Source organism: Cervus elaphus, chromosome 10, assembly GCF_910594005.1.
Source record: "Cervus elaphus chromosome 10, mCerEla1.1, whole genome shotgun sequence".
In the NCBI taxonomy this organism is placed as follows: Eukaryota; Metazoa; Chordata; class Mammalia; order Artiodactyla; family Cervidae; genus Cervus; species Cervus elaphus.
Genome location: NC_057824.1, coordinates 49834398 through 49937346, shown reverse-complemented (window position 1 = coordinate 49937346; position 102949 = coordinate 49834398). Strand labels below are relative to the sequence as shown.

Here is a 102949-nt window from a genome sequence, read left to right as displayed (position 1 = left end):
TGATTGTGGTTCCCGGGCTCTAGAACACAGGTTCAATAGTTGTGGTGCACAGGCTTAGTCACTTTGAGGCATGTGGGATCTTCCTGGATCAGGGATTGAACCCATGTCTCCTGCATTGGTTGGCGGATTCTTTACCACTGCGCCACCAGGGAAGGCCCTTAATAGACTTCTTTAAAGAGCAGTTTTAGGTTTACCAAAAATTATCCCAAAATACAAAGAGTTCTGAGCATGAGCCTCAACTTCTCCTGCTAAAAAAACTCTTTAAGGGTTTCCTATGACATGAAAGATCAAACCTTTAAAGCCATGGCCTTCAGTGTCCGTGCTTATTTCACCTTCCTCACCCCTCCCTTCATCTCCCCATCCTTCCCCTTGTTCTCTGGGTCCAGGCAACCTGCTGCTCTTCCAGTTCTTCACACTTTCATGCAGCTTCCTGCCAGAAGGCACTTGTCTGATGTTTGCATTACCTGAAACTCCTCTCCTCTCTAATCCACTTTCTCCTGTTACTAACTCCTGTGGCTTCTTCAGACTTTAACACAAATATCACCACCTCAGGGAAGTTTTCCTGATCCCCCAAACCTGATCACTGTAACTTGTTATGCACTTGGTTATGTATTTAACATTGATCACAGTTTATCTTTTTTTTTTTTCCCTTGAAGTATAGTTGGTTTACAACATTATGTTAGTTTCTGGTCTACAGCAAAGTGATTCAGTTATACATATATACTTTTTCAGATTCTTTTCCATTATACTTTATTACAAGATTTTTTTTAAAATTATGTATGTATTTATTTCTGGTTGTGCTGGGTCTTTGTTGCTGCACGGACTTTCCTCTAGTTGCGGCAAATGGGGGCTACTCTCTAGTTGTGGTGTGCTGGCTTCTTATCGTGGTGACTTCTCTTGTTGCAGAGCACGGGCTCTCAGACGCTCGGGCTTCAGTAGTTGCGACATGTAAGCTCGGTAGTTACGGCCCCCCCGGGCTCTAGAGCACAACAGGTTCAATAGTTGGGGCACTCGGGCTTAGTTGCTCTATGGCATGTGGGGTCTTCCTGGATCAACGATGAAACCCACGTCTCCTGCATTGGCAGGCAGATTCTTTACCACCGAGCCAGCAGGGAAGCCCCACAAGATACTGAATTTAGTTCCCCGCGCTATACAGTAAGACCTGTTGTTTATCTATTTTATATATAGTAGTTTGTGTCTGCTAATTCCAAACTCCTAATTTATCTCTCCTCCGTCTTTCCCCTTTGGTAACCACAAGTTTGTTTCCTATGCCTGAGAATCTGTTTTTGTTCTGCAAACAAGTTCATTTGTATCATCTTTTTAGATTCCACATATAAGTAACATCACCTCCCGGCCAGCTGCAGTGGGTGGGGGTGGGACTGAGGGACCCACCACGAAGCGGTCGGGGGCGGGGGGGGGGGGGTGGTGAGCGTTGCTTTGTTTCCTATAGTCATAAGGTGTCTGCTCCCTCCCAGTACCATAACTGCATCTTAGGAGGTCAAGAAGAGAAAGAGAAAAGGGCAAAAGTCTCACCAGCCAAGTCTCTCTGCCTGTCAGAGCACTTTCCTGAAGCCCAACTCAGAAATGTCACTGGCTTGAAGTATGTCACATGGCATAACCCCTAGTTGTGAGGAAGTCTGAGAAATGTGGCTTTTTCACCAAGTACTTTTTTGAGGGGATTCACATACAGGCTTTATTTACTTTCTAGCCTCCATAACACACTAGGTTCATTTTACAGAAAATAAAAATATGTGAATTTATAAAATGATCTGAAAGAAGGAACATAATAATTGGACCAGAAATACAGTCCCTAAGGAAACAGCAATAACAATGCTTAATTTTGGAAATGTAATTTTCCCTAATGTAATTAATTCCTGTTTATGATTCATGAACTCTTCCTTAATTTCCTGCTGCAATACGATTCTGTACCATTCATGTATCAAGCAGAAAAGCTCCTAGCTACCCTGTGTGCACAGAGACTGTCTATAAATATTTCTGTAGTCAGTTTCATTTGCTTTGCCCGGATTCGTTGGCTGACTGGCAATGCCTTGATTCATTACAGGGCAGATTCTCAGGAAGCCTTGATCATCCTTAATCGGATTCACGGTGGGGCTATATGGATGGAGTGACTCCACAGCAGAAATTTTAGTGAATGTAGGGGACTTCCCTGATGGTCCAGTGGTTAAGGCTCTGCGCTTCCACTTCTGGGGATGTGGGTTTGATCCTTGGTCACAGAACTAAGATCTGGATAAGGAAAAGGCAACCCACTCCAGTATTCTTGCCTGGAAAATCCCAGGGACAGAGGAGCCTGTAGGCTACAGTCCATGGGGTCACAAAGAGTCGGACAGGACTGAGCGACTTCACTTTCACTTTCATGGAACTAAGATCCCACATGCTGTGTGTGATGTAGCCAAAAAAAATTTTTTTAGTGACTGTAAAAATATGGGATCCATTGCATTTCTCTGTTTTTTCTCCAATATTATAAAATGCCTAGACTTTAATACTTAGGCAGGGAACAGGAGCCAACACACCCTAGGGATTCTTCTGTAACCTGATTCTTCAACATTTCATCCATATCTATTAGAAAATAATGGCTGTATGGTTCACTGGAGCAACAAGGGTTATCAACACATCATCTATGGATCCCCTGTAAAGAAAACAGCGTTCATCTTTTATTAGCACTAACATCCCCACACGAAAAAGCAGGGCTGTGTTCTGGCTGTTCATTTACCCCACCTAAGCATATCAGTTCACTCTCTGGATGGCAATCAAAGATTTGCTTGTTCATTTTTGGGTACTTTTTCAGTTTTTCTACAAAGAGCATATATTACTTTTTACAATTTAGGAGACATATTTTATTTTACAAATCAATCTATTAAAGTCTTTATATGGAGAGTCAGGCTTTCTATTTGGGTGGCCGCTGATAACTGAAATGGAACCCATCTCCTATCTTTGCAAGTCTTCTTGAGGCTCTAAACAGAGAGCCCAAAACGGACCTTCACAGTGCTCATGCTCACTGATGGAGCAGGTGTTGTGTTCTGCCCCCGGAATCTCATCCCCTCCACGCAGCTTTTCACGTGGGAGCGGAAGCTCTTAAGATGCATTGGAGGACTGCCAGGCTTCTGCTGATGCATTGGAAGGTGGTGAGAGACGACGTACCTACAGCTGAGGGGAAGGGCTTCCAGGCTTGATCATCGCACCAGCTTCTTCATCCACAGCCCCAGGACCGGCAGGAGAGCTCAGGTGGGGCAGACGTGGGAGAGCAGGAAGTCCACCTCGTTTCGGACGACGCACCTCCCCGGGTGGATGCTGTCGGGCAGGGCCAGGCTGGAGGTCATTTCCCAGGCGTCCACAAAGGCCACACGGAGGTCGGCAAAGGCAGCTCGGAGGAGCCGGTTCACCTGGAGGGTGAACCAGTCGCTGCCGTACACAGACTTGTAGCCAGTGTTGGCCAGTTTGATGACCACCAGGGTGCGGGGCTCCCGGGCCAGCAGCGCAGCCACAGCGGCCCGGACCCCTGCCAATCGTTGCACGAAGATGGACGGAGGGAAGGTGGTGAAGTGGGCGCCCAGGCTCAGCACCACCACAGTGTAGGGGCCCCCAGCCAGGCCCCCCAGTTCCCGGACCACGGAGTGCAGGGCAGCCACAGGGGTACGAAGAGAGCGCAGGGGCCAGCCATGGGCGCGCCAGTGAAGCACTATGGCCCGGGCGGTGTCCACGGCCATCAGCGGCCCCGTGTGGTACATGGCGTGTAGATCCACCGGCTTCAGGGCTGCGCGGAGGACGAGAGAGGAGGCTCAGGGGTGAATACAGGACCCTGCACCATCCTCTTGGATGGAATGCTAACGATAGCCCCCACTTCCCAGGACATAAACCTTCTCCCCCAAGCCCTAGGGCTGTCCCCGGCTCAAGTTTTCAGGGTTGCCAAGGATCTCCCTATTATCCATCCAAACTCCTATTCAGTTTGCTTTTAATTCTCTGGCGTGTAATTCCCTGTGCTGGTTGCCTTTCTCCTGAAACCTTCCTTTCTCGCCTCCCGTCACACTATGTCACCCCATTTTTCCCCTCCCTTTCCGGTCATTCTTTGCTCGGAGCAAAGAATGTGTCAGAGCACACAGCTGAGTGAACACACTGGGTCTCCGGACCCCCTGGCCTGGTCCGAGCCTGGTCTCCACTGGGAAAGGGCATAAACTGGGCAACCAGAATCTCTAACCTGAGGCCAGTCTTCAGGATGAATCCAAGTGGGAGTGGTCGGTCAGAAAGCAGAGAGGGACAAGACACCGCAAAGAAAAGAGATGTTTCCCAAAGAAAAGTCAATGGAACAAATTGCTCCAGGGGGCCGGGGAGCCCAAGAACTAGGACTGGGTCCTCAGACTTGGTAGCCAGGAAGCCCCTGGCAGCACTCGAGCTCAGGGACAGCAGACCAGTGCTGCCCTGGCCCCTCGCGGCTGCTCACCCGGCACGGTGTCACGCAGGTACTCCCACCACTGCCGGAGCGTCGAGTCCCCCATCATGTGGACGACGCGGCCAGCCAGGCAGCCCAGGATGCTGTCGGCGGTGGAGAAGGAGCGGCCGGAGCAGGACAGTGAGTGCCACACGTTTTGGTGGTAGAATCCAGAGGGCCTCGGGGCTGGGATCCCAGGGTGGCAGGGTTGCGGAGGGGACAGGACTGTAAGCCATCGTTCATGAGCAAAACAATCGGTGAGAACACAGAAGGCTAAGGCCACGGCCCTGAATCAGGGTTGCCCTTCCCGCCAGCCCCGGGGCCACTCACCCAGACTTCTGTTGTTCTCCTGGGCCACCCAGATTGGAGGAATGCCCTGAGGGAGGGTCTTGTTCGTCACATTCCTGAAGAGAAACCAGTGGGCAGAGGGGAGTGTGTGATGAGAAGGAATCCTGGGCTGAGGTGAAGGAGGGGTGCTTGGAGGAAAGGAAGTTCTCAGGGGTAAAGGTCATCTGTCCAGTGTCAGGGATCCTGGGACACAGCGAGTTAGGGGTCTGGGGAGGGACTGGAAGCTGGAGGTCAGGCATCCAGGTTCTTTGAATTCCATGACCTCAGGGATTGCATCCTTGCAGAAAGCAGAATTGTTTTAAAATGTACCCTGGGGTCTTCTCTGGTGGCCCAGTGGCTAAGACTCCTCCTTGCTCCCAATGCAGGGGGCTCAGGTTCAATTCCTGATCATGCTGCAACTGATGATCCCACATGGCTGTGACTAAGACCCAGCGCAGCCAAATACATAAATAAATACTTTTTAAAAGGTTGTTGTAAAGAAAACATCTGACCTTGGGGTTGCAAATCCATGTCCACTACACACTCAGGTGTGTGTGGTTGTCTGTTGAATGCCCATCTTTGATGGGCCCAGTGTTGGCTCCTGAGGGACGGGGCCCTGCTGCCCTGCTCTCCTGTCCAGGACCCCCAGGACCCTGGACAGTGTCTGGTACAGAGGCGGTTTTGAGGGTGCCGCTCAACAGCAGCAAACGCCTGAGAGCAGGTTCTCGGAGCCGATAGAGCCTGCTGTGCTGTCCCTGATCTAAGCACATAGCATACAGTAACTTATCTGAACCACACCACAGCTCCACAGGGGAGGTACTAACATTGTCCCCCTCTACCAGTGAGAGACTGGAGGTGCGGACAGGTTAAGTAGCTTGCCAGAGATCCCACGAATTGAGGCCGGAATATAGAAACAGGTGGAGCAGGAATTTGAGCCCAGGCAGTCTCGCTCCAGAGACAGCTGGTCTTTACCTCAAGAGACGTCCTGAGCTGGCTCCTGTATTGAATTTTAGATTATTTCCTGCCGACCAATGCAAAAAGGATGTGTGGTTCTTTTCATCTGACCAAAGGGAGTACAAAATTTGGTCTGGAAAGAACCAGGTTTCATGGTGCGGAATCCTAAACGCTGTGGGAAGTCACTAATCAATGCAGAGAGCCTCTGGCGATGGGTGTCTGGTGGAGCTGGCGCCTCGGGGGTCTCCAGCTCAGCTGCCTGGTGCTTCAAGCCCACCCGCCTCTCCTGTCCTCATAGAGCCAGTGGGAACCTCCATGCTCCCTGGGCCTCAGAGCTGCACCCCTCCTCCCACCTGCCCACCTCCACCTCTCCCACAGCTCCTTGTTCCCCTCCGCTTCCAGAGTGGGTGTCCCTCCCCCTCTGCCCTGCCCCCAGCCATCCTCTGGGACCCTGTTTTTGCCCCCTTTCCCTACTGTCTGTCCCAGAGACCAGATGCCCAGCTTCTCCTGTCTTTAAAAATGCTTCTTTCCTCTCTGGGGTCTCTCTAGCCCAGTCCCAGCCTCAGATCCCAGGGGCAGAAGCCAGTCCAGTTTCACTGTCTCCTCCCCATCACTCCCAGTCTTGATGGTCCCAACCGTCCCCTGGGGCCGAGGACGATTCTCAGTTTTGATCTTGCTTGGCTTCTAGGCTGCACCCTCTGCTCCACTTTCACCCAGTCAGCTGGCATCCATCCTCCCCACTCCGTGACCACAGCTGCTGGTAATTTTCAATGGACATCTTTCCCTGCAGGCCATCAGCACGGCAGAGGGGCCAGGACACTGCTCTGTGGCCGGAGGTCTGCAGGTCTCCTTCAAGCTTCAGCTCACCGGTCACTTGCTCTGACGATCCTACACCAGATGGGGCGCCCTTTTCCGTATCCTTAGACCCTCAGTGCATGCTGCAGTGAAGCACTCACTCCAGTGCATGTTTTAAAAGGTCCCGAGTCCCCTCACTGAAAACTCCTAGAAGGCAGGGATGCCAACCACTACATAAACGTTTCCAGCACTTAGCATCAGACCTGGTATATAGTAGGTTCTTGGAAACCTGTTTCATAGACGTGAGTAGATGAATGATAAGGGTAGGGGCTCAGGCAGAATGACCACAGGGACTGGATTCAGGGGTTGGGGCAGACACCCGGACGACACTGGGTCCCCTACCGTGCCAGCAGGGCCTCCTCGTGTGGTGTGGTCACATTCCAGTAGCGTCCACTTGAATGTCCCACCAGTGAGTCACAGGGCAGGGTCGGAGGTCGAGCACAGAACCAGAGCTCACCTGAATCTTCATCCCTGTAGTGACAGGTGCCCTCTTCCTCCCCAATTAACAGGGGGTTAACATTGCAAGTCACAGTTTCTTCGTATCCCGTGGGTCCCCGGAAGTAGCCCGTGAAATCAACCGTGGCCCATTGGTCTCTCCAGATCCCCCGCAGAACCCTGACTGCCTCGCTGGAGTGGATCAGCCGCACTTGCACCTGGGCCTGCCCAGCCCAGAGCAGGGGGAGCGTCAGCAGGTACGTGCCGTTCTCCAGATCCGTGACATCTCCGGGGACGCCTGCCTTCAGGTCAGGACCCAGCAGCTGTGCCCGGAACAGATCCCCACCATGGGCCTTGGGCCTGCCCTGGTGGTCTCTGGCGATGAGGATGGCCTCCAGGTAGCCTCCCAGGGCATAGCTGGTCTGGGCAGGACTCCTCAGGTGATAGGTGGAAGTCTGGGGGCTGGTGGAAGCCAGAAGGTCCCCCCCATCTCCTGGGGTCAGAGGCCAGTGCAGAAGATGGGTCAGGCCTGAGAACCCCTGGGGGAGAGAGCCGGATGACTTGTGGGCAGGGCGGGGCCCTGGCGGCAGAGGGACGGTGCGGTCAGGCCAAGAAACCCCGATGCAGAAGATCTGTGGGCAGAGAAAGAAAGCCCATCAGTGGTTTGTGTCTCTTCTCCTTCTGGGAAGAAGTTCTCAGTTCACTAGACTTAGTGTCTGGTGGTCTCAGGCAGAAATCCCATCTGCCCTGCTTCATGCTGCTCTGACCTGAAGCTGGTGTCTGAGCCACTATCACACACATCTGCAGACACCACCTCGTGTTTATTTTGTAATTTTTAATAATTTTTATTGAAGTCTAGTTGATTTAAAATGTTACATTAGTTTCAGATGTACAGTGTGATGATTCTATATATTTATAGATTATACTCCATTTAAAGTTATTATAGGGACTTCCCTGGTGGTCCCTATAAAGACTGCACTCCCAATGCAGGGGGCCTGGGTTCAATCCCTGGTCAGGGAACTAGATCCTGCAACTAGGAGTTCACATACCTGTGACTAAAAGATCCTACATGCTGCAACAAAGATTCAAGGTCCTGCTTTAGGGGGAAATTAGGATTGGTTAAAAAAGAAAGTAAAGGAGAAGATGACATGTAAGGGCTGTGATGAAGGAGAGGAAAATGGACCAATCTTAAAAGTGTGTTAGATTATCAGAAACTTATCTGAAGCTTTTTGAAATGATTAGGGAACAGTAGAGAGGAAGATAACACCAGAGATAAACCCTCTTCTACAAAGACAGATGTGACACAGAGAAATAACACATTAGTTACTCCAACACTGGAAAATTCAACAGCAGAAGAAAAGCATACGTGTTAGTTAGAAATTGCTTCTGGCTGGTAGTGACAGATACTATAGGACTTCAGTGGTGTGAGCAAAGAAAGGCTTGCTTTTCTCACAAAGAGTGTCTGGTTCAGTTTCTTAAGGAAGTCAGGGCAAGGTCTCTAATTCTCTTGACATTTCTCTCATGGTCCCAAGAAGACTGCTGAAGCACCAGCCATCATATTCACTTTTGGAGCAGCAGGAAGAGGAAAAGCAGAGCACCCAAATAGCTTTTAAAATCCCACCCAACAACTTTTGTTTGTAAATCATTGACCCCCTTGTGCCTGTGATGAAGTCTGGACATAAAGTCCTCCCCCCTTTTCCCTGCTAGTAAGGAAGAATGGGTGCATATTTCTAAATGCTAAAATGAGGCAAAAGCTTTGAAGCTACAAGATATAATTTAGAGATCTGCTGAAAGTGAAATTAGTGGGGCTGGGAGAGAAACTACAGCAAAGCAATGCTCTGTCACGTGAAACATGGAAAAGAAGAGGCCACGGCCTTTGAACCGAGCACAGAGGATGCCTACACACAAAGTACAGTAATGCATTTGTCTCGTTGCGCCATTTGCAGAACCCACACCTTATGCAGCAGTTGAATGTCTGGACCATGGAAGTCGATGGGGAACAGGAAATCAAAATATTTTAAACAGACATGACAGCGGGGGACGATGGGCCCCTCAAGTGAGATCTGATGATGAGGGTTTTGTTAACGCACATTTCCACATTTTTCAAAAAGAAAGGAACGTCCCACACCCCATCCTCTTGTGAAGGAGGCAGCACACAGATGAGGGTTTCCTCCACGACTGTACACTCAGGAAACAATCACTCTCGGTGGGAGAAATTTTCCAATGACATCTATTCATTTATTTGATTGCGCTGGGTCTTTGTTGCTGCACTCAGGCTTTCTCTAGCCGTGGCGACCAGGGGCTGCTCTTCGTTGCAGCGCACAGGCTTCTCATCGAGGTGGTTTCTCTTGTTGCAGAGCGCAGGCTCTAGGTGCACAGGCTTCATCAGTTGCAGGGTGTGGGCTTCAGTAATTGCGACTTGGGGACTCAACAATGTGGGCTCAGCAGTTGTGGTGCGCTGGCTTTAGCTGCCCTCAGCATTTAGGATCTTCCCTGACCAGGGACCAAACCCGTGTCCCCTGCATTGGCAGGCACATTCTTACCCACTGCACCCCCGGGAAGTCCTCCCAATGAAATTTAGGTTCATAGGTTGTAGGTGTTGGACAACCAGTGCAGGCCAACTGGTGGTCAGACGAGGCTGAACCTGAGGCGCTTTTCTCTTCTTTGCTCCTCACCTGGCTTCAGCTCCCTCTGAAGCTCAGCTTCCTTCTTTGGCAAAACCAGAAACTGGGTTGTGATAAGTACTGGGCTCTGGGAACACTGTTTTCTGGGCTAACTGCTCAGAGGGATGGGAATTTGCTATCATTTTCTGACTTCGGGAAGTGTGGGCCGGAAGTGTGGGTGCAATGATGATTGTAGAGTCCTGCCAACTCTGCAACTCGTTTTTGTCCTTCTCTCTCTTGCTCCATCTCTGGACCCTCAGGGCTGGTGTACGTGAGACCGTGATTCTCTATAAGTGTGTCTCTCGTGCGAATCCAGGCTCTCCTGCGGGCAGGTTTCCTGGGGTCTAGACCTGGGGGAGCTGTTTATGTCAGACACTGTTGTTGCCTATCCAAGACCTCATTTCAGTTTGGAGTAGCCATAGGTGACACATTATTATCATGTAATATATTATTATTGGTCTCAGTCAGTCATGACATCCACATCCCACACTTTCTCAATCTTCTTAGGAGTTTCTGAGTTCCAATAAGGCATAAGGAGGGGTCTGATGAGAAATACCAGGGCCAGCTTTCACTCACCTAATAAAAAAGACTAGTGAAGCTGGGACTATTTTATTTCCACCTGGGATGTGGATTCAGTGTGTGGCAAGGCATCAACCTTCTCAAGGTAAGAAGGGAAAGGCCATTTCAAACCTGGTTTCTCCTCCACGGCCCACATACTTCCGGTGCTGGGTGTCAGAGGAAGCACACATATCGTGATGGGACCGCTGGCCGTCTCTTCAGGGCATGATGCCGAGTTGGCACTGTGTGGCATAGGAGTGTTCCTGGAAGCTGTTCCTAGACTGAGACGTTTAGCTGTAACTGAACTATACACAGGAATGACTGAGAACCATGTTAAGTCAAAGCTAAATATTCCTCAACTCAAATTCCCCTTATCAGGCTCTAAAAAAAAAAAAAATGCCTGTGACCACTCCCACATCATCTGACATGGAGGAAGTTGTAATAGAAAGATACAGAACCTTAACAGAATGAGGTTAAAATATTTTACTGTTGTAAATTTTACAAAAACACATTGACGCATAGTGCCTCTCCCAGGGCATCAGAAGGGGTCTTTGCAAGGGAAGGACTCTGAACCATGAGCCTCACTACCCTCTTGGCAAATATGTCTCAGGTTGTAATCACAGCAATGCCGATTCTGCCCCCAGCTGACTGCAATGTGATATACCATAATTTACAAGACAATGTCTCAATTTCAGAGATGTTCAAATGTGAAATGATTTTAGAATTGATCAATGAAATGTGATGTTCATCTTAGAATTGATCACATATGGTACTTGCAACATATATTATAACCAAAGGACTACTATTCAGAAAATAGGAAGGATGGTCACAACTCAACATGAAAAAAATAGTTCAATAGAAAAATATGCAGTGTATGAATAGACAATTTACAGAAACAGAACTATAAAAATAAACATCAGGAAAAAAATGCCCAACTATGTTATACGTCTAGGAATAGTTTAGCTGCAAATTAAAGAAAACCCCACACACAGTGACTTAAGAATGATGGTCTTATTTTTCTCACATAACAAGATGTCCGAAATACAACATCAAGAGTTAAACATATTTATTAATTCTAGGAGTCTTTTGGTAGGCTTCCTGGGGTTTTCTATGTATAAAATAGTATCTTCCATGAAGAGAAAGTTTCATTACTTCCTTCCCAAACTGTATACTTTTTTTCCCCTTGCTTTATTGCACTGGCTAAGACTTCTAGTACAACATTGAAGGGAAGTTTTGAGAGCAGACAGCCTTGCTGTGTTTCTGATCTTTGGGGAAAGCTTTCAGTCTTTCACTATTAAGAATGATTAAGTAGATTCCTTCTATTATCTTAAGTATATTCCCTTCTATTTATAGTTTGCTAAGATTTTGAATCATGAATAGATGTTGAGATTCATCAAATGCTTTTTCTGCCTCTGTTGAGATGATCATTTGTTTTTAATATGGTGGAATATACTTTGATATACAATATCCTGGTTGATGTTTGAATGTTGCATCAGCCCTGTACCTAGGGTACCACTGTACCTAGGGTAAACCACTTGGTAATGTACCTAGGTACCCACTGTACCTAATGTACCTAGGTACATTACCTAGGTACCCAGTGTACCTAGGGTAAACAACTTGGTAATGATGTATTCTCCCTGGCAGATGTTTTAACTACAAATTCAATTCCCACAATAGATACAGGACTATTCATCATGTATATTTCTTTTTGGGTCATTTTTAATTGTTTTTTGTCTTTCAAGAAATTTGTTAACTGCATCAAAAATTTGTAATTTGTTGGCTTAAATTTGTTCATAGTATCTTATTATTATCTTAATATCTGTAAGGTATATATTGATGACACCTCTTGCATTCCTGATATTGATAACTTGTGTTTTTATTCTGTGGTCCTGATTAGTTTGTCTAGGGGACAGCCTTCTCCTTCTAGATGAAAGTAACTGGTTCAGGTTCTGCGGATGGATAGGACAGGCGGAAAGGACTATACTTACACACATTGCAATGACGGATGCCACAGCCACAGTCCTGGGCCACTTGAACTGTCTGATGAATAGGTCTGTGGAAGCTTGGAGTTGTTTATTAGACATCTGGTATGTGACCAAGACCCTAGGTAGATAAAAGTGTAAAAGTAAAAGGAGTGACATCATAAGCATGATGCAATGTGAGTTTCCTACCATCTCCCCACCAAAGAACAACAGTTCTCTAACATCACCCATATGGCTGAGAGGGCTTTTATAGAAGTTTGGGTGTTCAGTGAGGAAGTTCCAGCACACATTTGGGGCGATTATGATCCAGCAATTCTCATGTATGTACAAAAACATACACGAGAATGTTCATAGTGAAACCGCCAATTGGCGTTTCTGGGGGCCTCTGAAGAGCTCTGATCCTCATACCCTCAACGCAGAAAAAAATTCAGTGAGAGGCAAAGTGGTAGGTAAGAAGTGACTTATTAGAATAGGACTCTTGTGAGGCTTACAGGTGAGCAAGTGCGAGGGTGCCATCTAGGGAACTTAGTGGGCTACAGTTTTATAATCAAAGGAAAAGTGTGGAAGAGCAGAAACCACTTTCTTCTTTATTCTTGGGTAGACATCATGCTTCCATCATCAACTCCTCTTCCAGGTGGGGAGGGGAGTGCTTTTGTCTCTACATGGTCCAGCCAGGACTTTCATGGTGCTGTGGAAAAATCATTTCAGGTCTCAGTACAATGAGCGCCTCTCATTTTGAAATGTCACCTTTCATAAATTATTGTGTTTTTTCTTTTAAGTATTTATTTATTTGGCTGTGCCAGGTCTTAGTTGAGGCATGCAAGGTCTTTAGTTGTGGCATGTGGGATCTATTCATAGTTCCCTGATCCGGGATCAAATCTAGGCCCCCTGCATTGGGAGCATGGAGTCTCAGCCACTGAGCCCCCAGGAAAATCCCCATAAATTACTGTTTTCCTGTGCGCAGAGAACATGCCCTAAGGATCATTAACTTACTGAGCTTACTGGGCATGTGGGGCTCATGCCGCCATTGTTTTTATTTGGGGCCATGTCTTGTGCTTCTGTTGCATGGTTTTGTTGCTATGAAAATTTGCTTTTTTTTAAATTTATTTTTGGCTGCACTGGGCCTTGGGTGCTGCACACGGACTTTCTCTAGTTGCAGCGAGTGGGGACTACTCTCTGGTTGCAGTGCTCAGGTTCCTCATTGCGTTGGCTCCTCTTGTTGCGAAGCACAGGCTCTAGAGTGTGTGGGCTTCATTGGTTGCAGTGCACAGGGTTAGCTGCCACTAACTAACCCTGGTAAAGAGGGACTCTTTACCACTGGACCACCAGGGAATTCCAGGCCTGCTTGGTTTTGTGGTTAAGCAAACCTACTTCCTTGAATAATCATTAATCATCATCATCATTATTATTATTAATCTAACTTACAGGGGTCTCCTATAATTTTTCCTACTTACAATCCCCTAGTGGGATTAACTATTTAATCACCTACTCGTCTGTATCAGTAGCAGCCTTATTCATAATATTCCCAAATTTAAAAAAAGAAAAATATCCACCAGTGGAAGAATAGATAAACAAGTCTGGAATATTCACGCAATTGAATACCACTTAGCAATAAAAAGAAAACAATTACTGATAAATCCAACAATATGAATGATTCACTGAAAAAAAAAAAAATCAGGTTTGGTGAAAAAAAGCCACACAGAAAAGTTTCATGCTATATGATTCCTTTAATAAGAAATTCTAGAAGAGATAAATCAACCTATGGTGATAGAAATCAGAAGAGCAGTTGGCACTGGTGGAGGGCATTGACTGGAAGGGGGCATGAGAGAAACTTACAGGGTTCTGGAAAGCCCTTTATCTTTAACTGGGTGATGGTTATATGGGTATATGCATTTGTCCAAATTAATTATACTCAAGATCTGTGCATTTGACTTTATATAAATTACACTACAATAAAAAGAATTAAAAAAAACAGGATAATAGAAAAGACAAATAAGTACATTCATAAAACTATTGACTAAATTTCAGGCACTATCAACATCTAGAGGTGGTGCATTGGGTAAGATTAAGAGATGTGAGAGTATGTTAAAGTACTCTTATGGGTTCAGGGAGAAACAGAGAGATATTGATAAGATAAATCAACAGGTGTAAGTAAACATAAGAAACCAATATAAGACTAAAAATAGAATGTAAAACGTTTAAATCTGAAAAACATTTGATTCACCTATTGAAAAGCAGGGAAAGAGGAAAAAGAGAAAGTACAATAAATGGGGGACTTGAAACAAGTTGGAAGAAATAAGAAGCTATCATTGCAATAAACATAAATAGGTTAGGGGGAAGAAAAGGGTGTGACATTAGGAGAGTCGCACTGACACATACACACTACCGAGTGTAACACAGACGGCACGTGGGAAGCTGAGTACAGCGCAGGGAGCCCAGCCAGGCGCTCTGACTGGAGAGGAGGGAGGAAGGTCTGAGAGGGAGAGGATATGTGCACACATGTAGCTGGTTTACTTCCTTGTCCTGCCGAAACTAACACAGCATTGTAAAGCAACTGTATTCCAGTAAAATTTTGTTAATGTACATAAGTTAAACTAACCAATGAGTCAGAATGCAATGAAGAACATATACTCTTGGGACTTGCCTAGCAGTCCAGTGGTTAAGACTCTGCGCTCCCACTGCAGGGGCGTGACCCTGGTCAGGAAACTAAGTTCCCACATGCCTCAAGGCCCAGCCAAAAATAAAATTTGAAAAAAAAAAAAAAAGAACGTATGCTCTCAGTGAACATCTCACTTCCTCAGAAAACACAGAGAAAGAGCCGGGTTTACCACACTCAACCTCTCAAACTAAAAAGTGTACTTTCATGGAGGAATTGTTTTCTTCCTTCTTTGAGGCTGGACCCCAGAGAAGGGCAGGATTAGGTGGGGATAAAGACAGGCATAACCCTATGTACTGTCTTGGTGGCTGGTGACATGTTTAAATAAGTGTTAGTTGCTCAGTCGTGCCCGACTCTTTGTGATCCCATGGACTGCAGCGCACCAGGCTCCTCTGTACATGAGATTTTCCAGGCAGGGTACTGGAGTGGGTTGACATTTCCTTCTCCAGGGGATCTTCCCAACCCAGGGATCAAACCTGGGTCTCCTGCACTACAGGCAGATTCTTTACCGACTGAGCTACAAGAGAAGCCCTAGTTTAAGTAGGGGAGGACTAAATACTTGAGGAAGGAGCTGGAGAAGGACCTGAGGGCCTCGGAGCAAAGCTGAGGAAGAATTCAGAGGGCTACTTACATGGGGCATATGGGGATGAGGGCTCTTTAAGATTGTCTAGAACTAGAGAGAGAGTTACATCCATTGGAATCCTGGCCTGTAGCTTGAGAAGCAGGCCTTCCACTGCCCATCCGGAATCCTGGGAGTTTCAAAGAGCTAATGCTGCCAGATTCAGTGACAGTCTGGCTATTTATGAGGATGGGGGACCAGCAAGCTGAATAGACCGAGACTTCTTGACCTTCTGCATTCATTTCTGCCTGTCCTCTAACCCAAAGCATCAAAGAACTCTGGGGCAGAGGGTCATACGGCAATTGAGTAGTGTCACCAATGTCACTGTAATTATCCATATTACTGATTCCAACAATTTCCCTGTGGCTACTGAGTAAGTATATGATGCATGCGTGTGTACTGTCTTTTCAGTCGTGTCTGATTCTTTGCAGCCCTATGGACTGTAACCTGCCAGGTTCAGTCCATGGGATTCTCTAGGCAAGAATACTTGAGTGGGTTGCCATGCCCTCTTCCGGGGGATCTTCCCCATATGCCAGCACAGTTAAAATTATGAGGGCCCATAAAAATGTAAAGCAAGAGCAACAGCAGTAATACACTAGTAGCAGCAATACAAGGCACCTGGGCAGATTTTAGCTTCCACCCAAATGAGGATGGAAGGCAGGGAGAAGTGTATGAAAGAGATCCAGTCCCCCAGCTGCTATTACAAACTCCAAATATGTTCCCATTTTCCTTCTTGTCTTGAAACACAGGAATCTTAGCTCCTAAGTTCTATCCACCTACTCACCTCCCTCATCTCCATTTAAGCACCTAGAAATTCTACCTCTGCTTCCTTGTACCTGTACTGTTGGACAGACTTCCTTAAAGTAAGAAAGCCGCCCACGGTGCTCTAATAAATCCGGTCTTCCTACACTGTCTGCTTCCAGAATTACAGTGTCATGTTTATTCAACATCCTAACAAACCAAAGGCAAATACCAGTGAGAGAATTTAACCTGGGACAGAGCAACTGCTATCTATTATTTTCCCCCTTTCAGCCCCTCTTCGAGAAGGAAGCTTAAGTCCTCCTCAGCACTTACTTCTTTGGGAAGTAAGAACCCAGGAACCCGGACCATCCTCCCTTAGAAATTCCAGCCATCCAAACACTCAGCTGACCCTTTTCACCCCTAGGACTACGTAGCAGACCTCATTTTCACCCCAGCACAGCCCCAGGACCGAGGTCGGTACATTCAGCTAGAGAGGACTGCATAGTTATAAGTGATGGTCAGGGCAGGGTCAATTTGATACCATAATGCAAACCACAAAGGGATACCAGCAAAGAAAGCCATCTCAGGGAAGCCTGTTCCACTGATGGATGAAGTAAGTCACTGCCTTACATAGAGCTGAGCTCACTGTTGGAATTTGGGTGGCAATCAGTGTGCAGGGTCCCCCAGCCAGCGCTGTATTCAGGACCATCCAGACATCTCTGTACATCAGGCAGTGGTCAGTGGCAGCAAAAAGAGAAGAGGGAACCGTAGTGTCTGGGTGCCCTGCCACCACCCAACGTCACCTTCCGCTTCCTTTTGGCCTAGTTCATGTATAGGAATGAGCACACAGGGATATCGGCATGGCCTACAGAAGCAAGGGTCAGCTACGGGCCTGTTGACACAGCCCCAAGTCAGGGACGAGGCCTTGCCCTCATTCCTGACTCTACCCAGTTGAACACTGGCCAGTGGTTTTGGCAGGCAGACACCTAGTACCCTATCCTATGTGCACGCGTGTTAAGTCGCTTCAGTTGTGTCTGACTCTTTGCAACCGCATGGACTGTAGCCCACCAGGCTCCTCTGTCCATGGGATTCTCCTGGCAAGAACACTGGAGTGGGTTGCCATTTCCTCCTCCAGGGTATCTTCCTGACCCAGGGATCGAAGCTTCGTCCCTTAAGTCTCCTGCATTGACAGGTAGGCTCTTTACCACTAGCACCACCTGGGAATCCCTAAATTCCCAGATATTCCAAATATTCTAGAAACAAAAGATCCATCCTACCCACCCCCCCCCGAACCCACAAATCTACTTCCAGTTCTTCTCAGGTTTACCAGTGTTAACTGTCGTCTCTGAGATCTCTTTCTCCAGTATCTTTCTCAAATTCTCAGCACCATTTTAAACTGTCGACCACTTTCTCCAACCTGAAGCCCTGCCCAGTTCTGGTTTCCATGTGTACCTGAGTCTCCTGTCTTCTTGACCCCTCATCTGTGGATATGACCCCATGTCCTCTTTGTTAAGCCCTGTACATGTCACTTTGTCACAATCAGGCACCGTATCTTGTGAGCTTCCTTGTACCCCAACACCAAGGACAGTACTTTGCCCAGACTGTGATTTCAATCCATCCTGGTCGCATGACAAGTGGACTCAGTGCCCCGTTCCCTGAACCTGAGTCTGCCCAGGAGTCCACTCCCCCAACTCACATTTCCTTTCTGAAGCCTAAGCCCTCTTACCTAATCGCAGGATACCCCTCGACTCTTCTTTCTCTCCGTCCTCTGCAAAACCCCCAAAGTCTTGTTTCCTGTCTTCACACTACCTCACAGGATAACATCCTGTTGATGCTGCGGCCACTGGCAAGGTAGATGACATGGCCAGTCAGGCCCCCAGAATGAGGTCAAATGGAGAGCGAGGGCAGCTGCAGTAGGAAAGAGAGAGCCATGCTCCTTAGCAGAATAAACTCGGAGGCTGAGAACACACAGTCAAAAAGGAACGTGGGAATAAGGCTGCAGCAGGAGGAAATTAATCACCATAGAACACTGTGGTCCAAACCCCAGACAAAGAGGAATGACTTCCTCTTCCCACTCACTGGGGAGCCTTTTCTACTGATGTCTGAGGAACAAAGCAATGCCCTGGGAGAGGGCCATACATCTCTTCTTTCTAGAAAGAAACTCGACTTGAAGTCCATACCTAAGTGGATGAGGGAAGTGCAGGGGATGGGATACAGCACTCTTGCTTGAAGACTGAGTGCTTTCCCCACCAATTTTCATTGCCTTGTATGTAGCACTCAGTACTAAGAGGAGAGAGGTGGGTCAGGCTGGAGGATTCCAAACGCTGTGGCTGCAGGAAATGGGGGAGAGGTTGGGAGAAAAGAGAAATTTTTAATTCCAAGGTTTGCATAGAAAAACATTATTTCGATTCTATTTCCAAAAGATATTATGCAAATTATTAGATTAGACCAGATAAGAACAATTCACAAAGAAAAAACTCAGAGAGCAGAGAGGGTAGTACACAGGCACACCTAGTTTTATTGCACTTTGCAGATACTGTATTTATTACAAATTAAAGATTGGTGGAACCCTGTGTCAAGCAAGTCTGTTGGTGCCATTTTTCCAACAGCATTATATTTTGGTTTTATTTTTTAATACAATTTTTAAAGCTTATACTCCAGTTAACAGTCATTACAAAATACTGGCTATATTTCCCGTGTTGCATAATACATCCTTGTAGCCTATCTTACATCCAATAATTTATACCTCCCACTCCTCTACCTGCCTCTACAATGCTACCCCTCCACCCCACCCCCCGCCATCTCTGGTAACCACTGGTTTGTTCTCTACAACTGTGAGTCCAGTTCTTTTTTGTTATATACACCAGTTTGTTGTATTTTTTAGATTTCACATACAGTACTTATCTTTCTCTATCTGACTTATTTCACTTAGTGTGAAATGAAGTGAAGTGAAAGTCACTCAGTCATGTCCGATTCTTTGTGACCCCATGGACTCCATGGAATTCTCCAGGCCAGAATACTGGAGCGGGTAGCCTTTCCCTTCTCCAGGGGATCTTCCCAACCCAGGGATGGAACCTAGGTCTCACATTGCAGGCAGATTCTTTACCAGCTGAGCCACAAGGGAAGCTCAAGAATACTGGAGTGGGTAGCCTTTCCCTTCTCCAGGGGATCTTCCCAACCCAGGGATGGAACCTAGGTCTCACATTGCAGGCAGATTCTTTACCAGCTGAGCCACAAGGGAAGCTCAAGAATACTGGAGTGGGTAGCCTATCCCTTCTCCAGCGGATCTCCCTAACCCAGGGATTGAGCCTAGGTCTCCCAAATTGCAGGCGGATTCTTTACCAGCTGAGCACTTAGTGTGAGGCCCTGCAAATCCATCCATGCCACTGCAAATGGCAAAATTTTCATTCTTTCTTATGGCTGAGTAGTATTTTATTGTGCATATATACACCATATCTTCTTTATCCATTCATTGTTGATGGACACTTAGGCTGGTTCCACATCTTGGTGATTGTAAATAATGCTGCTATGAACACAGGGGTTGTGTATATCTTTTCAAATTAGTGGGTTTTTTTTCCCCCCAGATATATACCCAGGAGTAGAATTGCTGGGTCATGAAGTAGTTCTATTTTTAGTTTTTGAGAGACCTCCATACTGTTTTCCACAGTGGCTGCACCAGTTTACATCCCAACAGTGTATGAGGGTTCCCTTTTCTCTACATCCTTGCCAACATCTGTTATTTGTGTTCTTTTTGATGATAGACATTCTGACAGGTGTGAGATGATATCTCATTGTGGTTTTTATTTTCATTTCCCTGATGATTAGCAATGTTGAGGATCTTTTCATATGCCTGTTAGCCATCTGCAGTTCCTCTTTGGAAACTGTCTATTCAGTTCTGCCCATTTTTTAATCGGGTTGTTTGTTTGGTGTTGAGTTGTATGATCAGTTTAGATATGTTGAATATTAATTTATTATTGGTCGTATAATTTGTAAATATTTTCCCCCATTCAGTAGGTTGTCTCTTCATTCATAAAAGCTTAGACAAACACTCTTTGACATAAATCACAAGGTTTTTTTGGATCCATCTCCTAAAGTAAGGGAAATAAAAGCAAAAATAAACAAATAGAATCTAATTCAGCTTGGAACAGTGAGAAAAAAAAAATTTGAAGAGATAATGGTTGAGAATTTCCCAGAAATAAAGACACAATGAGGAGCATGGATCTACTGTCTCAAATATCTCAACAAAGCCAAAACATAAAATTTTGAAAAATCCATACCTAATCACATTTGATTGAAAATACAGGACAATCAAATGAAAAAATAGAGAAGACAAAAATAACTAATGCCAGGAAGGAAACAGAGGCTATGTCTACAGGCTCTGCAGACATCAAAAAGGGAATATTGCAAACAGCTCAATGCACATAAATTTGACATCTGAGATCTATTTCTGCTTTATTGACTATGCCAAAGCCTTTGACTGTGTGGATCACAATAAACTGTGGAAAATTCTGAAAGAGATGGGAATACCAGACCACCTGACCTGCCTCTTGAGAAACCTGTATGCAGGTCAGGAAGCAACAGTTAGAACTGGACATGGAACAACAGACTGGTTCCAAATAGGAAAAGGAGTACATCAAGGCTGTATATTGTCACCCTGCTTATTTAACTTATATGCAGGGTACATCATGGGGAACGCTGTGCTGGAGGAAGCACAATCTGGAATCAAGAGAGAGAGGAGGAATCAAGAGGAATTGGGAGAAATATCAATAACCTCAGATATGCAGATGATACCACCCTTATGGCAGAAAGTGAAGAACTAAAGAGCCTCTTGATGAAAGTGAAAGAGGAGAGTGAAAAAGTTGGCTTAAAGCTCAACATTCAGAAAACAAAGATCATGGTATCTGGTCCCATTACTTCATGGCAAATAGATGGAGAAACAGTGGAAACAGTGGCAGACTTTATTTTTGGGGGCTCCAAAATCACTGCAGATGGTGACTGCAGCCATGAAATAAAAAGACGCTTACTCCTTGGAAGAAAAGTTATGACCAACCTAGACAGCATATTAAAAAGCAGAGACATTACTTTGCCAACAAAGGTCTGTCTAGTCAATGCTATGGTTTTTCCAGTAGTCATGTATGGATGTGAGAGTTGGACTATAAAGAAAGCTGAGCACCAAAGAATTGATGCTCTTGAACCGTGGTGTTGGAGAAGACTCTTGAGAGTCCCTTGGACTACAAGGAGATCCAACCAGTCCATCCTAAAGGAGATCAGTCCTGGGTGTTCATTGGAAGGACTGATGTTGAAGCTGAAACTCCAATACTTTGGCCACCTGATGCAAAGAGCTGACTCATTAGAAAAGACCCTGATGCTGGGAGACATTGGGGACAGGAGGAGAAGGGGACGACAGAGGATGAGATGGCTGGATGGCATCACCAACTCAATGGATATGAGTTTGAGTAAACTCTGGGAGTTGATGATGGACAGGGAGGCCTGGCGTGCTGCAGTCCATGGGGTCACAAAGAGTTGGACACGACTGAGCAACTGAACAGAACTGAACTAACAAATAAACCAATTCATTAAAAAGCACAAACTAGGGACCTCCCTGGCAGTCCAGTGGTTAAGAATCCACCTTCCAATGCAGAGGACATGAGTTGAATCCCTGGTGGGAACTAAGTTCCCATGTGCTGGAAGTTTACAGCACAGTCACATAATAAATAAATAAAAATAAAATTTAAAAATCAAGGGACAAAACAGCCAGATCCCAGAATGGATTTGGCTTTGAAAAAACAATTGCATAAACTCCTGAAGGACAACTGAAGAAACTCAATTATGAACTGGATACTAGATGAAAAGAATCTAGTTTTGGTTATGTAGAATCTACTTTTGGTTATCCTGATTTTTAAAGGTTTATACTGAAATATTTGGGGGTGGAACATCATGATGTCTGAAATTCACTCAAAAATACTTCAGTCAGTTCAGTCGCTCAGTCGTGTCCAACTCTTTGCGGCCCCATGAATCGCAGCACGCCAGGCCTCCCTGTCCATCACCACTCCCGGAGTTTACTCAAACTCATGTCCATCGAGTTGGTGATGCCATCCAGCCATCTCATCCTCTGTCGTCCCCTTCTCCTCCTGCCCCCAATCCCTCCCAGCATCAGGGTCTTTTCCAATGAGTCAGCTCTTTGCATCAGGTGGCCAAAGTATTGGAGTTTCAGCTTCAGCATCAGTCCTTCCAATGAACACCCAGGACTGATCTCCTTTAGGATGGACTGGTTGGATCTCCTTGCAGTCCAAGGAGAGTCTTGGACTTCTCAAAAGTCTTCTCCAACACCACAGTTCAAGAGCATCAATTTTTCGGCGCTCAGCTTTCTTTATAGTCCAACTCTCACATTCATACATGACCACTGGAAAAACCACAGTCTTGACCAGACGGACCTTTGTTGGCAAAATAATGTCTCTGCTTTTTAATATGCTGTCTAGGTTGGTCATAACTTTTCTTCCAAGGAGTAAGCGTCTTTTAATTTCATGGCTGCAGTCACCATCTGCAGTGATTTTGGAGCCCCCCAAAATAAAGTCTGACACTGTTTCTATTGTCTCCCCATCTATTTCCCATGAGGTGATGGGACCAGATGCCATCATCTTAGTTTTCTGAATGTTAAGCTTTAAGCCAACTTTTTCACTCTCCTCTTTCACTTTCATCAGGAGGCTTTTCAGTTCCTCTTCACTCTCTGCCATAAGGGTGGTATCATCTGCATATCTGAGGTTATTGATATTTCTCCCAACAATCTTGATTCCAGCTTGTGCTTCCTCCAGCCCAGCGTTTCTCATGATGTACTCTGCATATAAATTAAATAAGCAGGGTGACAATATACAGCCTTGATGTACTCCTTTTCCTATTTGGAACCAGTCTGTTGTTCCATGTCCAGTTCTAACTGTTGCTTCCTGACCTGCATATAGGTTTCTCAAGAGGTGGGTCAGGTGGTCTGGTATTCCCATCTCTTTCAGAATTTTCCACAGTTTATTGTGATCCACATAGTCGAAGGCTTTGGTGTAGTCAATAAAGCAGAAATAGATTTTTTCTGGAACTCTCTTGCTTTTTTGATGATCCAGCGGATATTGGCAATTTGATCTCTGGTTCCTCTGCCTTTTCTAAAACCAGCTTGAACATCTGGAAGTTCTCGGTTCACGTATTGCTGAAGCCTGGCTTGGAGAATTTTGAGCATTACTGTACTAGCGTGTGAGATGAGTGCAATTGTGCGGTAGTTTGAGCATTCTTTGGGATTGCCTTTCTTAAGGATTGGAATGAAAACTGACCTTTTCCAGTCCTGTGGCCACTGCTGAGTTTTCCAAATTTGCTGGCATATTGAGTGCAGCACTTTCACAGCATCATCTTTCAGGATTTGAAATCGCTCAACTGGAGTTCCATCACATCCACTAGCTTTGTTCGTCGTGATGCTTTGTAAGGCCCACTTGACTTCACATTCCAGGATGTCTGGCTTTAGGTGAGTGATCGCACAATTGTGATTATCTGGCTCATGAAGATCTTTTTTGTACAGTTCTTCTGTGTATTCTTGCTACCTCTCCTTAACATCTTCTGCTTCTGTTAGGTCCATACCATTTCTGTCCTTTATCGAACCCATCTTTGCCTGAAATGTTCCCTTGATATCTCTAATTTTCTTGAAGAGATCTCTAGTCTTTCCCATTCTGTTGTTTTCCTCTATTTCTTTGCATTGATCACTGAGGAAGGCTTTCTTATTTCTCCTGGCTATTCTTTGGAACTCTGCATTCAAATGGGAATATCTTTACTTTTCTCCTTTGCTTTTTGCTTCTCTTCTTTTCACAGCTATTTGTAAGGCCTCCTCAGACAACCATTTTGCCTTTTTGCATTTCTTTTCCATGGGGATGGTCTTGATCCCTGTCTCCAATACTTAAGCACAGGCAAGTAAAGAGTAACATGTTTATATGCTGATGGGAATGTGATGAAAAGAAGGCTGTTAAGAGGAAAGATGATTTAGGAGGAAGAGGGAGAAATTGGCTGAGTGATGTTCTTGAGTAGGCATGGGGGGATAAGGTGTAGAGATGAAGTAGTAGCTGGGAGTGTGAAAAGTTATTGCTTCATTTTGTTCAAGAAAGTAGGTTAGGTCATCAGCTGACTGTGGGAATGCAGAAGGTTTCAGGAGAGAGGAGAAATACAGGGGCACTAGGGCGGTGGCTCAAACTTCGTGCGCGTCAGAATCACCTGGAGGACTTCTTGAAACAGACTGAGCTCCCCGTGTGTGAGTGCTCAGTCGATCAGTCATGTCCGACTCTTTGCGACCCCCTGGGCTGTAGCTCACCAGATACTAGAGTGGGTTGCCATCTCCTCCTCCAGGGTATCTTCCAGACCCAGGAATGGAACCCGCATCTCCTGCATTGACAGGATTCTTTTACCACGAGTCACCTGGGAAGCCTGAGCTCCTCCTGATTCTGGCGGTCCCGATTCCAGGAGTCCTGGTTCTGTAGGTCTGGGGCAGGGCCTGAGCAACTGTATATCTAACAAGCTGCAGGTGACGCTGATGCTGCCGGCCTGGGGATCACTTTCTGAGAACCACTGTGATTACTGTGCAGCAGTAGGGCCCTCTTGAAGTATGTGGTCAGACTCTAAAGTGAGAACAGTCAGTGAGAAAGTTCAGAGAGAACTTTTTCTCCAAGCGTGTTCTGAAGCACAGGTGCGGTTGCAAAAGAGGCAGAGGGTTGCATGAGCCAGAGATGATCACTGAGATCATCACAGAGCTGGCTGCTTCTTATCTGTATGTGTGTGTGCGCTTAGTCACCAGTCGTGTCCGACTCTTTGCGACCCCACAGACTGTAGCTCGCCAGGCTCCTCTGTTCAGAGGAGAATCCTCTGGGGATTCTCCAGGCAAGAACATTGGAGTGGGTTGCCATGCCCTCCTCCAGGGAATCTTCTCAACCCAGGGATCGAACCCAGGTCTCCTGCATTGCAGGTGGATTCTTTACCTTCTGAGCCACCAGGAAAGCCCTCTTATCTCTGGGCCAAGCCCAGATGAAACTGCCTCAGATGCATCTTTCCTGACCATCTAATCTGACTATCTTCCTCCTCCTCACCATCTTGCACTTTCACATTACTTTTTCTGGCAGAAAAATTTTCATTCTTCAGAATCTTATGTAAATTTATTTTGTTACCTGTTTCTGAATCTTTTCACTGGAATGTATGCACCACAAAACAGGAATCTTTTCTTGTTGGTGGTGGTCACTGCTATGTTCCTAGAACCTAGAAGAATGCCTGGACACCACAGGCGCTATTTACTCATGAAAAGTAGAAAGAAAGAAACAAAGGAAGGGAGAGAGGAAAAGAGAGAGAGAGCCAAGGAAACACAAGAAACCAAACGATAGTATTTGTTTTGACTACGAAGAGGAAAATATTTATATAATTATAAAATATAAACACAGATTACTAAGTCTAAGAGGCTGGGATGGTTAGATACCATCACTGACTCAATGGACATGAATCTGAATTTGCAAACTCTGGGAGATAATAGAGGTCAGAGGAGCCTGGCATGCTGCAGTCCATGCAGGTTGCAGAGTCAGATACAACTTAGCAACTGAACAATAACAACACAAAATTAATGTAAATACATCAGAAAGATGGGAAGGAGGAGCTAGCTAGTTGCATCTTCTTTTCCTGAAGACAATGCTTCCCAAATTCCCTGTTTGGACCACGAGCAGGTTGTGGTCATTGGAACTTGGGCAGTGAAGATGCACACCATTTTCATGCCTGGCTTTAAAACATCTCATGCAATCCTTCGTTCTCTGTCTCTGTCTCTCTCAGCTCATCAGTGTGCTGAGTGCAGAGGACCCAGTAGTGACTTCTGGGGAGGCCCAAGGGGACAGTGGAGTTGTAGGATGAAAGGGACCTGAGTTCGTGGCAGCTTGGAGGACAGCAGTGTAAAAGCCTGCTCCTGGACACTGGCGGGACTTCAGGTGAGTTGAAAATAAACTTTACTTGTGTCAAACAGCCACTGAAATTCCAGGGCTATTTTTATTACTGAGAAAAATAGAAATGTCAAAACGTGATTTATTAGTAATTACTAGTGTTTCCATTTATGTTCAATCAGGAGAAAAAGAAATCACATGTTAATTTGAACAGGGAAAGTTAATGTAAAGAATTATTAACTGTAACAGAGTAAAGAGAGTTCTAAAGAACAGTAGTGAGTTCTGGAATAATTCTTCACCTTACTAATTCGCTCTAAAGTGATATCCCTTCTGCTATGTATTCCATCCACTGAGTATTCTTAAAGAATATCTCCATTTGCAAGCTAGCTAATGGGTTCTTTGTAGGGTGTAAAGAATGCAAAGTAACATACATGCTAATCAAAATAAAATTGACTCCAGGAGGGATCTGAGTGTCTGTTCCCACATGGCAACAAAACAGCAGGAAAAAATGGAGTGAAGAAACACTGGTTGGCACTGCACTCCCCCACCTGATGTCAGTAGGGCAAAGTGTGGACCTGAACTTGCACCTTCATCTGGAGGCAACAAGGCCATGAGAACTGGTTCTCCACTTACACCAGGGTGGCACTGGCAAAGCCCAAAGGAATGACACATAGCATTTGTAATATCCACAATTTAATTTTTCAAAAATGTAAATACATATAAAAAAAGAATATCCTGTGGGTGCTCACTGAGCTTCTTGACACTGAGTTCCTTGAAGAAGACTTGGTCCACCTTTGAAATTCCAGTGTCTACCTCAGTAACTAGCACACTGCTACCTACAAAACTTTTTTCCTATATGCCAAATTGTAATTTACTAATTTCCAAGGATAAATATGTTTCCAAGACTTACAAAGGTGTGTATAATTTGGGGCACCATTTTCTTGATTTTAAATAAGGCCATTTCTTTAGTTAGGGCTTGGAGAATTGAACACTTTCCATTTAAGCATTCACCTCTAGATCCCCAAAATCTATGCTAACTTGCAAATTAAATTATTTTTTCCTATGTTGTCCCAGCTTTTCTCCCAGGACTTCCTTCTGGTTTTTGGAGACTTTTTTATTATGGCCTCTAGATCTCTAACTCTGCTCTTTGCCCTTCCTTCTTTTGAAAAGGAGGGAACAAATCCCGAGGTGTAAAATAACATGTTCTCATCCATCTCAGCGGCAGAGCTGGCCTGCTTCTTCCTGTCTGAGTCCATTGCCAAAAGATCCCAACACCACCCCCCCACCTCCACCCCTCAGCCTAGCAGAGCCTCCCGACTGGAAACCACGCATTCTTTTATACACCCTTAACTCAACCCTTCCCAGTGCACACGGCTTGTCTCAGGGGATTGAAGGGGCTCATCTCTCAAGTGTTACTCTTACTACACTTCACGTGACTCCACGCCTGCCTTGTTCACTTACAAGTTGAGCACTCACGAGTCAAGGCTGTGTGTTTTCACCATTTTATTCCCAAAGCACATGATGCTTACCCCGCAGCCCTTGAAAAGTGCTGGTTGAACTGGTGTCATCAGGGTGAAGAGAACCAAGAAAGGCAGAGTTGGAGCTGGGAAGTCTGTTGATGGCTGTTTGATAGGGTAATAATTTGTTCTAGCAAAATAAGAGAAAAGGAGGTTGTGTGTGACAGGCAAGGAGGTCTAGTTTCAAAGCAAACAACAACCCCCAGAAATCAGAATCAAAAAGAAAAAAAATGCAAAGGGAGGCAGCAAAGATGCCAAACCCACAGGAACCAGCCATAACATAATCACTGTGTTAGTCAGGGTTCTCCGGAGAATAAGGGGATGGGGAGGGTGGGAGAGAACATATTTATTTTGAGGAATTAGCTCACAATATGTGGGGACTGGTAAGTCTTGAATCTGTAGGCTAGGCCAGCAGACTGGAAATTCAGGAAAGGGCTGATGTTGCAGTTTGGAGTCTGAAATCTGCTGGGCAACAGGCTGGAACTCAGGAGCGTTTCTATGTAATTAAATTCTTGATGAGAATTCCTTCTTCTCCGGAAACCTCAGTCTTTTCTCTTAAGACCTTCAGTCGACTGGATGAAGGCCATCCACATCATGGAAGATAATGTGCTTTATTCAAAATTGAATACTTTTCCTACCTTAGATGCACCTTCACAGTGTAAGGGAGGATTTTTGTTTTTACCTCTACCCTCTTAGGGTTTTCAGCTGGGCCTAAGAATTAACTTGACAGAAGATAGATTAGCAGGAGAAAAGCGTACAAATTTACTTACTACAAGTTTTAAATGACATGGGAGCCCTCACAAGGAAATGAAGGCCCAATGAAATGGACAAATCTATGTGCTTTTTATAGCAGGCAGAAGAAAAAGAGGCAACTAAGGAAAAGTGACTAAGCTGTGGGGAGGCTAAGGAAAGATAGAAATTATTTTAATAAGGTCTGTTTTACAGAATTCTCTAAGTCCTGTAAATGGACCTCTGCTTTATGCAGAACTCTGCATAGCATTTCTCACTGCTCAATATACTTACTTTCTTATTTATTAATTTTTTATCTAGCTCACCCTCTGCCCCACAGCACCTTGAAAACAATAAAAATATGTCTTATTTGTATTCACTGCTACATCTCCAGTTTCAAGAACAGTGTGTGGTACACAGAAGGCGCTCAATAAACACTGGTTGAATGAAAGACTTTGCTCCCTTCATAAGTAGTATGATTCAAGTTGTTTGTGAAAATGGAACAATTCTAGCGATGGCTGATGAGCATTGTCCTGTGAAAGGTTCCTCTCTGTCAAGAACAATGAGAACCGGGAATTTCTGAGGTAAAATCAAGTGTAACTTCAAAAAAAAAAGTTGGCCAGTGGAGCAATGGAAAAAGCATCAGCTTCAGCAACAGCGGACTTAGACTGGAATCTGGCTCTGCCACTTGCCAGCTGTGTGCCGTGAGCAAGACTCAATCTCTCTCGAGTTTCCACTTCCTCATCTGTATAGTATCTGGGGATATTATTACAAGGACGGTTAATGAGGGTTTGGCCAGTGTATAGATGAAAATGCTTGGAACGAGTGTGTGCTTAAAAAAAAAAAAATACCACAAGGCCACGGAAGGTTTTGCAGATCAAGCATCTCCACAGAACTTTCTCTCTCTACATCCCCCTCCAATTTAAATTTCATATTATAATCATACCTGATTTTTAAAAAGGCATCCATCTTCTCTAACTGGTTTTCTCTTCAAGCAACAGCACTTAGTTTTACTTTATTGATATGATTCACACACTGTAAAATTCACCCTTTAAAACTGTACAATTCAGTGGTTTTCATTATATCCACAAGGCTGTGAAACCATCATAACTCTGTAATTCCAGGACATTTTCATCATCCAGCACAGCCATTAGCAGTCACTCCCCATTTCCCCTTCTGCTCAGCCCCCAGCAAACAGCTAATCTGCTTTCTGTCTCTATGAATTTGCCTAGTGTAGACATCTCACAGATACACCCAGATGATATGTGGCCTGGCGGGTCTGAGTTCCTTTATTTAGCATGATGTTTTCAAGGTTTATCCATGTGATAGCATAGATCAGTACCTCATTCCTTTTTACAACTGGATAATACTCCATTGTATGGATATGCCACATTGCTTTATCTGGTCTTCAGTTTATGAATATTTGGGTTGCTTTCTATTTGGGGGCGATTATGAGTGATGCTGCCATAAATATCTGTGTACAAGTTTTTGTGTAAACATACAGTTTTCAGTTCTCTTAGGTATGTATTTAGGAGTGGAATTTTTAGGTCCTATTTAACTTTCATTTATAAATATAGTAACTCTATATTTAACTTTCAGAGGAACCACCAACCTGTTTCCCACAGCAACTGCACAATTTTACATCCCTACCTGCAATGTATGAGGGTTCCAATGTCTCCAAATCCTCATCAAGCTTTTTTATTAGTTTGTTATCATTTTGCCTCACATTAATATTGCAGCAGGTCTAAAAACTACTTAAATTAAAACAGAAAATTTCTATATGTCACTCATATATTCAAAAAATTACCCCAAGGTCATTTTCTAATTATTCTTGGCAGAGAATATTCAGTATTACAGATGCCTTGGCTAAGGAGGGATAATGCTCTATCACATAATTTCTTACAGAAACCCGGGACGAAAAATCGCTTTGGAACAAATTCCTGTCAGAGAGCTGCCTTAAGTAGGCACGAAAGTAGCATCTGAAGAGCTCTTGATCTACGTCTTTCGGCTCTGTCACGGTTCCACCTGCAAGCCGCCTAGCATTGCTGGAATCCGCCCCCACCCCCCCGTCCCCGTGTGCGCAGGCGCAAACTTCTCGGCTCGGCCTCCTCCCTCCGGCCCCGCCCCCAGACCCGCCCTCCGCCGACACGCCCCCCACCTTTGCGCTCTGGGGCTCAGGGGAGGGGAGAGGAATGTTCAAGAGGATGTGCGGCCAATGCGCGAGCGTCTCGGAAGCGGCGCTCCGCACTGGCAGAGTAAGTCTGATGACGTAGTCACTCTCCAATCGGCATCCTGGGGGCGGGACTAAAGTCGGGCAGGGCAGGGCCGGAGGAGGGGACCGCCGGGTGGAAGCACGTGATCGCGGTCTGGAGCCGGAAGCTAGGTCGGCTTCAAGCGCCCCCAGCACCTAGAGCTGCGATGGTGAGTGAGAACGCATGCGCAGAGTTACGCGCGGCGCCGGGGGTACCTTGCCCCTGTCCCCCAATCTCTTTGGTTGCCGCGTCCTGAGCGTGCCCTCCGGCCTCACCTCCTATTCTCCCCGGGACTGGGAGGGAATGGAGAAGGGAGGGGTGGCGACGTAGAAGGCCAAGGAGAAGTCGCTGGGAGGGTGTGTAGAGGCCGGGGACTGGTCTGAGGGGGAGGCGGAGGCCACAGGTGGGTTTGGGGAGGGGGCCCGAGGGTAGCGGAGGGGACGTGTGGAAAGCTAGTGGAGCCCCGGGCGGAGGAGAGGACTGACGGAGGCTCAGGAGGATCAGTGCTGAAGGCTGTGTAGAGGGAAGAGGGTCTGGAAGGGCCCTGGCTGGGTAAAGAGGCTTGGAGCGGGGGCAGGGGGCACTGTCAAGAGAGGGACTCGGGTTTCCCAAGGGCCATCCTTTCGGCCTACTCCTCACTAATTGCATCTTTACCCACTAGACTTCGGCACTGACCCAGGGGCTGGAGCGAATTCCCGACCAGCTTGGCTACCTGGTGCTGAGTGAAGGCGCGGTGCTGGCGGTGCGTTCTGGAAACGGGAGGGGCGTGCTCCAAGTACACATGACCCTAGGATGCCTTCTAATGTTGCCCTGTTTGGCCCGATTTGTCTCTGTTCTTGATCTTTACCTGGTATCACGCCTGGCATGTAGGAATTAAATCAATTAACCAATCTCTGGACTCTTAGTCTTGTAACTGTCCTGAGGTAAAGAGGTTTACTGACTTTACCAAAGTCAGGCTAGTTACAGGTTTGTTGATAACTGACAATACCCAAGTTACTCTTGAGTATGTCTATTTGGTATTTATTGAAGAGGCTTGGTATTTTGTTCTGTAGTACAATACAGTGTCAGCTCTAGAAGTTTTCAATCTAGCTAGAGAGACAAGGCTTAAGACTAAAAGTTCAAAGTAGTGCATGTGGTTAACGCAGCTGAAGGAGTCCAGAAAGTGAAGGATTCAGCCCTTCATACTATAACTTGTGTTTTGGCAAGGAACCTTCCTTGGATGAGGTAAGAATTCATCTGGGCTTAAAAGATGGATAGATGGCAGAAAAGAAAGAATATTCAGGGTTGGGAGGTGGACATGTTTGCAGGAGTGTAACACCAGCCTGTCTGAATTGGTGATGGGGTTATGTTGAAAAGATTTGGAAACATTTGGGGGAAGAGGAGGATATGGTAGGGAAAGGTCCGATTGAAGGACTTTGACGGCTGGGTTAACACATTTGGATTAATCTTGGGGGTAATAGGTTTGAAGGGTTTTTGAACAGAAACAAGCTGATGAAGTGATTGAGTGGCATTGTTCTGTTAGGTGTAAAGGTAAGCCAGAAGGGGCGGGATTCAAAAGCAGGGATGCTGTTGCCGAAATCTAGGTATGAAACCTCTGGTTGCAACAAGGAGGAGCAAGGAGAGAAGGGGTTTTTAAAGGAAGAATTGTCTTAGTAATGATTTAATGTTAGTCACTCAGTCGTGTCCGACTGTGCAACCCCATGGACTGTAGCCCGCCAGGCTCCTCTGTCCATGGGATTCTCCAGGCAAGAATGCTGGAGTGGGTTGCCATTCCCTTCTCCAGGGGATCTTCCCAACCCAGGGATCGAACCGTGGCCTCCTGCATTACAGGCAGATTCTTTACCATCCGAGCCACCTGGGAAGCCCTTGTAATGACTAGAGCTCAGTGATAAAGGGGATACTTTTCCATCCTGTACAACTTTGTATGCAAGCCTAGACCAGCAGGGACCTAAGAAAGGAAGTTGATTGGGGAGGGGGAGAGGTAACGGGGATTTTGATAGTCCAGCTTTAAACACTTGAGTTTGATATAGAATAGGGTAAACTCTAGGAGTTGGTGATGGACAGGGAGGCCTGGCATGCTGCAGTCCATGGGGTTGCAAAGAGTCAGACACAACTGAATGACTGAACTGAACTGAGTAGCAGTTAGATAATGCCAGGAGCTAGTCAGAGCATCTTGCCAGTACTCTTGTGACACTCACAAGCATGTAAGATAGGTACTGATGTCCCCAATTTACAGATGAGGAAACTGAGGTATAGAATCCAGCAGGAGGGCTATATTGAGGAGGTAAGAAGTTGAGCTCAAAAAAAAAAAAAAAGAAGTTGAGCTCATTATCAGAAAAGAGGAAGCCCAGGCCGCTGTGACGTCATTACTCAAGGGCCAAGTAGTCCGAAGGGGTTCAGAGACAAAAGGGATGTTTATGTGTCAGGTTCTACAGACAGGGTGACAAATGGGAAACGGGAAAAGATGGAGCCTGGGACTCTAGCTGTGGTGGTTGGGCACTGATATGTGAGAATGTGGTTTTTTTCAAATAAGCGGAGACAGGGAGAGAAACCAAGATTCAGGGATTGGGGAAACAGGGTCAGTGAAGAAATGGATGAGAGTTCCTGCTTCCTCGGGGAAGCCCAGTATTTTAAGGATGACAAACATGATGGCATCAAGAGGGGCAACAATGTCATAGGAGGGTTTAGGTTTTTCCAAAACTAGGGGTGATGTACGGAGAAGGTAATGGCACCCCACTTCAGTACTCTTGCCTGGAAAATCCCACGGACGGAGGAGCCTGGTAGGCTGCAGTCCATGGGGTTGCTAAGAGTCAGACATGACTGAGCGACTTAACTTTCATTTTTCACTTTCATGCACTGGAGAAGGAAATGGCAACCCACTCCAGTATTCTTGCCTGGAGAAGCCCAGGGATGGGGGAGCCTGGTGAGCTGCCGTCTGTGGGGTCGCAGAGTTGGACACAACTGAAGTGACTTAGCAGTAGCAGGGGTATGTAGGGGTGTTGGAAAGTGGAGACAAGAGAGGTTACACATGCTAGCACCAAAGTGTTCTTGGAATTGCCTCCCAGTTCTGTTCCCTGATTCCTGCTGCCCTCCCTCTGTGTGCAGTCATCTGGGGATCTGGAGAATGATGAGCAAGCTGCCAGCACCATATCTGAGCTCGTCAGCACGGCCTGCGGTTTCCGGCTGCATCAAGGCATGAGCGTACCCTTCAAGCGTCTGTCGGGTGAGCCTCGGCCTCTGGTGGGGGGGAGGGGGCGGTGCTGCTCCCCAAGGCCACTCTTCTAGGGGAAAGACACCTGTCCTCTACCAACTTCCCACCATCTCCCCTGGAATCCATGTCTTCCTCTTGGTATTTACCCTGTATCAGAACTATGAGGAGAGTAAGAGAAAGGAGGGGATTTAATGGAGACCTTCCATCTTCTAATGTTTGAGCTTTGAACTGTTGAATTCCTTTGGCTTTGGATCCTAGCCAGTTTGTGTGCGACCCCTAGGGAGGCCCCCACAACCCACTAACTCTCTGCTCCCTTCCCTCTCCTGGGGCGGGGGAAGGTGCGTCTTCCCTCCAGTGGTCTTTGGAGAACACACGCTGCTGGTGACAGTCTCGGGACAGAGGGTGTTTGTGGTGAAGAGGCAGAACCGAGGCCGGGAGCCCATTGACGTGTGAGCCTGCCCAAGGGCGAGGGGCAGAGGAGGAGCCTCTGTGACGAGAAAGATGGGAACCTCCGCAGCCTCTCTCTTGGTGCCGCTAGAACTAAAGCTGTCTGCTCACCCGCTTCCCCACCCCGACCTGGAAGGCAGAGGCTCGGGAACTTTGTACTCTGTTAAGGAGAGTGAAGGGGAGAGGACCTCCCTTCTTCTCACCCTCCCTAATAAACATGAGTGTGATGTTCCTGGGCCCGGGGACGTGTTGTGTGTATTGGGGGAGGAGGGTCATACCCCATGTGTCTTTCAGCTTCCGGGGCCTCAGTCCAGAGGAGTGGGGTGGACAGAGAAAACTGGGAATCAGAAGGAAAAAAAATGGGTGGGAAGGGAGCTATCTGGTGTACAGGCTGGAGGGAATCTTTCTGAGCCCTTAGGTCTCTGCTGCTGCCAACCCACGCACAAGTAACAGTCTTCTTCTCCCTCCTGAACAGGCATTTAATAGTCTTATTTCAGTTGGAAGCAGTAGTTGGAGAATAAGTTACAGGGACAGACAGACCAAAAAAAAAAAAAAACCAACCCAAACCAAAAATCCCACACAACTTAAAGTGCTTCAGGCTGCAAACGTAAACAGGAGGACGAGGGGAGGCCACCTAGCTCTCTCCCCTGACCTGAGACAGGAGGGTCGTGTCATTGTCGGGTCCCTTTACCGTCACCACCCTCTGATCTCAGCCCTGCGGGTGGGAGGGAGGGAGGGAATGTCAGAGGCGGGGAAGACAACGTAAGAGGAACAAGGAAAACACTTTGTAAACTTAGAACCAGGGTGCAAGGCGGGGGGCAAGGGAGCTCCTGGAGCCCCTGCCCTGGCCACGGGGTGGGGCCAGCCCCCCCAGGAAGTCCGGGAAATACTGTCGGCTTCACGCTGCAGCCATCCCCGGCCATTTCACAGCTTCGTCCCTCGTCCCTCATCAGTAGACACAGACAGGCGGCCCTGCGGGGGCCCCCTCACCCTAGGTGGGAGGCTCCCCGGGGAGGCGCAGCCTGGAGGGAGCACCCACGCTGGGGGCTGTCCATTTCCGGGAGTGTGAGAGGGAGGCGGCCGGATGGTCTACTTGACCGGCTCCACCACCAGGACCTTGCACTCGCGTTTGGCGATCTTGTCCAGAGAGAGCACAGCCTTGTCCGGGGGCAGGTAGAGGGGCCGGCCGACAGGGGAGGCCACGGGGGGCGTGATGGCCCGGCGCTCCATCACACTGCCCGACCTGGAAGAAGGTGGAGGCTATGGGCTCTGGCCAGACCCCAGGGTCCCGTCCTGCTCCCTTTCCAATCCCGGCCTCTACTAAGCCCGTGGGCCCCTGTCTGCGCACTTCCATACCTCATGAGGTGGCTACGGGAGGGCTGTTGGTGGGAGAAGGACTGAGAGCGGCCCAGGCTGGCCTGGTGCCTCTCCACCAAGTCCCGGACGGCAGGGCTGCTGGGGCTGCTCTTGCGAGAGAGGGGCCGGGCCTCGGGCGGCGGGTGGGACACGCTGGCAGTAAACTGCAGCTTCAGTTTCATGTGCTGGCTCAGCTGGGGTGGGGAGACACAGATCAGCCGGCCAGCTCGGCTGCCAGGCCCCTAACCTCCTTTCAGGTCATCTTCCCCACTTGACAGGCCGAAGTGGGATCTAAAGCCCACCTTCCCTCCACCCGGCTCTGTAGCACCCACCCACTTATGCTTCAGCCACAGAAGCCAGCAGCCCTGACTCCTCCCACCCGATGCTAGGCCTCACCCAGCCCACCTCGAAGAGCCCAGTCCGCAGAGCCTGGAAGGCCACACTGAAGGTGAGCGCGCTGCCCTTCCGGGAGAAGCCGAGGTTGTTGAGGGGTGTGTGGCAGACGATGGAGTCCAGGGCTGCCTGCATGGCCCGGCGCTCCTCCTCACACAGCTGCTTTCCTGACGGGCAGAAACAGGGCTGGGAAACAGTCTGTGTGGTCTTTCTTGGTCTGCAGGGGGCTTTGACGAGCACAGTCTTATTTGCTGCTCAGAGCCACTCTGTGGAGTAAACTGACTATATGCTATTGTTTGCTGAACTTTATAAACAACAGTAGCTAATAGTTACTGTGTGCTGAGATCTATTCTAACCACTTCACATATATTAACTTATTAAGTTGCTGTGACAGCCACATGAGGTATTATTTTCTCCATTTTAGAAATGAGAAATCTGAGGCTCAGAGAGGTTAAGTAACCTACTAAAGGTCACACAGCTAAGAAATGGGAGATGTACAAGGCAAACAGGGAACCCAATCCCTTAAAATCACTCTGCCCCACAGCCTCTCTAAACTCTCCATTATGACACCATGGAGACCACCCAGGTACACAGCTGAAGCAGCCTGCCACAAATCACCCGCCTCCATGACATCTTCCTTTCCCTTCCCCTCCTAGCAGCTACCTACCAGCCTGGGCATGCTCCGGGGTCCACACGAGCCTTACAGCAAGGAAGTCTTGGAGATTGTTGAGCAGCGTGTAGGTAACAGTGAAACGCTCATAGGTCCGAACAGGGGACTCACAAGAAGCAGTCATCACAAAGCACGGGCGGTCCAGGCGGATGCTGGGCAAGCTAGAAGCAGTGAGAGAGAGAGAAGGAAGCAGGATGTGTGTGTTTCGAAACAGAGATGAACAGGATGGTGTCCAGTGGGGAGCATTGGGGGGGGGTGTCCCACAAACTCACCGGTAGTGGGTATAGATGCTCTGGGTGAAGGGCAACTTCGGTGTGGACCACTGAACCACAGCAATCAGGGGAACCTCTAGGCCCTGTCGGAGGGATGAGCAGAAATATCACCTGTGTGTGATGACCTGAAGGAGAGGTTCCCTCTCCCATTAGTCAACTCCCTGGCCTCTCCCTTCCCATTGCATTTTCTCAGCCTTTCTCCTTAAACACACCAGTCCCTTGTACTCACCTCCTTGGCCCCTGGAGGGGGCTGCTCACCCCCTCTGAGCTGAAACAGGAAGTTATGTTCCTCCAGGGCACTAAGTGGGCAGGGGAAGCAGCCAGAGGTACCAGGGAGCCGACAGAAGGAGCCCATGGAGACTTCCCCAGATTGGTGACTAGTTGAGAAGAAAGGGACCAGAGCTGGACCTTTCGCTGCCAGAGCTCTGTGCCCTGCGGCTGTGCCCAGCACTCTGTGGCCCCGCCCCTCCCAGGGCCTCACCAGACATTGTCCACCAGCAGCACAGAGCCGTCGGGCATGACAGGTAGATAACTGGCATTGAAGTTTGGGAGAATGCGGATATCCCAGACAGAAATTTCCTCCTGGGAGGAGCTGTTCAGCACTGTGGGAGGTAACCAGCTCAGCTCAGAGTATCTGAACTCCTCGGACCACACCAACTCCCCCCTAAAATGGATCTATCCCCACCGTATTGTCCAGGGTAACTGCCACCCAGCCAGCACCCTTGCTGCTACCCAAGACTGGAGCCTCCAGTCTGCTCACCCTTGAGCACGGTCAAGTGTTTTCCAGCCACAGTGAACTGGCGGCACTTCAGAACCGGAGGGGGCAGCAGAGTCAGCAGGGTGCTCACTGCAGGAGAGGGTGGAGGCTGGAGATGACGGGCTGGGCACACCTCACCTCCAACCCACAGGTCCAGTCTTCCTCTCCCCGGATCAGGCACTTGCTGGTGCCACCCCTCCACCGTCCCCACAAAATCCAGACACTAGCATTTCCTCTCTGCATTCTCGTCCCCACCTTGGGCCTTGAAAGCGCTCTGCTCGCCCCTGAAGGTCTCCCCAGGAGATCGGGTCTGCAACAAGCGCAGGTAGCCTTGATCTCTGACCTCTGGTGCCTCAACCTCCCGCTTCCACACGGTCACTACAATCTGAGCACAGGGGACACGGGACCACAGTTAAGGAGAAACAACCTCAGAAAGGCGTCTGAATTCAGACAGAGCTCCACCCCGTGCTAACCTTACCTTGGCCTTAGGTGTCCCTGGGGGCAGTCTATCCAGTGAAACGGTGAGTGGGAAGATGACCTCATCTGTGGACACAATTGGTTCCTCCACAGGCAGCTGGGTTGCCAGAGGGGTGAAGAGGTCAGGAGAGTCAAGGCCGCCCGCCGCGCCCGCGTCCCCTTTAAGATCTACGGTACGTGGTTCTCGCCCTCCCCTCTCCTCATCCGTCATAGGCCTCCAGCTTCCCGCTAGCGTCCCTCTCCCCTCCGGTCTGGGGAGCCCAGCAAACCGCCCCTCAGCCCTGTGTCGTGGCGCTCCGGGCTCCTCACCGTGGTCGCTCCCCCTGAGGTAGCAGGGCCCGGGCCGTGGGTGAGGAGGGGGCTGCAGCCTCGAAACAACCCCCCACCGCCAGGGTCCCCGCCCCCCGGGGGTTCGGGGTCCTGGTCGCCCGAGCCACCGCCCCCGGGCGCCCCGCCTCCGGCGCTGACCGAGGCCAGGGCGGCCAGGGCGGTCGCCAGTTCCGCCCAGGCCCCACGGGAGCCCAAGCCTGGGCCGCCCCCGGCGCCGGACCCCGCGCCACCCCGGCAGCGCAGCACCAGCAGGAAGCGAACCGTCTCCCCTAGGTAGAGGTGGTTGCGCCGGGGCAGCGCCCGGTACCGGCCCGGGTCTCCCGCCAGCTCCGCGCGCGGCGGCAGCGGCACGGCCGGGAAGTACATCGAGTAGTCGCACTGGGACTCCATGGGCGGCGCGGGCCGGGGGGCGAGGTGGGCCGGGGCCGGCGGAGGACAGAGGGGCCGCTAGGGTGGTTCCGGGAGCCCCGAGTCCCGACTGGTGCTGCGCGCGGCCGGGCCGGCCCGACAGACCAGCTGGGGCCGGGAACCGGGGCAACGAACCCGGAACCGAGACCCCACGGGGCCGGAACCGGGGTGCGGGACCGAATGACTGGTGAGAAACCGGAAGCGGAAGGGAAGGGGCGTGGCCTCGGAGGCGCCGGAATTTGTAGGTGACCGGACTTTGGAGGAGAGGGGCGGGTGCGGCATGGGTTAGGCTGCTGTGGAAGGCTAGAGTTCTTGGACTACGAAAAGAACCCCCGCCAACCCCGTTTCTTCCAGGAAGATGCTCTATCCCCTTCCCTTGTCGCTCTAGAGCAGGTCGAAGTTTCAAATTATTTATTAATTGAACATTTCATTCATAGTGAAATGAGCGCAGCCCAGTAACAAGTGTTTCATAGATGGACGTATTATTCCGATCCCTTCTGTCCCAGACTTGCTCTATCGTACTCCATGGTTTGCTCCTCCAGAAGGCCTTCGAAAGTGCAGCTTGTACCTTCGGGGTTGGGGGTAGGGTCGGGGGTGGGAAAGGGGAAAAGACAAAAATGGGAGGGAGCCTGCTGCTTGGTCTGGGATTCCTTGGCACAGGCTGGAGGATGTAGGACCCACATTCTTGCAAAGTTCCACTTGTCCTCTGGGGAGCAGACATGCTTTCTGAGGGAAGCCGAAAGGGCATCTGGCTGCCTCACACTCATCACTGGCGCCCTATGGCTTAACTGCTCTTCAGCTTAAGACAGCGGTTTGATGCCTAGGGGGAGGGTCGCCTTGAAGTCTTGAGGGGCAGAGAGACTGTTGGGGGGAACTGCTTGGCATCTAGCTTATCCTTGTACTGCAGCTCGGGGGTAGCCAGGCGCTCACACTCCTCCTGGTCTTGGAGGCTCAGCCCACTTCGGAGCACATAACCCAAAACCTTACCTGACCCAAACTGGAAAGGGCGGAATCGCCGGTCAGTGATGTACTTGGGGTCTAAAGCCTCACCCCCCACCAGACAGTGTTTAGCCAGGGCCTCTCGGCGAGCCCGGAGCTCCGCCACAGCACTCTCCAGCCGGCTCTGGCCATATTGCTTTATCCGGGCCCACAGACTTCGGTTGAAGTGAACATAGAGAGCCCAGTCCAAGTTGTTCCAGGCTCGTGCCCGGGCAGTCAGCTGCCTGTCCTCAGTGGTCAGTCCACCATCGTCAATGGTGCTTCCGTCCTGCCCACCTCCAGCTTGGGCATTGTGCATAAAGCCTACCACATCATCTAGACCCCAGCACAGCGCATCTGCCAGCAGGACCAGTGACTCATCAAAGTACTCAGCCACCAAGACCAGGTCAAAGACAGAGTCCAGCCAGGCCAGATTCCACTGGATGAAGGATGAAGACCCCAAATCTAAAGAGGCAGGGCTGGACATCTGGCTGTGACCGTCAGCAACAGTGGGAACAGGATGGAAGAGAGCATTGGGATCCAGGGTGTGGGCTGGAGGGCCAGCACCAGAAGGTAACTGGGGAGGGTTGGGGTCTCTGGAGACATGTGGATTCCCTCTCTTGGTCCTCATATCTGGGGGGAAGGGGAGGCCAAAGTCAAACCATAGCAAGTTGCGCGCGTAGTGGTCCCCCCGGGCCCCAGGTCGGTAGAAGGCTCGAGGATTGGCCAAGAAGGCAGCCAAGGATGGTGCTTTGCGGAAGGCCGATGACGCGGATTTATAGTAGGAGAAGGCAGAGCGGGCCAGAGCCGCTGGGTCTCGGACAATGGAAAAGAAGAAGCTGTCAGAAGGCATGACCTGAAGTACCTGGGGAGGAGAGGAAACCAGCACAGAGAGTGAACTATAGAGGAAGAAACTAACAGCAAACCCAGTGCGCACTGACCCCCCCGCCGCCTCCAGCCTCCTTCTGACAGCTCTGCTGGGAACCCCCAGCTGCCTTCACTAGCTGCACAGATCTTGGTAAGGTACTTGACATCTCTGAAATTCAATTTACTTATCTGCAAAATGGGACCCATCATACCTTCCTTCCCAGATGATTATGGAGGTTACATGAGATAAGGATAGGAAGGAACCCAGAATATGGGGAGCTCCTGGAAAACATTAATTTCCTCAGGCCTTTCTGTTTGCTTTGGTTGGTAACACTTCTAGGAATCAAGCCTTGTGTTCGCTTCTCCAACAAAAACCTATAACATGTCTACCCTGGCATTCTTGGTCACAGCTCCAAGAAAGGAACTGGCTTCAGGCCTCCTCAGGAGGATCACTGGCAGCAAGTAGATAGCAACCATAATTCTATCTCAGGCACAGGCGTCAGGTGGGCAGGCCAAGCCCAGCGTGGCCGAAGGTCAGGGCACTTGGGAGGCTCCTTGGCATCTTGGAAAGCAAGAGACATCCCTGAAATGGGCAGTGAGGAGCCATGGCCATTCAATAAGGAGCTGTTCTGAGTCTTGGGACGTAAGATCCCACTTGTTGGCAAGAAGGAAGGTGGGCATTGGGCTGAGCCACACCCTAGTGTGGTCCAGCAGGCAGATCCACACCAGAATCCAGCTCTGGGGCTCCCTGAAGGATTTCTGCCTCTGAGTGTGACTGTGGTCATTACCATGACTCCCTGACAAGTCCTCCAATCTGTTCTATGGATGTGGGGCATGCCTGAAGGACAAGCCTGTGAACTGTGTGTCTTTGAAGGCATAGGGGAAGAGTGCAGAGGACAGTCCATGGCATCAGAGGGACCTGGAATAAAATTCCAATTCAGCCACTTACCAACTGGTGTAACTTTGGGCAGGTTATTGTGCTTCTCAGAGCCTTTATTCCTCCATCAATAAATCTGGGTTAATACTCACTTTGAAGAATGTGCAAGTGCATGGAACATGGGAGGTAGTCAGTGAATGGTGGTGACAGTCATCCTAAACTCCAGGGACACCTGCCTCAGTGACTGCTGTCCTTGCTTCACTCTCAGCAGTGCCCCTCGCTGCCTGGTAGATCAGTTCATGCTGCTGCTCCTTTCTTCAGCTCCAGCTCCAACAGGACTGTCTTTGCAGCCACCACTGAAGTACTATCACCTACACACACACACCCCCCACTGCCACCGTGTCTTTGAGATGTTTTGCTCTGAGAACACCCGATATTACCCTTACTACAAAGTCACGTCCACTCTTGCCTATAAAACCCACCTGTTGAGAAAACCCCACCTCTTTTGATGAATATTCTCCCCACCGTTCCAAATAACAAACACACATACGCACACACACGTGCAATGGAAGGCACTTTGGAGCAGCTGGGCCTGGCTTCAAATGCTAGTCTGCAGCTTTCTGTTAACAGAGGGCCAGTCCCTTAGCCTTTCTGGGAGTGAATCTCCTCATCTGTGTAGTGGGGACACTTACGCCTTCCTGGCAGGGTGATGGTAGGATGACTACCCAGCACTCAAGACGTGTTCAGTGAAAGTTGGCTCTTGGCCTGTGTGTTTTCATTTGCCCATTGATTTCCTCCTCCAAGAGCTCCCAGGTTCCTCTGTGTGTGTGTGTGTGTGTGGATGACATGTGAGTGCATGCATGCATCTCCTCATTTAGAACTGAGGCTGCGGGGAAGGAAGAGGGGCTGGGACTGGGCTAGAGCTTGGCATATAGCTGATCCTCGGAATCTGGCAGACATGGTGAAGGGTGTGAGAGGAAGGCGGGTCCGAAGGCAGTGACTGCACAGGGCCCCTGGTGGTATCAGTGGGAGAGGCCTGGAAGGGCCAGGGGCACCTGGAGGGAGGGTTGGTGGGGTGGGGTGAGAGTTGGCAGGGCACTGCTGCCAGCAGGCTAAATGGATCAAGGAAAGAGACTAGTAAATTCTAGATGGGAGAAGGCAGAACTTCAGGTGCCAGAAAATTCTGAGGAAGAGACAGCTGAGGAGAGGAGAACAGGACTCCCACCTTTGTGGGACCGCCCCCCAGCCCAACCTTTGGGTAAGGAGATGCCTGGGGAGCCCCCATTGCCTGGGGTCTCCCCCCTGGTGGTCTTGGCTACAGGCCCAAGCCCATCTCTCCCCAGTCCCTCCCACCCCCTCAACACTCCTCACCTCTTTCAGGTTGAACCTCATGTGATGACAGAGGATGTGGAAAGGGGGCTGGGTGTCTCCACTCTGAGGGCGGTAGCCTTTGACCCGAGAGGCCTGGAAAAGTCTTGGGTAGCCAAACTGGTAGCGGGCAGGGAGGGCAAAGCGCAGCCCGTGTCGGTCCCCATAGCGGTGAAGCAGACTCAGCACAGAGCTGCTCCCGGATTTATGTGTCTTCAGAAACACAAGGCGCTGCCGCGGCGGGCACGACGGAGCAGCTGGTCCCGGGGATGAGGCCCAGAAATGTCGGAGCTGCAGCCCGGGTAGCCTGGGGAGAGACGGGAGGGGAAGTATCCTGTCCCTCACCAGCAGGTGGATGGATGTCTCGTGGAGCCAGGAAGGCATGGAGTGTCCTCTGAGGCCCCAAGAGTCACAGACCCAGATGGAACAGACAAGAGCACGGGGGGCATCTGGGGGCCATTGGGACAAGATGGGAACTCACCTCCTCTGGAAGGGACCCCCCCAGAGCTGGAGGGCAAATCCGATGGTCATGAAGACTCCCAGAGCCACCCCCAGGCCCCGGGGCCCCCAGAGGCGCATGGTCCTGGTGGGAGACAGAAGGCCCATGTGGCCCGGGGAAGGGTGACGCTGGAGAGGGACAGGGCAAGGGCCAGGCGCAGAGGCAGAGACAGCTGGAGACCGCCGTGCAGCCGCGGAAGGCGCTCATTCGAGTTCGGGGGTTCATTCCCCAGGCCTGCTCGCAGCCCCGGTTGAGTCTGCCCCCTGAGTTAGCAGATTTTTGCCTCCGTCAGCGTCTAGAAGGGAAATGAGGGGGAAGGAGGGGAATCTAAGGAGCGGGTAAGAGCCTTCGCTCCTGCTGCCGGGCAGCCGCGACCTCATTGCAGGCAGGGGGGCGGGAGGGGAGCTCTCTCTACACCCAGGTCTTCCAGGTGCCCCGTGACTGTGGCTCTGCTGTCAGCTGCAGCTCCCTCCAACCTCCAAGGACAGTTTCTTCCCAAGCCCCAGGGATTTGGAAGTGAAAGGGAGGAAGATCAGACCAATCCACTCGTACCAAGGAGATGGACATCTCCAGGCCCCGGGCCACCTCCTCTGCCCCTCTGCCTGTGACAAGTCCGATGCGGCGCCCCTCTCTGAGGCTGAGAGGGGAAGCCTTAAGGAGGGCCTGACGGGGCACACAGCTTAGAAACCCAGGGAAGTGAGACCGCAGGAACGACTTTGTAAGGAGTAAGAGTCGACCGGCTCATCTAAGCTCAGGCATCCTTTCCCTCGCGGGAGCGGCGGGCGCGAGCAGACGCCAGTGTGTGAGAGCGGCCTGGGGGGTTGTAGGGTTGCTTACGAAGCCCAGTCCCAGCCATAACCTCCCCCCCCAAACACACCCCCGTTTCCACTTTCCAATCCCAGCAGTGCACCCAGAGGGGATCGAGAGGGTGGGGCTGGGGAGAGAAACTCTCTGACACAAAGATAACAAGACAAAAAAAGCGAACGCTGAGCTTTGGAATTCCTTCTCAGGCCCCAGCTTCCCAATCAATTGGGAGTCCAGACCTGCCCCTTCATTCCAACCCACAGCCACGGGCCACAGCCCGTCTTTCCAGCAAGCCCTGACAGCCCCCTTCCAGGATGAGCCCAAAGCGACCCCAGGCAGAGAACCCACACTTGCTACCTAGAGACCCGCCCCCTCTGGCATCACCCCCCCTCACCCCCCCCCGTTTCCTCCCCCAACCTAGCCCCACACCGCACCCCCTCCCATGTTTAGATTTCTTGTCTTCCTTCCACCCATCTCTGTCTCCTCCCATTACCTCCAATTCCAGCCCTCGGACCCCTCCAGCTTTGGGGATTGCTCAGTCTGTTGCCAGCCCTGGGTTGGCTCCCTCTGGGGTTCTCTCTGTGAAACCCCTCACAACTCCTCCCATCAATTCTAGAGTCCTTCCACTGATCTAGGTCTCAGCTTCGCTTGCCCAACTCACCAGGCCACCTGAGGAGCAGCAGGGAAATCGGGGTCTGGCCCTCCCGCCCGCCCCAGCCACCGCCCGGTTTCTCGCTCAGCTCAACTTTCCCCAGAAACTTTCTCAGCGCCCAGGCTCCTCCCCCTCCCTCCCTTTGTCCCGCCAGTCCGTGCCGCTGATTCGGCTTTGACGGCGGCGTCTCTGGGTCTCTCCTTCCCCGCATCTTTCCTTCTCTTTCAGCGCACCCAGCCTGCCCTTAGAAGACACTTCTACCCTCCTTTCGCCATTGTACTTTTTCTTTCAGCTTTCTGCAGGACAAAAGGCTCATTCAGGCTGAAAGAAAAAAGAAAGAAGATGGTAACAGTTGAAAGCAGACAGTATCAAGGATATAACAAGGTAGTCAGAGGAACCTTCACAGAGAAGGAGGAGATGGGGGCCGAGGAGGCCCACCCACCCTGAAGGCAGAGGGCAGTAGTATGGTGATATTAACGATGCCTTGGTTCCAGAAGAGTTTTGCTAGTCTCCAGAATTCTCCCCATTTTGCAGATAGGTATTCAGACCCAGAGGGTGGACAGCTTGCCCAAATTCAATCCGAGGGTACAGGTTCCAAGATAAGAAGGCAGAAAATGAACTGCCAGTCACAGAGACTCTGGGGCTAAAGGTACAGAAAGTCACACACCGGGTCCAACAAATTAGCCATTTATTTACAGAATAAACACTGAGTTGAACACTGAAACATGAAATGGGGATGCCTGTGAAGGATGTGGATGGCAGAGACCATGAGATGTGGGTTTTTGTTGATATTTTAGTTTAAGAAAGTGATACTGAAAAACTCAACAGAATCCAGGCCAATAGATCCTGACATCTTAGTCCCCTGCCCTGCATCCCATAAGCGCCCAGCTTTGTCTATTTCTGAGTTTCTGAGACTGGGTGCCGCACCCATCCCACTTTCAACTTCTTTCAATACACCCACCCCCCAACTGAAACTCTAAAACTCCTTCCTTTTTCCCTGTTGGGGCTCACCACCAACCTAACTATAGAGGCTGGGTTGGAGAGACCATACCTCCTTCCTAAATAAATACCCCCAGCCCTTCCTCCCCAGATACCAAATGAAAAAATAAATATTGTGAACACCCACCCCCCAACCCACCAATGGAAATCTCCTGGATTTGGGGCCCCAGCCATTCACCCAAAACGTCCCTCTCTACCCTCTCTGCAGCCCCCTTCGACTCCTCTCCCAACCCAACTGACGGGGGAGGGGAAGGGCCATGAACCCTCCCGATGCCAGGGCACCCCTCCCCTGTTATCGAGGTCCAAGCAGGGCTAGCGCTGAGAGGAAGAGAATGAGGAGGGGTTGTGTGTGACAACCAACAGATGTCCCTCCAGTCCTGCTCCGGTCCTGGCTGTGGCGGATAATGACACCTCCTTTGCCCCCTGCACCTTCCCTTCGAGGAGGGCGAGGAGCTCGCGCTGGGGGGGCCACAGCTGCTGCGCCAGCCATCCAGTCATCTGCATAGTGTTGTCCCTCTCCAGAGCCGCTAGCGTCCTCTAGAGGGAGGGGGAGGATCGGAAACAGGGATGGTGAAGAGGGGCAGCGTGAGACGGTGCAAGAAACAGCCACAGGCGGGGAGGAAAAGAACTCGAGAAAAAACAGTCAGAGGTTGGGGCAGGGGCAGGCAGGGTGAGAGGAGGGAGAAAGTGAGTGACAGGAAGGCGAAGAGAGATCAGACAGACATGGAAACAAGGCAACGAGACACAGGAAGAGACGAGACAGAAAAAAAAGAGAGACAGATGGGGAGAGGATAAACAGGAAAAGACAGAGAAAACGGACACGGAAGCAGCGAGCCGACGGAAGAGGAGTGGGGGAGGAGAGACAAAGAGAGACGGTGGGGGAGAGGGGGAAAAAATGTATGTCAGTGCCTTGCATCTCTGGCAAATTCTGCTTTGGGGAGCCAGCCCCGTGGAACCCGCACCCCCACTTCCCCGCCTCCCTGGATTGCCGGTGTTCCCCAATCTCTTCCCACAGCCCACCCTCGGGAGCTTCCCACCGCTTTGTAAGAATGTTTTGCTGTCTCCCCCAAGGGACCGTGAAATCAAGGGTAGAGATCTTCTCATTGGTCTTCCACTCCCTACCTTTGAGGTAAGCGCTCAATACAGGCGTGTGAACTGCGTGAGTGAATGAATGAATGGTAACGGAGACGCGAGGGGAGGGACTACAGACGCAGGGGGCGGGGCTGCGGGTTGGCCTGCGTCCAATCGCGGAAAGCGGGGCGGAGCGAGGTCCTCTCGGTGTTCTCGGGTCTCACCCCAGTCCTCCAGCTCCAGGTCGCGTCCCAGGGCGGCCGCTTTCATCCTGGTCGTGGCGGCCCGGAGCTGCAGCCGCCGCCTCCGCGTCTGGAGGTCGGGGCTTGAAGCTTCTGCATCCAGCTCTGGGTTGTCGAGCTGCCCGGCCTGGGAGCCGACCACGGGCGACAAGTACCTGCGAGCAGAGCAGCCCCGGAGGCTCCCGCCCCACCCCGCCCCCGGAGTCAGCCTCGCCCGCCCGCGCGCCCGCAGCCCACCGCCCGGCTCTCACCGGCCCGGTCCAGCTCCGGTCCAGCAAGGCGCCGCCTCCTGCGAGAGGTCCGCCGCCACGCGGGGGTCCCCGCACACAGTCTGGGGCAGTCCGGCCCAGATGCCCCTCACCCGGCCCAGACGCTCGCGGAGCTCCCACACCTGGACGTAAAGAGAGCCGGCCGGGCGGAGATGGAGCGCGCGCCCCTGTCCCCCGCGCTCGCGCCCCTGCCGCGGCCGCCCGCCACTCACCAGCCGGGGCAGGCTGGCGCCCGCAGCAGTCGTCGGCCGCTCCTCCTCCGCCACCGCCGCGGACCAGAAGCGACCCACGTCCTCCCTTGGGGCTGGGGCACGGCGGGCGCGAGCCCGCGCTGGCTGGGGGCTCCCGCATTCCTGGAATACCTTCGGCACCGGGTAGAGACCCCACACACAGTCATCCCGCGGTAGAACCCACACCCCAACACTCCAAACGTCCTTGACACCCCGGTTTATCCAGAGACCCTACAGTGTCTCCCTAATACCCCACACTGTCCCCCCACCCCAGGGCCTCCCCTCCACGCTTCTCCCTCCTGTTCTCCTGCCAACTCCCAGTCTGACACTCCCACCCTTCTTGTGGCCCCTGTACCTGGGCTGACACCCCTACACTGTTTTCCTGCAAATGCATCAAGCCTTCTGAGATCTTCACCCCAATGGACTGGGCCGCGAGCTCAAAAGAAAAGGGGCCTTGGATCTTGTCGGCCAGCAACAGGAGACCATCTTGAAAGAGGGTAAGACAGAGAAAGGGTTAAATGAGGGGCTATCCAGGGAGATACTCACTGAAGTGGGATGTTCCCACAAATCCTGACCCAGGCCTTGGAGGCAAGCAGCAGGTCTTAGATTGGGGGGAGAACTGACATGAGAAGAGCCCCCTTCCTCCTCTCCACGCAGCATTGCTGAACACTCCCTCCCCAGTCCACCCTGCCCACCCCACACAGACAGCTCTCTCAGGCTTTCCTGAATCCCCTCACCCAGATAGGGCCCCCAGTCAGGATCCAGTCCTTGGCTGCTGATACAGCCATAGGCCACGTTGAGGCAGAAGCCCCGGCAGGGTGGCAGCGAGGGGACCCCCCGGCAAAGGGGGCAGCCTGTCAGACGCATCACGGCCCGCTTGCAGCCTTCGGACAGCGGCATCTGGGAGCAGAGAGCAGGGCTGTGTCATCCACAAACAACTGGCTGCCCTCAGCCAAGCCTGGTGCTGGGCACAGAGAGAAATCAAATACCCCACCCTGCCCTTCCCAGGCTCTAAGTGTGGAGCTGGATGTGAACCTCTAGGGTTGATGACCCCACGCGGCAGCAGGAGTGACCCCAGGACTGCGCCAGACCTGAGGAGGGAGGCTCCTCAGGTGTTGCACATCCTGCTTCTTGAGAGAGATGGACCAGGGGGGCAGTGAGGGGCCTGAGAAAAGGTTCAAGGACAAGAGTGAGCCCATCATGTTTGAGGGGAGAATGAGGATGCAGGAAGTAAGGCTGGGAGGCCAAAGAGAGAATGGGCAGTCGAGAGAGGGCCTTGAAGGCCAAACCAGGAATCTGGCCTCTAGGAGGGAGCCACTGAGGGGCCCTGGAGAAAACCAGGGGGGCCAGTGGGCCAGTCTCAGAGAGGCTGTGGAGATGAGCAGGTCTCGAGAGGCTGGCAGAGGGTAAGAGTCATCAGAGGGCAGAAGAGGCTCAGAGGTGGGAGGAGTCATGGGTCATGATGCTAGAAAGACTGCAGTCTTCCTGATTTACCCAGGACGCCAGGGCTTCACGGCTGCTAAGGGAAGGCCAGGCCTCTCCTGCCAGCTGGCCCCTGACTCTTCTTCATGGGGCCTCTCCCACTTCCTCTCCCTCCCTGGGCCCCACCCATACTCAAGCCCCTTCTAACCTTAAGTGTTTCGCTGACCACATTTCTTCCAGTCTCCAGGCCTTGGACAAAGGCCCGGGCAGCCACCAGGGCCCGGGTTATCTGGAGGAAGGGAAAGGTGAGAAAAATCACCAGACTGTTGAGGGTCAGTCAACACTGGGGCCAAGAGACTGCACCAAAGGGATGAGCAGTGGGGGTAAGGTTTGTAGGTTATCTTGGGGTGATTAGGAATGTTAGGTGGTTCTGGGAGGCAGGTTCAAGAAGATCAAAGAATTCAGAGTCTGGCAGGACCAAGGGGAACTGGGCTTGGGAAGAGGTGGAAGGATTACATTTTACAGGACTTGGAGATAAAGGGACTTATATTTTAACAAATGCTGAACCTGAAGCCAGGAGACCTGAGTGTGAAACCTAGCTCCACCCCTTACTGGCTCTGAGACCTTAACCTCTTCAAGGTTCAGTTTTCTCATCTTGTAAAATAGGAATGTGAACATCTACTTCATAGAGTTATGACAATTAAATGAGATACTATAAATGAAAATCCTTAGATAGTGTTGAATCGGCATTCAATACACTCGCAACCCACACACTACACAGCTGAACCAGAGGAAGTCAAGATATTGGGAATAGGGATGAGTTGTCAGAAAGGGGGGCGGGGAGCAAGAGCAGATGAGTGGGTCAACCACTAGTATGAAACTAGGACACAGAATTGGGGGGCGGGGCTCCAGTCAAAGGAAACCAAGGAGATCTGGGTCAGGCAGAGGTGACTGGGGCTCAAGATAGGGATCACCAGGTCAGGGGCGACTGAGGCATGAAAAGGGGGTCAATGAGTTGGAAGTGAGTGGTACACAGTTCAGAGGTCACTAGGTCAAAGGTGGCTGAAGCTCAGGCGTTGGGGCCCCTCACCTGCAGGCGGAGGCGGCGGGGTGAGTCCCCAAAAGGCTTCAGAGAGTCATCAGCAGAAGAGGCCAGGCGTGTGAGGCAGAACAGGTAGTCGGGGGAGAAGATGTACTGTGGGTGCAGCAGGGGGAACATTTTCTCCAGGAGCTGAGCCCAGAAATCCACCAAGGCATCATCTAACCCCTCACCGGACCTCTCATAGTAGTCCCGTAGCCGAGAGAACAGACCACTGAACAAGGGGGTGTGCTGGGCATACAGGCGGCCGAAGGAGCGGTGGAAAAGCATGGACAGGGAGTGCTCGGCTGAGGAGAGCATCTCCCGAAAAACCTCTGTGGCAAGTGCAGAGAAAGAGGTGTGAGGTGGGGTGAAGCCAGAGAAGGATGGAAAAGTGAAAAGGTAGAGGCAGGAAGAAATGGGCATGGGGAGAAAAAAGAAAAGACAAGTGAGTTAGAAATTAAGTAACCCTTAGAGGTCTGGGCAGACTGGGGTGGGGGGGGATGTGGGGCAGGACCCTGAGAGAGCACAGAGTGGGGGAAGTGGGGGCTAAACCAGGGCTGGAGTGCCTTTGGGAGAAGTCAGGAGTAGGTACAGGATGCTTGTGGGGGTCATGAGCTCAGAGAGAAGGTATGAAGCCAGGTTTGGGGACACCAGGTCCTCACCATCGAATTTTCTGTGTCGGGCAGCCAGTGTGTGAACCAAGAAGGAACCATTCTCCTCCACCAGGCCTCGGAAGGTGGCCTCAGTTTCCCAGGTCAGCCTCTGCTCTATCTCACTGGAACAGCAAGTGTACTCCTGGGGACAAATCCGGAGGTGTTCACCTGGACAGAGGAGACATAAAGGAATGGTGGGAAGTGCTGTCGTGAAATTCCTTCCTTCTCCTGACCATCTCTGGGGGCCATCCTTTCTCTTCCAGCTGTCTGGTTTCTTTTCTATTGTCTGCCACCTCATTCCCACCTGGTCCTACCCCTTCCCTATTGTCCCCTCACCCATCCCAAGTGCACTGCCTTTAGGCATGGGATCAAATAGGAGTGGGCCAATTTAGTTATCAGAGGGTCCTCAGGTAGCCTGCCTAACACCACACACCCCAGGCCTCAAAGGACATACAGGATGGTTTCAATGGGAAGAATGGGGTTTGGAGGGGTGGGGTTACCTGGTAAGAAAGAAAGCACTACCATACAAGGGACTCATGTTAATAGCGAGGGAAACAAATTAGGCTGTGAAGAAAGAAACACAGAGGGGTTGCTAATTACTAGAAAGGGATTCCTGGGGTGAGGGTGGAGTAAGAGAGCTGTTATGCGAAGGGGAGTGTTATTGTGATCCTGATAAAGAAGTTCCGGAGGAGAAGAGACATTATTACCGTGAGAGGAAAAGATTATTACAACGGCCACTCTGAAAGGGAAGAGAGTTATTGTGAGATGGGGAGGACCGGCCCCCGCCCCCTCCCTCGCCCCCAATTCTCTAGTCTCCCTCTTTCTCCTCACCTGAGATCAGGGCGGGAGGGAGTACGCTTAAGCTATATCCCCGGGCCCCCAGAATCTGCCGGGTCTCAGTGCAACTCCGGGTGACCTTTGCCTCGATACCGGGTCCAGGACCAGGACCGGGACAGAGGTGCAACAGCAGAAGCAGAAGAGAGCGCAGCGCGTACATAGCTGCTGCTGCCACCTTGGGACCGCAAAGTGGGTCGTAAGGAGGAAAGAAGAGCCGCCCGAACTCAGAAAGCCGGTTCTCTGCCACAGGACCGTCCCGCCGGCCAGAGAAACAGCGCGACCTCCGAAAAGTGGACCGGGAGCACGATCGCTGGACCAAGGCGGCATCTGCCGAGACAATGGGAGCGGGGAGCCGGACAGGAGGCGGGGCCCGGGGCGGGGCCCCGCCAATAATGGTAAAGAGCCGAGTTTAGGGGCGGGGTCAAGGAGAAATTAAGCCAATGTACTGGGGAAGCTCGGCCGCGGGGCGGGACTCGGAAGGACTGGGAGGTTAGGGGAGGGGTGTGGTCTTCCTCTGAGGCGTGGCTATCTACATCGAAAGGCGGGGCCTGAGTGGAACTCAGCCTATGGTAGTTGAGAAGCCAGATTAAAGGAGTTACTACTGGGCGCAGTGTGAAGCCCAGCCAATGGAGGGGGAATTTGGGGACAGAGGGGCCGGGCTGGGGAGGAGTCAGGAGGAGCCGAGTTAAAGCAGGTGGCCAGCGCGCGGGAGCCCACGTGATACGGCTGCAAGCTGGAGAGCTCGTGGCCGCACGAGGCTGCTGGAGTGGCGTGGCTAGAACGTGGTAAGCACGAGCTCGCACACGCTCAAGTCTCGCGACAACTTGCAACTCTGAGACGAACCGTTGGGCTCGCGCTTTCCCGCGTTTTTCTGGATTCGTCTGCCACCCAGAGGGACGGGGGCGTGACCACAGAGACCTAAGGGACCCGAGACGGTGACTTTTCTTCAACGCTGCTCGGCCAGAAGTCGCTGTCCCGGGCTGTCACAGTGAGGCTCCCCTTTCACCCAGTCGTTCGCCATCCCCCGCACTCCAGCCCTGAGAGAAGCCCTCCCTCCCCATGGCTTCTTCCACAGAGGCCAGGAATCCCAGCCCCGGAAGACAGATAATCACTCTCTCGAGCGGTTAGACGGCTCTGTAACCCAAATAAAGTAGCCCAGGGTGGGGTACAGAGCCTCTCCTCTGGAGAAGTGGAGAACGCGAGCTTTCCGTGACTCCTTCAGCGTTTCCGGCCCGGTTTTGATGGCGCCTCCAGACCCAAATCGTTAAGCGCGTCCCAGTCTGGTCCTTGTCGGGGGTGGGTGGGTGGGGGGCAGGTTCTAACCTTGCAGAAATGGAAGTTTATGTGCTTCTGTAGCGGGATGGGGGGTTATTTTCTTATTTTTCTTGTCTTTTGTTTACCCCGTGGGAGCTGGTTCCGTTTCACAGGCTCCTCTGAATCGTGGGGAAGAGAAGGGTGTGTTTTAACTACCCTAGTGTGTGCCTTGCTTGAGACTTGGGGAGCACCTTCAAACCCGAGGATGGCATTGGGGCAGTGGCGTCTTTAACTCCCTGATGCCTTGGGTCAGGACCTTCTCGGTCGTTTTTTAAGCTTTTTTTTTTTTTTTTTTACGTATTGAAAAAAAAAAACGATTTACAATGTGCCAATCTCTGCTCTACAGCAGAGTGACTCAGTTATACACAGACATGCATTTTATTTTTGCCGTGGACTATTTTTGAAATCTTTAAAAAAATAATTCGTTGTTTATTTTTGGCTGAGCCTTTGTTTCTGCCAAGGCTTTTCTCTAGTTGTGGCGAGCAGGGGCTACTCTTTAGTTGCGATACCAGGGCTTCTCATTGCGGTGGCTTGTTTTGTTGGGGAGCACAGGCTCTAGGCCGAGTGGGCTTTAGTAGTTGCGGCTACTGGGATCTAGAGCACAGGTTCCTTAGTTGTGGCATGGGTTTAGTTGCTCCACAGCATGTGGGGTCTTCCTCGACCAGGGATGGAACCCATGCCACCTGCACTGGCTGGCCGATTCTTTATCACTGAGCCACCAGGGAAGCCCCATTTTTGAAGTCTTTATTGGTAACAGTATTGCTTCTGTTTTGTGTTTTGGTTTTTTGGCTGGGAGGCATGTGGGATCTTAGGTCCCTGACCAGTGATGGAACCATTGCCCACCCCCTACCCCCGTTGGCAGGTGAAGTTTTAACCACTGGACCCGACGGAAAGGTCCAAAACATACACATTTTGTAAAAAAAAAAAAAAAATTCTTTTCCTTTATGGTTTATCCATAAAGCTGTGCTTTTCTTTTTTTTAATTGACGTATAGTTGATCTACAGTGTATTATCCCTCTTATTTTGCACCCCCCCCCACTCCCTGAATTCGAGCCATTCCCATGTAAAGAAGGGGGATCGTTGGAGCTGGGAATGGAGACGTGATAGGTCAGGACGCCTTCCCCCCTCTTCCCTCTCTCCCGAAGCTGGACCACCATGCCCACCCATCGGTCGTCCTCCTCCCGGTACCAGAGCTCCTCCTCCCCGAGCAACGCGTCCTCGCCGCTGCGCAGAGCTGTAGCAGCTGGACGGAGGAGCGTGTCTGCTTCTTCTAGTTCTTCTGTGTCTGTCGCTATGCCCTGCGATGACCGGGACTCGGAGCAGAATTCAGAGGGGTGAGTGGAGTTGGTGAGAAATGGTTGCGTCGTCCTCAGGTTTTTCCCATTTTCATTTTCCAAACGAGCAAACTGGCAACACATGTGTGATAGAAAAGCTAGGAGATGCTGTGCTGGTTCAAAACAGTGACCCACGCCTGCCCCCAGTTCTGCTGGGTGCCTTTCGGCTGCCCTAGGTGTTGGAAGTGTCAAGAATAATCCATCCTGTTATAAATCCATCATCCATCTTGTCTAAACTTTTCTTGAACACGTTTGTATGTTCAGCAGGGACAGCCTCTGGTAAGGGCCCAGACATGGGGGAAAGGGGAAAGAGTTCTTTATTTGGTGCCAGAAAGCTAGTATATCCTTTTTAGTTGGTGTCCTGTAATTCCTTCATTTGGGGTTATAAAAACAAGTCCTTATCTGTTGGCATTTATGAGCTTATTCTGTGATGGTTATTAAGAGTACATCTTGGGTTTAAAAAAAAAAATTTTTTTTTTTAATCTTTCCAGGAAAAAAAGTCTCATACAAGGTCTAATTTATCCCCTGGTAATTTTTTTTATTGAGGTATAGTTGATGTTTGATATTAAATAAGTTTCAGATATACAACATAATGATTGACCATTTTTAAAGTTTATATTTCAGTTATAGTAATAAAAATATCCCCTGGTAATTTTAATTGGTCTCTTCTAAATCATTGTGCTGTTTAGGACCAGGTTATATTTATTTTGTACATTTTAGTCAGTAAGAGGTGAATTTAAGGGCTGAAATTTAACACCAGGCACATATATAATCTCCTGTTTGTGTATTCAGTTCAGTCACTCATTCGTGTCCAACTCTTTGTGACCCCATGAATCGCAGCACGCCAGGCCTCCCTGTCTATTACCAACTCCTGGAGTCCACTCAAATCATGTCCGTCGAGTCGGTGATGCCATCCAGCCATCTCATCCTCTGTCATCCCCTTCTCTTCCTGCCCGCAAACCCTCCAAGCATCAGGGTCTTTTCCAATGTTTGTGTATTAGTATTAATCAAATACGACTTCCTGACCCATGCTAATTTTACTCTACACAGCAGTGATCCCCCTGACTGCCTACATGAATATCTTTATCTTTTTTTTTTTAATGTGGATATTAGGAAAGAGCTTGGAGAAGGAAATGGCAACCCACTCCAGTGTTCTTGCCTAGAGAATCCTGTGGACAGAGGAGCCTGGCGGGCTACTGTCCATAGGGTCGCATAGAGTTGGACACGACTGAAGCGACTTAGCAGCAGCAGCAGGAAAGAGTTGTGCTTCATCTCCCTCAGTGCCTCATTTTTCATTTCCAATGCTTTCTTTAAGTGAAAGTTTTCTTTTAAGTGAAAGTTTTCCTTTAAGACATTGTCTGTACTTCCTGGCAATAGTCAGCTCATCTCTCCTTAAAATCTGAATATATTTTTCTCATGGAGAGGGGTGTACAGTTAGAGAAATTATAATTCATTTACCCTTTTATATATAGGGACTAGGGTGTTGTATCTAAGCAGAACCACACTCCTTCATAGGGATAGTGAATCTTTGTCAGCTGGTGAAGGCAGTGATTTCGAAGACAGCTTGAGACGAAATGGAAAGAAGAGAGCAGCAAAACGGCCACTCAAACCAACCCCAGTGAGTCAGTTTTGTTTTTGAACCTGGTCTGGGAAGCAGTGAAAGAAAACCTAGAAGAGGCTCAGGTGATATGTTTGATGAAAGGACAGGGCTTAAAGAGTATTAAGGGACAGAAGTAGAAAGAAGGCAGATTTTGAAGAGAGGAAAATACAGTTATTAGTGTATAGAGGAACAGGAATGGGGTTAAGGAACTTTTAAAAGGAGATAAGGCTAAAAATAATAAAATTTACAATATAAAAATCCTTGATTTCTAAGCTGAGTCAGTAACTCAAATTCTGCTGTGGAATTGGCAGCTTAAGCCTAACTGTGATTTTGATGAGAGTAAGTGTTAATGTCACTTTTACTTTTTAAAAACATTCATGATTTCTTTATACTAACTAGGCAAAACTTCCAAAGAAGAGGTCCCGAACAGTACATGCTCATGGTCAGAAAGAGTCAGAGCCACCAGCCAGTGATCTCTTTGATGCTGTGAAAGGTGCCAAAAGTGACATGCAGGTAAAACAGAGTATCTGACCTCTGTTTCTTGATACCATTGCATTCCTTGTTGGGTGGAATGATAACAAATGTCTACAAACTTGATTTAGTGAACATAACTGGTATCAAGAAAGGCAGATTAGGCCACAGGGTGAATCCTTAGAGTGATGTAAGGGAGATCTTGCATGAAGGGGAATTTTCCTTTCCTAATAGTATCACAGATGAGGGTGGGTCTTGCTTTTATTGATTGATGGAAGGGGCAAGGAAAGGCATTGGATAATTTAGAGAAGCAGCTTGGATTCGGGTGGCAACGTGTTCACCCCTGTCACTTTTAGCTCCACTTTGACAATTATACCTATCCATTCTGCCTATGTCTCCTTTAACAAGATTGATTGATTTACATGTATTGTGAGTACTGATATATATCAATTTATTTGTACCATCTTATGTGGTTTTGCTTTATACTGCCTTTTCTGTTTCTCTTTCCTCCTCTTTTTTCCTTTTGAATGTTTTATCTCCTACAAGAACCTAAGCACGTTTTAATTCCGGTTAGTCCTTACAGTTTACATACTGTTTGGGTTTTTTTTTTTTTTGGCAGTGCCAAATGACTTTCGGGATCTTAGTTCCCTGACCAGGGACTGAACCCATGCCCCATACAGTGGAAGTGCGGAATCCTAATGACTGGACTGCCAGGGAAGTCCCCTTACATGCTGTTTGTTGTGCAGTGTTTTAGTTCTGTCCTTTCCTTCTCTTCCAAGTAGACATCATTGTTTTAAATAATGTTTGTTTATACTTATCTACATTTTAATCATTTTTTGTTCATCATTTCTTCTTTTAAAAAGTATTTATTTGTGCTGGGTCTTAGTTGCGGCTCTCAGGATCTTCAATCTTCCTTGCAGTATGCAAACTCTTAGTTGCATCATTTCCTTTCAAATCTGAAATCTTCCACACAGAATCATTCTCTTGCTGTCCAAAGTTTATGTTTTAAAATTTCTTTTAAATAGTTTATTAACAAACTCATTGTTTGCTTGTATAAAATGTCTTTTACCCTTGTTCTCAAAAGGTTGCTGGGTATCAAATTCTAAGATGATTTTTTTCTCTTGGCATATTAAAAAGATTATTCCACTTCCTTCTAATTTCCTGTATTGCTATTGGAAGTCAGCAATCAGTCTAAGCACTGTCTAATACAACAGTCTCTAACGATGGAGATGTCTGTATCACTGTTGTCTGGTACAGTAGTCCACCAGCCACACATGGATTTTTGATATGCGGCTGGTGTGACTGAGGAACTACATTTTTAATGTTTGATTTAATTGAATAACCACATACAGCTGGGACTGTTTTTGTGCACATCTAACTTGTAAATGTTTTTGTAAATGTTAAATGCATGTCCTTTGTAATTTTTTTTTTTTTACTTGACAGTTTTCAAGACTGTTTTGCTTTTGTGTTCTTATGTATTATAGGATGTTCAGAGGTATAAACTTTTCTTTTCATGCTTGAGATCAGTTAGGTTCCAGGCTCTGAGGACTGGTGTCTTTTGACAACTATGCAGAATTCTTTTTCAACGTTGCCTCTTTCTCATTCTGTTAATCCCCTTCTGGAATTCAATTAGACATCATTAGAAATTCTCGCTCTATTCTCCATGTCTTAATAACTTTTGTCCTTATTTTTATTTGTCTCTCTGGGCTACATTTTTTATACTTTCTTTGACTTAATCTTCTATTTCACTCATGTTGTGTTGTAGCCAGTCTGTTTTTAATCCATTCATTGAAGTTTCAAATTTTATTTATTATATTTTGCACTTCTACACATTTTGTTTGACCCCTTCCAAAGTTAACTGTTCTTTGCTTGTATTTTCAAGCTTCTCTTTTATTTAATCATGGAAATAATAATTTTATAATCTGTGATAACTTCAGTGTTTGAAGCCTGTGAATGTAATTCTGTCTGTTTTTCTGCTAATTGTTAGTTTTAGTGTCTTGTTTCTTTGTTGGGGTCTTTGTCAGGGTCTTCAGTGCTGGGTCGTTGTTGCTGTGTGCAGGCTTTCTCTAGTGGTGGCAAGCAGGGGCTGTGCTTTAGTTGTGGTGCGCAGGCTTTTCATTGTGGTGGCTTCTCTTGTTGCAGAGCACGGCCTGTAGAGTGCAGGTTTCTATAGTTGTGGCATGCATAGGTTTATTTGCCCCATGGCATGTGGAATATTCCCAGACTAGGGATTGAACCCGTGTCCCCTGCATTGGCAGGTGGATTCTTAACCACTGGACCACCAGGGAAGTCTGAAGAATCACTATTAATTAAATTCTGATTGAAATTATTCTGATTTTATTGGTAAGGTGGATCTGGACTACAAATCTAGATATGGGAACTGGCTTATGGTTATGAATTCTGAAGGAACAATTCTTTTTTTCTTCTACCGCACACTAAGGTCATAACAAGCTGTTGTCCTGCTTCCCCTTCTGACCTGTAAATTTATTTCTCATTCTTGCTTTCATGAAGGTGTGCCTCTTTGCAGGAGCCTCCTTTTAGACTACTCTCTTTGGAAGCCCTTTAGCCTTTGTCTTCTGTGCTCTACATTCTATACATCCATCTGGACAGAAAGTTAGGGTTCCCGGGGTTTAGTAGACCCTCAGCAAAAGTCAGCTTGCTTATCTCCCGGAATTGCTACCTTCACTTCCATTTTTGTTTTTATGGAATTCTACCTTTCATTCTCATTTAGTAGTACATTTTAAAAGATGTTTTTAATATTTTAATCAGAAGTTTAGATGCTTCAGTTAGGAAGCTTATACAGAATTTCTAGTCTATCATATTGCCAGAAATAGAAATGATCCACACTGTTTCCCTAGTCTTTGGTAGATGAGTGGCTGGATAGCTACAAGCAAGACCAGGATGCAGCTTTCCTGGAGCTGGTGAACTTTTTCATCCGGTCTTGTGGGTGTAAAGGTGAGGAAACGTCGCCCTTTTCTAACCCCCAGCCTTTTTCTCTTATAAAACTTTTTCTTATGAATATGAGTGAGGTTAGGCATTCCTAAAGAGAGAGGGTAAAGTGTAAGAAAAGTTTCCCTTATTTAACTACTATAAACTACACTGTTGATTGGTAAATAGGAAGTGATCCAGTAATGAAATGTATTGGTTTGGAGACAGAATGCTTTGGAGAAAAATAAATAAACATACTAATGTGATGATGTTTACAGATTTGGACCATCAGACTTTTCTTTTCTCTAAGTAATCTTTTATTTTCTTATCCCTTATTTCTCAGCCATTTCATCTCATATTTCTCTACTGAAACTGTGGCCCCAGGTCCCCAAAGGCCATGACCTAATTTACTGGGGCAGATAGTGTTATAAGACTACAGGTTGTATTATAAGAACCTGGCATAGCTTTCTTGCTTTCTTTTTGTTTGGAATGTTTTTTTTTTAACTGTAGTTTTTTGCTGTTTGATTTCCTGGGGTTTTCTAGACAGGTTGCCTTATATCAGATATTCCAGTTAGATGGTAGCAGATTTATGACTAGGATTCAGGTCTTCTGATTCCCTACCTGAGTTCTTTTCAGCATATTTTTAAGATCATCTTCAAATGTTTATGTAAATGGTCATGGTGTCTGTTGTTTTCCTTCTAAGTACCTCATGTCCTCCATTCCTCAGGCACTGTGACCCCTGAGATGTTCAAGAAGATGTCTAACTCAGAGATCATCCGGCACCTAACTGAGCAGTTTAATGAGGTGGAAGACGACTATCCAGGATCCTCTAGCCACTCTTATTGCAAAATACAAGGCCCATTACCCTCTTTTCGATTCTGGGAAATAGGATAGCTTTTAAAAGGAGGGGTTTAATTTCTTGGGAGCAAAAGGGACCTATACACATTATCCGAATATGCCTACAGAGTTGAGAATAAGATATAAGAGATACATTTTTTTTTTTTTTTTACTATATGGTTGGGTTTTGACATCCAGTCCCTATGACTCCATGGACCTGGTAGTAACTCTCCCATCTTTTTCATAAACTCTTCTTTAGGATTCAGGAGACTATCCTCTGACAGCTTCAGGCCCATCCTGGAAGAAGTTCCAGGGCAGCTTCTGTGAATTTGTGAGAACATTGGTCTACCAGTGCCAATACAGCCTCCTCTATGATGGCTTCCCCATGGACAACCTCATCTCCCTGCTCACTGGCCTCTCAGACTCCCAGGTCCGTGCCTTCCGTCACACTAGCACCCTGGCTGGTAAGCAGTCACTGTTAACTCTGTAAATGCTCTCATGGGAACTTCCCTCTGTTCTCTAGTCCTGGGTCTTCTTTCCTGCCTGCATTCTAGCTCTTTACTTCAAGGTCATGCTTATTTTGTCCTGAACCTTCATCCAGTTTCTCATTAGTGGGATTGTAAAAAGGGGTGGATCACTGTGACATTTTCAGCTTTAACATGCTTCTCAGAGCTCACTGAGAACAGGCTAATGATTAAAACAAGCCCAAAAGAGGGAGAGAAAAAGCCCACTCCAGAACAGTGAGTCTTGGGATTTTAGGGTTACCCTGCTCTAGCTTTTCTATTTCACTGCCCCTTTTTTCTTCTTTTTTGAACATACCATCCCTCCTCTCACTTAATGATTTTCTTACCTTGTTTTTACTGACTCAAAGCCATGAAGCTGATGACCTCCCTGGTAAGAGTTGCCCTCCAGCTGAGCCTGCACAAGGACAACAATCAGCGTCAGTACGAGGCTGAACGGAACAAGGGACCGGGACAGAGAGCGCCTGAGCGGCTCGAGAGCCTGCTGGAGAAACGCAGGGAGGTGAGCCGTTTCCCGCCTCCCGCTCTGCTCCCGCCTCCATCACCACTGCTTATCACAGCACCTTATCAGTCCCCCAGCTTCTCCCAGGCACAGTGCCCAGGCAAGCTTTCAGACTATGAATGATGGAGTCTGGCAGTAGTTTAATAGACCCATCCTGTTAGAGGTCATTGTATGTTCAGCTTGTTTCTGGGATGTGGGCTCAAGAGAGCATTTCTAGTTTAGAGTAAATTTTAAAAGTTCTCTGTAATTCCACTTTTGCTCAGTTTCTCTTGTCTGCATTCATTATCACAAGTGTTTAAGTGTTGTGCCTGCATCTTGTGCAAGGAATTAAGTACTGACTTTCATCTCAAGTGTTATGGTATGCAGGAGTGCTGGGAGGCCAGCTGCTGGTGGAGGAGGCCAAGTTTTCAAGGAGTGGAAAGGACACAGGCCTGTCATTCACTCCTGGATTTAAATTCTGTTCCAGTTAGCTACTAGCTCCATGGCCTTACATAACCTCTAAGCTTCAGTGTCCTTTCCTTTCAAAAGGGGGTAATTATTTTTGTGAGGACTAAATGAGACGAGTAAATTGCCTACCTAGGCACATAGTAGGTACTTGCTTTGATTCCTTTTAAACCTGAAGAAGACCACCAGAGGACATAACTCCCAACAAAATCTCTTACACTGTGTAAACCTTCAAACAGTTGTGTATGTCATGAGACTTAACACTGATTTTCCCCTCACTTCTCCAGAGTATCTGAGACCTCCCCAACCATGAGGTTGGCAGGACTCACCATGTCTAACTCTGCCAACTGACCGTTTTCCAGCTCTCATCAAAGATCTCTTCCACACTAAATCATTAGAGGAGGGAACGTTTTACTTCCCGGATTCTCTTTTGCTATTTTCACTGTCAATGTGATCTTAAACTGTGTATATGTTAAGTCTGTTTCAAATCTTATATACAGTCGTGTGATTGTTTTATTTGGACTTCTCTGGCTCTTGCTTCATCAGTTGTAGTTTTACTTTCTTTAATTTCTCCCTCCCCACTGGTTTCCTCTCTCCAGTTATAAATGTATGTAAGCGTTTGAGTCTATCCTTAATCCTTCTCTATAAGTTACTCCATTTCTATCCTTTTAGTATTTCCTTACTTCCTTAATATCCAACTGAATCCTTTTTGCTACCTAGCTTCTATCCCCATTTTTTTCTTTCAAATTGTTCTCTCCAAACCAGTAGCTTCTAAATCCCTATAGCCAATGGCCTTTTTTCAGTCTCCCTTTTTGACTTACGTAAAATTTGGTATTGATGGACCCACCTTTCTTCCTTCCCTCTTTCCTTTTCCTTTAAATATGAAAATCTTCAAATGTTCAAAAAGATAATACTGGTAGAATGAACACCACATATGGACTATCTAGATTTAACAACTATTATTTCGTTCAGTCACTCAGTCATGTATTTCACTATACTTCATCTATTTTTTTTCCTTGCTATTTTTTTTTTTACTAAATTGTGGATGTGTGTGTGTGTGCTCAGTCATGTCCAATTCTCTGCGACCCCATGGATTGTAGCCCTCCAGGCTCCTCTGTCCATGGGAATTTCCAGGCAAGAATACTGGAGCCAGTTTCCATTTCTTACTCCAGGGGATCTTCCCAACCCAGAGATCGAACCGCATCTCTTGCAACTTCTGCATTGGCAGGCGGATTCTTTACCACTAGCGCCACCTGGGGATATTTTAACCTAAAGATTTGAATATGTCCTCTAAAAAACATGTTCATGTATTATCCCAATACTATTTTCTTATCCAAAAACATTAACAGTGATTTCCTAATATTTTCTAATCTCAACTCCTATTTAAAATTTTCCATTTGTTCCCAAAATGCCTTTTCAGTTCAGTTCAGTTGCTCAGTCATGTCCAACTCTGTGACCCTACGGACTGCAGCACGCCAGACTTCTCTGTCCATCACCAACTCTGGGAGTTTGCTTAAACTCATGTCCATCGAGTCAGTGATGCCATCCAACCATTTTATCCTCTGTCATCCCCTTCTCCTCCTTTCTTCAATCTTTCTCAGCATCAGGGTCTTTTCTAATGAGTCAGTTCTTGGTGGCCAAAGTATTGGAGTTGCAGCTTCAGCATCAGTTCTTCCAGTGAACACTCAGGACTGATCTCCTTTAGGATGGACTGGTTGGATCTCCTTGCAGTCCAAGGGACTCTCAAGAGTCTTCTCCAACACCACAGTTCAAAAGCATCAGTTCTTCTGCGCTCAGCTTTATAATCCAACTCTCACATCCATACATGACTGCTGGAAAAACCATAGCTTTGACTAGATGAACCTTTGCTGGCAGAGTAATGTCTCGGCTTTTTAATATGCTGTCTAGGTTGGTCATAGCTAGTCTTCCAAGGAGTAAGCGTCTTTTAATTTCATGGCTGCAGTCACCATCTGCAGTGATTTTGGAGCCCAAGAAAATAAAATCTCTCACTGTTTCCATGCCTCTTATATTTGGTTAATTCCAGCCAGGATTTAGTTAAGGACTGTGCATTTCATTTGGTCTTTTTGTGTTTCTTAAGTCTCTTTTAATCTTGTACAGAACCTCTGCCCCGGCCTCCACTTTCCCCTCAGGATATTGATTTATTGAGTTGGGCCAGTTGTCTTCAAGAATGTCGCCTTGCAATTCTGCTTCCCTGTTACCTGTTAGGGTAACAGATAACATCTAATCTAGGGTTTCTCAACAGTGCCATTTAGGAGTCTGGCATTGTTTCAGCATATGTGCTCAGTTGTGTCCAACTCCTTGAAACACCATGGATTGTAGCCTGACAGACTCCTCTGTCCATGGGATTTTTCAGGCAAGAGTACTGGAGTGGGTTGCCATTTCCTCCCCCAGGGGATCTTCCCATCCCAGGGATCAAACCCACAGCATCCCTGGCCTCTATCCACTAGGTGGCGGTAGTACCCAGGTCGTAATAAACAAAACTGTCTTCAGACTTTGCTAAAGTCCTGTGGGAACCCCAATTTGAGAATCACTGATCTAATTGCTTCCTTCTCTCTCTCTCCCTTTTTTGTTCCATTTCTTTTCTCAAACAAATTGCATTTATTAAAAAAATTTCCCCAATTGATGTTCGTAAAAAACATGTATAACTACCAGCTAGGACCTCTGAATAGCCAAAGATGGTCAAAATAACAAGACACAGAAAGGATATTACTCTTTTAAAACAAATCTCTGAGGCATTAGTTGACTATACAGCTTCTTCCAGAATTAGAAGGTTTAACCTTTTTCTATTCTGATAACTTATTGGCTACATTTTCTTTTTCTCTGCTTTAGACTGATGAGCTTAATTACTTTCATTTGCCAACGCCAGCTTTCTCATCAGCTTTGTATTTTAGAGGTATCTTACTGACTGCCTGACTTCACTGGGCTATCCACTATCACATGTGCATGAGTAGGTGATATTCTTTTCCAAGGTATTTAGTCCATACCCTCAAAGGAAAGAGAGAAAGTGGTTTGTAACTTTCATACCTTATTTATAGATGTGTATTTTTCATGTGGAGAAAAAAGTTATTTGGGGAGATAGAAGTATTGTTAACATGTGGGAAATAAAGTCAAATGACCTGAAAATAAAGAAGGTTTAAAAGGGAACATAGGATACAAGAGCTTCAGACTGTGCCCTGTAATTAATAGGAATCAGGTGAATGTCATATTTTTCTAATATTTTTGTGGCCCTGAACTGTTGGGGAACATGAGAGATTGACCTGTTCCTCCCCATCCTCCAGCTTCAAGAGCATCAAGAGGAGATTGAGGGGATGATGAATGCCCTTTTCAGGGGTGTCTTTGTACATCGGTACAGGTGAGTTACTGGGCTCCTCTCATTGAAGCAGCTGGGTCCTCAGTTACAGAGTCTGTAGAAATAACGAGGTCCCCTCCTAACCATGTTATCTGGTTAGTCCCACAGCTCACACAGCTGGGAAAAAACTCTTTAACAAATGTTCCAAATAAGGTTTAATTTATTCCTGCCTACAAAGGATTGTATAAATTCTTCTGGGAGGGAAGATAAGAGCATCAGGCTTTGATGAGTGTTCTGCTCCAACTTTGCCCAAGACCTCCCCTCCCCCATCTTCTGGGGCTTGAGCCTTGAGAGGACAAGAGGAGAGAGCCAAAAGCAGGGTCTTTCTGAGGGTTTACAGCTCTGCAGGCCTTTTCCCAGCCCACTTCACCCTGCCTTTCACTGTGCTAAAGACAGGGGAGTTTTATACTGGGTAAACAGCTGGTAGAATTAAGTTAAGGAGTGTATCCCACTCTTATCTAGATTTCAACCTCTGCCTTTTCAGAACCCTTCAACTGATTTAATCTTTCCTTGAAGTGGAATCAACACACACACATGGATATGTTGTACAACATAGGGACTATAACCCATCATTTTACAATAAATGAAACATAATCTTTAAGAATTATGAATCACTGTTGTACACCTGAAACTTATGTTGTACATCAGCTCTATCTCAGTTCACCACACACACAGTTGGGCTGATAGTTAAGATTCCAAAATCAGTTTTTAAAAGGGGCATGGAAGATAAGTTTTAATGACTGGTTACAGAAGGGAACTGTTCACTTTTTAATGTATTTTATTTACATTGGGAGGAGGAAGTGAAAGGGCTAGTACTTGATGTTTAGTCAAGAAAATAGACTCTTCTGTGATAAACAGATATCTGCTAGGATGGAAAGTCAGTTTGGAGAGAAGGTGAAAAGGGTCAGTTTTGTCTCTGTGCCTAGGGATGTCCTTCCTGAGATCCGTGCTATCTGCATCGAGGAGATTGGGTCTTGGATGCAGAGCTACAGCACCTCTTTCCTCACTGACAGCTACTTAAAATATATTGGCTGGACCCTGCATGATAAGGTGAGAGTTGAGTCAGTCCTCTTCCCTGCCCCAGGATGCTTCAGCTTTTCCTGATCTCACCACTTAGGTGTTTCACTAGTGATCAGTGATGAACTCATCAAGATGCTGAACCTCAAAACTCCCCTAGTACTGGGGAGGGTAGGAGAAGTTAGGGGAGAGACTGGTATATTTAGGAGATTAAATGCCTTAAAACAGAGTTGAGGGGAGAAAGACTTTCCCTATGAAAAGGCAAGAAAGTTATTGATAGGGTGGTAATACAAGTCCTGGGGTGGTAACCAAAAGATCCTTTTAATCAGGATTGCTGGATTCTGCTGAAAAGGAGAATTTTGGGCTTTAAGTGAGAAGACAGTCGTTCATTCTCTTTGAGACATCTCAGGGTCTTCAATATAGAGGACACCCAGGCCCAGAATGAGCAATCTGAGAGGGAAGTATGGACATCCAGTGGGGGTAAGTAGAGGAGGAGTCATTCATATTTCCATTCTCCTCAGTAGCATCGAGACGTGCGTCTGAAGTGCTTGAAGGCTCTGCAAGGGCTATATGGCAACCAAGACTTGACTGCGCGCCTGGAGCTCTTTACCAGCCGCTTTAAGGTAAAATCAGGACTGTGCTCCTGTGCTTGGCTCTGTCTGTGGTTCCCATTTCCTCACCTCATTTTTCCACTTCTATTGCTTTTATGTATCTGTGGCTATCCCAGTATCTGCTTCTACACCCCCCCCTTTAGGAATCTCTCAAATTCTAAGAGGATGGTGTTTGGGGATGGATACAAGGAGGTAATGAGTGATGTTCTCCTTCTTACAGGACCGGATGGTTTCCATGGTCATGGACCGAGAGTATGACGTGGCAGTGGAGGCCGTTAGGTTGCTGATACTTATCCTCAAGTGAGTCCTGGGAAGTGGAGAGAGGCATCTCAGGGTTATCTTTTCAGTATCAGACAGGCCCTTTCCAGAGTCTCTCTCCCTCCGCCCATTGTAGGTTGACTCTTGTCTGTGTACAGGTTGAAAGACAGAGATCATTCCCAAGTTGCCAGAGCTCCAGGGGGGAAATTTCCCGTCTTCTCTAACTCTCCATCCACCCCTGTCTCCCATCCGTCTGTCTGCAGGTTCTTTGTGAGTCAGTCCTTGTTGGCTCTGCCTTGTTTATAACCTTAGTTGTGCCGGAGGACAACGTCCACATCCACCTGCTCGTTCTGCTTTTCTCCCGGCAGGAGCATGGAAGGGGTGCTGACAGATGCAGACTGTGAGAGCATCTACCCTGTTGTGTACGCCTCTAACAGAGCCCTGGCCTCTGCTGCAGGGGAGTTTCTGTACTGGAAGTGAGCGGGGCTCCTTTTGTTTGTTTCTTTAACACCATCTTCTCTTGGTTTCTCGCCATTATCTGCTGCTGCTCTAAGCTCCTCTCCCCAACCCATTAGTCTCCCTTGGTGTCTCCTTCCCTCCTCAGTTCCTTGAGACTTGCCTTAGCTCTGTGTCTCTTTCTCTTTTAATCCTCTCCCTCCAAGGTAACTTGTACTCCTTCCTTTCTCCTGTGCTGTGCCCTTTCCCTGTGTCCCTTCTACCAGGCTCTTCTACCCTGAGTGTGAGACAAGAGCAGTGGGCGGGAGAGAGCGACGCCGAAGTCCACGTGCTCAGAGGACTTTCTTCTACCTTCTGCTGTCCTTTTTTGTGGAGAGTGAGGTGATGTATGGAAAGGAGCTGTTGTGCTAAGATGTGCAGGTAGAGAAGGATGGGAGCTGGCTCTACAGGAAGGGGAGAAATGATTCATCGGGAGCCACTTCTAGCATGTTAACATGTGGCTTTGGTGACTTAATATCTACCTGCTCCCACAGCTCCATGACCACGCCGCATACTTAGTTGACAGCCTGTGGGACTGTGCGGGGCCTCTGCTGAAGGACTGGGAGAGTCTGACAAGCCTGCTGCTGGAGAAGGACCAGAGTGTGTACCAGCTGGTAGCCAGGGAAGGGGACCTCTCCCCTCCTTGTAGGAAACCAGGAGAGATTGCTCTCCTGACTTGTAAAAGGCATAGGTCATGGTTGGTGGGGGCGATGGAGGGGGTTCTTAGGGATCGGGGGTGGCTAGTCTATGAATCTGTTTTCTGTCCTCCTGCCCACCCAGACCTGGGCGATGCACAGGAGAGCACGCTGGTAGAAATCCTGGTGTCCAGTGTCCGGCAAGCTTCAGAGGGCCACCCGCCTGTGGGACGGGCCACGGGGAGGAAGGTACAGCGTGAGGGGCGCGGGCTGAGGGTTGTTGGCAGGTACTGTCTGTCCTTACCCTCGAGTCTTAGGTTAGGGTGCTCCTTCCTCTGCCTCTCAAAGAATTCCACTTCTAGCAAAAGAAATCTGAAGGGAGCTGCTTATCTTCCTAGGAAGATAAGATTATCAGGCAGAGGAATACACATACATACACCTTTCCCCCATCCCCAAATGACTAATTTCAGGGCTTAACCCCAAAAGAACGTAAGATCCAAGCCAACGACAAGGTGAAGCTGACTGAGCACCTCATCCCCCTGCTCCCCCAGCTCCTGGCCAAGGTAGAGGTGCCTCATCGCTCAGCCTCTGGGAAAGAGAGGGTGGAAGGAAGTGGCCTCGAAATGAGCAGTGTGGCAGGTTATAAGCAGGCTTCCCTCTCAATCACCGCAGTTCTCAGCTGATGCAGAGAAGGTGGCTCCCCTGCTGCAGCTTCTCAACTACTTCGACCTCAACATCTACTGTACCAGGCGCTTGGAGAAAGTGAGGGGAGAAGACGACACATTCCCTCTTCCTTGCTGCTTTTGTCCTAGAGCCAAAGATTCTACTGCCAGTACCTGGTTTTTCTTAAGGACATGGATTCTAGAAAAACCAATAAGCCTTCCCTCTCTCAGGCATCTTATCCTTGAAGCTTAATGTCAATGCTGTTTCCTTTCTCCCCGTCTCTAGTCCCCTCAGGAGGAGTTCTCTTCCCCAGCTCCCCCACGACACTGTCTTCTCCCACCTTTTCTCTCTCAGCACCTGGAGCTGCTCCTGCAGCAGCTCCAGGAGGTGGTGGTGAAACACGCGGAGCCCGCAGTGCTTGAGGCTGGCGCTCACGCCCTCTACCTGCTGTGTAATCCTGAGTTCACGTTCTTCAGCCGGGTGGACTTTGCGCGCAGCCAGCTGGTGGATCTCCTGACCGACCGCTTCCAACAGGAGCTTGAAGAACTGCTTCAGGTTGGAAGTAGGGCTGTGTGACAGGACTCTCCAGACCTGTGTGGGAAAGGCCACAAGATATGGGGGTGTGGATCCGCAAGTTCTCGGGGAAATGCCACATGGACCTCCTTTCTTCCTCAGTCGTCCTTTCTAGATGAGGATGAGGTGTACAGTCTGGCAGCCACTCTGAAGCGCCTCTCTGCCTTCTACAAGTGAGCAGCTCCCCTCCTGCTCCCGCTTCTGTTGCTGCCAGTGTCTGTGGGGTGGATGCCTGTTTGTTCTGTTCTGTTCTGTTCCATGTAACATTTCCCTCTTCCCGCCCCCGACCCCCTCCCCCCAAACAGTGCCCACGACCTAACCCGCTGGGAGCTTTATGAGCCCTGCTACCAACTCCTCCGAAAGGCTGTGGACACAGGAGAGGTTCCTCACCAGGCAAGTAGACAAGTTGGAAATGTGGAAGCAGGTGTTTAAAGGGCCCCGCGTCCTCGGTGGCCACCTTGCAGGTGGTTCCAGTCCCAGGGATGTGGAGTGGATGAGAGCGAGCTCCATCATGTGTGTGGCTCCTTCTGTCCCCCTCTGGGAAGGTGAATGTACTTTTCTAGCACCTAAAAACAGTCATTCTCTCTGGCTTCTGGGGAGGCAAGGATAATATTGAGGGATTATAGGAGACTTTAAATCAGGAAAAGATGGCATTCCTGCTCAGGATAGAATTCCTCTGAAGACTGTCCAGAATCACTTTTTTCCTCACCAGAAAAGGACGTAGGTCTCTCCTCATCTCACTCTCTCTGGTCTGCTTTTTTCTTCATTCCTTCATGTGTATCTGCCTGTCTGTGTCTCTCCCCACCTGCCCGTTACTCTCCTGACCTTTGCTTTTTAACATGTGGTTCTTAGGTGACCCTGCCAGCCTTGACCCTTGTCTATTTTTCCATTCTTTGGACACTAACCCACATTTCTGGATCAGATGCTTCCCAGGTGAATATGGGTCTGAGGAGGGGGAAGAGGAATGGAGTACCAGTGTCTTCCTTCATTCCTTCCCCCTGAAGTCATTGTCTCCACAGAAGCAGCTGTTGGGTTTGAAGGGCAGGATGGTGGCCTTCTGTGAACTCTGCCAGAGCTGCCTCTCAGATGTGGATTCTGAGATCCAGGAGCAGGTGAGCGTTTGTCAAGGATGCGTGTCGTCTGTAGCTCTGCTCCCATGGTCTGAGGAAACCCATTCTGAGGGGAAATTAGCAATATAATTTCTGTCATGGTCAATTTTCTGTCCTTTTTAAGCATTCTTTTTTTCCCCGACAGGCTTTTGTCTTGTTAAGTGATCTGCTTCTCATCTTCAGCCCTCAGATGATTGTAGGAGGACGAGAGTTCCTCAGGCCCCTTGTCTTTATTCCTGAAGCCACCCTGCAGTCTGAGCTAGCCAGCTTCCTCATGGATCACGTCTTCATCCAGCCTGGGGAACTGAGCAGTGGTACTGGGGCTCAGGGAGGGTTTGGGGCTCAGGCCTGCCTCAGGTTGGAGGGCAGGAGGCCTGAACTGTGATTCTGACGTTTGCACTCTGCCCTCGGGGTGAGCCAGGTCATTCCCAGGAGGACCACTTACAGATTGAGCAGCTGCACCAGCGGCGCCGCCTCCTGGCTGGCTTCTGCAAGCTGTTGCTTTATGGGGTGCTGGAGATGGATGCAGCCTCGGATGTTTTCAAACACTACAACAAGGTACAGTGGGGTGCCAGGCAGAGCACGGCCTGACCCAGGACCTCAGACACTGGAGTGCTGCAGGAAGGGTGGGGGGAAGTGATGGTACCAAGTTTAAAGGGAAAGCGGGGGGAAGGCCCGTAGTTTAGAATAAAGGGACAAAGAGACTTAGTAGTAAATAATTGTGGAGAAAAAGCTGTTAGGCAGAAATTCATTGGAGGGAAAATACCTTAATCTTCCTGTCCAGAAATTTTTTTATTTCTGTGAGCCTAGTCTGTGGAATGGGGTAATGTAAGAAGGGGAATAAAAAGAACAGAAGAGGCTTCAGTCCTTCCAAGGTACCTAGATACCTGCGTTGGTCTCCTCAACCCACCATTGTGTTGATTTCTATTTATTGAGCACCTAGTATCCCAGGCACTAAGGGCTCCTCAGTGAACAAAACAGTCAACAGTTCCTGCTCCTTGGAGCTTCTGTTCTAGGGGCAGAGACAGTGTATTCTGGCAGGTTTACTACTCTTCTCTAAGAAATGGACTCCAGGCAGGGTTTCTTCCCTTAATTATTTGCCTAAACCATGATTTCTCTGGGGCTTTGTCTCTGCTGGCTGGAGATGTGGTTTAGTATGAGTTGTTTCATGCTTAGATTCATATTCCCTACCTCAGGTCCTTTTGGAAGGAGGTAATAGTTAGGGCTGTGAAGAAAAAACCAGAACAGAAACAGTCCTTTCCTGTGGTCGACATCGTTTCTCTACTTCCTTCCCGTCAGTTCTACAATGACTATGGTGACATTATCAAGGAAACATTGACTAGAGCGAGGCAGATGGACCGAAGTCACTGCTCCCGGATCCTGCTGCTGAGCCTCACGCAGGTGCCTTCTGCGGGGCCTCAGGCCTTCTGCGCCCTCCCTGCGGCCTACCCCTAGCTGTTCAGAACGTGAGATCTTTCAGAGCAGGAAGTTTCTAACTTACTTTGACTTTTATTTCACATGACAGTCTCCTTCATAACTAGTAGATCCATAAAAAGTAATTTATTTTAACTGTCGGGGCAGTTTCTACCCCAATCCCATAGAACTCCTGTGTGAGTTAGCACATGGGAGCACCAACAATAAAGTGATAGGGAGTTTCTAATTTTCTTCTAGTCTGTTGTCTCTCAGCTCCTTCAGTTACTACAGACATTTTAATTTATTGTTACAGAGCATGGTGAAGTCTTGTCTGGTGCAAGGCAGTCAGGAATAGGGTCAGTGTCCTCAGAGGAAAGGAAGTAAAAACAGCAGATGGTGTCCCAAGCCCTTTAGCATTTCTGGACAGAGAAGGGATTGCAGTACTTGCTTGTTCTATCTTGTTCCTCCCTCCCCACATGTGCCCTGTCTCCTGGACAGTTATACACAGAACTGCTGCAGGAACAAGGGCCCCAGGGCCTGAATGAGCTTCCAGCTTTCATCGAGATGAGGGACCTGGCCAGGAGATTTGCCTTGAGCTTTGGACCCCAGCAGCTACAGAACCGTGACCTTGTGGTCATGCTACACAAGTAAGGAAGTATTGGTGGAAAGCAAGGTACTCGAATCTTCCAGAGAGGGCTGCGCCAGAGGCTGTGTACAGGATCAGCTGGGAGTGAGGTCTCAGAGGGAGGGTCATCAGGTCCAAGAGTAGCAGTCACGTGGGTGAGCAGGTATCCCTGTGCAACAGGCTGGGTCCAGGGGGAGGAAGAAGCACGTGGACAGGATGCCTCAGCCCTGGGAGAGAGTTGGGAGGGGCCTGTCTTCCTAAAACGATTCTGCTCAACCAAGGGAAGGCATCAAGTTCTCCTTGTCTGAGCTTCCTCCAGCTGGCTCCTCCAGTCAGCCCCCAAATCTGGCATTCCTGGAGCTCCTTTCGGAGTTCTCCCCCCGACTCTTCCATCAGGACAAGCAGCTGCTGTAAGTTAGGGGTGGGTGGATAAAGATGTGGGTGAGAGAGGAAGGGTGTGGTGAGGGCTGTGACCACTTCAGCCAGGCTCCATCCCGCCTCTTTCTTAGACTGTCCTACCTGGAAAAGTGTCTGCAGCGTGTCTCCCAGGCACCTGGTCGTCCCTGGGGTCCAGTCACCACCTACTGCCACTCTCTCAGCCCTGGAGAGAACACGGCAGAGGTCAGCCCTCAGGGCTACCCCCGCTCCAAGAAGAGGCGAGTTGAAGGTAAAGTGCTATGAATGTGGGTGTCAGGGTGCTCAGTGCTACTGCCTTGATTGCCACTGCTTAGTGAAGCAGCATATGGTCTTTTGCCTCTTTCAGAGTCTTGAGTTTGGTCAAATAAATATTCATGGAGCCCCTACTATCATCAAGGCTACTCATTTTCTTCAAGGTTTATCTAGCCAAGTAATAATAGCCAACTTCTATGAAAAATTAAATAGAAACTCATGATAAAACCAAAGGTTGAACTAAAAAAATCTGTACATTTATGATGCCTTTTGTTGACATCTTATATTGTTATTTTGCAATTTTTAAACATTTTATAGTCTTCATGATTTTTATAGTCTTCAGATCATTATCTGTTATATTTACATAAGTTTTTTTTCTTTAAAGTGATTTTTTTCAAATATAGTTTCATCTTGTGATAATACCCTAGAAATCACAAATCTGAGGTGTAAGTTTGTTTTCTAGTGTACATTTTAAAATACTGGTAGTCATACCCCATTCCCCCAGGTCTAGGCAGTATAGTTACCTATTTCTTGTCTCTGGGTTTGCTTATTGTAGACATTTTATGTAACTGGAATCATAGTCTGTGACCTGTGTCTTCTTCTAATGAACATTTTTTAGGGTTCATCCATTCTTAGCGTTTATCAGTACGTCATAACTTTCCATGGCTGAATAATATTCCATTTGTATGGATATGTCATTTTATCCATTCATCAGTTAATTGATACTTAGGTTGTTTCAACTTTGTGTTAACACATGATACTACTGTGAACATTAATGTGTAAGCTTTTGCATGGATGTAGGATTTCACTTCTCTTTAGAGAAATTGCTGGATTATATGGTAACTCTTATGTGTAACTTTATGAGGAACTACCAAACTGTTTTCCAAAGTGCCTACATTGTTTTGCAGTTCCTACAGAAATTGACAGGGCCCCAGTTTCTCTACATGCCAACACTTGTCTTTGATTTTATCCATCTCTTAGTGACTGTGAATTGGTATCTCATCCATTGTAGCTTAAATTTGTATTTCCTTAAGTACTAATACTGTTGAGCATCTTTTCACATGCTTATTGGCTATTTGTATATCTTCTTTAGAGAAATATCTGTTCAAATTCTTTGCTCATTTAAAAATAGGGTTGTCTTTTTTTATTGTTGCGTTGTCTCTTATCAGATATACAGAAAAAATTTCTCCCATTTTTTGTTGTCTTTTCATTTTCTTGATGGTGTCCTTGAAATAACAAAAGTTCTTAATTTTGATGAAATTCAACTTACCTGTTTTTTTGTTTGTGCCTTTTTTTTTTTTTTGAAGGTGCAAACTAAGTCACTTTAGTAGTGTGATACTTTGCGACCTCATGCACTGAAGCCTGCCAGGCTCCTCTGTCCATCGGGTTCTCCAGGCAAGAATGTGGAGTGGGTTGCCAGGGCCTTCTCCATTGTTTGTGCTTTTGATGTCATATCTTAAGAAACTTGCTTAATCTAAAGTCACAAAAATCTATTCCTGTGTTTTCTTCTGAGAGTTTTCTAATTTTAACTAATACATTTAGGTCTGTGATCCATTTTTAGTTAATTTTTGTGTGTGGTGTGAAATATGGTGTGAATTCTTTTAAGGTCTTCTGTATACCACCTAAAATTATCTTTCATACCACCAGGAAACTCTGCTTTTAATCAGTAAAGTAATACTTGTTAAGGACCTACCATGTGCAAGATATTGTATTAGGTGTTTTAGAGGCCATGACAGATTCTCAAGCAGCTTACCATCTAATAGAAAAGAAAGAAAATACATTTATAGAAAATCTGAGCTGTGAAGTCACCAGTAAGTGATAACTTCCCCGGGGTTTCACAGATGACTGCTATAGAATTCAGAGAAGAAAGGTATCATTTTATGTTCAGTTGATCTATGAAGTCTTTATCAAGAAGATGGTATTTAAGCTAGATCTTGAAAAATGGGTAAGATTTATATAAGCTGAGCAGAGAAAGAAAATAAGTACCATGAACTAGCAGAATAGCACAAGCAAAAGAGGTCAGTGTTTGCCAAAGCACATGAATATATAGATTGGTTTGCCTAAAACAGAGGGTTTGTAAAGTTAGGATAAAACTGAAAAAATTGGTTCCATTGTTCATTGGCACCTTGCATTCAGTTGTGCTTGGAATGCAGGAGTGAGCTTTCTTTGGAATACTGTCAGATAGTAATGTGCTGTGGAAGAGGGTGGGGAAATACTGGGGAGGTAGGGACTGCAGTCTTACAAAAAGTAATCAGGGAAAGCCACAGAGAGTGTGAATGCAGGGCAAAAACTGGAGAAAGTGAGAGGGGTGCCTGGTGTACATCAGAATGGCAGACGAGGACTTAACCTGGCGGTCCAGTGGTTAAGACTCTGTGCTTTCAATGCAGGGGCTGTGGGTTCAATCCCTGGTCGAAGACTAAGATCCCACATACAACACAGCCAAAAAGTTAAAAAAAGGGGCAGCTAAGGGAGTAGCAGACAGGCGGGTGCAAGTGGTCCAGAGGCCATGGTGGGATGTCTCTGGCTTGTTCAAGGAATAGCTAAGAAGGCCAGTATTGCTGAGTGGAGACTGTGTAGGATACAGGACCAAAGAGTTTGTCGGGGTCCCAAGCATGGGTCAGAATAAAGACTCTGGCTTTTACTCAGAGTGAAGTGGGTAAACATTAGGGATTTGAGCAGAGGAGTGACAGGATCCGCCTTATGTTTTAAGGGGCTCCTGGGTGCTGTGTGGAGAACTGACTGAAGGAGAGGCAGGGCTTGAAGGCAAAGAACTGCTGAGGAGGCTGCTGTACGGGCCCAGACAGGCGGGAGCTAGTGAACTGGGGAGAGGCAGATGTGAGAAGTGACCAGACTCTGGACAATTTTCCAAGCTATCACTAATAGAGCCTCATAATAAGAAAGAATGTAAAATATGAGAAAGGAGTTGAGGATGACTCCAAGGGTTTGGGCCTAACATTGGAAGATTGGAGTTGATAGCAGCTGAGATGGGGAAGTCTGTGAGACCAGGACTTCGGTATGTTACAGGTGGAGATGCTGGAGACAGGAGTCTGGCGTGCAGGGGGGAAGGCAGAAGCTTGAGATAGATGTAGGAATTGGTACTTAAAGTCATGAACCTGAAGGGCTAAGAAAGCCACTAAGGATGGAGATGGGGAGAGGTCCTAGGCTGAATCCTTGGACATTACACCAGTTAAATAGGCTGGGAGATTAGGAGTCACATGGGGGCTCAGGTTTATTCTCTGGGAAGACAAGCTCACAGGTGTGGCTCTTCCCTGTTTAGGGAATGTTCTGCTTACACCAGAAGCAGCTCACTCTCCGGTTACTGGTTTCAGGGTGCAGACAAGGCTGTGGGGAGGGAGACAATGGGGATATGAGTATTTCCAGTTGATAAATACTAATATCCATTTGACTTATGTTTTAAAATAGCATTACCTGGGTTTTCTAAACATTTTGGCTTCTTTCTCCTCTGCCTTCCTCAATCTCTATAAGAGATTTATATTTTGAGCCCCAGGTCTTCCTCTTACCCTTCATATTAGAACTATGCTGACATTACAGTCATTTCATTTTTTTTCTGGCTTTTAGAAAATCCAGTCTTTCATTTTTCTGTTTCTCCTTAACTCTCATGCTTCCTGCCTAGTTTCAGGCCATTCTAAACTTTTTCTCACTACAAAAACCTTGAATGAATGGAATCTCAGATTTCTTCATTGATTAAATGAGACCTCTCAATCTCAGGGACTCCAGCCCTCTCTCACATTTGTGTTTGTATATTACTGTTTATCTGTGGAATGTATGTCTCTTTCCATCTTGTTTTCTAAGGTATGTATGAATCTCTCCTGGACAAGCCCTTGATACAGTCCTATAAACCCTACATTTTAGTACGTAGGGCTGTGCTCAGTTTTAGTCATGTCGTAATGAGACTATCTAGATTTTCCATTGCCGCCTTATTTAACTTTTTCTTACCAAATCCTGAGCAGGTCTTGAAAAACGGAAGTGTCTGGTGGTACCTGGTCTCCAGTAAGCATGTGCCTCTGCTGCTTGCAGGGCCCTCCAGGCGGCACAGAGAGGACGTCTCTGCATCCCAGGAGGAAAGCCTACAGCCGAACAGCATCCCAGCCACACCTACCCTCACCTCCACAGCTGTGAAGAGTGGGCAGCCCCTCGGGGCGTCGGAGGAGATGGAAGAAGGCGGCAGCTCAGAATTGGCATTTCCCCAAGGGTGTGTCCCCCGGGGAAACTTGGCTCTGATTTCCCAGTCTGGTGTCTCCCCGTTTCTGTTGTGTTGTTCCCTGCCACAGGACCCCCTCATTCTTTATTCTTCCCAGGCCCTTTCCCCTTTTTTCAGCTTTTCATTTTCTCTTTTTCCCTCCACTCTGAACTTTCTGCTGGCTTTAATGCTGGCCACTTTACCTCCTCTTTTTACCCTATATTTTTATCTCTTGTCACTGATCCAACTTCATTCCCAACAGCCTGTACCTTTTAGGCAACCCAAGGTCAAGGTCCTTGAGTCCACAGCATTTCCAGACTCCACTCAACCCTTCAGGTTCTGGTCTGGGCAAGCAGCTGACCCGGTGAGCTTTTCTCATCATCGTCTGTCTTCACTTCAGGTCTGTCCCCCATTACGAGGGGATTCTCCCGGATCAGTGGTGCTGTGCTGGTGCTTTCCGGGCTGGTTTTAACCACACAGCACTTCCTTCCAGTGTCATGTGGAGCCCTAGTGTATAAAACGGATGGAAGTAGAGCTTCTGTGATGGGAGCAGGGGTGTGAATCTGGACCCCTGGTCTGCTTACTGCCCTGCCCCCGCTTCCCCATTCCCCTGGGGGTGCCTGAGAAACTCTTGGGTCCTTGAAAACCTCTACTCTTGGCCACTGCTTCCAGGCTTAGCTTGATGGAAGAGGATGAAGAAGAATTCGAAATTCAGAATGACTCAAGTGAAGAGTGGCAAGGTTCAGGCAAGGTGAGTGGACCCAACAGTCCCTGCTCCCTTTAGAATTGGAAGCAGATGCGAGGGAGAGAACCTAGAGTGATTCTCCTTTGTCTTGATGATGCCTTGTCCTTGGAAGCTGCCCCAGACTTTTTGAAAGAGTCATAAAAGAGGAAGGGTTTGTAAGTTTCTGTTCACTTTGCTTGGACTTAAAATATTTCTCCCCTATATCTTCTTAAAAAAGTAAAGTACCAAAAAGGACTGGAACCACACTCCCATTCTCAATCCCCATGTAAGTATTTAGTTTCTTAATTGCCCCAGAATTAAAGGGAGCCCTGAGCTAGAGAAAGATGGGAGGTTACCCAGTGCTTGGAGCCTGGCAGCAAGTCTCTCCTGTCACGGCACAGGCTCAGCCGACCTCCTCTCCTGGGAGGGCTGCCCTTGCCCGCCTGCTTCCGCAGGAGGAAGTGCTGCCAGTTCAGTAGGAGGCACATGGAATTCAAATGAGGAGGTCTCATAGGAGTCCTAGGTTCCCCTACTTTACCAGGTTAACTCCATAACCCCTCTCAGCCTCATCTAAAATGGACCTTTTACGCAAGATACAGAGAGAAGGCACCTTATAAACAGAAGAGGATTGTGTTTCTGCTGCTGTTCGCTCCTTTCTCTGCTCTCTTGAGGAGGAACGGGCACAGCGGAGTGCGGTGGGGAGTGGAGGGGTCTTGTGCTTGAAGGCAAAACCAGACAAAATGTTCCACCCAGAGCCTAGACAGCAGGACCTCTGTTAGGTGTTTAATCCTAAAGTTCCCCCAGGGAAACCCAATCTCTGGTTCCAGAGCTGAGCAGACGAAAGTCTCAGTTGGCAGGCCAGGAGAGGAGGCACTGCCCTGACTCTTAACTTTGCTCCTCTGCCCTCCCTGGCTGCTTCAGGGACCTACTCGGCCTCAAATTTGTCACGTGAGAGGGAAAGGCCCCTCTGCTGTTGTCTGCAGATGATGGGAATGGTGAGGGACTGTTCTGACATTTGACCCTGTTCTGTCTAGTCCTCCTCCTCCAGTGAGCACAGGCTGGACCTTTTAGATTCTACAGAGCTGAACATTGAGGTAAGCGTCCCCAGAATAGACTGCAGAAACAGGTCAAGAGGCCACAGCCCTGGGCTGCCGTCTCAGTTGCCAGGGGCTTTAGCATGTCCTGGGGGAGGGGTGGTATGGGAAGAGAAGGAGAGTTTGTCACCTGGAGGACGTTGCGATGTCCTTTGTCTCTTTGACCCCTGGTCCATTGTTAGGTCTCTGTATTCTACTTTTATCTTTCTCATTACAGGATTTCTGATGTAACCCTAGGCCCTTCCCCATCTCCACGACATGACCACTTAGAAAAAGGCCAGCAGAAGATGGAATGAAAGGAATCATTACTTCCCCACCCCTGGTCTCTGAGGGGAAAGAGGTGGGCTGTGCCTTGCTACCCTGGCCTGTCCTTCCTGGGGCTCCGTCCCTCTGTTTGAGCAGAGTGCCTATTTTCTGCTGTTTGGAGGCGGGGGTTGGGGGGGGGCGTTACCTTGGTCGTGGAGAGGGGCACCGCACACCTGTGTTGAAAATAAGGAGCCCATAATTTTTTCTGTATTGTGGGAAAGTTTCTGAGCTTCTTTTGTGCCCTATTGATTTAGCTCAATAAACATGTATGAGTCAGTTGCAGGATGTGGCTTGAGAGTGTTACACTGATGGGACGTCCCGTTCTTTGCTGGAGTCTTAAGCGGCTCTGCCCAGCTCTGTGTCCCATGGACAGGTGCTGGCACTGCCCCCGCCCCAAGCAGGTGCTCTGTGCACTGGCTCTCAGGGATGTGTTGCTTAGTAAATGGGAGACTGGCTGCCTCCGAGTAGTCTGTCGGGTGGAACGACTTTAGGTCGAAGAGGGAAGGTAGGGGAAACGTGGCGAAGGGCGGACTGTGTGCCTCCACTGAGACCAGGCCAGTTCCCATGTCTTGGCAGCCTTCACCCACGTGCTTCTTTCTAGGGATAATTTCATGCCCTCATCCCAGAGACAGCTGTTGTAACTGGAACTTTATTATAGAACCTCGGTATCTGAGAGTTGGGAAGAAACTCAGAAGATATTCTGAATGTCCAACCCCAAACCCTCACCACCACCCTCTCCTCGTCCTTTCATTCCTCAGCTAGTTCCTCACCAAGTCCTTGCAAGTCATTCTCCAAAATTTCTCTGATCTCTTTCCTGTCAGTGCTGCCGTCATCTCTCACCCAGACTCCATAGAATAGCCTCTGGCTACTGGACTTCTTGAAACTCTGTCTTGTTCTCATTTTGCTTCTTGGAACAGCTGTTCTCCGTTCCCTCTGACAAGTAATCAAATACCTGAAAACACTGTTGTCACTTTTCTGCTGTGACTGCTTCCTTTTTAAGGAACTCTTCAGCCTCTCCTTTTAGACATGACTTCAGTTCTTCCCCTCCTGGGCATCTGCCGTAATCTCAAGTTCTCGCTGTGTGGTGTCCCAGGCTGGACAGAGTCATCCAGCCGGTCTAGTGGTTTCTGCAGAAGGATGCATGGTTTCCTGTAATGAGGTCACTCAACCAAACTCATTTCTTCCTCCTCCCTCCCTCCCAGATAAAAGATAGAAGTTGGGTTTGTGAGTTTCATTTTAGAGAGGCAGAGTGCCCTGGGCACCTTTACCTGTATTCAGTGGAGCAGTTCCCAAGAGGAGCCTTTTCTGTGGGGTCTGGGAGCCAAGTGGGAAGACCAAGGTGAAGATACAGAGGTCACTAGGGGTCTAGGAGGAGAAAGAATCCCAAGTTACTTAAATATCAGTCAAGCTGGTACTTTATGAGATCAAAAGAAAGTTGGAAGCTCTGTAAATGTGGAGATCTTTAGGCAGCCAACAGACCAGTGTAGGAGGTTGAGCTCCAGCCTTAGAATCTGTACATGTTTTATATCATGTTCCCCAAATTCTCTGCCACTCTTCACATATTGAGAGTTTGGGTCTAAGTCCTTTCCCTTTGAACAGGGGCTCTGTGAGTGCTAGGTAAACAGAATATGGTGGAGTGATGCTGGGCCAGTTTCTGAGCCCAGACCTTGAAGAAACTGGCAGCTTCCACATCCCGTTTCTTGAGGTACTCACTCTTGGGGCCCCAGCAGCCATGTGGAAAGGTCACATGTCGTCGTCCCTCCAGCAGCCCCAGCTGAGGGCCCAGCCCGTGCTGAGCTCCGAGCACCACGCATGGTTCCGACAGGAATCAGGTGATTCTGATGCTCAGCTTTTGAGTCTTCTTGTTAAGGTCCCCTCTTGTTAAGATGGCTTGTCTCTAGTGAGACAAGCCATCTCCCCAGTACCTCTTCCAGATTCCTGACCCACAGAATCTAAGAGTGTAACTGAACAACGGTGTTTACACCATTTTGGGGGGTTCGTTATGTAGCATTAGTAACTGAAACAGAACCTTAGAGTCATAAGATGCTTTGAACATATTTGTCAGCTTAAAAATTATTTATATATTAAATAATAAATTACCACCTCTTTTATTATGCATTCACATGTAATGGATGAATTTATGATGGAATGTTCTTAAATATTTTATTGGTTAACAGTACAAAAACCCCTTTTTTGCTCTAAAAGAAACATTCTACTGAGAGCAAAGTGAGAAACATGAGAAAACATTTTTATTGCGATTGCACCCCTCCTAACATCTCCCTGTGGGACCTGGTCTTTGGACGTAGGATATCTTTCCTTGGTAGGTCCCAGCATTTGCCAGTGGTTGTTTAGCAGATCACTGTGATTTTGGCATTTTTATAAGAGGAGGTAAGCTCATGTCCTTCTCCACCATCTTATCTCTGCCCCTATTTTGAGAAACATTTTTAAAATCATGGCTTATTTTCTGAAGTTCTAGTTAAAAGTTTGTTTAAAACTATCAAAATAAACTGAACTTCTTAACTGAAAAGAGTATCTTTCAAACATATTTAAGTCCAAATGGAACAAGTGCTTCTTTGGCTGCATTTGTTACTTTTTAAACAGATGAGTCAAAACCCACTGAGACTCTTCATTTGGAAGACTTGTCAGCAGGTGGGAAAGTGATTTCAGAGTTGAAATAACAGCTTCTTAGAGGGAGAGACACTTTGTTTGGGACAAAAGCCACTACCTCCTGCAGCACATTCAGCTGCAGTTGGTCATACAAGCTGAGCTTGCTTCTCTGACCTTATGATACTCATCTTGTTAGCGATGAACCATGGCATGTGTAGCCAAGTGAGGGCACCATTGTGTCACTTGAAAATACAATGAAGTTAACTTTTTATTAGTTATCTTTGAAAATTAGAAATGTTCATTTTTCCTACATGACACCAGTGGATATTTTGCACCACCTGAGTTGCAGACACCCCACCTTGACAGCTGCAGCTCTGGAGGGTTCTGTGCCAGTAAGCCCCGTGCTGGCAGAGGCAGGGCTGTGGGCTTCCTAAGCAGCAGCTCCGGTCAGTCAGGCCCAGGTCAGGATGGACCCAAGCTGAGGCCAGTCCTGGCAGGAGAGGTGGAGGCCTCTGCACGGCCGAACCTTCCCGTGTTGACAGTGACACGAATGTCTGCAGGGGACTGGCGTTGCTATGCCTGGCCTGTCTGCTGAATCACTGCTTAAATCATTTTAAATATTTTTCATTAAGACATCTTCTTCCCTTGCAACCATGAGCTCTGCCAGAAGGTGAGTTGTTGAAAAAAAGTAAAGTGTTAGTCATGTCTAGCTCTTTGTGACCCCATGGGCTGTACAGGCTCTTCTGTCCATGGGATTCTACATGCAAGAATACTGGGGTGGGTTGCCATTCCCTTCTCCAGGGGGTCTTCCCAACCCAGGGATCAAACCCGGGTCTCCTGCACTGCAGACAGATTCTTTACTATCTGAGCCACCAGGGAAGCCCTGGAAGAGTTGGTGTTGTCTCCTAAAGTGAAGAGGGTTTTTCCAATTTGTTGAGAAAAGCCGCCTGCTAAGAAACATTTAAAGTTTTCACTTTGTCCTTTGAACTCCAGGCAACACTGACCCTGGGGATTACAGGATGAAAGGAGAATTTGTGCCTGGGTGACATGAGAGAATGGGGTTGTATTTTCATAAACACATTTTAAGGTCTTCTCTGTAGTTCCTTCCCAGGGAAAAGGGAACATCAGGATCCTGAGAAGACGCCAAAAAGCAAGTCACCCTCTAGCACAGATTCCCTGAAAACCCTATGTGTTGAGTGGTATTGCTGAGAAGTAGGCCCTGAAGAGTGTGCTCAGGCAGGAGAGAAATGGAAAGCCTGCAGACTCACCAAAGATGAACCTAGGAACCTCAGGAAACTAGAGAACGGGAGCTCAGAATGCTGGGGAAACCTAAAGGACAGTCCATTTAATTCAGTAGATTAGACCCAGTCATGGGCTGAGTGGTGTGGCGGAAGCTGAGAAACAGGGTCATGTGTTGGCCTCCCCCATCAGGATGGGGAAAGCGCCTGAGGTGGGAACTCCACACAAGTGCTCTGCTGAGGTGGCAGATGCTGCTGCTTTTGTGACAAAAACCTTATAATTCCACTTAAATTTTTCACTGGGACAAGCAGCTGAGCGTAGTGGTTAGTAGAGTGAGTTTGGGAGCTACAACTTTTGTTCACTGTGTACTACTAGCTTTGTGATGCTGGATAAAGTATTTGCTCTTAAGGTAGTTGTTATGAGCAATTCACATATGTTAGCTTCATAGTTACAAATTTAGCACATAGTATATACTCAGATATAATCTTTTAAATTATTTTGATGCAAGAACTTAAGTGGCCTATTATACACATTTAAAATAGATATAAAAATGAGTCTGTCTCTACAAACTCAAAATGAGGATGGTCCTCATTGTGGATGGGCACCAGGATCCACTGAGAGGGCTTGAGCCCGTCGCAGGCAGAGTGCTGCCCCGCGCTCTTTACCTGGTCCTCCAGTCACACTCAAGCAGCTTTCGTGCTGCTTTGCCTGATCGTGAAGACCTGGGAAATCCTAGCCCTGGTTCAAACCCTCGAGGTTTCCAGAGACTGATCACAGAGGCTGCTTGCTCTGCAGGAGGACTAGGGCTGTGGCCACAGGGGTTTCACCGAGAAATGTCAGAGCAGGAGGTGGCCAGTACCAGACCTGTGTTATCTAACCTGTACCTCCAGGCCAGAGGGCAAAGGCCAACAGTGGTGAATAAAGGGCTTCACTGTACTTGGATTTTAATGACCTTTGTGTCTCCAGAGCTCAAAATTCTGGAAACTATTTGGGAATAGCCAAGAAAGTTCTGAGAAAGGATGAGCACCTTCACACACATCAGAACAAAAGCATTCTACTTAGGACATGTGATATGACACTGGAATAATCAAATAAATCAATGGATAGATAGGAAAAAATCCAGAAGTAGGCCCCTTTGTGAGAATTAATGATTAAGACACCAAGAGACTGAGGGGACTTGGCCAAAATGGAGTAGAAAGACCCTGAGTTTACCTCTTCTCATGGGCACACCAAAATTACCACTGTTTACAGAAGATTTAATGAGAAAGACCAGAATCTACCAGAAAAGATCTTCTACAACTAAAGATATAAAGAAGGAGCCACAAGATGGATAAGAGGGGCAGAGTTAGGACAGAGTCGATCCAGAGCAAGCAACCCTCAAATACAAAAGTAATTACAGCTGCAGAGGTTCTCCCCATGGAGTGTGGGGTTGGCGGCCCACATCAGGCGCCACAGCCATTGGGAAGATGAGCCTGCAGAATGGCCTTGAAGGCTAGTGGGGCTTGCTTGTGGGGGCGCCGGAGGGCTGTGGGAAATAGACTCCACTCTTAAAGGGCACATATAAACACACGGTGGGCGACTTCGGGCAGAAGAGGCTGAGTCAGAGCCGCCACAGACAGTCTCCCAGCGAGGCAGGTGGCCACTGACGTCCACCTTGGGGATGTAAGTGCTGGCAGAAGAGCTTGTTCTACCACAAGGACACTGGCGCTGGCAAGTTCCACTGTGAACTCCTCCCTCCAGTTCATCAGCCTTGGGACTTGGCCCCACCGCTGTCCGCACCAACAGCCTGGAGGCACCAGCACTGGGAGCCTCGGGCCAGGCAACCAGCCAGGGCTCCTGCGGTCCTGGCAGAGCAAGCTGCAGGGTCGCGGTGGTCCTGGAGTTGGTGTCTGCCCACTGGTGGGCTGGGCGGGGGTCCAGGGCACCCCGCCCAGCAGCTGGTAGGCTGCCTTAAGATCCCCAGAGCCCACAGCCACTGTCCACTGGAGGGCACAGGATCTGACTTCTCTTCACACACCAACCCCGGGACCCAGCTCCACCCATCAGTCAGCAAGTACCAGCCCCAAGACCCCTGGGCCCTGGGCCCATCTAGTAGCGAGCTGGCAGGCCCTAGCCCCACCTGCCAACAGGTAGACATTAGCCCCAGACCACTGCAGCCCCATAGCCATAGTGGGACACAGCCCACCCGTCAGCAGGCAGGCACCAGCCCTGGCGCCCCCCTGGGCCCTGCTCACCAGTTCTAGGACACCTTGGGCCCCTCGGCCAGAGAACTTGGGATTTAGCACCACCCAGCAAGCAGGTTAACACCAGTGTCAGGATCCACAGGGCCCAGTAACCAGAGACCCTGGGACCCATCTCTGCATACCAGTAAACCAGCACTGGCCCCAGGACCCCTGGGGTTCTGCAATCAGCTGCCTTGTGATCAGGCCCCAACTAGGAGCTGGTAGACTTTGCACAAGACAGGGCCTAGAAGCCAGCCCAACCAGGGGCCAGCTATGCCTACCAGACTGCCCACAGTAATTAGCCTGCCACCATAACCCACACAGGGTCACCCCTAGAGCGTGTACCCCTAGTGACCAGAGAGGAGTGCGCTGCTGGGGCGCATAGGACGTCTCCTACAAAAGGCCACTTCTCCAAGACCAGGAAACATAACCAATCTACCAGATAGTGTGTTGGTCACTCAAGTCATGTCCAACTCTTTGCGACTCCCTGGGCTATAGCCCACCGGGTTCCTCCGTCCATGGACTTCTCCAGGTAAAAATACTGGAGTGGGTTGCTATTCCCTTCTCCAAGGGAACTTTCCAACATAGGGATCAAACCCAGGTCTCCTGCAGTGCAGGCATATTCTTTACGGTCTGAGCCACCAAGGAAGCCCAGGAATTCCAATACATTCATAACAAAGAGTCTGGCCCTACATAGAAATAAAAGCAGCCAATTAGGCAGAGTAAGGTGACAGAGCCCCTTGGACTGCAAGGAGATCCAACCAGTCCATCCTAAAGGAGATCAGTCCTTGGTATTCATTGGAAGGGCTGATGTTGAAGCTGAAACTCCAGTACTTTGGCCACCTCGTGCGAAGAGTTGACTCACTGGAAAAGACCCTGATGCTGGGAGGGATTGGGGGCAGGAGGAGAAGGGGATGACAGAGGATGAGATGGTTGGATGGCATCACCGACTCAATGGACATGAGTTTGAGTAAACTCCGGGAATTGGTGATGGACAGGGAGGCCTGGCGTGCTGTGACTCATGGGGTCGCAAAGAGTCGGACACGACTGAGCGACTGAACTGAAGGTGACAGAGCAACATGTTACAAATGCAGGAAAAAGACAAAGTTGCAGAACTACATAAACTGGAGACAGTTAATCTACTCAATAAAAAGCTGAAGGTAATGGTCATAAAGACGATCAAAGAACTTCAGAGAAAAATAGAAAAACAGTAAGAAGTTGGACGTTTTTAAGGAAGAGTTAGAAAATATAAAGAGGAACTGAATAATAACTAAAGAGAAAAATACACTAGAAAGAATCAACAGATTAAATGATACAGAGGAATGGATCAGTGAGCTGGAAGACAGCAGTGGAAATTGCTACAGCTGAACAGAGGAAAATAAAAAACGAGGACAGTTTTAAGAGACCTCCAGGACAACATTGAACACACTGATGTTCACATTACAGAGGCCCTGGGAGGGAGAGAGAGAGAAAGGGGCAGGAAATATATCTGAAGACATAAGAGCTGAAAACACCCATAACCTGGGGAAAGCAACAGACATTCAAGTCCAAGAAACAGAGTCCCACACAGGATCAACCAAAGAGGACTACACCAGGAGACACTGTAATTAAAACGGCAAAACTGGAGAATATTCAAAGCAGGAAGGGCAAAGGAACCAGAATCATACCAGGGAACTCTCGTAAGGCTGTCAGCTGAGTTTTCAGACATTTTGCAGGCCAGAAGGGAGATGCATGATACGGTGATGAAAGAGAAAAACCTACAACTAAGAATACTTTACCTGGCGAGGTTTTTGTTCAAATTTGATGGAGAGATTAAAAGTTTTATAGGCAAGCCAAAAGCTGGAACAATTCAGCACTACCAAACCAAGAAACCTTAAAGGGACTTACCCAAGCGAGAGAAAGGTAACTACTAGAAATATGGAAATTACAAAAGGAAAAAGCTCATTAGTAAAGGCAAATATACAGGAAAAGTAGTAAGTGAACCACATACAAAGCTATTAGTAAGATTAAAAGTCAAAAGTAGTAAAAACCATCTATACTCACAATAAGCAGTTGAGATGCACAACAAAAAGACATTAAAATGTGTTTGAAATCAAGAGATCAGCAACTTAATCACATATATATACAGACTGCTATGTGTAAACCACATGGTAACAACAAACCAAAAATCTGTAATACACACACACACAAATTCAAAAACTAAAGATAGTCATCAGTTCACAAGGGAATAAGGCAAAAAAAGAACAAAAGAACTACAAAAACAAGCAGAAAACACCACTTGGACTGGAGACACAGTAATGCCACAGGTGTTAGTTTCTGCAAAAATCCCCCAGTCAACATTACCACCACAGGTGTTCGTTTCTGCAGAAATTCCCCAGTCAGTAATGTGTTAATAAAACAGCCATAAGTGCATACCTATCAGTAATTACTTTAATGTCAATAGACTAAATGTTTGAATCAAAAGACATAGAGTGGCGAAATGGATACAAGACCTGTGCTGCCTACAAGAGACTCACTTCTAATCTGAAGAGACAAAGACCAAGGGAGGGGATGGAAAAAGGTATCCGTGCAAATGGAAATCAAAAGAAAGCTGAGGCACCAATACTTACGTCAGACAAAACCAACTTTACAACAAAGACAGAACAGGAGACAAAGGAGGACATTATGTAATGATCAGGGGATCACTCCAAGAACAATAATTAAAGATATATATGCACCCAACATAGGAACACCTAAATACATAAACTAACATTAACCGACATAAAGGGGGAAGTTGACAGTAACGCAATAGATGGACCTGGAGGGTATTAATGCTTAGTGAAATAAGTCTGAGAAAGTCAAATACTGTACATTATCACTTATAAATGGAATTTTAAAAAATACAACAGACTAGTGAATATAACAAAAAAGCACTCACGGAGAAAAAATTAGTGGTTACCAGTGGGGAGAGGGAATGGTAGATGGGCAAGATAGGGGTGGGTGATTAAGAGGTACAAACTACTATGTATTAAATAAGCCAGAATGATATTAGTATGTAATACAGGGAATATAGCCAATATTTTATAATTATAAATGGAATATAACCTTTAAAATTGTGAATCACTATGTTGTACACCTGAAACATATAATATTGTACATAAACTATACCTCAATTTAAAAAAATAAGGCTGCAAGGTTTGTACAGCACAGGGAATATAGCCAATGTTTTGTAACTTTAAATGGAGTATAATCTATAAAAAATTTAAATCACTATGCTGTATACCTGAAACTATGTTATAACTCAACTATCAATAATAATTTTAAAAGATGGCAAGTGACTATTCAACAAGGGGCTTGGGGACATTGGCTGGCCACCTAAATTGTAAAATAATACCACCTCCAAATTAAAATTCTTCGTGGATTCAAAGTAAACCCTCATAAGAGTTAAGCATAAAAACAAAACTATGAAGTTATAATTTGGCCCTCCTAAGCAATACACAAAATCCAGAAACAATAAAAGATGGACATTCTTAACCTTACTGAAAATTAAAATGCAGAGGGAAAAGGGAGGTGAAGAACAGTAATGTTTTCTACTCTTCAAACACAACAACGAACAAAACACCACCGTGGTGTTTGAATCTCCTACGATGAGAGCTTACTGGGGACAGTGTGGCTTAAAGACTGAAACAAACAGAAACTGCTGGTGAACAGTTAACTGTGTTCTCACTCATTGGGTCACCCAGTATTGAGCTCCTCTATGTACCTGGACCGTGTGGAGGTTAATAAAAGAGCCACCACGCAGGGCCTGCCATCTGGGCAAGAGGTTATCCATGAAGGAAAGGCGCTCTCGAGACAGCTTCCTAGAGTGGGTGGCGTTTGACCTGGGCCTCGCCAAGCGGGGAGAAGGAAAGGGTCCTCCAGGCCAGAGGCTGAAGTCGGTGGCCCCGTGCACCCTGGTGCTTGGCACCCGCGCTGGGCTGGGCCTCCTTGAATCCGGCGAACTCTGCACAGGGCTCCCTCACCTCAGGGGAACGAGGGAAGAAGGCGGGTGAGAGCAGGTCTGAGTCAGGTTTGGAGGGAAGGTCAAAGGGTAAGAGAAGGCATGCCACCTGGGCTGGGCGCCGAGAAGCGACTGGCCCGGAGGCCCTGCTTATTCTGGCTCTTGGGTGTGGATGGCCTGACAGTTCACTTGAGACCGGCGGGCTGATGGCTGGCACCACGGAATCTGAAGAGATGCTGAATCAGGGGCGTGTGGGCAGGGCAGGCCTTGGCACCACTGCCTTCTGAGTTCTCTCCACACCCTGGACAGGAGTCCTCGACACAGGCCCGCGGCTCTATGCCTTAAGCTCAACAAGCCGCTCTCAGCCCAGATGCAAGTTCAGCGAAAGACAAGACAGGATGCAAAGCATTCTGATCACTCGTCACTGCGGACAGCAGCACTCTGGGCAGTGTGTGTTCTGTGAACGAAGGTGCACAGGAAAGCAATTCAGAGCGATTCTTAGGGGGAGAGACGGCGCGAGCCCGAGAGGTGGGGGTGAGGGTGGTTAAAAAGAGGCCAGATGGTCAGGATGGGAAGCCTTCAGAATTTCTTGACGAGCTGGAGGTGAGTGAAGGGTTGCTAAGGCCTTTGGCCTCAGCAGCTGGAAGCCAGTTGCCCTCAGCTGTGGGCAGGAAGGCGCAGATGGAGCCGAGCTCCGCAGGCAGGTCACAGCCCAGCTGGGCCTGGCGGGCTCCGCTTCCTCTCCCCAAGGTCTGCCACATTCCCTTCAGTGAGCTTGGGCGGGGGGTGTCTCGGCCTTCTTCCTAAAGACAAACCAGGGGGTCCCTCCCTCTCCAGGGAAGGACATCTTCTGAGGTCCCCCTGCAGCGTATCTCCCCTCAGAGCCGGCCCCCCCAGGGCTGGTACCCTTAGGCAGGGCAGGGCTGGGAACCTGAGCCACCGTCCCGCTCACACTGGAGCGCAGCGTGGGGACACGGAAAACCTTGTCACTGTCACTTTAAATTTCTTGGGAGGAGGGGGGTTCCTCGACCCCAGATTCAGAGAAGGAAGTGGGGCAGGTTTGCAGAGTACCCAGCAGCTGCTCCCAGGGCCAGCTCATCCTCATACGTAAAACTTCCTGCGATGACACCGGAAATACAAGTGCTGTCCCCACGACCACAGCCCCCTGGAGCCCGGGCCAGAGGGGAGCCATGGACAGGCCCCGGGCCCTGGGCCTGCTCTGGGTGCTGCTGACTCTCTGCCTCACTGCCGGTGAGTGGGGGCCGCAGAGGAGCAGAGGCCCCGGGAGCGGGTGGAGACCCAGGCCCGGACCTCGTCCCTGCACCTTCTCCCGCAGGGACTCCGGAGGTGTGGCTGCAGGTTCAGAGGGAGGCCACCGAGGCCTCCTTCACCATCCGCTGTGGATTCCTGGGCTCGGGCTCCATCTCCCTGGTGACTGTGAGCTACGGGGGCCCCGACGGTGCTGGGGGGACCACGCTGGCCGTGCTGCACCCCACACTCGGCACCAAGAACTGGACAGCCGCCTGCCGGGCCCGCTGGGAAACCAGCACCAGCGTCTCCCTCACCGTGGAAAGCGCTCCCACCGCAGGGAGGGGCTCCGGCCCCAACACCACATTCTGCTGCAAGTTCACCTCCTTCCCTGAGGGCTCCCAGGAGGCCTGTGGGAACCTGTCCCTCAGCGCAGACCCAGGTGGGGCGGGTGAGGAGGGGGTCCGGGGGACAGGGAGGGACTCGGGCCGCCGGCCACCTGACTGGTATGTCTCTCTGTGCACAGGGCTCCCTGCTGCCAGTCCAGCCCCCGTGCTGCGGGCCGACCTGGCTGGGATCCTGGGGGTCTCGGGGGTCCTCCTCTCTGGCTGCATCTACCTTCTCTACCTCCTGCGTCGGCAGAGGCACTGGTGAGACGCAGCCTCCGCTGGGCCCAGTCCACCCCCCACCTCCCCTCCTCCCAGGCCGGCCACACGCTTTGCCTCTGACCCTCCTCTCTCCCCCCAGGGCCATCATGAAGCTTCAGCCGCCCAGACACAGCAGCCCCCAGACAGACGGGGGAGCCAGTGTGAGGATGGGGGCTGGTTTCAGAGGGGAACGGAGGGGGCTGCAGCTTGGGGGCCAGGAGAGGGAGCCTCACTCGGGCCTCTGTCCCCATCACCCCTGCAGGCAGCCGGCCAAGCCTCCCTGACCTCCTTCCATGCCCCCTATGCCACCGCCACCGCCACGACCACCAACTACTTCAGCCCGGCAACCCTGCACCGGGTCCCCCCACCCCAGCCACTGCCCGGGTGGGTGCCGCTCCCCACCCACGCCGCGCGCCTACCCCAGAGCCCCGGCCCCTGGGCACCCCCGCTGGCCTCCACGCGCAGCAGCTTCGTCTCGGTGGAGAACCGACTCTACGCTCAGGCGGAAAAGCGGCCGCTCCACGCCCCCGCCGACTGCATCCTGCTCCCGGACCCTCTGGGGCGCAGAGCCGCTTTGGGGCCTTCAGGAGTGCGATGAGAGGGACCCCAGGTCACTCTGCCCTTCTCTCCGGGCCTCTGGGACCCCCCCTCTGTTGGATGTCTGCGTTCTGGGGGCCACCATCTTTGCACAGCTTGTTTTATCCTTAGGCTTCCAGCCAGCGTCTCCACACAGACCCTGCGGGCTGCGGATGTGGGCAGCACATGTTCAAGTCTGGGCACGCAGGTGTATGTGTGAGGTGACAAAACCCCATCCCCGGTGGTTTCCTGTTTTCAAGTCCTCAGCCCCCCAGGTGAGGGCGATAACTGTCAACAAAAATGGTTTCTCTGACCTGGGCCTTTTCTTCTTTGGGGGGGTGGGGGCAGGTTTGTAAGAGCTTAGCAGAGTTTCAACCCCTGGGAGGCAGAGGCCAGGTTAAGACTGGAGGGGAGGGGGCGTCAGCATGGGGACCTCTCCTCTGCCCTACCCCAGCAGGGGTGGGGGTGGGGGGTCCTGGCCCTGCAGGTCTGGCTGAGGAACGCCAGGTGGAAAGCCAGGTTGGGGGTCTGGTGGCCCAACCTCAAATTCCACTATGTCCTGGGACTGCAGCAAAGGCTTCTGCGGCTTCAACCCCAGAAAAGTGCCCGGGTCAGCGGCTCCCCGAGATGGCCCGGGGGTGGGGCCCTGATGCCCTCCCTCCAGAGCTGACACTCAGAGGCAGGGGACCCACCTCAGCTCTGCCCACGGCGGCTCCCTCTGGCTCCTCTCTGTTACCTGGGCACCAGGATTGCTCCCCACTGGCCACCTTGAAGGGTGGGGGGACAGGCAGAGGCCGCTCAGACACGGCCTGAACTCACGCTCCCCACCCAGGAGTGGTTTTCCTCCTGCAAACAGGCCCAGCGGCCCTCTCTGGGCCTGGGCCTCCTCACACCTTTGCCACAGGAGACGCGGTGAGAGCCCTGGAACTCAAGGACCCACAGGCCGCGCTGGGTTCTGGGTGGCGGGCTGGGGGCCGCAGGATGGGCCTGGAGCCGGGCTCGGACAGCACCCAGCCAGGCGGGGGCACCTGCCGCCTGGCCCCCTCCTGGGTCCTGCCTGTGGGAAACCCCAGGAGTGCCACCTCTATCCCAGGAACCGCCTCCCCCGCTGGCTCAGGGAGGGTCTGCCCAGAGGCTACGTCCAACCACAGAATCTTCCAGAAATCTCACTTACTCCTGCAGGCATTGTTCAGACATGGTGCTCCCAGAACCCATGGGGGCCCCGCCAGCCAGCAGCTCTCCAGCAGCTCTCCACCACACAGGGGAGAGGGTGAACCAGAAAAGGCAAGGGGGTGGTTGAGGGGCATCAGCAGCCTCTGAGGAGCCCTCAGCACTGGCCTGGTCAGCTCAGTGGTTCTTGTAGGACTGGGGGTTCATGGGAAAGAGGTGGGGGTGCTGAGGAGGTCCCCGATGGTAAACCAAGGTAGAGAGATGTAAGGGAGGGAGTAGCTTGGGGCCAGGCAGCCTTGGGACCACGTCAAGACCAAGGACAGAGGGGTGGGCAGCGGCTGAGGGGAGGCCTTGAAGGAAGGCTCACTTGCCTGGTAGAGACTGTTCATGGGAGGAGGGGGCCGCTCTGAGGGCTCCTGGGCCCCCAGCCAGGCCACCTGCCCATCAGAGCCGGGAGAGCCCCCCACCCGCGGCCTGAGCAGGCCTTCCGCCAGCTCAGGAGGCCATGAAACCCTCATCCTCGGACCGGAAGGTCTCCGCCGCGGGTCTGTTCCTAGCCAGCCCCATGTCAGAGCCAGCGGTGGTGAGGGGCCCGGCTGAGAGCTGAGGTGTGGCTGCGCACAACCCCCTCAAAACCCAGTCTTCGTTCAACATGTGGGGTCCCTGAGGCCCAAAGGGGCGAGGGCTGGCGCCAGGGGACAGGACTTAACCAGCCCCAGCACCTCCCCTGGGCACTGGGGCCATGCCCTCAGCCGATCAGGCGTAAGGTTTGGGTTCTGACCTCAGGCGCCGCTCCCTGCCTGGGGGACCCCGGAGGCTCAATTCACCTCTAAGAGGCTCACTTTGCTCCTCACAGGAGGGAGCTAAGGCCCGAGGGGCATGAGGAGATGGTAAACCAGGCCCAGGTACTAAGCAACTCCGCTCGGAGCATCCTATTTACTACTTTGAAAACACCTGCCACTCGGGGTGTTTAACAGCCCACTTAACAGATGTGGAGCCAGAGCCCCAGGTCCCACAGCTGGGAAGCAGAGGCGTTCTTAGCGGGAGGAGGGGAGCCGCTCGCCGCTGGGCTCGGGGAGTGGCCTCGCTCGGGCGGCAGAAAGAGACCGCGGCGGAGACCCCGGCCGGGCGTGCGGGGGCCACCAGGTGGCGCCACCGACACGACTGTGCGGCCACGCGAGGCGGCCCGGAGGCCCCTCCGCAGAAGCCGCCCGCCCAGCCAGCCGGAGCGAAGAGCGTCCTCGAGGCGCTCGGGGTGGGGACGGGGGCACGGTAGCGGGGGCGACGACAGAGTTGAGGGCCCAGCCCCCATCCGGGACCCCCATCCTCTCTAACCAGCCCCGCATCGCCGCCCCTCTCACCTGGCCCAGGAGCCCACCCCAGAGCCTGCGACCCCAGCCCAACCCTCAGGACCCTTCCTCCCCGTGACTGCCTGCCACCCCCGGCCACCTGCTCCTCCTGCCCCTCCCATCCCACCACAGCGGGGCCGGGGGGTCCCTGAGGACGCACCCCAACCTTCTCCCCCCTCGGCGACCCAGAAGCTCTCCTTCTGCAATTCAGCACCCACCCACCCTCGGGCTCGCCCCGCGGCCCCGCCCTGAGACCGCCCCCAATCCCCAGCGCTCAGGAGCCCTCCTCCCCACCCCATCCGCCACCTGTCCCGCAGCGGCTCCCACCCTCCCTCCGGGTAGCCCACGGCGACGGCTTTTCTAGGCTTCCGACTCTCGGCTGCCAGTGCCCAGTGCTGCTGCCCGCCCAGACGGAGCGCTGGACCCTGGGCATCACCACCACCTGCGGGGTGTGACCTCGGGCTTCCTGTGGGTCCGGGGAGCCTCACACCCTTGCTGGTTCGCTGTAGGGGCTGGACAACGTCGTGGCCTTGCCCCCTAGTCCAGTCCAGGCGCCCACCAACTGGGGTTGACCTTAGCAAAGGAAGGGAGGGGTCTGGGACCTAGGGAGCAGAAATCGGACGCTCCCTGAGGGCTTAACCAGCCCCAGCACCTCCAGAGAGAAGGGCTGGCCTGGATGAGCCGGGGGCTGGAAGGGGCCAGAGTTGAGGAGCCAGGAGAGCCTCTGGTCTCCCTGCTGGTCTCTGGGCCTCTCCCAGGCCCCTGGGAGTGACTCCCCAGAGAGAACGCACAGGCTGTGCCCCATCCCTAACACGGGGACACCCAAAAGCACAGGATACTATGTCTGCTGGCACAGCCAGGGGTGGGAAGGCCCTCCAAACTCAGGTTCCACTCAAACCCTGCTGAGGGTGGGCATGACATCTGGAATTTCCATTAGTGACCCCTCAACAGCTTCATTTCAGCATCCATGAAATGGGTCAGAAAACATTTTAGATAAAATAAACAGACATTACAAAAAATTGGGGTGCTCTGAGAAGCAGTAGTAGGGCTCCTCTGGGATGACCTTTTTTCCCCAATTTTTTTTTTTCTGTGGCAAAATATACAAAATTTACCACATGAGTCATTTTTTAAGGGAAAAGTTGAAATGCAGTTGAGGAAAAATATTATGGTAATTCCAGGTGTACTAATTGATGCTTTTGAACTGTGTTGTTGGAGAAGACTCTTGAGAGTCCCTTGGACTGCAAGGAGATCCAACCAGTCCATCCTAAAGGAAATCAGTCCTGAATATTCATTGGAAGGATTGATGGTGAAGCTGAAGCTCCAATACTTTGGCCACCTGATATGAAGAGCTGACTCATTGGAAAAGACCCTCATGCTGGGGAAGATTGAAGGCAGGAGGAGAAGGGGACAACAGAGGATGAGATGATTGGATGGCATCACCGACTCAATGGACATAAGTTTGAGCAGACTTTGGGAGATGGTGAAGGACAGGGAAGTCTATGGGGTCCCAAAGAGTCGGACACCACTGAATGACTGAACAACAACTACACAGTGATTTGGCATTTGCATATAACATGAAATGATCACCATTCTAAGTCTAGTAACAATCTGTCCACAAAGTTTTTACAATATTATTGACCATATTCCTTATGTTGTGTATTACATCCCATGACTTATAACTGGAGGTTTGTACCTCTTAATCCCCTTCACCTATTTTGCCCCCCATCCCTCTTCTGGTAATCACCCATTGGTTCTCTGTATTTAGGACTCTGTTTATCTTGTTTGTCTAGATTCCCCATGTAAATAAAGTCATACAGTATTTGACTTCTGACTTATTTTACTTATAATACCATCTAGATCTACCCATGTTGCTGCAAATAGAAAATTTTCATTTTTAAAAAATGGTGGTGTAATATTCCATTGTGTGTGTGTGTATCACATCTTCCTTATCCATTCATCTGTTGATGGGCATTTAGGTTGCCTCCATATCTCGGCTGTTGTAAATAATGCTGCAGTGAACTTGGGGTGTGTATACTTTTTCAAATTAATGTTTTTATTTTCTTCGGGTAAATACGCAGAAGTAAAATTCCTATATCATATGGCAATTATATCTTTAATTTTTTGAGGATCCTCCATACTGGTTTGCACAGTGGTTGCACCAGTTGACATTCCTACCAACAGTGCCTAAGTGTTCCCTTCTCTCTACATCCTTGCCAACATTTGCTATTTGTTGTCCTTTTGGTGACAGTCATTCTGACAGGCGTTAAGGTGGTATCTCATAGTCATTTTGATTTGCAAGATGACATTTAAAATAAAACCTGAGGGACTTCCCTGGCCCCTGGTTGGGACTCTGATTCCCAGGAAGGGGACACAGGTTTGATCCCTGGTTAGGGAACTAGAATCCCACATGCCACACAGTGTAGCACCCGCCCCCCAAATTAAAATTAAACCTGAACACGAGTGGTAGTGCTCTATGCAAACATTGTGACGAGATCATTCCAGGCAGGAAAAAGTATGTACAAAGGCGCCGTGGTTAAAAAGAGCTTGGCACTAGCATGGCCCAAGGAAGGTCAGGAAACAAGGTGAGAGAGAGCGAGCAGTAAGCAAAGCCCATAAAAAGGGATTTGGACTTTGTTAGGGCAGTAGTCACTCTTGCTGGGTTTTAAGCAAAACAGTAAGATGATCAGATTTACATTATACAGATATCGTTCTGGTGCTGGCTAGAGAACACTTGCATGAGAGGGAGAATAAAGAGCAATTAGCAAGCTACCGTATGATCCAAGTAGGAGATGGAGTGTCTGAATCGAGTATGGTGAAAAGTAGATGGAAAGAAGTGGATGGATTAAAAATGTGTTTTGGAGGCAGAGGGTTGTTCCCGGCTATGGAAAGAAGGGATCAGGATGGTCTTAAGGGTAAAGCCCAGTTTTCCAGCTTGAACAACTAGGTAGGGGGAGATGCCATTCACGGAGGTGGAAGGTTGACAGCAGCATGTCCCAGGGAAAGGGTGATAAGGGGCCAATAAAAGCTTAAGCTGAGACAGCTGAGATGCTGAGATCAAATTAGGAGCAGGTATGTCAGTGCCTCCTAACAGCCCAGGCAGCATCTTAGGAAGGGACAAGAACTATATGCAAAATATTGGAAAAAAATAAAAGCTCTAAGTAAATGGTAAGATATACCATGTTTATAGATCATGGTATATCTATAGATACACCATGTTTATAGATCATGGTATATCTATAGATACACCATGTTTATAGATCATGGTATATCTATAGATACACCATGTTTATAGATCATGGTATATCTATAGATACACCATGTTTATAGATCATGGTATATCTATAGATATACCATGTAGAAACTGCCCAGCAGATTTTAAAACTTACACTGTATTTGGAAAATACAGAAGTAAAATTCCTATATCATATGGCAATTATATCTTTATTTGGAAAAAGCAAAACAATTCTGAAAAAAAATAACAAAGTTGGAGACTCATATTATTGAATTCAAAACTTATGTAAAGCTAAAGTGAGGAATATTGGGGGAAGAATAGATGTAGATTAATGGAACAGAATAGTCTTGAAATAGACCCCCACATGTGTATATTGAGAGTCAGCCCTCTGTATCTGCAGATTCAACTAACTGTGGATCAAAGATATTTGGACTTTTTTTTTCAGAAATTTCCAGAAAGCAAAAGTTGAATTAGCCACATGTTCACAACTCTTTACATAACATTCACATTGTATGAGGTATTACAAGTAATCTAGAGATGATTTGTTATTTTTTTTTCTAGAGATGATTTAAAGTGTACAGGAGGGAGGTTGCCAAGATGGTTGAGAAAAAAAAGTACACAACAGCAAAGAGTCTACAAATAATAAATGCTGGAGAGGATGTGGAGAAAAAGAACCCTCCTACACTGTTGGTGGGAGTGTAAATTGGGATAGCTATTAGGGAGAAAAGTATGAAAGTTCCTTAAAAAACTAAAAATAGAGCTACCATATGATCCAGCAATCTTACTCCTGGGCATATATCTGGAGAAAACCATACTTTTAAAAGATACATGCACCCCTAGCTTCACTGAAGCACTATTCACAATAGCCAAGACATGGAAGCAAACTAGTACATATATACAATGGAATATTACTCAGTCTTAAAAAAGAATGAAATAATGCCATTTGCAGCAACCTGGATAGACCTAGAGATTATCATACTATGTGAAGTGAGTCAAACAGAGAAAGACAAATATCATATGGTAGTGCTTGTATGTGGAATTCAAAAAAAATGATATAAATGAACTCATTTATAAAACAGAAACAGACTCAGAAGATAAGCTTATGGTTACCAAAGGGGAAGGGTGGAGACAGAGAAATTAGGAGTTTGGGGTTAACAGATACACTTTATATATATAAAACAGATAATCAACAAGGACCTGCTGTGTAACACAGGGAACTATGTGCAATATCTTAGGATAACCTATAATGGAAGAGAATGTAAAAAAAAAAGAATATATGTATTTATTTACACATACAATTGAATCACTCACTTTGCTATACATCTGAAATTATCACAATAAAAATTTTTAAAAAATAAACTATACAGGAGGGAGGTGACCAAGATGGTGGAGAAGGAAGACCCTGGACTCACCTCCACCCATGAATAAACCAAAATTAAACTACTTACAGAGCCACTATCTATGAGAATGACCTGAAGATGAACAGAAAAGATTCCCCACAACTAAAGACAAAGAAGGAACCACACTGAGATGGATAGGAGGGGCAGAAATGTGGTACAGTCAGGACCCCACAGCCCCAGGTTGACAACCCACATATGAAAGAAATATCACAACCCTAGAGGTCCTCCCCAAGGAGTAAGAGGTCCAAGCCCCACATCAGGCTCCCCAATCCCAGAGGTCCTACACTGGGAAGATGAGTCCCCCAGAACATCTGGCTTTGAAAACCAGTGGAAGTTATGTTCAGGAGAGCATGAGGGCTATAGGAAACAGACTCAATTCTTAAAGGGAAAGTCCAAAATCTCACACAGAATCCCAGTAGAGAGGCAGATACACAAAAATCCACAACAGATACACAAAAACTAGAAAGGAATACAACCATACCACTGAAGAAAATCAGCCAAAGGGGAAGAAGCTAAACGAACAGAAGAACTACAAAAACAACCAGAAAACAAGGGACAACCAGAAAACAACTGACTCAGCTTGAAAGGAGCCTGGGTCAGTCCCACACGCTGATCTTGGAGCCCCCCAGAGAGGCAGAAGGCAACTGGGTCTCCCCCTAAGGACGGAGGTGCTGGCAGCCGCCTTTCCTGGAGTTCACTCTACAACGGTAACACCTGAGCTGGCAGGCACCATTTGGAACCCCCTCCAGCCTATGGGCGCCGGGGACGAGGCCCTGTCCAGCAGCAGGCCAGCGGCAGCCTCACGCCCTACCCCAGGCCGACAGGCCAACCACAGTCTACGGCTCCCCCACCCTCCAGTGGGCCTTGTAGCCAGCGGGCCCGGGATGCTGCAGCTGCTAGCACACCCGCAGTAGTTTTCTTGCTGCAGAGGAAGGGCCCAGGCAGTGTATGCAGGGGGCACCCCAGAACACATAGGTCTGGTGACCAGAGGGCACTGTGCTGCGGGGCCCCACTGAACATCTACATACGGGAATTTTTTAAATGTAGATCTTTCAGGATTCGTGTGAACTTAAATGACTACCAGTTTAAAACAAGTGAGTCTAGTTATAGGTCAACATATATGAACTCCGTGGTAACCACAAGTCAAAAATCTACAACACATAGACAAAAACTAGAGAGAAAGGAAGACAACCATACCACTAAAGATGATCAGCCAAAGGGGAAGAAACTAAAAGCAGAACAGAACTACAAAAATAACCAGAAAACAAGGAACAAGTGGCAATAAGTAATACAGAACAATAGTCACTTTATGAAGAAGGAAATGGCAACCCACTCCAGTATTCTTGCCTGGAAAAGTCCATGGACAGAGGAGCCTGGCCGGCTGCAGTCCATGGGGTCACATGACTGAGCACGTGTGCATGAGGGTGGAGGGAGGTGGGTTGGTAGCAATAAACTGGTAGAACTGAAAAAGAAAAAAAATCACTTTAAATGTCAGTGAACTAAATGCTCCAATCAAAGAGTGGCTGATTGGATTTAAAAAGACTCATCTATATGCTCTTTAAAAGAGATTTGTTCAGAGCTGAAAACATTCGAATTGAGAGTGAAGGAATGGAAAAAGATATTTCAAGCAAATGGAAATGACAAAAAAGTAGCAATACTCACATCAGACAAAATAATTTTAAAACAAAGTCTATAACAAAAGACAAAGAAGGGCATTATATAATGATAAAGGGATTAATACGAGAAACTATAACATGCATTAATTCATTAATTAATTCATTGAATATAAGAGCACCAGTTATACACAGCAAATATTAACAAACTTAAGAGCAGTAACTGACAATATAATAACAGTAGGAAACTTTTAACACGTCACATCAATGGATATTCTGTTCGAACAGAAAAATAATAAGGAAATGATGGTCTTAAATGACACCTTACGCCAGTTAGACTTCATAGATATCTATAGGACATTATATCCAAAAGGAACAGACTACCCAACATTTAAGTGCATATGAAACATTCTCCAAAACAGATCATACACTAGGCACAAAAGAAGTGTCAACAAATTTAAGAGTAAAGAAATTATATCAAGCATTTTTTCTAACCACAATGGTATGAAACCAGAAAACAATTACAGGAAGAAAAATGGGAACATCACAAACACATGGAGACTAAACAACATGCTACTGGAAAAAAAAAAGGGGGGGGGGTTGAAGAAATTAAAGGGGAAATCAGAAAATACCTCCATACAATGAAAAGGGAAACAACTTTCCATAATCTATGGGATACAGAAAAGCAATTCTAAGAGGGACGTTTATCGCTATATAGGCCTACCTCAAGAAACAAGCAAACTCTCAAACAACCTTACTTACCACCCAAAGGAATTATAATAATAATCATAGCCCAAATTCGGCAGAAAGAAAGACCAGAGAGGAAATAAAATAGAGACCAAAAGGAAACAAAAAATCAATGAAAAAAAGACTGTTTTTTTGAAAGACAAAATTGATAAGCCTTTGTACAGGCTCATCAAGAAAAAGGACCTAATAAACAAAATAAGAAATGAAAGGAGAAATAACAACTAGTATTACAGAGACACACACAAAAAATCATAAGTGAATACTATGCATACCTGATGTTTAGTCTCTAGGTCGTGTCTCTTTTGGGACCCCATGGACTGTAGTCCACCAGGCTCCTCTGTCCATGGGGTTTCCCAGGTAAGAATACTGAAGTGGGTTGTCATTTCCTTCTCCAGAGGAATCTTCCTGACCCAGGGATCAAACCTGCATCTCCCACATTAGCAGGCAGATTCTTTACCACTGAGCCACCTGGGAAGCCCATACACACATACACATCACAGTATATTACTCAGCAATAGAAAAGAAGGAAACTGCCATTTGCAACAACGTGGATAGAAATAGAGGGTATTATGTTCAGTGAAATAAGTCAGACAGAGAAAGACAAATACTGTGTGTTAACATTTGTATGAGGAATCTAAAAAAATAAAATAATATAACAAAACAGAAATAGATTCACAGATGTTATCAGTAGTTACCAGTAGGAAATGGGGAGGAGTGCAAGATAGGGGTAAGAGATTAAAAGATACAAACTACTGTGCATAAAATAAACGAGCAAAAATGATATAATATATAATATAAAGGACCATAAGAGAGATTACTATGAACAATTTATGTCAATAAAATAGACTACCTAGAGGAAACAGACCAATTCCTAGAAAGTATAATCTCCCAAGACTGAATCAGGAAGAAACAGAAAACATGAACAGATTACCAGTAATGAAATTGAGTTAAGTAATAAAAGCAAAGAAACCCTCCCAACAAACACAAGTCCAGAGCAGATGGCTTCATAGGTAGAGTCTACCAAACATTTAGGAACCTATCTTCCTGAAACTATCCCAAAATATTGAAGAAATGCTTCTGAAATCATTCTAGAAGCCCAGAATCACGCTGATACACAAACCAGACAAATGAACCACAAAAAAGAAAATTCCAGGGCAATATCCCTAATGAACATAGGTGCAAAGTCTTCAAAATATTAACAAACCAAACACAATACATTAAAAGAATCAAACCCAAAAATCAAATGGGATTGATTCCAGGGATGTAAGGATGATTCAATGTCATTAAATCAAAGTGTTACATTACATTAACAAATTGAGTGATAAAAATCACATGATAACCTCAATAGATGCAGGAAAATCTTTTGACAAAAT

At 48.4% G+C, this 102949-nt stretch overlaps 7 protein-coding genes and 1 long non-coding RNA gene across 21 annotated transcripts; 3 read left to right on the top strand and 5 right to left on the bottom strand.

Moving 5' to 3' along the window:
- Positions 1-2388: 2388 nt before the first annotated feature.
- Positions 2389-18503, bottom strand: LOC122701837 (NXPE family member 3-like). 3 transcript variants are annotated; one of them, XM_043915219.1, is made up of 7 exons: positions 18415-18503; positions 17961-18142; positions 12225-12339; positions 6923-7647; positions 4775-4848; positions 4457-4669; positions 2389-3772 (listed from the first exon to the last, which is right to left on the bottom strand). In XM_043915219.1, the coding sequence occupies exons 3-7, from the start codon at positions 12318-12320 to the stop codon at positions 3240-3242; spliced, it is 1641 nt and encodes a 546-aa protein (XP_043771154.1). In that variant the 5' UTR covers positions 12321-12339; positions 17961-18142; positions 18415-18503; the 3' UTR covers positions 2389-3239. The 3 variants fall into 3 exon arrangements, with proteins under 3 accessions (XP_043771154.1, XP_043771156.1, XP_043771155.1); XM_043915221.1 differs by lacking the exon at positions 4457-4669; XM_043915220.1 differs by lacking the exon at positions 18415-18503 and having other exon boundaries at positions 17961-18192.
- A 12179-nt stretch (positions 18504-30682) lies between these two features.
- Positions 30683-34559, top strand: LAMTOR4 (late endosomal/lysosomal adaptor, MAPK and MTOR activator 4). Its single transcript, XM_043915272.1, has 4 exons — positions 30683-30833; positions 31326-31406; positions 33770-33887; positions 34231-34559. Exons 1-4 carry the CDS (start codon positions 30831-30833, stop codon positions 34326-34328), a joined length of 300 nt encoding a protein of 99 aa, XP_043771207.1. The 5' UTR covers positions 30683-30830; the 3' UTR covers positions 34329-34559.
- A 224-nt stretch (positions 34560-34783) lies between these two features.
- Positions 34784-39314, bottom strand: TRAPPC14 (trafficking protein particle complex subunit 14). The gene is made up of 11 exons (XM_043915207.1): positions 38557-39314; positions 38249-38344; positions 38026-38155; positions 37774-37860; positions 37495-37615; positions 37243-37390; positions 37014-37096; positions 36739-36902; positions 36084-36238; positions 35679-35872; positions 34784-35565 (listed from the first exon to the last, which is right to left on the bottom strand). The coding sequence occupies exons 1-11, from the start codon at positions 38965-38967 to the stop codon at positions 35412-35414; spliced, it is 1743 nt and encodes a 580-aa protein (XP_043771142.1). The 5' UTR covers positions 38968-39314; the 3' UTR covers positions 34784-35411.
- Positions 39315-39381: 67 nt separating this feature from the next.
- GAL3ST4 (galactose-3-O-sulfotransferase 4) lies at positions 39382-45152 on the bottom strand. Of its 2 annotated transcripts, none has more exons than XM_043915232.1 (4): positions 45040-45152; positions 43557-43869; positions 43079-43382; positions 39382-40828 (listed from the first exon to the last, which is right to left on the bottom strand). In XM_043915232.1, exons 2-4 carry the CDS (start codon positions 43679-43681, stop codon positions 39806-39808), a joined length of 1452 nt encoding a protein of 483 aa, XP_043771167.1. In that variant the 5' UTR covers positions 43682-43869; positions 45040-45152; the 3' UTR covers positions 39382-39805. The 2 variants fall into 2 exon arrangements, with proteins under 2 accessions (XP_043771167.1, XP_043771166.1); XM_043915231.1 differs by lacking the exon at positions 45040-45152 and adding an exon at positions 44872-44890.
- Positions 45153-45701: 549 nt separating this feature from the next.
- GPC2 (glypican 2) lies at positions 45702-52174 on the bottom strand. The gene is made up of 10 exons (XM_043915208.1): positions 51829-52174; positions 51007-51165; positions 50354-50676; positions 49472-49552; positions 48579-48741; positions 48197-48327; positions 47824-47973; positions 47594-47733; positions 47325-47497; positions 45702-46566 (listed from the first exon to the last, which is right to left on the bottom strand). Exons 1-10 carry the CDS (start codon positions 51992-51994, stop codon positions 46322-46324), a joined length of 1731 nt encoding a protein of 576 aa, XP_043771143.1. The 5' UTR covers positions 51995-52174; the 3' UTR covers positions 45702-46321.
- On the top strand, positions 52098-79829 carry STAG3 (stromal antigen 3). 9 transcript variants are annotated; one of them, XM_043915171.1, is made up of 34 exons: positions 52098-52229; positions 54293-54481; positions 55997-56099; positions 56481-56594; positions 59411-59507; positions 60208-60284; positions 60577-60781; positions 61189-61340; positions 65084-65157; positions 66081-66204; positions 66696-66794; positions 67003-67082; positions 67409-67516; positions 67763-67877; positions 68030-68135; positions 68316-68419; positions 68641-68733; positions 68843-68932; positions 69188-69388; positions 69509-69579; positions 69712-69799; positions 70259-70339; positions 70411-70518; positions 70661-70829; positions 70937-71073; positions 71815-71916; positions 72427-72575; positions 72835-72963; positions 73063-73220; positions 77261-77435; positions 77686-77787; positions 78096-78174; positions 79182-79241; positions 79479-79829. In XM_043915171.1, exons 2-34 carry the CDS (start codon positions 54303-54305, stop codon positions 79509-79511), a joined length of 3762 nt encoding a protein of 1253 aa, XP_043771106.1. In that variant the 5' UTR covers positions 52098-52229; positions 54293-54302; the 3' UTR covers positions 79512-79829. The 9 variants fall into 9 exon arrangements, with proteins under 9 accessions (XP_043771106.1, XP_043771107.1, XP_043771109.1 ...); XM_043915172.1 differs by lacking the exon at positions 52098-52229 and adding an exon at positions 52510-52619; XM_043915174.1 differs by lacking the exon at positions 52098-52229 and adding an exon at positions 52630-52822 and having other exon boundaries at positions 70426-70518.
- A 688-nt stretch (positions 79830-80517) lies between these two features.
- On the bottom strand, positions 80518-92047 carry LOC122701869. 2 transcript variants are annotated; one of them, XR_006343135.1, is made up of 3 exons: positions 91909-92047; positions 80816-80912; positions 80518-80674 (listed from the first exon to the last, which is right to left on the bottom strand). It is a non-coding gene; the product is annotated as an uncharacterized LOC122701869 (long non-coding RNA). The 2 variants fall into 2 exon arrangements; XR_006343134.1 differs by lacking the exon at positions 91909-92047 and adding an exon at positions 87659-87709.
- PVRIG (PVR related immunoglobulin domain containing) lies at positions 89540-92378 on the top strand. 2 transcript variants are annotated; one of them, XM_043915262.1, is made up of 5 exons: positions 89540-90845; positions 90931-91215; positions 91369-91492; positions 91590-91650; positions 91752-92378. In XM_043915262.1, exons 1-5 carry the CDS (start codon positions 90785-90787, stop codon positions 92085-92087), a joined length of 867 nt encoding a protein of 288 aa, XP_043771197.1. In that variant the 5' UTR covers positions 89540-90784; the 3' UTR covers positions 92088-92378. The 2 variants fall into 2 exon arrangements, with proteins under 2 accessions (XP_043771197.1, XP_043771195.1); XM_043915260.1 differs by having other exon boundaries at positions 89553-90845; positions 90931-91284.
- The last annotated feature ends 10571 nt before the right edge of the window (positions 92379-102949 follow it).

What these genes read in the sequence shown, in the direction of transcription:
- LOC122701837 (XM_043915219.1), bottom strand. Translation starts at nt 12,320, where the DNA reads ATGTCTAATAAACAACTCCAAGCTTCCACAGACCTATTCATCAGACAG. An exon ending in CATCCGTCATTGCAATGTGT is followed by an intron (nt 7,648 to 12,224) that starts GTAAGTATAGTC and finishes CTCTGCCCACAG; the next exon opens with ATCTTCTGCATCGGGGTTTC. An exon ending in GGAGAACAACAGAAGTCTGG is followed by an intron (nt 4,670 to 4,774) that starts GTGAGTGGCCCC and finishes GATGGCTTACAG; the next exon opens with TCCTGTCCCCTCCGCAACCC.
- LAMTOR4 (XM_043915272.1), top strand. An exon ending in GTGAAGGCGCGGTGCTGGCG is followed by an intron (nt 31,407 to 33,769) that starts GTGCGTTCTGGA and finishes CTCTGTGTGCAG; the next exon opens with TCATCTGGGGATCTGGAGAA. An exon ending in ACCCTTCAAGCGTCTGTCGG is followed by an intron (nt 33,888 to 34,230) that starts GTGAGCCTCGGC and finishes TCTTCCCTCCAG; the next exon opens with TGGTCTTTGGAGAACACACG.
- TRAPPC14 (XM_043915207.1), bottom strand. Translation starts at nt 38,967, where the DNA reads ATGGAGTCCCAGTGCGACTACTCGATGTACTTCCCGGCCGTGCCGCTG. An exon ending in CCTCAGGGGGAGCGACCACG is followed by an intron (nt 38,345 to 38,556) that starts GTGAGGAGCCCG and finishes CTGGCAACCCAG; the next exon opens with CTGCCTGTGGAGGAACCAAT. An exon ending in GAGCGCTTTCAAGGCCCAAG is followed by an intron (nt 37,861 to 38,025) that starts GTGGGGACGAGA and finishes CCTCTCCTGCAG; the next exon opens with TGAGCACCCTGCTGACTCTG.
- GAL3ST4 (XM_043915232.1), bottom strand. Translation starts at nt 43,681, where the DNA reads ATGGGCCTTCTGTCTCCCACCAGGACCATGCGCCTCTGGGGGCCCCGG. An exon ending in GGGGGTCCCTTCCAGAGGAG is followed by an intron (nt 43,383 to 43,556) that starts GTGAGTTCCCAT and finishes GTCTCTCCCCAG; the next exon opens with GCTACCCGGGCTGCAGCTCC. An exon ending in TGAGGTTCAACCTGAAAGAG is followed by an intron (nt 40,829 to 43,078) that starts GTGAGGAGTGTT and finishes TCTCCTCCCCAG; the next exon opens with GTACTTCAGGTCATGCCTTC.
- GPC2 (XM_043915208.1), bottom strand. Translation starts at nt 51,994, where the DNA reads ATGTACGCGCTGCGCTCTCTTCTGCTTCTGCTGTTGCACCTCTGTCCC. An exon ending in TGGTCAGCGAAACACTTAAG is followed by an intron (nt 48,742 to 49,471) that starts GTTAGAAGGGGC and finishes CTCTGCTCCCAG; the next exon opens with ATGCCGCTGTCCGAAGGCTG. An exon ending in TGACTGGGGGCCCTATCTGG is followed by an intron (nt 48,328 to 48,578) that starts GTGAGGGGATTC and finishes CCCTCTTTCAAG; the next exon opens with ATGGTCTCCTGTTGCTGGCC.
- STAG3 (XM_043915171.1), top strand. Translation starts at nt 54,303, where the DNA reads ATGCCCACCCATCGGTCGTCCTCCTCCCGGTACCAGAGCTCCTCCTCC. An exon ending in GACGGGCCACGGGGAGGAAG is followed by an intron (nt 68,420 to 68,640) that starts GTACAGCGTGAG and finishes GACTAATTTCAG; the next exon opens with GGCTTAACCCCAAAAGAACG. An exon ending in CGCCTCTCTGCCTTCTACAA is followed by an intron (nt 69,580 to 69,711) that starts GTGAGCAGCTCC and finishes CCCCCCAAACAG; the next exon opens with TGCCCACGACCTAACCCGCT.
- PVRIG (XM_043915260.1), top strand. Translation starts at nt 90,785, where the DNA reads ATGGACAGGCCCCGGGCCCTGGGCCTGCTCTGGGTGCTGCTGACTCTC. An exon ending in GTCCCTCAGCGCAGACCCAG is followed by an intron (nt 91,285 to 91,368) that starts GTGGGGCGGGTG and finishes CTCTGTGCACAG; the next exon opens with GGCTCCCTGCTGCCAGTCCA. An exon ending in CTGCGTCGGCAGAGGCACTG is followed by an intron (nt 91,493 to 91,589) that starts GTGAGACGCAGC and finishes CTCTCCCCCCAG; the next exon opens with GGCCATCATGAAGCTTCAGC.